Raw genomic sequence first — 144,179 nt, 5'->3', positions numbered from 1 at the left:
GAGGAGTTATATGCCAAAGACGGTTCAAGAACTGGTTACTGTGTACGAGCAGGAATTGGGTGGGCATGCCTAGGAGTGGGTCACGAGGATGCTGGGAGGTGGGAGCATAAAGGAACGTTACTATGGGTTAAGGGCCTCAGGAGACATGTCTAAGATACGGCTGTGGGAGTTGTTAGTATCTTAGAATAAGTGATAGATTGCATTAAATGAGATAGAGAGGCCAGACTGCCTGGTAGACTGTGGGGAAGAGATGCAAATTCTCAGAGAACTAAGCATGCTAGACTAGGTCATCTACATGGGACTGAAAATCCCAAAGTTGACTTTGTTCTTCCATTTACCAACATGAAAAGGAGTGCATTGGGAGGGGCTGAGGGAGGTACCAGTACTATTGAGAAGCTCTATAGAGGCCAGAACCAGGCTCCCTAGTAGCAATGATAATAATGGTGTCCCAGAAAAGCAGAGGCCAGATGGTAACACTTAACTATCAGAAGCCAGGGTCAATGTAATTCCTGCAATGGGCAGCAACATTGGAATGGCGCCCAGGGAGGTCAACCTGAAGTTATCTGTGAAGGTGGCTAATAGGTCATGTTGTCCCTAGAGCCAAGATAGATTATAGCCAGTAAGAACATTTACTTAACACGTGAAGTTGAAAGAGATCAAGAATGGATGAACAGAAGCCTAGGGTCAAACCTTCCAAAAGAAAACCAGGATTTCTTGCCCACACTGCAGACTTCCGTCAATTCTCAGATCCAGAACCCACTGACTGCACAAGGGGTTGGGGTCCCCATGTGAGAAGGTATGGAAGCAGCGATTCACCAGGTCCTTCTCCAAAAAGACCTGTAGGTCTTTTTTTTTTTTTTTTTTTAAGATTTTATTGATTTGTCAGAGAGACAGAGAGACAGAGAGACAGAACACAAGCAGGGGGAGTGGCAGGCAGAGGGAGAGGGAGAAGCAGGCTCCCTGTAGGGAGCCCGATGCAGGACTTGATCCCAGGACCCCAGGATCATGACCTGAGCCGAATTCAGACGCTTAACCGACTGAGCCACCCAGGCGCCCCAAAGACCTGTAGGTAATTATACACTGGGGAAAGGGAAATATCCAGTTCTTTCAAGTGTGTTGAATACAAGTTCAGAGGTGATCCTGATACTAGAGAACCCAAAGTGTCATCAGGACCCCTTTTAGAGTAGAGACATATGCAGGCCAGGTAATAAGTTGAGCCCTGACCCAGGTTTGTCTCATAGTTGATAAACTGAGTCCATGAATCCACCCAGTGGTCATTTCCCCAGCTCTCAAATGTATAAATGGAATGGACATTCTTAGCAATTTGCAGAATATTTATACTCGTTCTTTGACCTGTAGAGTAAAAGCAATTGTATTAGGAAAGGCTATGTGTCAGTCTCCCCAAACTATACCCTTTGGTGAATTTTGTATATCCAGACACTTTGCTTTGTAGGGGGAAAGGCAGATTGCTGCCACCCTCAAAGACATAAAGGATGTAGGCGTGGTAGTTCCCATTATATCCTCATTGAATTTACCAGTCTGGCCCTTGAAAAACTGAATCATGGGGTATAACTGTGTACTGCTGAAAACTGAGAATACCCCCTACTTCAGCTGTTTTTCACTAGAGCAGATTAACACATCCTCATGTGTATGGTAGTCAACTATTACCTGGCAAATATGTGGTTTTAAATACCCATCAGAAAGGAGGATCAGAAGCAGTTGACATGTATATGTGATGAACAACAATACCCATTCAGAGTTTTACCTTAAGACCACATTCGTCTTCCTCCTCTCTGTCCCAATGCAGTCCAAAGTGTTGTAGACCATCTGATGATTATGCAGAACATCACCTTTGTCCACTATATTGACAACATCATATTAACCAAACCTGATGAGAGGTGACAAATTCTTTGGATAAGTTGGCAAGATATGTGTGCTTCAAGAATTCAGGGACTTGCTACATTGGTGAAGTTTTTAGGGATCCAATGATTTGGATATAATATAAAATCCATGTTGGATTATCCTATCTAAGGCAAAGGTCAAGTTTTTGTGTTTTGTACCTTATACAACAAAGAAAGGGTCATAGTGCTTGATAGACCTCTTTGGGTTTAGGAGGTAGCATATTCCACACTGGAATAGTGGGCCATTTATTGGGTGACACAGAAGCATTTCATGGGGATTGACTGAACAACATATTTATGTTATAGAACACGTAACATAAATCAATAAATCTCTAACACTATATTTCCCATCTCAGGTTCTCCTTCTAAGGAACCCAACACGAGACAGCTTCTTCCAAAGAGACCAAGTTGTCCAGGGCCAGAAGATAGAAACCTAGCTCTTGGTTCTATAGACTTTTCTCCTGACTGAATGGTCTAGGCATGTTTTCTGCCTCTCTAGGCCTCCATGTTCTTGTACGCAAAGTGTGGGGTTTGTCTTAGTTCAGCATTTTTTCAGCTTCTGCCATCAGATAACAGACAAGATTTATATGCATGACACACTCCCATGGGTGTGTCCCTGGGTGCCAGTAAGAGAAGCTATGGTTATGGGCAATTCCCAGCAGGCTGGCTGTAACTCCATCCCTTCTCCCACTCAGAAAAGAATATTGGAATGCAATGCAGTAAAAGGGGGGTAAGATGGTAGGAATAACCTTGGCACCGTTCCAGTTCGGTTTTTGAAACATCATTCACAATCTATAATACTATCATTGTGTTTTAAAAATTTCACAATGTCTTGACAACATGGTTCAGAACTGGTGGCTTCGAACGCTCTTTAAGATTACTTTCCACCTCCGAATTTTTAAATTCTGAGAATGGATCCCCCACAAAAGGAGTTCCAAAGCCTTTCTAGAGTATCAGGTGTCACTGTGATACTTGAAGCAAGAGCACTCCTTTGTATACATAAGTTTGAATGTAAGTTGCATGTGTATTTGATACAACCTCACCTATCATGGCCCCTATATATGGAGTCATTCACCCCATATTTATTGATTGCCTACTCTTGTGCTATTTCTAAGATTTTAGAAGGGTAAGTTGGGAGGAGTTGTTTAAAATTCACTGCCCTTACTTTATACTAGCGTTTCGAACAGTATAGGTTAATGAGAAAGAAAGGGGTTCTGTGGCCAGAGAATTTTAGGTCAGTTAAAATTTCTTTACCACAGGGGTGCCTGGGTGGCTCAGTTGGTTGAGCGTCTGGTTTCAGCTCAGGTCATGATCCCAGGGTCCTGGGGTTGAGCCCCACGTCAGGCTCCCTGCTCAGCGGGGATCCTGCTTCTCCCTTTCCCTCTGCTGCCCCCCCACTTGTGTGCGCTCTCTCTCTCTCTCTCTGTGTCAAATAAATAAATAAAATAAAAAAAAAAAGATTTCTTTACCACAGTCCTTCTCCAGTCCTTTAGTCCACTCTGTTACTATGCCTTGTGAATCTCCAGGGGAGAAAATTAGTCTGCAGTGTTTGCCAAAGATTTTGAACATGGAACTCCATAGAACAAATGTTTCCAGGAACGCACTTAAGAAAAGTCTGCAATACGAGGTTTCAACGTTTCCCGAGTAATTTGAGATAATACTGCAGTGACACCATCCACGCTGGCTTACCCACCACCAACAGAGTTATGCTCCTGAGTGATTGACAGAGCTGTCCCCTAAATGTCCTTCACTCCCTTCCCCATCCCTTCTTTCCTCATCTTTAGTCCAGATTCCACAAAAGCCAACAGTGGCTCCGTTCTGGAAAGTGTATTGCTACCCATCTCAGGCACTGACAGACTTTTGTCGGGTAGTGTGGACCAGTGGTCAAGACATCTAGTTCTGGACCTTGCTCTGGCACCCAGTAGAAAGGTGACCAGGGGTGGGAGACTAAGAACCAATGAGATAGATAATTAAAATACAAGTGCTTTTGTTTGTGAAATGAGCTGACACATTTTTAATGTTGTTTAGAGATGTAGTTTTAAAAATAAAAGAAATTACCTGTCACACTTCTGGGCACATAGTCTATGAGCTTCTCAAGGATAAGAACCTGGAAAGTAATATTGTGAATGGTCCCATTTATTGAGTACTCTATGCCTGATCTGTGCTAAATATTTTACATTCTGATCTTTGTTCATATGCTACCTCCTCAGAGAGGCCTTTCCTGACTATCCGATCTCAGATAGCCCCCATCACGCTCCATACCCTAATCAGGCTCTATGCTTTATTGAATTATCACCACCCAACATGATATTATTTTTCTGCTTACTGTTTGTGTCCCCAACTAGAATTTAAGCTTCATGAGGACAGAGGTTTTAGGGATTTTTTTCTGTGCTGTATCCTTAGTATCTAGAACAGTGCTTGGAACAGGGCAGGCCCTCAATAAAGTATTTATACAAGGAATACATAAATGAATGATCTTGTGGAATTCTAACCACAACCCTATGAGCTAAGTCCTATTATTAGCTCCATTTGATAGCTGAGGAGACTGGGTCACAAAGAGATTAAGTCATTTGCTGAAGGACGTAGTAAGTAGTAGAGCCTGTATTCAGATCTAGGTTTGACTGACTCATCTTTAGCCACCAGGCTATCCTGCCTTTTAATGAACACAAGTGTTGCTTCTCAGAAGGTCACCTCTGGCCTCTGTGGGGACTCACTGAAATGCAGATTTTTGGGGTTCACTCTGATATATCGACATGAGTGGAGGGAGGGCTGGGGGAGAAGAAGAGGTAAGGAAAGGCAGAGAAGAGCATCACGTCTGTCTGAGATCTCCATTCCCACATGGACCAGTGTGACCCCTTGGGAGTCCTGTCTGAATTCTTTGAGAGAGAAGGGATGCCGGAGAGGCGGAAGGAGCTGTTTTCATGAGGGGCTCCAGAAGACCTGAGAATCTTTGAATGGAATGGAAAACAAATGCCGGAGGACAATCAGCTGGAGACTCCAGGAACCCCTTGGAAGGTGGGCAGCATTTGCTAGGGTCTGAGGTCCCTGTTTAAGCAAGTGTGGGCAAGGGTGCGCTACAGACATGTGAATCGCTATTGTTATAGTGATTCTATTAGTACCTTCAAATGTTATTTTTCTGCTTCCAAGGTTTCTGTTTTCCTCTGTCTGGTTGGGTCTGGGTGGTTCTGCTCCCTTAAGTCTTGCTGGCCTCCTGGGCTCTCACCCTGACGTTAACCAGAGGACAAGATGAAAGTGCAACGTTGATCCTTTCCTCCCTGGGACTACCTGTCATTCTTTGGTGGTTTTAAACAGAAAACAAAACGAAAAAAAGGCTGGAATAAAAACTACATGGGAGGATTCAGAATCAGCTCTGGAGTCCCACCCCTTGGCATCACATCCTTCTGGACATGGGTGAGCTCCAGAGAGAGAAAGGAGGCTTTTGTCCTCCCCTTGGTCCAGACCCAGCCACCTTGCTGTGCCTGCATCCTGCAGTATCACAGGATGTGAGTGAAGTTGCCCTTAATTTCCAGCAGCTGAGCTTGCTCGCAAGCGCCCCCCCCCCACCCCAGGATTGAGCTGTTAATTCACCACTCCTTTGTTTACACGTTAGTTAGATGAAGTACACCCACTCAGATTGTGAAACACCATTCATTGTTTTGGGCGAGTTACTCTTTAGGTGTAGTCAAGAAGTCTTATTCGGAGGGGTTCAAAAGTGTTTCATAGCCACGTCAACTCCATAGTTATGGCCCTAAGTAAAAACCTTGACCTGAGAAACAAGTTAAAACTCCCAATAGGTGAGTAAGTAATTAAGCAAGGGACTGCATTTTATTGTGTAAATTACACTCTATTTACTGTAAAGCTCAGCTTCCAATAACCCTTATAAAGTCCTCACAGGTAATGACTTACCCTTGAATAGTGAGTTCTAGGGCTGCAGAACAGAACATGTTTGTCCTTTAAAAGCTCTTGGGAAAGAGAAACTAGATTAAAATTGAAAAAAAAAAAAGGCCGTTTTCCCAGTCTCCAGTCATTGAAGGCTTGGCGTGGGTTCAGGGGTGGAATCTTGGTTTTCCCCCCAAACCTCCCCAGGACGGGGTTATGCAAATCTTAGGTGTAGCAAGAGTTGGGCATGAAGTCAATTGGCAGTTTTGGAATGCTTGTAGCATATAGGCAAGTTGGTAGGATATTCTCTCTCTTCTCCTGGACCATTTTGCTTCTCATTTCCCTGGATATGAGAGGCATGTAATCATTGCTGTCAGGCCCACAAGATTGCACAACTCCACATGTGAATATTGCAACTCCCCCAGGGTTGTGTAAAACACCAATCCTTCTTCCTTTCTAATGGGGCCGTTCGTATCACTGCCTGCCAAAAGTGATGTTCATATCCAGCTGGATATTCCCTTCTAGCATTCTTTTCCCACCACCTGGTTCAGGTTAAGTGATGTTTTTCAGCTCGGTCTATTTTTACCTTTTCTTGTTCATCATTCAAAGATAAGACCTTTCAGCCAGTCCAAGGGATGGTGATATGTGTCATCTGGCACAAGGGAAACCTGGGTGGGTGAAAAAGAAAAGAGTCTAAGGTATGTGCCAAAGAGGCTGGGACATTCGTTCTGGAAAAGGTGTGAGAACTGGCTTGTGACAGAAAATAGTAGTTTTGATCCTGGATCTTGTATCTGGTGTTGAGTGTTAATAGACTGAGCTGAAATGAGGGCATATGGCATCGTTGGCAGATGAGGAGAAGAGTAATGTCTCCCCTCCAGCCCCACCTCCCAATCGAAATAGGTTTTTTTGTTCTTTCTGCAAGAGACATTTACTTACAAAAACAGCTGGTTCCCTTAGGAAGGATGTATCCAACTAATCCTCCACATAAATACTTGGCTTCAACAGAGAAAATACGTTTGCCATATTCAGCATAAAGCTTGATTGCGCTTGCCTCTAGGACTTTGAGCGAGCTGGGCTGTTCTGCGCATTAGACACTATGGACATAGAGCCTAGGCTACCTGCAAGAACATTTCAAGAGCTAATTAAAATATCTGAGACCTGGGGAAAAAAAGAAAGAAATGTTATGCTTCCAAACTCTGGAAATTGTGAAATCCGAATCTTAAAATGTTTACTGACATCGCTACAAATTACTGCATATGTCAACTTCATCGACTATTAAATTTGATATTCATAAGGATCTCATTACAACGAAAAGCAATGTGCAGATTGGATTTTCTGACTTAAAATTTCTCCTGGGTACCCAATGATTGCTGAGAAATCATAATGAGTGTGAATCAAAGAAGTTACCCGTAAAAAAGAATTTTGAAAGCCAATTTAGAAAATGCCTTTCAAATGTTTTTGCCCCCAAACTGTGATGGATGTGGATACATAGTAATATGTTTGATGAGAGCTGCCTAGGACTTACGAGGCTCGAGTGGCCCCATATGGGGGTCACTTCCCCTTTCTGGGATCCTTTTGAATTGTTTCTACAATCCATATTCTTCCACAGACTTAAACCTTTACAAGAAACGTTCCCAAGGATCTTCTTGGTTCTACTCCACTTCTCCAACCGTTCCCACAGCAATCGCGCATGGAAGGACTTTGTCGAGTAAAGCATAGTATCCGGCCCTTTCCTTCAAGATGTTCACAGTCGAGAAAGGAAGATAGACAGGAAAGCAGATAAATTAGCACAGAGCTGCCTTCTGGAGGCTTACTATCTGTTGCTTAGAGAGGCAATGTGTTCAATACGTTTTTATTTAATAAGCATTTTCTGTGCATCAGAGACTGTTCTCAACACAGGTGCTATTTAACAGTTTGGCAAATATTAACCCATTTAATTCCCAAAGAAATCCTATGAGGTATTATTATCAGCCCCACTTTACAGATAAGAAATTTGCTCAAGGTCAGTCACGCAGCAAATAAGTAGTCGAGGCACAATTTGAACCCAGACAGCCTGGCTCAAGAGTGTGGACTGCTGGCGTTTTTAAGGTCAGAACCAGAGGGGTTCATAGAAAATGCTACATCACCTACTGTATGGTGACTAACATAACATAATAAAAAAAATTAAAAAAATAAAAAAAAATTAAAAAATAAAAAAAAATGCTACATCACTAACTATGCACAGGTAAGATAAACAGGCATCTCACAAAGGAGATGATATTTGAATTGCTTTGTATCAAACAGGAATTTGCCCAACAGTCGAATTCGGAGTACAGGATTAAGAAATATGTTCCAAAGTAGAAAGAAGAGCCTATGCCATCATCTGCATTTATAAAACAAACAAGCCGGTAAGATGATTTGTTTTGGGAGATGAAGATAGTTTACAGGGCTGGAATTTAATTTAATGTGCCGGGGAGGATTTATAGAGAGGGGACTTGAAAGGGAAGCAGGGAAAACATAAATGTGTGGGTCATTTTGGGGAATTTGGCTTTTGATTGGTTTTGACTTTGGTCCATTGAATGTTGGTGGCCTCCCTCCACTTCCACCCTTCCCAAACCACAAAAGAATAGCTTGAGTCACTGGATAATGCAGGACCAAAATTTTTAATGTGCATGGAAGGAAATGACACCGAGTCAAAAGTCAAACAACACACGAGGATGAAATATTTGCACTGCACAGCATGGTCCTTTTGCTCAATGTACTAAGTGTGTTCACAAATCAAAAAGGGAACTCCGTGCGGTGACGGATGTTACCTAGACTTATTGTGGTGGCCATTTCGCAATCTATACACATTTCAGATCATTATGTTGTATACCTGAAACTAATGCAATGGTACGTGTCAATTTATTTTTTTTTAAAGATTTTATTTATTTATTTGACAGAGAGAGACACAGCGGGAGAGGGAACACAAGCAGGGGGAGTGGAGAGGGAGAAGCAGGCTTTCCGCCGAGCAGGGAGCCCGACGCGGGGCTCGATCCCAGGACCCCGGGATCATGACCTGAGCCGAAGGCAGACGCTTAATGACTGAGCCACCCGGGCGCCCCAGTACATGTAAATTTAAAAAAATAAGGGAAGGGGCGCCCAGCTGGCTCAGTCAGTGGAGCATGTGACTCTTGATCTCGGGGATGTAGGTTCAAGCCCCACGTTGGGTGTGTACATTACTTAAACATAAAAATAAATAAAAATCTTAAAAATAAGAAAAAATTTAAAAATTAAAAATGAGAAAAAAGACCAACAAATCAAGAGACAAAGGACATGAACAGTTTAAAGCAAAGGCATCTAAACATTTGTGAAGGCACTCTGCCTTCTTAGAAGAGAAATGCAAAGGCAAGCAGGAGTAAGATATAATTGTCACTGTTGATTTGGCAAAGATCAAGAGGTTTGGTTACCCACTGGCCCGGCCAGGGTTTGGGAAACAGCCACTTTCATACATTGCTGGTAGGAGGATAAATTGGCATAACCTTTATGAGGGTAATTGGGCAGCGCCTCTCAAAACTACGCATGTACAGATTTTTTCACCTGACAATTTCACTCCTAGGCATTTATTCTGCGAGTATAGTCATGCATGGATATGGTGTTGTGCAAATAGGGACATGTATGTTATAACATTGTGATAGCGGAAGATTGGGAGAGAAGCTAAATCTTTTTCACTAAGAAACTGGAAGTCCATTATGGCGCAACCATACTATAGAGTTCTTTGCTGTCTTTAGAAAGAACAAGTCGGTCCTATACCTATTGATGTGGCAGAATCTCCCAGATATAGTGGAGCAGGCAAGGTACAGGATATTGGGTTAGGTTTTTGCCATTTGTCTGTGCATGTATGTTTCAGGAAATGAGTGTATATAGGCTTGAATATGCATTAACACTTCTGGAAGAATCGAAAGTAGCTGATAACCCTGGGTGCCTCTTGGGAAGGAAATGGGGCAGCTGGGGAGAGAGGGATTATGAAGATCTATTTTTTATTGTATAAGTTTGGTGTCTTCTGTTTTTTTGCCATGTGTTTCCTATTTTTTATTTTTATATTTTGCCTTGTATTATCTGATTCTTAATTGCTAAGTTTTAAAATGTTGGTTGCCCCCCCCCCCAACCACACACACCATTGCGTTGTTTTGCATTTGGTAGAAAGATCAACTGATAGATGTTCCATGGATTTAATTTCCCAAAAAACTCCAAACTAAATTATCTTCCCATAAGAGGGGGAAGAAGGAGGAGCTTGACCACCATGAGCTGGAGCTGCAGGCTGAAGATGGCCTGGGGAGCAACCGCATCGGTCTACCCCTTTGCACAACGTCAGGTCATCAGCCTTCCTGCAGGACAGGCAGGTGGGAGAGATCGGGTGTCTGGGTGAAGGTGTGCCGCAGAGCTCGTTGGAAGATTTCTGTTTAAACACCCTTCCAAATGTTGGCTTTCTGTGACTTCAACCCAGAGGAAAAGATTGTGAAACTTCTGTCTAGCCACAGTTTGGGTTACAACCCTGGGTTTATATTCACGAACACTTTCTAGCATGTAAATAATCATCACTGGCCCAAATCGAAGCAAAGCTTAGTTTTGCTGAAAGGGATGAATTTGTATATCTATTTTTAGTGAAATATCTGGTATCAATGTGCTCTGCTTTCCTAGGCTTATGTAACCACTGAAGGACAGATTTCTTCCCTTAATATGGACGAGTGCAGAAGACCCAAGTGTCCATTTAAAAGAGACTGTGTTTAGACCTCTCAAGGTATAATTAATAAAGAGAATAAAGGATCAAAAATTATTTCAACTGACAAATCCAGGCCCTTCTAATTAGTGACAACTGCCCAGTGGCCTGGCAATATTTTCTTTGTCAGGAGACAACTCCTAACCTAAATGTTTAAGTGACTTCTCGTTGAGCTGGTTTCGGAGGATTAAGCTCAGTGTAATTTCATCTTTCCCAGGTGTGAGGCACTTGTGTGTGCAGTAATACGATTCTGTCCTGTCAGGGAAAACAGTGTGTCTTTGTCAGCACTGTTTGACAGAGTCAAAGCCCTGAATCATGACCTCACTCGCGGCCGGCCTAAGTCCTATGTGGTTACCACTTGCCCTTCTGCCAGGAGATGCGAGGGATCTGCCTGCTGGCCCGTGGACATGCCAGTTAGCAGAGTGCAGATGATGCATGCCACCAGCCCATCTGGGCTTCAGCAAGCACTTCCTGTCTGATTCCTTTGGAATTTGCTTTGAAGGGCTGACAAATAGTGTCTCTGTTTTCATCAAGGGTGAAAAGCAAAATGCTGGGTCATTAATTTGTATTTGCTTCAGCTAGTATTTAGGTCAGTTATTTTTCTGATTCCTTGGATAATGTTCTCAATAATGGTTTCCTGCTCAGTGTTTGCATTTTGATGTATAATGTGGACTCTGATATAAAAAGTATTATCTACCACGTATTAATAAAAATCGCTAACTTTTCTTGAGTTCTAACAAGAGCCAGGGACTGTTTTATGAGCTTACATGGATTATTGCATCTGATGCACACCACTGTGATTATCATGTCCATTTTGCAGATTGGGAAGTGAAGTTCAGGGCAAGTTAAGTAAGCTGACCAAGGACACGGGGCTGATAAGAGGTAGACATGGGATTCAAGCCCAGGTGTAGGAGTCCAGCATCTTAGCACATAACCACAAAGTTATCTACCCCAATTTATTATATTCCAGACACATGAAAACTCTGAGACATGATGATTGTCATCCGCATTTTATAGGTGGGCAAATAGAGTCTCTGAGAGCTGAAATAAGCTATAAGCTACCCAGGTCACACAGGTATTAAAAGGCTATGGCGAGCTAACTTGGATCCAAATCTGAGTTCTTAACTCATGAATCATCTGACCAAGAAAGGTGAATCTATTCCTTTCTTGACCCACATGGAGGCACATGTGATAGACAGACAGATGTGGGCCGTATTGCCATTTGTCTGCATGTGTCCATAGAGGGAGGCATAGGAAATGAGAGACAGTTGTACTCTGAGCTGGGGATTATAAAAATTTGTTACTGTAAGTCTTGCTGTCTTATAATAGCAAGGAGTAGAAAAGAGTCTTGAAGGATGGAACCTTAAACATTATAGGTCAAACCCCTAATTTCACAGATAGTGAACTATTGCTTCAGAGCCAAAAAGCAACTTATGCAAAGTCTCAGAGGAAGTATTGTGGTCTTACTGGAGTTAGAACCAAAGTCTCCTGATCCAGTCTAGTGGTCTTTTACACCTTTTTGTTACTGCAGAGTTTCCCTGAACCTCGTATTGCAAAAATACCATTTTGCACCATTTCTCATCGTGTGGTTTAAGATCAGCCCTGTTCTCTAATGTCAGCACTTTAAAGTTCTTTATCTGAAGTCTTTATACAGTTAGTCCAAACCATATGAATTTGCTGCAATTATGTTTCAAAAAGATTGAATATGATCAGTGTCTTGTGATTCTATCTGATAGGTTTTCATTTAGAAAGTAGCAACTAGCATAGTCAGCCTTGAGTTTAGTAAATCAAGAAATCATGTTCTTTAACTGGATAACTAATTTATCCAAATGTACCCCCTAAACCTGTGTGGATACTTTATAGTCTTCTCTTTCCACCCAGAAAGAAACAGGGACAGCCTGAGAAGACTAGAGGAAGGATGCCATAACTAAGACTTTCCCAAGGCTACCAAGTGGGATTGGCTATTAATGGCCTCTGTGTTCTTGGCAATTAAACTTTAAGAAATGCCCTAACTCCACCATCAGTCCCACCAAAAGCAGGCCAAACTTCTTTCTCATACATTCTCATAGTACCCCATAGCTCTCTTTTGTAGCATTAAACTTTTCTATTTACTTGTAAGATGATTTGCCTAATTTCTTCCAGCTCTCTGAGGGCAGGAGCCTGACGGGTGTTGCTCACGCTGCATCTCCAGCACTTAGCACCAGATCCAGCACATAGCAAATGCTCAACAAATACATGTTGAACAAATGAATGAACAAAAATAAAAATGTAATGCTTTGTTTTATTCCTATCCTCACCATCCAGGAACCTAATGTCAAAATTTTTTATTTAAATTTAAATCCAGCAATGGAAATCTGTAGAAACATCCCATTTTATCACTGTGATAGGCTGGACTGTCCCATGTCAGCCAATGACCTATAGCAGGTAATTGGCTGTGCCCAAAGGCAGCCCTGGCAAGGACTTAAAATTTCTTTGTATGGCCATGACGCTAATATGTAGATTCACATAAAATTTGGATCTTAAGCTTTAGGGGGCTTTAAAATCTCCCAGCCAGACATCACTATAAACCCTTGTTCCTCATACTTTCTAACTACTGGGGTGAACATTCTGGCACAGATGCACACAGAGCAGGTCAAATGTAGGCCTGGTGGTAAATCTAGCCATGTGAACATGGGCTGGTAGAGCCACTTCAGTAAATGAGGACAGATATGGAAGGTCCAGTCTCCCCCAGTTCGTTAGGGTCAGAGTTAGGACCAACTGGAATACAGTAGAAGATGCTCTGGAATAGATTTGGGATGGGAGGGAGGTCTTAGGAATTTTCAGCCAAACTATAGTCTTCATCCTCCATCACTGACCAAGTCTTCTTTGAGAAGATGATCTGACCATAGAGTTAACCCATAGCCCATCAGTGATTTGGAAAGCCAAATTTGGAGATGGCCAAGATGCTGTTCTACCTGAATTCCAGAGTGGGAGCTGACATAAAACCTGGTGTCACTACAGGGAATGGGACTGTTAGTGATTGTTTTGTTTGCCTAAGCAAAGGCATAGAAAGAATGATTCTTCCCCAGTTGGAATAAGGACAGTGCAATATTCTGGGAAAGAACATTATCTGCAGACTGGGCATACTGGAAGGTAGAGTCTTCTCCACTGACATCTCAGTAGGGATTATGATCTGCTCTGCTTATGGAACATGAGAAAGTCAGGTCCTGGGAAATAGCTAAGACAAACTGCTTGTTTGAGAAACCAACTCATCAAACAGGACTTAAGTAATTGGTCTAAGCTTGGGCTGAAGTTGACAGCAGCACAGCCAGAACTCCTTGTGTCTGTTTTTGTACTACCAAATTTCTCGAGTGTTCTATGCATGCTTCTCAAGGTCTTCTCCTTAAGCCTCCAACACCAGGCTTTCACTTTGCAGTCTTCCCCAAGCTGGACCATCTCGCCTTTTGGATCTGTGTTTGTCAATGCTTTCCAAGGTTGCCCTGCTATTTCTTTTAATGGTTCTCTCCTACTATCCCTGCCTGCAAGGTCCAAGTAAGGACAAGAGAAAAATATTTTGTAGTCTTCTAATTTGGGGTGAGTCTCATGCTGGATTTATTCATGTGCTACACTGGCTGTGTGAGATAGAGTCCAATTCAGCCCCAAGTTCTGAGTTGTGAGAGGCTGGATATAGACTTTGCTTCAATTTCCAGCGGTGTGACTGACCACATCCTCTAAGCTAAAGGGTTGAGGCATCTGGGTACCAAATGGTGGCCCTAAATTATTATCACAAATGTCCCCTGTATTGCCCTTCTTCCTACATCTTATCAGAGGGGTGTGTAGTGGAGGACTGTTGGTCTGAGATACACAGACACTGGAAGGTTTTATGAAGAGTCTGTTGGATTTTATTTATTTTTTTTATTTTTATTTTTTTTTAAAGATTTATTTATTTGACAGAGAGAGATAGCGAGAGAAGGAACACAAGCAGGGGGAGTGGGAGAGGGAGAAGCAGGCTTCCCGCAGCGCAGGAAGCCCGATGTGGGGCTCAATCCCAGGACCCTGGGATCATGACCTGAGCCGAAGGCAGATGCTTAACGACTTAGCCACCCAGGCACCCCGAGTCTGTTGGATTTTAAAGTTTAGGACTTCAAGGAAATTTTTTAGAATGCACTGATTCTCCTTTTTGCCAATTCATAGGTGTCAAAAAAAAATCAAAATAAAAAACCAAACTTCTATTTATTAAGCAGTATGGACACTTTTCATACATGATCTCACTTATATCCCCTTAAAGGAGGCATTTTAATCCCCGCCAAAGTCACATCCACAGTAACTGGACTCAAAGTTTATTTTTCTGAAGTTAAGTCCATGTTCTTAACAATATCATGCTATATATTTTTTTTTCTTAATCTTACTCTTGACTTTTCTGCCTTCTCTTTTCCTTTTGAAACTCTCACATTTTAAACTGAATGCTATGCTCTTCTGGTTTCCACATACTTCCTCTTTCTCTCTTTCCTTCGTTGGTTTATTTTCTCTCTTCTAGACTCTAGAATGTGCCCCCAAAGCTCAATCTTTCTCCTTACCTTTGGAAAGATCATCTGTACTCATGGCTTCAATTAATCCTTCTATGATCTCACCAGATTCTAAGTACCAGGACAACAGAGACCAGATCTGTCCTATTACTGGAAATCTCAAGCATCTTGCAGAGTGCCTGACATGTAGTAGGTGTTCAATAAATATTGTGAAATGAATGAATGAATGAATGGGTGAGTCATTGATCTGCTGACATCTTCAGATACTCTTTTTCCAAAGTCTAGACCCATATTTCCAGCTACCTTTTGGATATTTACCATAGTGCCCTGCCATTGCTAATGAAATGGTAGTAAGAGTTTAGTAGAATAATTGACAACTTGCTAGGGTAGCCACACCAGTTGGACTCTCATGTTTTCGCATTGAAGGCAGCTATATAGACTTTCTGTAGGGGAGACTAGAAGGTTAGTTCCTTCCAATGATGTGAGCTCCTTTGGGAGGATGTCAGTGCAGCTACTGGAGTCCTTGCTAAGTAGGCATGGATGAAGAAGGATCACTGGATCTGAAGCAACCAGTAGCTCATTTGAAGGTGACAATATCACCACACTCATTGGGTAAATGCATCCTAGTATTGAATGCCCAGGGAAACTTAAGTCCAGGTCAAGTCTAGGCATGGAAGAATAATGAGCTCACAACCATGAAGAGTCATGATCCTATCAGAGCCTCCAGATCTGTCGCTTGGTTACCTCTTCCTCCTGTGAGTCTTCAAATATTCTCATAAAATTTGGCTGTGAATGCTAAAGTTGGTGGCTGGCCTTAGTTACTAAGGGTGTGGTCCACTGAGGATTTGTTCATTCTTAGATAATGAATCAAACAATTTGTGGGAGGTATAATCAGAGAGAGAGACTTAGAGGCTGGATGACATCTACTGGCTGAGTCATGCTGTCCACTTGTTTCATGCTTCTTCTATATTATGTACTTCTGGTGGGCATTACCACATGATCCAAAAATCTGCACACTTCATGCCTGCCATCATGCATTTACCCTCATGCTTCCATCCCTGACCAATCTGATCCCAATTTTCCCATCTTCCTTCTTCCAGGCACCTGATCAGCCAGTCAGGCCATTTGCCACTGCTGATGAGTCTGTATATATTCTAATCCTGGGCCACGTCTTTTGTCCCTGCAAAATAGGTGACAAATTCATCACTGGATACTCTGCCAACTGGAAGAATTTTTGCCTCACCACTGTCTTTCAAGGCCACCCCTGGGTGGGAATAGAGTGCAGCTGCTGGTCATTTTTGGCTTTTATCCATATGCTGAGTTGACTCATGCATAAAGCAAGCCCAGGCTTTTTCTTTCTCTGTCAGTTGGCTATAAGGAATCCACCATGTGACCATAGGTATGAGCTAAGGCGGAAGCGCTCATGTGACGATAATACATGGCACGAAAGGCTGAGCTATCTGCTATGGCAGTTTTCTTGTGACGTTTGACCTAGTCCATGCTTGACCTCAGGTGTTCACTGTTGTCTTATGAATTGTGGCTGGGCCTGTCTGCACTACAACTTGGTGGGTCTGAAAAACCCAGCACGATGATGGATGACGGGTGTTCTGGATGCATGGTCATGTGATATACTACTCAGGGTTCTCCAGAGAAACAGAACCAATAGGAGAGAAACATTGGTTATATATTGTATGTGTTATACACACACCCACTGACACACTATATATATATATATATATATACACACACACATATGGAGAGAGAGATTTATTTTAAGGAACCTGGTTCATATGACTGTGGGCTGGCAAGTCCAAAATCTGCAGAATGGGCCAGCAGCCTGGAGACACAAGGAAACATTAATATTGCAATCTTGAGACTGAAAGCAATCTGGAGGCAATATTTTTTACTCCTCAGAGCACCACAATTTTTTCCTTTAAAGCCTTCAACTGATTGGATGAGGCCCACTCATATTATGGAGGGTAATCTGCTTTACTCAAAGTCTACTGATTTAAATGTTAATCACTTCTAAAAGAAATACCTTCAGAGAAACATCTAGATTGATGTTTGATCAGATATCTGGGCCCCATAGCCTGGCCAAGTTGACACATAAAATTAACCATCACCATCAGTGTCCCATAGATAAATTGTACATCTCTACGAAGACCCAGGAGCACACAAAAGTTTTTCAAAAGGCAAATAATTTTCCACTGCAGAAGCCCAGGACTTGTACTGTGACTCTCACAATGAGACATGCCATAAACTATCCATGACATCTTTTCCACCACAGATTCTCAATACCATAGGGTCTTCTGGGTCATGTGGCCCAAGCACCAGGGCTGCCTGAACCACAACCTAGAGCTGCTGCAGAATTCTTTCCTGCTCTGGGTCCCACTCAAAGCTGGTGGCCTTCCAAGACACTCAGTATATAGACTGGAACAGTATTTCCATGTATGGAATATGTTGCCTCTAGAACCCAAAGGAATCTACAAGGCATTGTGCCTCCTTCTTTTTAGTGGGAAGTACAAGATGTAATAATTTGTCTTTCACTTTGGATGAGGTATCCTAGCATGCTCCTAACTATTGGACCTTTAAATTTTCCCCTCATGTGTCAAGCCCCAGAATCTAGTTTGTCTCCCATCCACTGGAACAGAAGCTAGCTATTTCTCGATCCCTCAGCTCATTTAGCATAATGTCATCAATGCAGTGGATCAGTAACATGTTCTGTAAGATATACAGAAAGTCAAAATCTCTTTGGGCTATATTGTGGGAGTGAGCTAACACAGCCCTGGAGGAAAGCTCTAACTGTTGCCCATTGCGCACGAAGGCAAACTCTTTCTGATGCTCTTTTCTGATACAGCCATCAAGGGCTCCATCGTATCCGAGGCCATGTTAATCCTCTCTAGCAGAGATGCTCTATCTGGTATGGCAACTGCAGTTGGGTTTGTGATAATCTATTATCATCCTCCAAGAGATCTGCCTAATTTTTACAAGGGCCCAAACTGGTGAGGTAAATGGAGATAAAATGGGGGACCTCCACCTCTGCCTCTTTCAGATCCTTAAAGGTAGCATTGATTTCTGTTATCCCTCCAAAGATATGAATTTGTTTTTTATTGAGCATCTTGGCTGGGGGCAGGACAGGAGTAGGTGGCAGTTTCAAAGACTTCTACTTGGCCTTCTGTACTATGATTGATAGATTTTACCTCACAGGCCAAGGATCCAATGTGGGGGTTGTACGACTACCAACTGTTATCTATTCCAATTATACATTTGGAAATGACCAGTAGGTGGGTCCATGGACCCTGTGGGCCCTCAGTGAGCCAGAACTTGGTCAACGGTCCATTTATAACTTTGCTCCCTCTGACCTCACTCTAACAGAGGGCCATGATGACACTTTGGGTCTCCAGCTGTCAATGTCACCTCAGACTCTGTGTCTAACAGTTATTGAGTGCTTGGATATATCCCCCTTTGCCAAGGAAAATAAATTAACTCTCCTATAACCAGCTTTATGTCTCAGCCTTACATCCTTAGAATTCATTCCCACAGCACTTCCCTGGCTCCTGCCTATGCCTGTAGCTGGGTGTTGTGGCTTCCTGAGGGTCCCTTTCCTCTTGTATGGGGCCTAGCACAACCTTGGCTGGATTATTCTACAACTTAATCCTAGTTATGTGTCTCATGGCCAGGAGGGGAGGTGGGAGCAGATCTTGGGGGATACTGTCTTGAGAAGGAGTGGCAAGCAGGAATGCTAGCTCTTAATAGGAAGCGAAGTTGACTTTTGCAGGCTCAGAATGTTCAGGGAATCTGGGAATTAAGATTTTCAGGGACATCAATGCTGATTTCATTGTTGATTTCCTATCCAACATGCCCAGGTCTGTCCTTTCCTGATAAGAACCTTGACCTTGTGATGGCAGACTGCCTGAATTGGGAGTTGAACATGTTTTGCATCTCAGATACTCTGATAATTAAAACCTGAGCCTACTCTTCAGCTTTCTGGGTTCTTCTACTGTAGGAGATGAGGGTCTCTTAGCTGCCAAGGGGGCTTCTACCAGTCACTGTTGGCTTCCAATTGTCTGTTAATCACTGTCAGCCTTCAGTTATCCTTTACCAGAGCCATGGTCACAGGAGCCATCCAATCCCACTGTCCATATAGTGACTACCACATCCATAATTTTCAAAAACCTGCAAAACTGTGTATGCTAGTGTTTTCTCTTCCTTGGTCTATTATCCCACTCTACCATCGGTGAAGGTTTTCACAGTTGGACCATCCCCTTGTGCCAGGGACTGTTGGCTCCACCTACTGCTAGACGGGGTCCCCAGTGTCAATGCCGGCTTGGTGATGAGCTTCAGCTCCCCATCTCTATTTTACACCTGCTTTCTCAGACCTCTCTTGCTGCTCTCACAGGCTGAGTAGCCCAGGAAGCAGACCTAGAGACTGAGTTTAGTGTACAGGGTGTTAATTTGGTAGTGTCCTTGGGATCAACACATACAGAGAGGGTGACCAATTTATTCTGGTTTTCCTGGGACATATTGATTGTAGCACTGAAAATCAAGCATCCTGGAAACCTCCTGTGTCCTCAGAAACCAGGACTATTAGCAAAACTACCTGTGGAAAGTGGGGTGCAGGAGCAGGGTTAAACAGAGCGATAAGTCAAGCTGTAATGCAGGCCTCATGGCCTCAGCTGACCTCATGGAGAAAGAATTCTGTAATTAAACTCGCCCGTCAGAAATGTCCAGTATCAGGCTGAAATGGCCTTCTTCCTCAGTCATTTGATGTGGACTGCCCTGGGAAGTTGATGGCTTTGGGTGAGCAGCTCTATAGCAGAGACAATCTCTGAATGGAGCTGACAGCTAAAGGCTGTCTGTGGACAGCACTCCTAGGAGCTGGGGCAACAAGTCCTTCCACGGAAAGCGATCCCCGTGTCCAACACGAATGTATGTAGACATATTCTCATATTTGCGTAACTGTCTGTGGAGGGATGCACAAGACCTTGGTTAACTGGTTGCCTCCAAAGAGAGGAAGTAGACAACCAGGAGAACAGAGTGAGAGGAAGAAATACACCAAGGATATACACTTTTGTACATTTTGAATATTTTTTATCATGTTAAATGTATATGTACCTTGCAAACATGAATTTAAGTTGAAAATCTACTCAATCAACAAATAAACATGGAATTAAATTAAGAAATAATTCAAGACCTAAGGATATATAATGTCCTTTTTAAAAAGATTTTATTCATTTATTTAACAGAGAGAGAGAGAGCACAAGCAGGGGTAGCTGCAGGCAGAGGGAGAAGCAGACTCCCTGCTGAGCAGAGAGCCTGATGTGGGACTCAATCTCAGGACCCTGGGATCATGACCTGAGCCCAAGGCAGATGCTTAACCGACTGAGCCACCCAGGTGCCTCATGTCTTTTTTTAAAAAAAATACACTCATTTGACAAATATTTATTGAGTGCCTGTTACGTACCAGGATCCTCAAGCTCCAAAATGGAATGCTAGATAAAACCCCCATACTTATGGATCTAAAAGTCTACCACACCTCTTGATAACCAAATGGGTAAAAATATTTAAATTCTACCAAGTGTATGTTCTTATTTTTCAATCTAAATCAACATAGCCAGCTGGGCAGCACGAGATGAATGGTAATATTAATAAACTGAGTTGTTATGGAACGCCACCTGATTTTTCACAAAATCTGAACAGTATATCCACCAACACTGGGCTTTAAACATTCATTTTGTTTTAGCCTTAACTTTACCCTTCAATGTTAATATTTATATTTCTTCCTTTTTCTCCCCTTTCATCTTATTATGTAAATTTTTATATGGTCCTCAATCCTTTTCAGAATGAGTGTAGGTGTGTATATTATATATATGGCATATGGGACCGACAAGCCTGAGGCAGACCACCAAACATGTTATCATGTTTGTGGGACCATGACACCAGAGCACAAATAAAAATAATAATACCACTAATAAAAATGCTAACACGGTTAGCTCTCTTCAGTGTTCACACTGAGCATCACCATTAGTTAACCATTTATTTCCTTAGAATTCCTTTAAGATGTAGTTTTTATGAGGCATTTGCTTCTAGAAGACTCTGTTTTCATCATATTTAAAATCTGATCCCATCTGAAGCCTCCCTCATGAATCCATTGTTTTACGTTGGGGGAAATTTCTTGGGTCTTCATGCACACCTGCCCCAGCCAATGCAACAAAGTGAAAACACTGACAGCTTGTGAGATCATTAAAGCAGCCCCACTCTAACCAGCACCCCCACCCCACCACCTTTTTTTCTTTGTATTCAAGAATGAACTTCTGTAGGTTTTTCAGCTTTTCCCCAAGGCTTTCATGTATTTCTAAAACATTCTCATTAGTTGTGAGAGCTTGCCCTGGTTGCTTTAAAACAATGTGCGGAGAAAAACTGTGCATGAACCAACCCAGCTTCCAAGCCACATTGGGACACGAACAGCCTTTCTCTGTTTGCCAATTCTCTATGAAGTCATGCGCACAGAAGCCTGCATCTCCTCAACATTCATGTGAATTGGCCTTTCATCTCACACGATTGCGTAGCTTCTGCTCTTAGTCGGACATGGTATCAGTTGAGATTCTGTTATGAAAGAACCCATCTGGAAACAACTAAAGTTTAAAAAAAAAAAGCATATTTGTTCATCCCTTCTGACTCAAAAGGCTGAAGGTAAATTCAGAGGCACTGCTGAATCCAGGTACTGAAACTCACTATTCAGTAGTGAGTAATGAGTAGTAATATTTCTATTGGACCTCTATTTTCGTATCTGCTTTTTATGCTTCTCTTTGTGTGTTGGTTTCATTCTCTTCAACTAGAGACAGATTTCCTCTGTGTGGCAGGAAAGATGGCCTTCACAGCAGCTCTCCTTGAGTCAAGAGACTCAAACTTGGAACACTCCCCGTGGGCAGGAGAATGGTGTGCCACAACCACCCAGGCCTGGGTCAGGGGCTGACGCCTACAGGTAGGACTTGGGGACTGACTGTTGTTCCAGAACTCCATGGGGTAGCAGGCAGGGTGGACGTGGGACCAATGAATGAGGAGAACAGGGCAGACTCCAACAGCTTACCACTCCCTGCAAACCACGACCTGAGTCCTGAGGAGGTACTGAGTATAAGAGAAGAGTAGCTGAAGTTAGTTAGAAGATCCTTAGGAAATGTTAGCCAAACAATGGAAGAAAGGGAAGTGATTCTGCTCAAGGTCAATGTAAAATATTAAAAGTGCTAGCTAGCACAAAGCCTGAGAATATAAGTGTCAGTATAAGTCAAGACAGATGAAAGGAATAGAATAAAAGATATATGTTCAACGAATAAAAAAGAAGAGAAACAAGAAAAGCGCCCCCCAAAAAGTGTGTGTAGGGGGGAATAAAGCAACAAATAAAATCTCCTTTATTGATAATGGATGGGCAGAAGAAACTAAAGAAAAGGAGAACACGCAGGAAAGCCTCATTCTCAGGGTGTGAAAGCATTACGAAAGATTCGAAGTCATAATACATACTTTTGTGTATTGTGGATTTGGTGTAAGGGTCAAGTTTTCATTTCATATTGGGACTGCAGGTGGTGGTTTGTTTCTTAAGTAAATAGGAAAAATGCCTGAAGAACATGTGAATGGCATTGAATGATTGAAGATTAACAGCTAGAAGTAGTTAAGGCCTGGGTTAAAAATCACACTTATTTGTAAGCGTGGTGAGTCAGAATCATTGTAAATGCAAAAAGGTAATTCTTAGGAAGTCACCCGGGGCAAAAGTAATATCCTTCACAGCAGCCGGCTTTCACAACAGAGTGAGGTTTTTAACAGTCATTCTTGGCTGGGGAGGGAAATTGGCAATGCACTGTTAAGAGTTCAATTTTGCTTTCTGGATAAAAAGAGGCAAAAGAGAAGATTACAGGAGGTTCTGAAATTTAGGAGAATGGAGGAAAGGAGTCTTTTTCAGAGCATTTCTATAAAAAGCACACAGTGATTGCTATGACATTGCTGAACGTAGATTGGAATGAGTTCATTCATTCCATTGTGTGATAAGATCACCAGTTGGAGATGCCATGTGATGAAATCAACTGCAGTAATTGCTGTGAAGGGAATTTAAAGGGCAGAATTCGATCTGACATCCTGTAAAACGAATGGCTTTGAAAGTGCCATTGGAAAGTGTCCCTTAGGTGCAGAACCCTTAGAAGTTTGAATTTAAAACAGAATCAACACATTTCTAAGTTACATGAGACAGAGGTTATCAGGATCCTCATATCTGTGAAAAAAATACTAGAACAAAGTAGGAAGAGTGGAAATGCGCAGACTTACTAGTTAGTGTAAGTCTATTATTAGGAATTGTAGAGGAAGAATATAATTGTTTCTTTAATAACATCCTAATATTCTAATATTGTGATGTTAATCACCTCTATGAATATTGTTAAAATATGCATGCAGTTTTACTAAAATGTCAGAAAGAATATACCTGAAATTGATATAAGGAACAAAAACAGATGTCAACCTAAAAATGTCCCTATGTGCATTTTAAGTCTTGAGCAATTAAAAAATGTATAAATCAAATGCATATAGCTGTATTTGCTGAGAGATATTTGCTCATCCAGGTTGGACAAATGTCACAGACTTTAGAGCCAAAGGCTTAGGACAAATACTCATCCCTGCCACTCACAGATATTGGGCAAGTTAACCTTTTGAAACCTATGTTTTCATTTGTAATATCGAGGTTTACATTAAAAAACAAGCCTTTTGGGGGCACCCGGGTGGCTCAGTCGGTTGAGTGGCTGACTTTTGGTTTCAGCTCAGGTCATGATCTCGGGGTCTTGGGATGGAGCCCAGCATTGGGCTTGCTTGAGGATTCTCTCTCTCTTTCTCTGCCCCTCCCCTCTGCTCTCTCTCTCTCCCAATCTCTAAAATAAATATACAAATCTTAAAAAAAAAAAAAAAGAAAAAAACAAGCCTTTTTGATTTTCTGCTATGTGTGGGCACAGGGCTATGGGAATCAGTAGGACAGGGTGCTAGTTCCCCAGAAGCTTCTATGTGGGGGCGGATGGTGATAACAGTGCAACCACAGGGCTGTTGAGAAGATGACTAGGAGAGTGGAAGTGTTTGCTAAACTACAAGATTTTATGTAATTATTGTTATTAAACATAGTTAATGAATAAAGTGACTCATAGTTTGCTAATGGGAAGACTCATAAAAATTAAAGATATTTCAATAAGGATATATTGGATAAGCTTTACTGACTCAAGATTTTAGAATCCTATTCTTTCTAATCTCCTTTTTTGTGATGTAATATATGACTGATTTGTTTACCCATAACTCCCCCTTCCAGTGCTGTCCCAAGAAGGGATTTAAGACTTTCCCAGTCCTATCCATTAACTACCATGACCAATTATGTCCATAATATAAAAGCTAAAATGGCATTCATTCTTCCTAGGCTTATTTCTCTTCTGGTGGAATTGGGACGAGTAGGTGAGGCAGATATTTCATTTTATTCCTAATTCCTATCTCCTTTAATAGTTATGGGGCAGGGAGCCAAGAGTCATTCATTCAACATCTATTGACATCTACTTACTATCCTAGGTTTTCAGCCATATCATTTGAAGGATCAAGATTGCCCACCCAGTGTTGGGCAGGAACATTCGGTGCCCTGGGGATGTCTATTTCCTTCCTTTGCTGTATCCTTCTTGTGGTGTCTTTTAGTTCATTTATATCAAACAGATAAGTTGACAGATGGCCATGAGTGCTTCAACTGGGAGAGCCTTACATTGGACACCAACAGAACTGTGTGCTTCCAGAGAGAACTTATTACACTAATATACTATATTTCCTTGGGATAGTATACTTTGTTTTCTACCCAGTTTTTATAAAATAATGGAAGCCAAAATGAGCATAAGATTACACACACACACACACACACACACACACACACACACACATATCTCTTTATATTTAGAGCCTGGGAAAGAAAAGTTTATTAATTGAATAGTTCATTCACACCTAAGGAAAGAGAAGGAATCTTAGCTAGCTAGTGAGTTTCAGTTACAGTGGTATTACATCATGTTCAAGTTAACTTAAAGGGGTTGTATATCAGGGCAATATCCTTTTTTCTTGTATTAAAAGTGATGGATGCAATGAAACTTGAAAGCAACAATGAACATTTATGAAACCAATGGAAAAAATTTTTGAGTGATTTTAAGAAACATTACTCAAATAGTAGATGAATGGTTGTTGATTACCTGGTCCATATCCTCAAGATGGGAAATAGGTATGATTGAGGGCCATATGTAAATACTTAATATTGAAAGAATGAAAAAAAAAACCTAGGCTAAATTCACAAATCACATATATAATATTATACTTTATGGGTGATTGAAAGAATTTTTAAGGTAATTTTGACTATTGGAAATTTTCACTTCATTCATTAACTTTCAAACCTAAGATGTAGCTCTACTGTACATCAAGAAAATGATTCCTTAGTTTTGTTTGCAAAGTTGTGGCCCTTCTTGAGATAAAAATGATAACAAGTAGGAAAGTAAAAGGTACTTAGTAAAATATTAAGTAAACTAATAGAAGGAATAGAATACCATATTTATATTTAAAGGGATAAAAATTAATCACACAGTTGAATAATAAATGGAAACTCAATGCATCATCAATAAAGCGTCCCCAAAGAAATTTTGGAAAGTATTAGGTCAGTAAAGCCAAAGATGTTTCTTTGTGAACATATTAAAAGTTCTTAGATTCCTAAGTCCCTAATGCCTATCTCAGAAGCCACATATGCTTTAAGAGGCAAACTCTCTTTATACCCAGAAGAGTAATTTATATTACATTGACAAGATAAAGTTAGTTAATGTGGAAAGTGCACAGGGCTTACTGAATGAGCTTGGTAAATTTTTTATTTGGGTAATTTAACCTCTGAATTTTATTTTCTTCATCTTTAAAATGAGGGGTAATAATACCTTCAAGAGTTACTATAAAAACTGGATATAATGTACTTAAAGGTCCTTACTATATATGCCAACAAACTGGGCAATCTGGAAGAAAATGGACAAATTCCTAGAAATATACAAACCACCAAAACTGGAACAGGAAGAAATAGAAAATTTGAACAGACCCATAACCAGCAAAGAAATTGAATCAGTAATCAAAAATACCCCAAGAAACAAAAGTCCAGGGCCAGATGGCTTCCCAGGGGAATTCTACCAGATATTTATATATTTTTTTAATTTATTTGAGAGAGAGAGGAGGGGGAGGGGCAGAGGGAGAGGGAGAGAAAGAATCTCGAGCAGACTCTGTGTGGAGCATGGAGTCCAACTTGGGGCTCAAAGCCTGACATAGGGCTCAATCCCATGACCCTGAGATCATGACCTGAGCCAAAATCAAGAGTCAGAGGCTTAACTGACTGAGCCACCCAGGCACCCCTCTCCCAGACGTTTAAAGAAGAGTTAATACCTTCTTTTTTTTTTTTTTTTAACATATAATGTATTATTTGTTTCAGAGGTACAGGTCTGTGATTCATCAGTCTTACACAATTCACAGCGCTCACCATAGCACATACACTCCCCAATGTCTATCACCCAGCCACCCCATCCCTCCCACCCCCCACCACTCCAGCAACCCTCAGTTTGTTTCCTGAGATTAAGAATTCCTCATATCAGTGAGGTCATATGATAAGTCTTTCTCTGATTGACTTATTTCGCTCAGCATAATACCATCCAGTTCCATCCACGTCATTGCAAATAGCAAGATTTCATTCCTTTTGATGGCTGCATAATATTCCATTGTATATATACACCACATCTTCTTTATCCATTCATCTGTCGATGGACATCTTGGCTCTTTCCACAGTTTGGCTATTGTGGACATTGCTGCTATAAACATCGGGGTGCACATACCCCTTTGGATCCCTACATTTGTATCTTTGGGGTAAATACCCAGTAGTGCAATTGCTGGATCATATGGTAGCTCTATTTTCAACTTTTTGAGGAACCTCCATACTGTTTTCCAGAGTGGTTGTACCAGCTTGCATTCCCACCAACAGTAGGCGTGTTCCCCTTTCTCCGCATCCTCGCCAACATCTGTCGTTTCCTGACTTGTTAATTTTAGCCATTCTGACTGGTGTGAGGTGATATCTCATTGAGGTTTTGATTTGGATAGCAGGAGGGGAAGAATGAAAGGGGGGAAATCAGAGGGGGAGACGAACCTTGACAGACTATGGACCCTGAAAAACAAACTGAGGGTTCTGGGGGGGGTAGGGGGATGGGTTAGCCTGGTGATGGGTATTAAGGAGGGCACATTCTGCATGGAGCACTGGGTGTTATACGCAAACAATGAATCGTGGAACACTACATCAAAAACTAATGATGTAATGTATGGTGATTAAAATAACATAATAATAATAAAAAAAAGTGTTAATACCTATTCTCCTCAAACTGTTTCAAAAAATAAAAATGGAAGGAAAACTTCCAAACTCATTCACAAGGCCGGTATTACCTTGATTCCAAAACCAAAGACCCCACTAAAAAAGGAGAATTATGGGCCAATATCGCTTATGAACATGGATGCAAAAATTCTCAACAAGATACTAGCAAATCAAATCCAACAGTACATTAAAAGAATTATTCACCATGGTCAAGTGGGATTTATTACTCAGCTGCAGGGGTGGTTCAATATTTGCAAATCAATCAATGTGATACACCACATTAATAAAAGAAAGGATAAGAACCATATGACCCTCTCAATAGATACAGAAAAAGCATTTGACAAAACACAGCATCCATTCTTGATAAAAACCCTCAACAAAGTAGGGATGGATGGAACATACTTCAACATCATAAAGACCATATACAAAAGACCCACAGCTATTATCATCCTCAGTGGGGAAAAACTGAGAGCTTTTCCTCTACAGTCAGGAACGTGACAAGGATGTCGACTCTCACCATTACTATTTAACATAGTGCTGGAAGTCTGAGCTTCAGCAATTAGACAACAGAAATAAACGGCATCTAAATCAGCAAGAAAGAAGTCAAACTTTCACTATTTGCAGATGACATGATACTTTATGTAGAAAACCCAAAAGACTCCACCAAAAAATTGCTAGAACTCATATATGAATTTAGCAAAGTTGCAGGATATAAAATCAATATACAGAAATCTGTTGCATTTCTATACATCATAATGAAGTAGCAGAAAGAGAAATCAAGGTATTGATCCCATTTACAATTGCACCAAAAACAATAAAATACTTAGGAATAAACCTATCCAAAGAGGTAAAGGGTCTGTACTCTGAAAACTATAGAACACTTATAAAAGAAATTGAAGAGGGCACAAAGAAATGGAAAGATATTCCATGCTCATGGATTGGAAGAACAAACATTGTTAAAATGTCTATACTACCCAAAGCAATCTACACATTTAATGCAATCCCTGTCAAAATACCACCAGCACTTTTCACAGAGCTAGAACGAACAATCCTAAAATTTGTATGGAAACACAAAAGACCCTGCATAGCCAAAGCAATCCTGAAAAAGGAAAGGAACGCTGGCGGCATCATGATTCCAGACTTCAAGCTCTATTACAAAGCTGTAATCATCAACACAATACAGTGCTGGCACCAAAACAGACACCTAGATCAATGGAATAGGATAGAGAACCCAGAAGTGGACCCATAACTATGGTCAACTAATCTTCTTTGACAAAGCAGGAAAGAATATCCAAAGGAAAAAAGACATTCTCTTCAACAAATGGTGTTGGGAAAACTGAACAGCAATGCACAAAAAAAAGAATCTGGACCACTTCCTTCCATATACAAAAACAAATTCAAAATGGATGAAAGACCTAAATGTGAGACAGGAATCCATCAAAATCCTGGAGGAGAACACAGGCAGAAGCCTGTTTGACCTCGGCTGCAGCAGCTTCTTCCTAGACATATCATCGAAGGAAAGGGAAACAAAAGCAAAAATGAACTATTTGGACTTCATCAAGATAAAAAGCTTCTGCACAGAGGAAGAAACAATCAACAAAACTAAAATGGGAACGGGAGAAGATATTTGCAAATGGCATATGCGGTAAAGGGATAGTATCCAAAATCTATAAAGAACTTATCAAACTCAACACTTGAAAAACAAAGAACCCAGTTAAGAAATGGGCAGAAGATATGAATAAACATTTTTCTAAAGAAGACATCCAGATGGCTAACAGGTACAGGAAAAGATGCTCAGCATTACTAATCATCAAGGAAATACAAATCAAAACTACGATGAGATACCATTTCATATCTATCAGAAGGGCTAAAATTAACAACACAGAAAACAACAGATGTTGGTGAGGATGTGGAGAAAGGGGAACCCTCTTACACTGTTGGTGGGAATGCAAACTGGTGCAGCCACTGTCGAAAACAGTGTGGAGGTTCCTCAAAAAGTTAAAAATAGAACTACCCTACGACCCAGCAATTGCACTACTAGGTATTTATCCAAAAGATACAAGAATAGTGATTCAAAGGGGCACATGCACCCCAATGTTTATAGCAGCATTATCAACAATAGCCAAACTATGGAAAGAGCCCAAATGTTTATCAATTGATGGATGGATAAAGAAGATGTGGTATATATGTATTAGCCATCAAAAAGAAAGAAATCTTGCCATTTGCGACAACATGGATGAGCTAGAGTGTATTATGCTAAGTGAAATAAGTCAGTCAGAGAAAGACAAATACCATATGATTTCACTCATATGTGGAATTTAAGAAACAAAACAGATGAACATAGGGGAAGGAGAAAAAAAGGGAGGGGGACAAACCGTAAGAAACTCATAAAGGTAGAGAACAAACAGTGTTGATAGAGGGATGTGGGTGGGGGTGGTCTAGATGGGGGGTGGGTATTAAGGAGGGCACTTGTGATGAGTACTGGGTGTTGCATGTAAGGGATGAACCACTGAATTCTTCTCTTGAAACCAATATTGCACTGTATGTTCACTAACTAGAATTTAAATAAAAATCTGAAAAGAAAAAAATGTATACTGGTGTCAGGAGAAGATGATTCTCTTTCAGGGTAGTGAGAAGTTCAAAATATGCCATAATAAATTCACTCATCTATACAAATTAAAATTTGTTGAATCATAAAATAAAATAAAATAAAATAAAGGTCCTTACCATAGTGCTTAGGCTCCTAAAAATACAAACTGCTATGATTACTAAAATTGCACTTGGCCTTTCTAATGACATGAATAAATTCATTTTATCCTCAAAACCTTTAGTTGTAAATGAGAAAGTTTTGAGAATAATCATACAGGAAATTAACATAGTATTTATGATAAGAATTGCTTTGCTTATTCTCTGTCTTCTAGAAGTCCAATAATGAAAAACATGTAGAATTTTAAACAAGGAGACGGTGTTAAATAGAAAACCACAGGCCCCAAAACCAAATGGTGTCACTTAGGCCAAATCATCAAACTGGGCTTAATACCTAACCTAATTTCAGTTTCAACCTCCCCAGAAATGTAGTCTTAACTAGTCAGTCAGTTCTGATCAGCATCAATGAGGCAATCTGTCACTTGGACCCTCCCCAACCTGGTAAGACCCACTGCCCTTCTCCCTAAAGAAAGGTGATCTTGCCTGAAACAATCCTTTCCTCTTTTTTTTTTTTTAATTCAATTAGCCAGCGTATAGTACATCATTTGTTTTTGGTGTAGTGTTCAATGATTCGTTAGTTACCTATAACACCAGTGCTCATCATTTGTAAATAGCTTCTTGCCTGTCCTTCTTCCTATATGAATCTTTTTCATACAACTCCTGAGCTCCCCTCTACTTGCTAAATGGGACGCTGCTCAATTCATGAATCGATTAATAAAGCCAGTTAGTTAGATCTTTAAATTTTTCTTGGTTGAATTTTTGTAATTTAACAGTATTAAATGGAGGAAATCTATATCTATTTCCACTTTAAGTCAAGTTTATTTAATTTTCAGAAAATATACTTTCCAACAACAAAATTACACAATTAGAACTGTGACAGGGCACCTGGCTGGCTCAGTCAGTTAAGTGTGTACCTTCGGCTCAGGTCATGATTCCAGGGTCCTGGGATTAAGTCCCTTGTCAGGCTCCCTGCTTGTGTTCCCTCTCTTGCTGTGTCTCTCTCTGTCAAATAAATAAATAAAATCTAAAAAAAAAAAAAAGAACTGTGACAGAGTAAGAGATGAACACTTCTTACAACTTATAACCACATAAGAGGATACTTATTTCAGTGATTATGAACCAAAATGTGATGATTCGATGATTATATAGATTATAGATCAATGAAATAAAGCCAAATTCTCTTTCTGTTTTAAAGAAACTTGGAGGGAGGATTCTAATTGCTTCTCGAAAAGTGCTACCAATTGTGAGCCCCATATCTGACCACCTTGACTAGAATCGCTGATGAGATATCGGTTTTTTTCATCCAAGGGGAAGTATTTGAGCAAATTGAAATACAAGATGAAACTCTCCTTTAGGTTATCACTTTACCTTTCTACTTGTTTGGGATATTCTCTGGGGAACTATATTATTTTGAGGTACTTCTCACAAAAGAGAGTTGGGTGAGACAAAACAGCTCTAAAATCAGTTGAGAAGCAGATGATATACTGTCAACTAAAATATGTTAATCCCTTATTCAATCTGAGAGTGAATGGAATGTCCTGCACTTAATGAAATAAAAGTGTTTGATCTAGATCGCTTACCAGTTTAATCCTTCATTTGTAACCAACGTTTCCCCTCCTTATTTAAAGAAGTAGGAATAATTGAGAGAACAACAGTCACAAGGGCATTTGAAGAATGCCTGTTGCCCCCCTGGACAAATATTCACTCAACACCCATGTGTCAGACGTTGAGAATAAGCCCTCCCACAGCTGTATTTGTATTCACTTTTGGACCTCAGCTCCTAGCGATCCACATTGTAGGGATCTTAAAAAAAAAAAAAAAAATGAACTGGGTGACACAGACTTCCAGCAGCCATTTCTCCGCCTCTAAATCAGGTTTTGCAAATCTTTTCTGCATTTCCAAGGGTGAGAAACACAATGGGAGAGGTGCTGCAGTGCGGCAGGACGTCAATGACTTCCTCGCATTACAACTAGCTCTAGGATAGCTAAGTGAGAGCTGTTCAGGAGAGAAATTTTACAGGTTGAGTTGAATGCCTTGGGTGCGTTTATAGTTTGAGGCACCGCGGTAAGACATTTACATACTTTTTCTTATATTCTACATAGTTATTATTCTTATCTGAGCTTCAATTTCCTCATCCAAAAAAAAAAAATGGGACAATACCTACCTCAAAACACTCTTATGAGAATTCAATGGGACTTATAGAAAGAAGGGTAATTAATATTTATTGAAGTATTGAATACCTACTAAAGGTCAAGCTCTGTGGTTTGTTCTTCTACGTACTTTATCTCATTCATTAGCTTCATTTTAAAAATGAAGAGAATGAAATTAAGCTGAAGTAACCAAAACTATAGAACCTAGAGCCCAGAACACAAATAGTTAAAATGTGTCAGGCATTTTTCTTGGCTGTAGTGAACAAGACAGGTCTCTCTTAAAGAGATCTTTAGCATAAGCCTCCAGAAAATGTTTGGGGGTGGGGAGGGGGAGGGGGATGGCTTATAGGGAAGAAAAATCAATAGCACTGTTTTGGGCCATGATGTGTTTTAGATGCCTGTTATACATCCAAGGGGTGAGGAGTAGGAGGTGGAGACAAGTCTGGAATGTAAAGGAGAGGTCTGGGCTGGAGATAGAACACTGAGTCATCAGCATGTGGATAATATTTAAAGCTGTGGCACTGAATGAGATTTCCCAGGAAAAAAGTAAAGACGGAGAGCATGGTTAAGGGCGGACAGCCCTGGGGCCCTCCAACATTGTGGTATGATAGGAGATACTCAAAAAAAGAACTGCAGACATGGCCAATGAGGTGAGTAGAAAATGGCATGAGTCTGGGGTCATGGAAGCCTAGAGAAAAACGTTTCAAGGAGGGAATAATCACTAGTAATGCTACTGTAAATTCATGCAAAATACAGAGAACTAATCACTAGTTTTGGCAAAAAGTTGCTCTTTTATTCAACAAATATTTATTTAGTACCAACTCTACTAGATATGCTCAAGGGACCAGTGCACGAAACAGACGAAAATCCCTGTCCTCACAGGTTCATATTCTGGTGAGGGGGGGAACGGTGAACAATTAAATCACTGTGTTAACTGTAAAAGTAAAAACAGGCGGGTATTTTACCTGTAAAAGATAGGTTATTTCGGGAGTAAAAAAGAATTGCAATCTGGGACAAACAAGCTGCAGCAAAACCATAGGCACGTGGGGAGGGGGAACAAAGGAGAGGCACGCTTCTTTAAGGAGAACAGGGGTAATTTGGAAAGGCCATTAGGAACTAAAAGTCCACTGGAATAACCTGGGAGTTCAAAATGTGGTGGCTTCTCATTGGCTGAGCTGTTGCTGGGGGGATAAGGAAAGCTTGTCCTCCTCCAGCTGGAGCAGTGGAGTAGTATCTACGTGCAAGGTGAAGTCCATCTCTTCCCTGTTGGGTCTGCAATTGACTACTGAGTGGTAGGTGTGATCGCTCCTCCCGTGGAAACCTCCTGACTTTATTTTAGTGAGGCTCCCCCTTACTAATTTTCACAATAGCATGCTAGTTGGTTATAAGCGCTTTACAACTAAAACTAAAGCAAGGAAGAAGAGAGTTCGGGATGAGGGGAATAGGGCAGGGTTGTGATTAAAAGACGATGGTCAGGGAAAACCACACAGGTGACATTTGAAGACCTGAATAAGCAGAGGGCATGAATGAGCTATACGGGTGTCTGGAGGAAGAGCATTTAAGGGTGGGAGAACACCTGCCAAAGAAATTGCCTGGAAAATCTAAAGACTCCCTAGGAGACCAGTGTGGCTGGAGCAGAGTAAGTGAGGAGGAGGGAAATTGAATGAGGCAATGGGGGTGTCCGGGGGAGGCTGTGTGGAGCCTTCACTGTGAGACAGGAAACCAGGGTTTTGAGCAGAGGGGTGACACTGGCTGACGTCCATGTTGACAGGATTGTGCAGGCTGCTGTGTTGAGAATAGACTACTGGGGACAGGAGTAGGGTGCTGAGCAAAGGGTGAAGTAGGGAAGTTGGTTAAGAGGCAACTGCAATAGTTTAGGTGAGAAATGGTGGCCCCTGGGCCAAGGTGGTTAACAGTGAACCTGGTGAGAAGTTCAGCGATTCTGGATACACTTGGAATCAAAAGCAGATAGGATTTGCTGATTAGCTGGATGTATAGCCTGTCAAAGAAACCACCAAACATGATAGCGAGATTATGAGCCGGAGCGACTGGAAGGATGGTGTTACCATTAACTGCGTTGGGGAGGACTTCAGGAAATTGGAAATTCTGTCGTGGATATTGTCCTTGCATGAGAAGGGGGTGGAGATCTCTTTACGTGAAGAGGCTAGCCTTAGTGGGGAGCATGGACAGCTCATCATCAGAGTCCCAGCAGAGAGGTGCAAGCCCATGCAAGCTCTTTTGTTTAATTATTTTTTTGAAATTTTTTTTAAAGATTTTATTTTTTGACAGAGAGAAACACACAGTGAGAAAGGGAACACAAGCAGGAGGAGTGGGAGAGGGAGAAGCAGACTCCCCGCTGAGCAGGGAGCCTGATCCGGGGCTCGATCCCAGGATCCTGGGATCATGACCTGAGCCGAAGGCAGATGCTTGATGACTGAGCCACCCAGGCGCCCCTAATTATTTTTTTAATTGAAGTATAGTTGACACCAAATGTTACGTTAGTTTCAGGTGTGCAACATAGTGATTTGATAACTCTGTACATTGTGCTACGCTCTCTCATGACGGCTTCTATTTTTTCAATGAAATAGCACTCAGGGTCATCAGCCAAGAGTGAATATGCAGGGAGGAGGTGTTTGAAGTTTGAAGAGACACTTGTCAAGGAGAGTGAGGGAATGAATGGATGAGGTAGTAAAGTAAAATTCCCCGGCAGCATTAAAAGCCCACTCAACCTTAATGACCTTAACGTGGTTACGTGTTTCCCTTCAGCCACCTTAAGGCACACAGGTACGGGTGTGGAGTCAGAAGACCTGGGATTAGCTGTGACCAAAGGTTTGCTGAGTACAATGGAATGAGAGAAAGAGAAAGACATTTAATGTTCAAGGAATTCACTCACCCCATACCTAGGGGTAGAGGAAGTGAGAACTACCACCACTTGAGAGGAGAGCCTCGGGGGAAACTGTGTCTTGGGAGAGACAGGTTTCATTCAGAGCAAAGAAGTAAAGGAAGCATTCAAGGAGGCTGGGGGTGGGGGGGTTGTTACTCTTGGTAAATCTGTTTCAGTGGAGTGGTGTGGCCTGATTGGAGGGAGTGGGTCAAGGAACAAGTGAGAGAAGAGTTGACAGAAAAGTGGACAACTCTTTGAAACATGTTTGCTCTGAAGGTGCTGGATGAGCTGAAGGTTGAAGGCAAAGTTTGTGTGTGTGTATGTGTGTGTGAGTTTTAAGATAGATGATATCTTACTATGTTTTTATACCAATAGAAAAGATCCAGTTAAGAGAGTAAAAAATTGCCAATACAAGAGAAAAATGGCATACATGTGGGGATCCTTGCAGAAGCAAAACCCTTGAGGTCAGAGGGCATTGGATTCCAGGCATAAGAATCGGCCTTAGAACCAACTGGGTACAAGGAAAGTGGCAAAGAAGGCTGTAGGTAGGAAGATTGGTGGAAACGTGAGCTAGAAAGGTTAGTTAGTTCTCTTTGGAATGAATCTATTTTATCTCTTCAAGTATGAGAGGTTGTCATCTGGTTGGGGGCGGGGAGAATGTTGGAGATCTGATGAAAGACAAGGGTGAGGAGAAACAGTCACGAGGTTGGGAAAATGAATTTACTAAGGAATTATAGGAAGTTTGTTTGGCAGGATCGAGTGCCCACCTGAGATCTGTGGTCCTAAACCTGAAGTGAGATCAGTCAACAGAGTTGTGTAATTTTTCCCCATCAGGCCTTGCCGCATGGGTGCAGGTGCCAAGTAAGTGGCTTCACAAGGACTGAGGGCTGTCCAGGTGCTTGTGACGGAGGGAGCACGGTACAAGGGGGTTGGGATGTTTGCCACGGAATGGTGCAAATAGGGGCTGTCATCTAGGCTTCATAAGGGAGGAAGCAAGGACAGGAATGGGGTCTAGATAATGACAAAGGGTGTGATCCAGGAGCTGGAGTGAAAGACCTGGGGTAAATGAACTCAAAGAGTAGAGGACGGGAAACTGAGAGGGGGTGTATGAGATTTAGACTGTGGAGAGAGTACATTATTGATCTTTCTCCCCCAACTGAAAAGAGCCTTCACCAAGTGAAACCTTTATGATCAAGGTGATGTTGCTTTTGGCTACCCTAAAGAAAGCACTTTCTGATTATATCACTGGTTTGGCGAGGAGAGTGGGAATTAATGGGAACTTCACAATCGATTCCAATATAAAATGAGTGCCTTAAGTTTTATCATAGGGAAGCCCTACAGCGTATAGGGGAAATCTATAATTGCTTTGACATCAACATTGAGAGATACATTTGGCCTTAACTTTTCACATAAATGTTACGATGCCAATACTAAAATAAGAAAATGCTCATTTCATAACAAATGGAAATTTTCTCATCAAGTCTACATTATCAGTAACTTTAAAGAATAAGAGGAATTCTCTGGGAGTACACGTAAGAAAGGAATTTAAAGGAGAATATTTTGCTGTTAAGGATTTAAAAGTAAACATTAAAAAAAACCATTCATTATGAAATATTTTATTCCACTGCACTGTCATTTAAAATTACAAGAATATAAGCAAATAATGTCCAATGTCCGAACAGACTCAGGGTGGTCATCTTCAGCACTTAGTGACAAATTAATAGTATCACGGAAATGTTCAATTCATTAAAAAGAATAGTCGAGTTTCATTTTGAGTCATAATCAAGATAAACTTTGTCTGTGTATATCATTAAACTTTCATTTGTCTTACACGATTCCATGTTCTCCAACTGGAAGCTGTGTAGGATCCAGCCCGACTTTCTTCATTGATACAGCAATATCAAACAAATAGTCATAACACTCACACCTATAAAAGAAAAAGCAAAGAATTGAAGGTCTCAGTGAAACAGAGTTCTCCAATCCTACCAATCACATTTCTCCTCTCTATCAAGCCAACCCTGTTCCTCGTGCATTTTTTTTTCTCAATTCCAGGCCAAATTTTTCTCCTTTTGCCCCCAGCATTATTAAAACATGGAAAGGAATCCTACTGAATCATGCAATCATATTACATGCTTCTCAGGAAATAAAAGGGAGTTTAAAATATACTACTTACATAAATTTAAGTTTTCTACCATGTGTCACTTTTTGAAATAAGTGTAGCAAATCATTATATAACTTGGGTTAGCTTTATTCTTCCTTCTAGCCTTAAACTTGGAGAATGAGATCTGTATTTCCTTCTTTGTCAAGTGCATAGCGCCTTGCCAAATCATAGCTTGTCCAATAAATATTTCTTAATAAATGAATACATAATACAAATCAAATATCTAGACCTAGTAAGCTACTTAAATTAAACCAACCTGACCAATAACACACACACACAAAATCCTACTTCCTTTCAAATCATAAAATATACTCCATTCCCTTTCACATTGACAGTGTGGTGATTTGTCCCAAATGTCCTGTGATTGATACTTACATGGTTTTAGCCTTCTCCCAGGTTTCTCCCCAGACGTACACGCCATGACGCCTGACTAGGACCGCGCAGGAGTCTGGGTATTCATTTATCGCACAAGCCATTCGTTCTTTGAGGTCTTTCTCCTCGGGTGTGTTCTCAATAATGGGTACCACTAACATATCATCATACCTATAGGACAAAACAAGCCATTTTTTTCCCCATTAAAACAAACGTATTCATATGTAAAGTTTATAATTTTTTTTTCAAGTGACCAGTTAGACATTCTCTTTATTTCTGAAAGCCACTCCAAATTATGGACAAGATGTTGCATGTTATTCTGTATCTTGCATAAACTGCTGTATCAAAAGATGTCTTGGGAATTTGGCAGGTATTATTCTAAGTATAAGTGGCAGAAATTTGTATAGGATACCAAAACCTAAGAAAGAAATTATCAAGATCATACAAGTATTTCCTTGAAGCAGAGACAATCAAAGTATTTTCAACAGGAGATGGGAAATGATAGATCGGATAACCAGAAGCATAGAAAGGATTAACAATTTAACTGCTTATTAAGTATGAATTTTCCAAAGATACAAAATCCTTTTCTTTTATCTCTGCAAGACCCCAAAGTGTCTCAGGCAAATAAATAAATACAGATGTGGTTTGTGGCACCGGGATAGCAAGAACCTTCTGGGAATAACTCTTAATGGTGTGATAATATTTTCAGAACATTCTCAAGTCTGTGGCGTTAGAATTCTTTTACTTCCATCTTGTTTTCGGGAAATACATGTGATAAAATCGGCATAAGTAAGCGTTTTCCTTCCTGCTCATGTCGAACTTGGACATGTTTTCCCTTTTACATGGATTTCTCTTGCCTTTTAATGTAACATCTGCTTTTTTACTACCTCTGTAATGGCCAAACGTAACAACAAAAAAGTTCTAGGTATAGTTTTATCAAAAGTTGCAACTTTAGGACAGGTATAGGTTAAGTAGCTCTCATGTATGGAGATGTTTATTATTATTATTATTTTTTTAAGATTTTGTTTATTTATTTGACAGAGAGAGACACAACGAGAGCAGGAACACAAGCAGGGGGAGTGGGAAAAGGAGAAGCAGACTTCCTGCCAAGCAGGGAGCCCAGTGCAGGGCTCTATCCCAGGACCTTGGAATCATGACCTGAGCTGAAGGCAAATGCTTAATGACTGAGCCACCCAGGTGCCCCTTATTATTTCATTTAAGTAAAAGAGAAGTAATTAAAAAATATTCTTAAATATGGAAGGAATGAATTGCTAATCCCAAATCTTTCCTAATATTGGCCAAGAGAATCACAAACATGTATCTCCCTCGAGCCTATACTGAATAGTCAGACATCTTTTGGGGGGTACAATAGTATCACAGCAAAATAAGACCTGAAATTCAATTCGATCACCCACTTTACAGACAAAACACTAATCCTTCTGAGTTAAGTGAGGAACAGAGCCAGGATGGTCCTTTGATCATTAAATAGTTCTTTTCACTCTACCACCGGCGTGTTGCTGCCAGGAGAGAGGACAATTACACTTACATATGGGAACCTCCCCTGAGGAGAATTAGGTATGTATTTGAAAGTTTTTGTTTTTCAAGATGGACTTAAAAAAATAAAACGATATATCTCTGCCTCCTGAGTGGTGATAATGACCCTGTTACTGATTTCCAGGCTCAAAGAGAATTGCAAAGGACATTGCAAAAAAGTTTGTATTCTTTAAGTTCTGAAACATTTAAAATAATATATGAAATGTGTATGTTATGGTGCATAAGAAATGACATCATTCATGACATTCCTTTCCCCCCAGAATTCCGAAGGCTGTGGAATTCTACTGTGCTGTTCCTCTAGGCAGCTGTTCACACCTCCTTCCGACCTACTTTTATCTCTTCACCAAAGGAATCAAGTGCTGAGGAAATTAATAGCACACATAATGCCTCTCCTTCAAGATCCAGAATGGAAAAGGCAGTGTGGGGCTATATTTTCTTTAGTATGTACACTTTCATAATTTAAACATTTAACTTTTGTAAATAGGTATTCCACAGTGCTAACGAATGCTGCAGGCATACAATAAATATTAACTAAAATTAAATCATAGTAAGTTCTTGACACACTAGTTTAAACTTGTACATTCTACGACGTGGAGTAACAATAAGATATTGCTGTCAGAACACTTTAGAAAAACTGGCACCCATTTCCTCTACGCTAGATAAGGTAGAATCAGGCCCTTTAGCAAATTAATAAGCTCAGAAATAAGAATGCCAATACGTTCAAATGAAATACTTAGCTTGTACCTGAGCACTGAGAACACGTTTCTTCCCGTGTAGATTGGCAAATAATTCTACATTTTGGTGGGCTGGTGGATTTATTTGATTTTATCTAGAAGGTTCTATACCATCTATGCCACTTTCCATACTGAAAAATTATAAAAATACAGAGATCTACTTAATTGAAATAAGTGTACAACTTTTATAAATACGAAAATGTTCTAGAAATACTAAATTAAATCAAGATGAAGTAGAAACTTCAGTAAGGGCTGAAGCTTCCCGGAGACCTAGTGAAGGTGAGGGGATCTTGCTCTCTGGGTGATTCCATACGGAACATAATCTTTCTGTCTCTATAGAAAGCTCAGCCAAGGGTTTTTCACCTTACTCTGACAAATGTTTCATTATTCGTGTTGCTAATAATTTACCAAGTTGGGGTAGGGGAGGAGGAGGGGAGGCATCTGATTTGTGTCACTGAGAAGAATTCTGTATAATAGTAATAATAGTAAGTGGGCTATTATTTAACGTAGATCCCACAACATCTCATTAAAGGCATAGAAAGATCAGTAGCTTCTTTATCAAAAGACAGAAAAATACTTTTCAAATTACTTAAGCAAAAATAGAAAAAAATACCTATAATACCCTCCTGAAGTACATTTCCTTATTCCTTTGATCATCTCTTGATGGGTAATTTTAAACTCTCGTCCTGGAAAGAGAAGGGTGGCCATGACAGCAGCTTTTGAGTGGGTATGAATCACTGCACCTGCTCCTGGAGGAAGAAAAAAAAGTCACATGCTCAGTGAAAACAAAATGTTACCTTTTAAAGAAATATATATAAATATATATGTGTGTGTGTGTATATATATATATATAAATAAATAAAACACATTTGTATATGATTTTGAACTTGTTTTTCTTGGCATGGAATCATAAGGTGGCAATAGACAGGAGGGTAGGAAGGGAGGGAGGGAGGAAGAGAGAAATGGTAATAGAGAAGCTGGAAAGTAAAAGGCATTTAAGCTTTATCCGCATCAGGACAATGCACAATACTTCACACGTGCTCAAGAAATAGCTTTAGATGGTCTGAAGTACAGCTGTAATAATCATGGAGACCATAGTCAAAATGGTACCATTTAATTAGGGGTTCCTCTGTGCCAGGCACTGGGCAAATCCCCTTTATATGTTACCTCTTGCTCTTAAGTCATCACGACAACCATAGACGGAAATTCTCTCTCCCCAACTTGATGGTCAAGGAAGTAGGGAGCTTGGAGATGTGGAATAACTTGTCTATGTTCACAGATAGTTGTGGCAGCACTTGGATTTGACTTCGGGGTCAGTGTGACCCGTAATCAGTGAGTTGGGTTTCATAGTGCAGGCCATGTCTTGGTAGCATAAGGGGTGGTAGGGATTTTAAGGTATAATTGTAATGGATTTACCTAAAAAGGATTTGTATGCTATAAAGTTCAGTAATGGCTATTTTTGCGATTGGAAGTTTATTTAGCTTTTTGCTGGGAAAGGGGCTTCATTCTGTTAGAATCTGTTGCTGAGGTTTTGCCCTCTCAGGAGCAGCTGACAAAGTCCAGGAACAGAACATAGCATGATCACAGACTCAATCCTGATTTCATTCAGTGGCTATATTAAAGCACGGTTCTAATGCCTTTATTGCTATGGTTGAGCCAGTTATAATTTTCTATTTTCATGCTGTCCTCTAAGTTCAACCTTTCCAGACTGATTTTCTACTGCAAATTCTGGGAATTAAAATAAGACTCCTACTTTTATTGTACAGTACATTTTTTAAAAAGATTTTTTATTTATTCACTTAAGAGAGAAAGAGAGAGAGCACACCAGCAAGGGGAGAGGGAGAAGCAGACTCCCTGATGAACAGGGAGCCCAACGTGGGGCTCGATCCCAGGACCCTGAGATCATGACCTGAGCCGAAGGCAGATGCTTAATTGAGCCACCCAGGCGCTCCTTGTACAGTACATTTTTAAAAAAGAGAGGACCAGTCCTACTAAAGTAAAGGCCACAATTTCCCCTCATTTATAATTTGACTTACTTCTACTACAAGTTCCCAGAGGTTTAACTCTAAACTAGAAGTGGGAATCTGATTGTAAATATAGTATTTAGTCAATTTGACAATCTAGTGGAGTCATACTAGGTTGAAATTCTGGCCCCAATACTCACTAGCTATTTATTTTAGGAAAATCTCCCAGATCCTCTGTCCTCTGGTATATAAAATGGAGTAACAATGGACCTCCACTAGGCTGATTTGAGGTCTGAATGTGTTAACATATTTAAAGTTTTTTTTTTTAAGATTTTATTTATTCATTTGAGAGAGAAAGAGAGAGGGCACAAGCTAGGGGGAAGGACAGAGGGAGAGGGAGAAACAGGCTCCCCACAGAACAGGGAGCCTGATGTGGGGCTCGATCCCAGTACCCTGGGATCATGACCTGAGCTGAAGGCAGACGCTTAACCGTCTGAACCACCCAGGTGCCCCAACATATTTAAAGTTTTTACACATAGTAGGTATTCAAGAAATGTTAACTACAACAATAATTACAATTATTTAAGGAATCTACTCTGTAGCAAATATTCTTTACATTCAACCCATTTTCTGCCTACCTCTCATTGTGTAAGCATTCATGAAAAGAGGAGTACACTGGCTTTTTTTAAGATTCTTACACGGCAGAGGTCCACTTATGTCCTGTTCATTGATGTCACAAACAAACATGTCTTCAGGCTGTTTACAGAGGGGGGAAAAAGAAAAAAAAAAGGCTTATACAATATCATTTAGAAGTGTCCCTTTTCTTGTGTGTGCTAATATATATGTATGCATATTTAACTCCTATTTTAAATATCCATATGTAGTTTCTCTTTGAAACTCTTTAAGCCATTTTGAGAAATAAAAAAATGTTTCTACTGATAAAAATATTCTCGAGAGTTAAAATTCTTCCTTTAGAATTTGAAGAAACAATTGATATGGAAAATTTCGTATGTATGTAATAATATTGCTGTTTTCATTCATGTAGCTTCTTAGATTTTCCCTGCAATTTCACAATTATATTTCAGAGAAGCTATACAAAGAAATCATCATTTTGAGATGGGTGCTACAGTTCTTTTTTTATATGTCATGATATGAGAAAAATATAGAGTTGAATTTCTAATCTCCTGAGAAACGTTTTAACTGATACTCAGAAATGTTCACCTCAATAAGGTATATTATTTTAAAGTTCAAGCAGTTAAGCAGATGCAGATTTTTCCTAGTAGTGCGTGCATACTTCCAACTTGTGACTTTCCCTTGCCAGGGCTTATTACAAACTACAATCTAAATGTTTCATTAATGAAGCATTATGCCTTAGCTAGAAGTTAAGTGTTAGATGTTTGTTTTAACTAGCTTTTGAGTCTCCTAAGCATTAATATGGAATGAGACTTCTCAAAAATTTGAAATAAAGTTTTATAACTTTAGATTGGAATAGCTTTGCTATTGTTAAATATGAGCCAGTTTGGTCCATTTGAGACTATCAATGTGACTACCCTACTAGCCTGATAAAGATGCTATAATGCTGCAAAATTATAATCACTTTGTAAAGATTGCACTATTCCCTTGTGCCCTCTAGAGGTTGAATGAGAATTCAAAACATATTAGTTGCATGGAGATTACTTAATCACCTTAAAAAAATGGTTAATAGTTACTTATCAAATGTTTATTGATTATTTAAATTATAACACTATAACCCCCCCCTTAAAACTTTTAAAATTAATTCCCTTTCACAAAACAGTAGTCAAGTAGAGAAGAGAAGGCACTTGGAGTTAAGAAGGATCCCTTTAACATACCTGAATCCGTTCCTTTTGCACTCCTGAAGGAGCAATATAGATTTCATTGCTGGTAACACAAAATAAAAAAATTGGCATTTATTTAACTCTACTCTTCTGCTTTTGACCAAGGACAAGTGTATTCTTGCAGTCCAATCATCAATATTCTTTATAAATCAAGTCACACAGAAAGCTGCTTGATTTAATTAATGGTATATGCTGTATAGAAAGAATACCAAATTACTGGTAATGTCTTTATAGTGCTGGTAACAAAGTAAAATTTTGATAGTTTTCATATATATTTCTTTATTTCTTTTTACAGTGCAAAATCAATGGTAATCAGAATTATCTGGTTAGGGGAAATACAACTGTGAAAACACAAGTCTTTAGCATCTTTAAGCATGAGTAAGCAGTTTATCTTATTATACATGGAATAGTTATTATAAAATCCAATCAGAAGAAAATATTCTCATGAGGAGTAGATCTCTGTCTTACAAGGGATCAAGTTTAATTTTATTGCTTGAAATGCTCTTCTTATAAAACATGAAGTTCGGGGACCCCTGCTGGACAGTTTATTAAATTACAACATTAACACAGCTACTTTTTGGGTGGAATATATGCTTCCTATTTGAAAAGCATATCTTTCTTGTGAAAATATTTGGTAATAAAGCTAAAACAACTGCGGAAAGTTAAAAATATAAAAGGCATGCCTACATCTGGAGATCTTTCTGTTATAGAATGTTGTGCTAAGGGAGATGCTATAATATACCATTTATCAGAAAGTACTCTCAAATTTGATTTGGAAATTAATTTCAAAATCTTCTCTAAAGGTCCTTATCAGTTTCAGTTGCTGCCAGAGGGTTTTAAGAGCTGCCACATACAAATGAAGGAAATCCCAGCACCTGCACGCTCCAGCTTTTGCCCCTGAGCCATGGATAGAGGGACACTGAATATTAACTGTTCCCTAGCGAAAATGAGGATGATGGCCTATATCGAATCAAGCTATCAATCCTGTTGGGATTATTAATAAACCTATAGATTTGTAACTGACAAAAATGAAAGTTTCTTTAAGGGTCCATTTGTAAACTAAGGTCTACAAAATAAATGCCTGAAAATGGGAGAGAAATCCAAAGCACAGCAAGCTATATCCAATCATTTGTTTTCACAACGACATAGCTCGCTTTATGTAAGGCTTTGTTGCATAAGAAAACATGGAGTGGCATTCCTCCGGAATCAGTGGAATTGGTAGGGATCATACTGTTAAAAAAGGGCCCTTTGCAAATACCAGAGATCCAAATCTTTTGTCCTTGGGTAACATGGAATCATTTCGAGAATCATGTGTGGTACGAAGTCAGTGGACTTGTAGGGTAAGTCTTGTGTGTGGAGAAATTTATGCAATCTGGGAACAGACCCAAATAAGTTCAAAACAGCCTGTTGGTAAATAAAATCCATCTACAAAGTGGAAAAATCCAGGGTATTCTGTTTATTCAAATGATTTGGTAATCTAAATCTGTTTTTATTGCTGCCTTTCTGAAAACAAAAATCAGTTTAGACTGATCACCTTGGGTAATTAAAAGATTAGCTAAATAGATTGTGGAAAAAATACATTTTCACCTACAAAGAAGGAACTATCTGGATAAAAATAGGAAGATGATAGAGCCTTTATTTTAGGAGGGAAATATGCCAAAGATTAGAAGTGAAGTCTTTACTTGGTGCTGTAAGCTGCAATCAAAAAGCATTTTGAATTTGAAGGCATTAAGTTTTGGAATTTATTTCTCCATACTCTCTGCTCTTTAACTACTTGGTAAGGAAGAGGACAAAACTCAAGAGTTCATAATATATCTGTGTTCAGTTGCTTCTATTTTTTTTTTACTGTCTAGTTATTTTAAAAAATGTAAATCTTACTATATGCCTCAGTTATTTTGTCTACAGTATGGGTTGATTAATTTTCATTCTAATAGCATGCCATAGGATTAGTGTATCTGACACACGACGATAACATACCATGAAAACAGGAAATGCTAAATGTGAATGATAATGACCCAACCTAAACACAGTGGCTGTTGGGTATCTTGGAATTGCTTATGATTACTGTCATTTTCTTGGTCTTCCATTTCCTCCTTCTGATTTAACACTCATATGGATCTTAAGGTATCTTTTATATACATCTTTTATGACTACACACAAGTAGCATAATCTAGAATGGTATCAGCCAAACCTTGGAATCAGTAAATTTTATATTCCCAAACACAATCTATTGGGTGTATCCTTCATTCCAAATTTATTTGCTTTAAGCTTCAGACAAAGAAAAGCAAAATTTCACTAACAACACGAGAATAACATAGTGGATAAAGTTAATGATGGGGGCTTATGAAGTCATTTAAATATTAGGAAAAAAACTGGACGTTTTCCTACAAATTACCCATCTTACTCTGTAAAGCACAAATAAAATTCCAATGCCATAAAATTGTGGTTGTTTCCACCTGTGACCTCCAGGAGGAGCTCCTTACCCATTAAGAATCTAACTGAGGGCAAAGCATTTTTTGCTTATGATGCAATGTCCCCATAAATTGATTGTAGTGCTGTAAAAACCATTTAATTTTAAAAGGTGCCAGTGAGTGTTTTAGAGTGACCACCCACAATTTCAGTGCATGGGTTAACAAAATTCTTCTAGAAAGAACACAGTCTTTTATGTCTTTATGATAAAGAATGTGGCTGTTTTTTAAAAGAGCCACTTAGAAAATGGTTATTGTAACTCAGCTGGGTAGAAAGCTCTATTTTGTACATACATAAACTTTCTGCATATGCGAATAAAAAGCAGTTAACTAAAGGCAATGTTTAGAGTATGATTTATCATAAATACAGCTGAGAAACCAAATTACTGGGAACACAACTAAGTGGATACATGAAAATGTTATCTTAGGGCCTTGTTCTGAACAGGTCAACTTGGAAGTTTTGGCAAAATCACCTGAAAACTGGCAAAGTACTGAAATGACACAGGAACACGGGGTGATGGTAAGAGAGGAGGCACAGAGGATGTACGATGTCCCATGAGGAACATGACCCTTCCAGACAGAGGGCATCCCTATACACGTAACTGCGACAGTTAAGGCCCCCTAGTGTTGCCACAGTTCAATTAATATTCCGTGAGTTACTTGGTAATTTGAAGCAGGTGAAATTTCACTGGCATCATCTTGTGGAATGCTGAAAAACCCCTTTTGTTCTAGATGTTCTGATTAAATTTTACGCTCCATTCCTTTCTAGGAAATGGAGCCTCCTAGGGGGTGTTACTGTATATATTCAGTATCATACAGGTGTTATAGTAACTCAATTTTGTTAAAGAAAGTGAATTAGGATAAAGAAATCAAGTTACTCAGTTTAACATTCAGCCTCCAGACAATACTATTCCTAAAACATTTCAGGAGAAAAAAAATTCATCCTCTTCCGGAAACACTGAAAAGAATGAGATTCCACAACCTGTATTTTCATTGTTAGGTTATGTACTACTTCATCTTCTTGGAGGAAAGACACTGAATAAATATCATGAACAATTAAATAATATTCATTCCTTCTGTTTCAGCCAGTCCCTCTTGTTTTGTCCTCTGAGCAACAAAGACCAGCAGGTGCTGTCCATTAGTGATGACACATGATGCATTTAGAAAGGCATATTGCCTGTCTTTTGACTTAATAAAATGTATTTTTTTAGTATTTTTGATGGTTCGTCATCTGTATTTAAGTGACTTTTAAAATATGTCTCTGAACCTTTAAAACAAATCCTGTCCACCTAGAGGGGACCTTTTCTAATTCCAGCCATATAAACATAGTTGGCAACATGTTATTTAACTTTGGTACTCCGAAGACTGAGGACCAAATTATTCTGATTAGAAATTGTGGTTCTTAAACCCTTAGGTATTTATTGTATCTACAATTTCTGCACAAGTATTCAGTTATGCAACTATTCATTTCTCCATTTAGAAACTAAATATTTTCAGTATCACATAAAACTGGGCACCAGGTGTTCTTTAGACATAACACATATTAGGCTCTTCATTGGGCTACTTATATGGACAATTCCCAGAAATGAAATCAGCCCCAAACTTACCCATGTTTCAAGCTAATTCCTCCTCCAGTCCCAGTGACCCAACCCAAATGGTAAAACTGTTTGCAAAGCTCTGGGATCAGGTATCTTGGATGTTCCTTGTCCTTAAAAAGAAGATAATGATTTTTTCCAATAGATATTATATTATCAAGTGACTTTTCTAGCTGACATCTCTGTTAAGAAGCCCATGTAAGGGGGTGCGTGGGTGGCTCAATTGGTGAAGCATGTGCCTTCAGCTCAGGTCATGATCCCAGGGTCCTGAGATTGAGTCCTACATGGGGTGAGGGGTTCACTGCTTATAGGGGAGTTTGCTTCTCTCTCTCTCCCTCTGCCCCTCTCCCATCCCCCCACTTGTGCTCTCTCTCTCTCTCTCTCAAATAGATAAAATCTTTTTAAAAAGCCAATGTAAGGAAGTTTAAGAAAATCTACCATAGAGAAGGTACCATGAGGGAAAAAACTATTACAAAACATACTTTGTTTTTAATGTTTAGAAGGTGGATCTACTATGTTATTTTGGCAACCTGAAATTATTCAGAATAGGGCCATTTAGTCCAACACTATGGGACAGGCTGCAAGAACAAGTTGGGGAAACGCCTAGTATATATGTGTCTATTGCAATGGCTGAAATAGTATCTAGTGCTGAGAGGAACATGATTCCGTCTGTCCAGCGAATTTCTTTACACAAAACATCTTATTCAATTAAGTCATGATATACATACGACAGCTATGTATTCATATTCTGTGTTGGCTTCAATTTTATTTTTATTCTAAAATCTTTTTTCCAGTGATTACATTGTTTTCTCTTATTACAAAAGCAGTATCTACTCACTATGGAATATAATTTCAAGAAAATAACATGGAAAGGACTCACTCAGAAGCAATCACAATGAATACTTTCTGGGCTCATTTTTATGAAGATATGTGTGTACAGGAACAAATGTATGCATGTTGGGATAAATTTTGAGCTTTATGTATTTTTATTGAAGTAGAATTGACATATAACATTATATTAGTGGATAAAGAGTAGATATTTGTATGTATTGTGAAATGATTAGCACAGTAAGTCAAGTTAAAATAAGAGCTTATTTTTATTAAGTTTAATGATTACTTCTTTAGGAAAAAAAAACCAATGTTTCCCCCATTTTTTAAAATGAAAATTAATGAAAACAAAAATAGTAATAAAGAAATATAATGAATTCTATTTTTGGCAGTATGAAATACTACTCTTAACTTGAAAACAACTAAAAATGCTGAATAAATTTTTTAAAAACATTTCAAATTAAATTGCTGAGCTGGCTGGAAATTGACAGTATCCATAAAAGAAACCAGGGTGAATCTACCTGGGAAGGAAGCTCTGAAGTCGTAATTTCCCTGAAAGTATTTGCAGAACTCTGGTGAGCTTAAGCTCCAATTTTATAGCTATGCAAGCCACTAGAAACACGAGATAAAACACAGGATGTGCTCAGAATGGGGTACCTGATAGAAAAATCCCTTCACAGGTTTGAGACCAGACAACGGGCTATACCCTCCAGGTAAGGGTGAACAAGACATAGACCCTCTGTGCACAAAAGCAGAGCAAGGAAGCTTGCCTAGATAAATCTTGGCACTGAGCAAAGGGGAAAAACATCTTTGAGTCCAAAGAGGATGATTATTGAACAGACCAAATGTTCAGGTATTTAACTGGCTTTCGGAAATTATGGTGTTTTCCAAAATTCACTGTTAATATTTTACATATACATTGTATTTTATTATAAATGATAATTTGATGGAGTAGACTTCAAAATATAAAATTAAGAACATGGGAATGTTAACATTTTTTAAAGTTCTGAATCAACATAGGCTTTGGAGTTAATGGACATAAAATCAAACCTACATTATACCATTTATTGCTTATATGACTTTGGGTTTCACTTTACTAATCCATAAAATGAAAACATTATGAGGGTTAAAATGAGATACAGTGCTATAGGCTTCCAGGTATGGGATGAATAAGTTTTTTTAAAAAAGAGAAAATAATGAAGATAAAGCATCCAGGACAATATGTGACACAGTCAATGTTAGTTTCCCTCCCATTTTTTTTCAGTGTTATATTAGTTCGGGTGTCCAATATACTGTATTTGACAGTTCTATATATCACTCAATGCTTATCACAATAAATATAGTTGCCATTGTTAACATATAATGTTATTACAATATTATTGACTATATTCCCTATGTTGTACTTTTCATCCCTGTGACTTACTTATTTTATAACTGGAGTTTTACCTTCCTTCCCGTTCTTAATGTGTTAAGAATTCTTGAATTAAAAATAATAAGAATGCTGTGTTGGCTTTCCTTATATCTGTCCTTACAAAATCTAGCCAGAATTATCCATGCCCTGTGTCATTTGCTATTTCCTTTTTTAGTGATACAAATGATATTTTAATTATACATTAAAGTACAGCTAATGAGAAGACTCCTACAGTCTTCCAATCCTTAAAACCATCAATTTGCATAGCAAGTTGCAAACGTTATAGAAAATGGTCTGTTATTATGGGTCTCTCCCCTTTCCCTTTTGTCTTTTCCAGTACTGAGTTATTATAGCAATTAGCCCGCTTCGTGCTACAGGAATAACAATGATAAGGCAGCTGTTGTTAATAAAGTTTCATTCAACTGTTCAAACCCACAAAATTACAATTTCAAGGAAAATAATCACTGAGCAGTGGGAACTAACAGATATACTGGGTAAAATGCAGTCATCTAAATTGTTCAGAATGGTAAGGAAGTAAATACCAGAACATACATTTCAATAAGAATAGACAAGAAGGAAAAAGGTTAGTTAACATTTACTTCTCCCCTGAATGTCAATAATATTACTTGTCTGTTACTGTTATGTCTGGCTTTTCAATCAGAGTAAGAAGGTTGAAGGACATATCTAAAGATGGATTATAATCAATTTCTTACAGTAGAGGTCCTATACTGTGAGGGAGAAACATTTAACAGTATTTTGTGTCTATTAAAAACATTAAAGTCTAAAAAGCAGTTGAATCAACACTTTATTTTTCCAATTTTTCAATCCAGTTGTTTTAAGGAAATCAACTCTACTGTCACTGAGACACCTGCTCACAGCCAACAATGACTCTAATCCCCTCCCCCACCTTTTCTTTCAATTTAAGCATAAGAGAGACATGTACTGCTTGGACAGAGGTTTTCCTGGGGGACTCTCACACAACTATAAAATAAACGTGTGAAAGACATTATTTAACCCATCTATTAATGACGGAACCAGAAAGATGATACAACTGTGTCCAAAGAGAATGCAAAACACACACCCCTATAAAGTAATCATGAATCCTAGATTTACAAATAAGGAAAAACTGGACAATATCCTCCAGGCAGCAACAAATTGAATGTCCAGAATACAGCTCGCATTTCTATGACCAATAATCATCTGCACTGTGTCAGCATTCTACAGTTTACAGGATTGCACAATAGCTCCAAGATGGCCCTAAGACACCTAGTGATCTTTTTTTGCTCATTTCAGTCCTTCAAAATTCTTGACACTGGCCTGAGGAAGGGACTAGATGAAGGCACAGCCACGTTGTCAGCACTTTCTCAGTCCCTGGGCTTTGTTTCTCTCTGTCTCATTCTCCTCTCTGTGCATACTGGTTTTCTTTGCAATTTCACCTCCACTCAGAGCCCTATTTCTCCCTTTCGCTTTCGCCATACTTAAAAACTCTTCTTCACATCAGCTGAGCAGTGCCTAGAAGAAATGAGAAGACCTGAAGCTTGGCTTCAGCTTTGACCCTCCACTAGCTGAGTGCCCTCAGGCAAGTCAGTGACCTTTTCTGGGTATCAGTTTCCTTACGTTAATAATCTGTATCCGTGATTTCCAGACTTCCCTAGATAGGCCAGCAGTTTGTTGTTGTTTAAATTTTAGGGACTGTCATAAGGTTGCCAAGTTAGAACATTTATTACATTTAACCATCTACTATCACCTTCTTCAAAAAAATGCATTTTTAACATAAAAAAGTAGGGTCATCTCAGAATAAAAGGTAGTCCTTTAAACTGAATGCATTAATTTTGTGAAATTCACTTTTTCATTATCCTGAGTTTTCTATTTTGCAACAGTTGAGTAAAAACTCTTTCAGGGACTCACATTTGGGGAGGAATAAGGTTATCTTTCCCTATTTAGTCTCCTTGCCCACAATTTCTCCTTCCTCTCCTTCTTCTCTAGCTTAGCCTCCATTCTCCTTTTGGTACTAAAAGAATATACTACTTTGATCACTGAACCCCATCCTCCAATCACAGAATGCACAAATGCCACATCCATAGTCTGTTACTTAAGTCCTTCTGCTTTCTTGCCCCACTTTACCTTTTCAAATATTTTCTTTCAGTTTATGTTTATATAAATCTCTCAGTTCTGTTCAACCTAGTTGTAGTCAACCTCCAGGATGGCTCTCAATGGTCCCTGCCTCCTGGTATTCACACCCTGGTGTGTAGTCCTTCTCACATTGTATGGGGGCATGCGTGACCAACAGACTGCAGTATAAGGGCAGAAGTGATAGTAGGTCACTTCTGACATTAGCTTATAAAGCACTGCAGCTCCTGTCTTGGGTGCTCTCTCTTGGCTCACTCGCTCCGGGGGAGTGAGCCAGCTGCTATGTGGTAAGGGTACTCGGCCTACGCAGAAGGCCATGTGGTGAAGAGGTGTATGGACAAAAATCAGCGAGGAATGGAGGCCTGCCAACAACCACGTGAGCAAGCTTGGAAGCGGACCCTCCAGCTGCAGTCAGGCCTTGAGAGGACAGTGGCTCCAGCAGACAGTCTGACTGCCACCTTATGAGCAACCCCGAACCAGAACCTTGAGCCAAATGCTCCTGGATTCCTAATCCTCAGAAACTCTGTAAGACAGTAAGTGCTTGTGTTTTAAGCCTAAGTTTTGGGGTATTTGTTATGGAGCACTAGCTAACTAAGACATATTTTCTTGCTAAGCAAGTGCATCTTTTTTTCTTTGCACTGTTAATGCTCATGCTGGATTTTCAATTATCCCAACTCTAGCTATCAGACTCCTGCTTGTAGGCCTTTATACCACACTCCCTACCCACTTCACCTGGGATTCCTTCTGTCATCATCCCAGCAGGAAATGATCACTCCCTCCTCTAATCCTGTGCCATGGCATTTGCTTTATATACTTCTCCTTTGGTATTATAGAGCCTTCTCATTCATTCATTCAGCAAACTTTTACTGCAAGCCCTGAAAAAAATGAATATTGAGTAAGATAAAAATCCTTACTCTTGAGAAGCTCACAATCTAGTAAAGAAGTTATGAAAGGACAAAGCAATACATAATACAAGACAGTCCAAAGAAGCTACTGCTTGGGGGGGCAGAGCCAGTGGTGGGAGAGAGCAGGAGTTGGGAAAAGCTTCAGAGAGGAGGGGATGGCTGAGCTAAGTCTTAATGAAGCACAGTGGGAGTATGCCAAGCATTTCCTGGCAATTTGGCTGTGAACTCTTGACCAAGTCCCTGCGCTAAAGAAATTTACATTCTGGAGGGTAGTTTTGAAAAAGCAAAGAGAAGAATAAATTATAATAGGTAGGAAGAAGGAAACAAACTAGGAACTTATAGAAACATAGCAGAGATTGACTTGATTGAGGTGGTTAAGGATAGCCTCTCTGGGCACTTGAGGATCTAAGGCCTACAAAGTGTGAAAAAAACAGTGTGTGATAAGTGTGTTTGCATACGCAAGGTTTTTTTTTTTTTTAAGATTTTATTTATTTGAGAGAGAGCGCGCACGCAAACAGAAGCAAGGTGGGGAGGGACAGAAGGAGAGGGAGAAGCAGACTCCCCACTGAGCGGGGCTCAATCCCAGGACTCAGAGATCATGACCTGAGCAGAAGGCAGATGCTTAACTGACTGAGCCCCCCAGGTGCCCCTCACATGCAAGGTTTTGTGTTGGGGAACAGCAAGCACTCCACCCTAAGAATACAGCAGATGTAAAGGCCCTGGAGTGAGACAGTGCTTGACATGTTTAAGGAATAAAAAAAAGGCCAGGTGGTCTGAGCAGAGTACTGACAAGGAAAGCACAGATGAGTTTGCAGGGGCCTGGAAGCCATGCTGATGAGAATGGTCTTGCTGAGAGGGAATGGATTCATGGTAGGAGAGACAGGGAGAGGGAGAGAAACAACTTCTGGATGTGAGAGGGGAGGGAGATCCTGGGCACAAGTGGAGGGATTGGGCTTCTTCCATCTTGAGAACTGAGCAGACGGGTTCAGGTTTAGGCAGATCGGTAGGTTTTGTGGTAGAAGGTAAGTTCATATCCAATGTCTTCTATTTTCTTAAGTATAAACAAAGTCATCAGCTGAGTAACAATGTGAGCACAGGGTATGGGAGGCTTGAAAAGATAATAAAAGGTATATGTCAGTCATCTCAGGGAGTGGGACAGTAAAGTACTGGGGAAACCCAGGATGGTTGTTGGGCAGTGTTAAGTGTCAATCTGAGGCTGACATGTTGAAGATGAAGCAAGGCCGGTCAGTGTAGTTGTGTAGTTTTCTCTAGGAATGCAGCTCAGTGCAATCACAAAAACCATAGTTAGTAGTGTTCATCTTAGGCTGGGGTTTTGCTAGGCCAACTGTATTTGTAAATTAGGTCAACCATGATCTTAAGTAAGAATTGTTTCAATAGACTGGGTGTAGAAGCCAGATCTCAGTGGGTGAAGAAGTGAATAAAACTGAAAGGCAGAGAATTCTAAGGACTCTTTCTATAGTGTTGCAGTGAAAGGCTGGATAGGGAACAGAAGGGGAAACTAGTTAACATAGAGTTTTCTTTACACGCTAAAAGGTAAAATTAGGGAAAGGGGAGAGATTAATGGCATAGGAAAACAAAAGCCTAATAAATAGGTCAATCTTTGCTGAGACAGAGCAAGCAGTTGGAATTAGACCAGGGAGGTATTTATCTTAGACAGGAGGAAGAAGAAAGATGCAGGAAAATGTGTAATAATACAATTAATAACAAAAATAGTTAACATTTATTGAATACTTGTTTTATAACACATACTAAAGGCTTTATATGCACAACTTAGCTTAATCCTTATAACAACTGTGTTACACTAAGAAAGATTACTGTGTCCAAGACCACTCGGATGGCAACTGGCAGAACCAAGATTTGCACAGGCAGTCAGATTCTAGACGTCTTGTTCTTAACCTTCACATTATAACGTAGGTGGTAACAGGAAGAAATTGAAGTTAAGAAGTTCACACTTAACAGCTTCATTTTCTTTGTGATTTTGGAGGCAAAGTCATCTTCAAAACAGGCTTGGAGGAGAGGATGGGGTGAGATGGTGAGGTTTGGGGATAGTCACTTAAGGTAATGTGAAGGGAAGCTCCTCAGGGGGCTGCCATGAGGTGCTTAGGAGCTAGCTGCAGTAGGACTCAATAGTATTTGTATATGTCAAGTGACACCCCTCCATCTCTTGGGGATTCTGAGTGGGAGGCATTTAAGTAAAGGCAATTATTTGTAATACAGGATGGAGGATCCTACGATAGAGGCTTGATAGAGGCTACACACAGAGACCTGTATGAGTAAAAAAGAAAAATCCTTCACCCAAAAAAGTGTGGGCTGAAGGGGTAGTGGTTGGGCGGGGAAGGATATGGCCGTGGGAATGGGTTCCTAGAGTGGAGGGGAGGGTGGAGATCTGGTGAGGTCAAGGAAAACAGAGGGAAGGATATTGGAAGACCTTGTGTTACTGTAATATCAAAGCACAAATATTTATTATTCAGGGTTAACACATATAGGACACTGTGATAGGTAAGGTATAATTAAAAAATAGAAGTAGTTCTTGGTTTATTTCCCAGCTAAGCATAGCTCCCTGAAGGGCAGGGAACATGCTCTTGATATAGCGATACACTTACCACAGTGCTTTGTTCAATAAACACTGACTGGATTAAGATCACATCTACATTAAGAAAAGTCCTATATCACAGGTTACAAACTGGTGGCCCAGGGGCTGAACCAAGCTTACAGAAGTGGTTTATTTAAGTGCATATGCAAATCTGTTGTGAGTGGAGGAGCTGTGGCAACCTGGCAAGCACATTTAGGTGGTAGTCACTAGTCAGCTCAATCTAGACCCCATGAAGGAATACAAGCCCAATGCCATCAGATGTTCTAAAGTTTTAAGTGTTCTCCATTTTGAAAGGTTGGCTCAAATTTTTTTACAAACAACGAGTGAACTAAACATGCCTGTTCACCGAATTGTCTGTCGGCAGTGTTTGGTTTGAGAATTTTTGTCTATTCTCAGATCCCTTGATAAAGGGATTGCTTTTAGATTTTATTTCACCACGATTTATTTACCTGGGGCATTAACACATGGGCTATTGAAACATCTTAGCAACATTCTACTAACAGGTTCCTTTCCTCACTTGCCACACACACCTGCCTAGCTACCTGTCCTGTATCCAATGTCTCCCCCCTTCCCATCCAACTGTCCCTGTCCAGCATTCCATCCTCACAGTCGTCTTTGGTAATCTGGGGAGTTACTTATTCAAACGAGATTGACAAGTATTTTGCAATAAAATCTCCCATGTGTTATTACTTTTTAATTGGGACCTTCAGTCCTAAGAAAGAATAACAGGGGGAATAAGAGGGCTAATTTTGGGGTGGGGGGGGCTTTCCCTGCCTCTGAAGCAGGGCTTCTCACATTGTATTGTAATTGTTTATTTGTCTAGTCTTCCTCCAGACGCCAGGCCATTTGTCTTAATCATTGCTGTATCCCTGAGCACACTGGTGTTCCATAAAACTGCTGGTGAGTATACCCAGTGAATGAAAAGCAGATGCAGCCCGAGGGTGGATTTTCCTTTGACTCCTGCTCAAGGAAGAAAGCTTCTATGATCATCCCATAATCACTCTAAACTGAGGCAGGCAGAGCGGGAAAGCGCTGGCTACTGCAGCGCGGCCCCGATCTGGCCACCGTTTCCAGAGCGCCTACTGCCTGCCAAACGTCGGGCTGGTCGCCAAGGGCGCAGAAAATAAGCTCGAGAGCAAACAGTCTTAGCTTCATTTCCACTCAGTGCTTCCCGTTGCCTAGTTTGGCCTTATTGCCCCCAAAAAGTTGTTTCAAAACACACTCAAGATGCCCGGCGCTCTCCTCCGTTATTTTCCCTTTAAAGTGTCTGGCGCCCGGCGCTCAGCGCCCGCCGTCGGAGCCCAACCCCGGGAGCAGGACCGCGGCGGGGCCGAGGCCTCGGGTCGGCCTGGGGAGCCGAGGCGGCGGAGAGCGGGGTCGCGTCCGCACGGGTCCCAGGCACCCCGGGCCGGGGCCCAGCTCCCGCCGCCGCGTGTCACCAGCGCCTCACCTCCCGGCCCCGCCCCTACCTGCGCGCCGCAGCACCGCGAGCCGCAGTCTCCCTCCGGAGCGTGACAGCCCGACATGGCCCGGATGAGGAGAACCACCGCCTCCTATCTTCGCGTGGCTTCGGGACCCGCGCTCAGTCTGGGCTAAGCCCCCTCTGTGGTGAGGCCACAACTGCAATCGGGCGGCGCTGAGGGCAGCCCGGGGGCGGGGCGGACGAGGCGGAAGGCGGGTCTCGGAGGGCCTCGCGGACGGGAGATCCGGAGGCGCAGCCGCCTGGCCGGGAGGTGGGGCGAACGAGGTTGGAGGCGGGACTAAGGAGGGCCTCTCGCCTCGGAGACTCACAGCACCGCTGGAGTCCGGAGGCGTGGCCAACATGACAGGGGGCGGGGCCCGGGAGGGTCTTGATGACTGGGCGATCAGGCTGTGCTGTGGGCAGCCCGTGACAAGGCCGGGAAGATGGCGGCCTCCTGGAGGCTAGGCTGTGACCCTCGGGTGCTGCGCTATCTCTTGGCCTTCGGGGAGTGCCAAAAACTGGGGCTGGTGAAGGGCGCTTCCGGGTGGTCTGTCGGCCGCGGAGTTAGTTGGAGATGGCTTCACAGCACGCAGCGGCTGCGGGGTGAGTGGTCGGGGTCGCTCGGTTGCTCTGTGTAGCTGAGTAATGGGCCTGGGTCAGGGGCTTTTTGATTCAGGCCCATTTGGGTGTGGAGGTGCCCGGGGCTCCCTCTTCCTACGGCCTTTTCTTGGGGAGGAGTCTGCCGACTTGGCCTAGTGTATGCCGCGAAGGGTTTTCTTGGGAGCTGGAAAAACTCGACTCCGTTCCTAGGCCCCTGGTTGGTATGGCTTCTCTGTGACCTTGCCTCGGAATTTGGGTTATTTGTGACGCGCAGAGACAGGTCCTAAACGCTTTTCCTTCAGGCCACTTCCCAGTTATATCTCAGGTCCCCCTAGAGCTGTCAAGCTGCCCAAGGTTGCTGAAATTCAAAAGCCACTGGTAGCAGTTCGTATTCATTCTCTGGGCCCATCTCTATGGGGCGATTTTCTTCCAGGCCTCTCGGGTTGCCCCGCGCGACGGCTCGCAAAAGACTTAATTTGTAAATGCCTACGGCATCACAGACATAGGTCCAGAAGAATATTTTAAGCAAAATATGCGCTTAAAAGAGTGGCAATTTAGGAGGGGAATCACACCAAGAAGTTATTATATAAAATTGGCATTAAGTAATGATATTAACACGTAATGATATTAACCCTCTTTTAGTATTTAACAGGATGCAATATAGTATGCCGGGCATTATTTTTCTTTACATGAGGGTGGGGGGATATGGCTAACATTTTGTGTGTGTGATGCATTACCTGCCAATCATCCTGGCACTCCACAGTATGAATTTTAATATAAAAAATTAGGTGCAGTAGCATTGCTTAAATATTCTGAGCCACCTGAGGCTCAGAAAAAAAAATGTTACAAAGAGTCACACGGTAAGATGAGTGCACTGATTTTAAGATTTGGTAATGAGAAGAACAATTTATTTCCGTTTCTTCAGCTTGGTATTTAATAAAATACCTGTTGGAGTAGTAGTTCTTTAACTGTGTATAGAATTCCCTGTTTTCCCTTTCCCCATTTTGTTAAATATTGAACTTTTCCTATAGCTCTCAGATATTCCATCTGGGGTGGAGCTCAGCCATCTTCATTTTACAAACAACCTTTGGTGAATTTTGATGTTTTGTGTTGGTGTTTGATGGGCTACACTTTGAGACTCACTACCTTAGAAAATGATGAAACAGTACAAGCTCAGTGTTGGAAATAATTTAGGAAGAGTGTTCTTTTTTTTTTTTCAAATTTTTATTTAAATTCTAGCTAGTTAACATATAGTGTAATATTGGTTTCAGGAGTAGAATTTAGTGATTCATCCCTTACATATAACACGCAGTGCTCATCATAACAAGTGTCCTTAATACCCATCACCCATTTGGCCCATCCCCCACCCATCTCCCTCCATCAACCCTGAGTTTGTTCTCTATAGGTAAGAGTCTATATGGTTTGTTTCCATCTCCTTTTTTTTTTCTCCCCATATGTTCATCTGTTTTGATTCTTAAATTCCACATATGAGTGAAATCATATGGTATTTATCTTTCTCTGATTTATTTCATTTAGCATAATACACACTAGCTCCATCCACATTGTTGCAAATGGCAAGATTTCTTTCTTGTAATATTCCATTGTGTATATATACCACATCTTCTTTATCCATCCATCAGTCAGTGGACATTTGGGCTCTTTTCATATTTTGGCTATTGTTGATACTGCTGCTATAAACATCAGTATGCATGTGCCCCTAGAATTTGTATTTTTGTATCCTTTGGGTAAGTACATAGTAGTGCAATTGCTGGGTCATAGGGTAGCTCTATTTTCAACTTTTTGAGAAACCTCCATACTGTTTTCCAGAGTGGCTGCACCAGCTTGCATTCCCACCAACAGTGTAGGAGGGTTCCCCTTTCTCCGCATCCTTGCTAACATCTATCATTTCCTGACTTACTAGTTTTAGCCATTCTGACTGGTGTGAGGTGGTATCTCATTGTGGTTTTGATTTGTATTTCCCTGATGCTAAGTGTTGTGGAGCACTTTTTCATGTGTTTGTTGGCCATTTGGATGTCTTCTTTGCAGAAATGTCTGTTCATGTCTTCTGCCCATTTCTTGATTGAATTATTTGTTCTTTGGGTGTTGAGTTTGGTAAGTTCTTTATAGATTTTGGATACTAGCCCTTTATCTGACATGTCATTTGCAAATATCTTCTCTCAGGGGTTTTCTTTAGACCCAGTTTAAGGACTCCTGCCTCTGGAAACTCACTTAGGCAATCCTCATCTGAAGCATCATGACATTTTACCTACTCCCCTGCACATCATGAGCAACATGTCTAACTCAGCCTGAACGTCGTCTGTAAGAGGGAGAACACTATATCCCAAGGAAGCCGTCTTAGTTTCCTAGTTCCTCCTCCTTTCATGTATAAGGATCCTGGTGATTACATTGGTCCCACCAGGATTCTTTCCCCATCTCAAGGCCAGCTCTTTAGCAACCTTATTCCCTCCTTCAACCTTAATTCCCCCTTGCCATGTAACATAACATATTCAGAGGTTCTGGATGTTGGGATGTGGGACATCTTGGGGGGTGGGAGGGAGGGAGGCAAGGGTATTATTCTGCCTACCCCAGTAGCTGACTGTGTTGTTAGGTAGCTTTAAATGATTTGGAAATCTTGGGGTTTTGTTTGGTTTTTTTTTCCCTAATGCTGAGTTCAAATTTGTCTCCTGACTTTTCACATACAGGTTTTTGTTTTGCCATGGTGAATGCACGTGGCAGTCCTTGAACTATTTGTTCTACAAAGCATGAATTACATGGTGTTGGCTCATTTTTCACTGAGCTTGGTAGAAATTAGCAACTATTTGGTAATCTCTAGACTATATGAATTAAGTACACTTACTGAATGATTTCCACATTCATACATCCATCCAGGATCTTAAAGTCTGTCCATGGGAGTCACACTTGGAGTTTTGGTTTCCTTAAATGGTGTTTGTTGGCAGCATTTTTATGAGTAATGACCTATGCCCCGTGCTTAGCACTGTCTATGAATTAGGAAGTGGACCCTCATCAGCCATCACGCCACATCTGCCAGCATCATGATCTTGCACTTCCCAGCCTCCAGGACTGTGAGAAATAAATGTTGTTTATAAGCCACCAGTCCCAGGTATTTTGTTTTAGCAGTCTGAAGGGACTAAGACACTGAGCAATGGCGTCCCTTACTCAGAGCACATGTTCACAAGAAAGGCATACAATTGAACAAAACTTGGTCTCTTCCAGCAAGAAAGAAGTTGGGGGAGTGGGTTTGAGTATAACAAGTAGCACCGATCGCTTACTAGGTACCATGCACCCTTCTCAGCACTTTACACGACTTAACTCATTTAGTCCTCATAGTGGATAATGCTGTGCTCTGGGGATAGAACAGTTTCAGCCCAGCTCTGCCTGACAACAAAAGCCTGTTTCCTTAACTACAGTCCACCTCAGTGTCTGCGGTTGCTTGGCCTTAGCCATCAGCAGAACAGTGCCAGCATGCTGAAGCTTTGTTCACCATACGTATATTGTGTGTGAACGCCTCTGCTTTTTTTTTTTTTTTTAATAAAGTGAGACATATTTTAGTAATAGCTACATTGTGAAATAGTATTTCAGCAGTGGTCCTGATAATCATAACAGTTTAACAGTTACAAGTTTAGACTGTGTATAAAGGGTGGCAGAACCATTTAAGAGAGTTAAAGTGTAACCATTTAAGGGAGTTAGAGTGTATGTTAATGTCCTCCCATCTGTAAGTTTCTAATTGATAATTGATACACAGTTGACCGTTGAACAACATGGGGATTAGAGGCATTGACCCCCCAACGAAGTTGAAAATCCATGTATAATGAACTTAAGTCCTAATAGCCCACTGTTGACCAGAAGCCTTACTGATAACATAAACATTGGATGAACACATATTTTGTGTGTTATATGTATCATATACTGTATTCTTATATACATAACTTTTTCTTAAATGTTTTGGTATTTCTAGGCTACATGGTTCATCCATGAGTTTTTTCAAATTGTTGCAAATCTCCAAAAAATTTCCCAATGTATTTCTTTTTTAAAAACCTGAGTATAACTGGGCCTGCAGAGTTCAAAACTCATTTTGTTCCAGGGTCACCTGCACTCTTAAGTGTGACTTGTCTTGAGCTTCATTTCATTTGCCTTTTACAGCAAAATGCGTAAATCCCCAAACTTATGCATGTGTTCATTTTTTTGCTAGACTCGTGAGTGGTGATTTCTTTTTGTCCTGTTCCAAGATTGCAAAATAAATGGATTCAAGTAGAATTTTAATTTTATAATTTAATCGCAAGAAGACCAGTATTGCAAGCTGAAACCTCTTGTGTAGTGTTTGGTTTCTCCCACTCAGAGGAAGTAGTTCTGCAGCCACAGACTGACTACCTAAAGTTCTCGCCAGCTTCCTTACAGATGTACCATTGCATACTACGTGTACGAAAGAATCAGCAAAATGGAGGCAATGGTGATTTTATTTTATTTTATTTTTGTACTTGGTAGGCAATACATTTACTATAGCTAATGATCTACTCAATACTTTGCTGCAATCAAGGACTTTCTTGTATTACATGAAAAATTTTAGGGGAGAATTAAGGTTGGCATATTTATAATTCAGGAGAGCTTCCTTGGGAATCTACTAGTGCTGGTTTTTAGGGGGGCACAAATCTATTTGAAAGCTGATAAAAGTTCCACCACTTTTCAAGATAAATGTGTACATGCAAAATTTTCTGTGTGGTTCCAGGAAACTCGTGGATCTCCCTGTAATTTATCTATAAACACTGCCTAGTCTCCAGCCTATTTCCATAAACATTTCTGTCATTTCCTATAGAAAAAGGTGCCACTTTGCAAGGATGTTTACCATATCTGAGAACAAGAAATGTTTTTTATAGGGGTTCCCATTATAAACAAATGGCTAGAGAATACATTTAAATAAAGCCTGCAATTTGGAAATCTTGATTCATACTATTTCTTCAAATGGAGTGACCTTCCCTGTGATTTGAAATTTTTCTCATTACTTAAGTGCTACCCTCCTAAGTCTTTCTGTAGGGTCCTGGCAGGGAATAGATGGCAGTCTAAAAATGGCAAATTTGAGGAGAGTTTACTAAGTGACTAATTTCTGTGAATTCAGGGTGTAGAGGTGGTTATTTAGAGCAAGATGCTGTCCCCACTCCTCGGCATGAAGAGGCATGGGAAGGAAGCCGTTGCCAGAGCTAGAAAGGATGGAGCCTGAGGGGAGGACCAGTGGTGGAGGTGTAGTCCTTCAGTTAAAGGATCCAACCAACCCCGGGTGATCCCACAGGGAGGGAGCTGGGGAAATAAATACCCTGACCTTGCTCTCCTTTCTCCCTTCATCTTCTGCTTATGCTGCCCATTGGCTGAACCCAGGCGGATACCTGAGCACAGGGAAGCCTGTTTGTTTTTTTTTTAAGATTTTGTTTATTTATTTGACAGAGAGAGCGAGAAAGCACAAACGGGGAACAGTAGAGGGAGAGGGAGAAGCAGGCTCCCCGCCAAGCAGGGAGCCCGATGTGGGGCTCGATCCCAGGACCCTGGGATCATGACCTGAGCCGAACCAGACGCTTAACCATCTGAGCCACCAGGCGCCCCAGGAAGCCTGTTGTTGAAGCACACACAGTGGTATGGGGAAAGCTGACGAGTAGATAGATCTAGAAGGGTAAATGGGAGATCTCTCCCCTACCTTCCTGACTCACGCTTGTCAGTCATTATACTTTATGTTTCAGGTGAGCACTGAAACAACCAAGTACTGTATTGTTTAAAAATATGGTGGTTCTCATACTACGAGGGGGGAAAAGAGCGAGTATAATTTTTATACTTGGAAGAAGCAAGTGTGGTTTCCCTGGATTGTGGCCTAAGGGCCGGGCACAAGGGTAAGCACAGGGTCTATATAACTGACCTGTTGTTTAATGGGATTTTTCTGTAGGCATTTGAACAGCTGAATGGAAATCGAGTCTATATAGTTTTTAAGGCTCTTCGGGCACTTTTTATAGGAAGAAAGATTTTCTTTTTGGAACTGTGGCATCTTATTTTGATTTTTGTTATTTCACTTGTACTCATGATTAGAGCCATCCCTGTCTCCTGACTTTCATATGGCACATCCAGTCTGTCAGAAATTCCTGTTGGCTCTAGCTTTTTTTTTTTTTTTTTTAAAGATTTTATTTATTTATTTGACAGAGAGAGAGACAGCGAGAGAGGGAACACAAGCAGGGGGAGTAGAGGGAGAAGCAGGCTCCCAGCTAAGCTCCCTGCTCGATATGGGGCTCAATCCCAATGACCTGACCCGAAGGCAGACGCTTAACGACTGAGTCACTCAGGCGCCCCAAGCTTTAGCTTTTAAATGTAATCTGACCACTCCTCACCAGCTAGCCTGGTCCAAGCTACCACTACCTCTACTCTAGATATTGCAGGAGTGTCCCAGGACATATCCCTACCATCACCCTTGGGCCAGTACAGACTGTTCCCCGTAGAGCTTTGAGTGCTGCTGCTTTTCTTTTTTCTTTTTTTTTGCTTTTCTTTTCTTCTCTTTTTTTAGAGTTTTTATTTATTTATTTGACAGCACAAGCAGGGGGAGCTGCAGAGAGAGTGGGAGAAGCAGGCTCCCCACTGAGCATGGAGGCCAATGTGGGGCTCAATCCCGGGACCCCAGGATCATGACCTGAGCTGAAGGCATATGTTTAACAGACTGAGCCACCCAGACCCCCCGCCCCTTTTTTTAACGTAGGCTTCACCCTGGGCCTACTCATGACCTGAGAACTCATGACCCTAAGTTCAAAACCTGAGCTGAGATCGAGAGTTGGATGCTTAACCGACTGAGCCATGCGCCCCCAGAGTGCTTCTTTTAAGTTATAAATCAGATCGTGTCAGTTCTCTGCTGAAAACTTCCAAGACTTCTCATTAAACTCAGGATGAGATCTGAAGTCCTGACTGTGATATACAAGCCGCCCTCTTCCAGAAATGCCTCTCATTTCTCTCTACCACTGCTCGAATGAAGGCCAAACATTTGGGAGATCTAATGAAAGATCCTAGGTGCCTTTTCAGTCTCTCAAGTCAAATGGTCTAAGTGGATAAAGGAGAATGGGTAACAAATTCATGGGTAGCTTCACTTGGTACTTAAAATCCTATTATTTTAATTTTTCTGTGAAGTTTATAATTGCGACCATCTCAAAGCATGTGCAGTTTTTTTTTCTTTCTGTAAATTATAGATTTGCGAACATAAGCCATTTATGTGGAACTGCAAACAAGTTCAGTTTTTAACTGTGGTTATTTCTCTTGCTCAAAATTTTTTTCATGGTTTTCCATTGCTGTTTAAATAACATCAAACCCATTAATGAGGTATTAAAGTTAAGTTACGATAGTACTGTAAGGTACTATAGACAACTAGAAGGTAATAGTCCCAACTTTTTTTAATTTACATGCTCACTTCTCATTTTAATTATATTCTACACTCCAGCCAAACTAAGCTGTAACTCCTGCCTCCTTCTTTGCAAATGGTGTTCCCCTCATCTGAAATATCTGCTCATTCCCTCACCTTGTTTTCTTTGCCTAGCACACATTTTTTAAATTAAAAAAAAATTGTGGTAAAAATACGTAAAATTCACCATATTAATTATTTTTATGCATTTGGTTCCATGGCATTACATACATCTACATTGTTGTACAACCATCACCGCCATCTATCTCTAGAACTTTTTCATCATCTCAAACTGAAACCCTGTGTCCCTTAATACATCCCTTTTCCCCTCTCTCCCCAGCCCCAGGTGACCACCATTCTACTTTCTGTCACTGAATTTGTCTATTCTGAGTACCTCCCAAAGGCAGAATCCTACAACATTGGTCTTTTTGTGTTTAGCTTATTTAACAGCATAATGGCTCGGGTTTCATCTGTTCTGTTGCAGGTATTTGAATTTCATTCCTTTTTAAGGCTGAATCATGTTTCATTGTATGTCTCTACCACATTTTGTTTATCCATTCATCTGTTGTTGGACACTTGGGTTGCTTCCACTTTTTGGCTGTGGTGAATAATGCCGCTATGAACATGGTGTGCAGGTATCCGTTCAAGCTCCTGCTTTCCATTCTTTAGGGTATATACCCAGACATAGGAGGCCTGGATAAAATGGTAATTGTGTGTTTAATTTTTTGAGGAATCATTGTTTTCCATAGCAGCCTCACCATTTTACTTTCCCACCAACAACACACAAGGATTCCAATTTCTCCACATCTTGCCAACAGTTGTTTTCTGGGTTTTTGATAATAGCCATTCTAATGCATATAAAGTGAAGTGGTACTAGCACAGATTTTTCTTTTCCTTTCTTGATCAGCTAGAATCTCAGCTCTCATTGCTTTGCAGTGTCCTATGACATTTTTATCTACTACGCTCTAGTACTTCTATATATATCTTGACTGCCCATTTAAACCATAATCCTTTTGAGGTCAAGATTCTGGTCTTGTATTGGTCTAGGGCGAGGATAACAGGAGCTCTAGAGGCATTTACTGAGGGCCTAACTGGCTCATTAGCTTTGATAGAGAATGTTATGACAGCACCACTGAAGATAAAACATTTGCTGATGATTTATTTTAATGAGAGTTTGGTTTTCAAATGTGCACTACAGTTAAAATAGAGATCAAGAATTAGTGTACTGTAGCTGTGAGAACAAGGCCAGATTAGGTAAAGGAGAGAGTAGAAAGGAAACCTTCACCTTGAGGCCGGGGATGTGAAAGGAACTGTGTGAGTCCATCTTCCATTACTTGAGGAAGGAGTTGTAAAGCAGGATATTGTGATACATCTAGCCATCTCTGGATGTCTGCAGAGTCCCCCCTCTTAACCATTTCTACACCACCTATCAGTAATAAATAGCCAACATTTTTGAGACTGACTAACTCTTTGCCAGGCTCCACTGTAAAGACTTTGCATGTGTTAACCTTCTTTAATCCTTATAAACTCTGTATTTTACAGAAGAGGCAACTGAGGCACAGAATGGTTGAGTGACTTGTAAGTGGTGGATCTATAATTGGAACCTAGGCAGTTTGGTTCCAGTGCCTGTTCTCTGAATCACCATGGTATGCTGCTGCTTGTTAAGGATTTTATAAAATTAACTAACCATTTCATTAAATAATAAAATATTTACCTTAACACAGTAATATATGCATATAGTTTGAATAGTCAAGTAGTACTAACAATAGTACTATTAGGATACTGCTAGGGTTATAACGATATAGTGGATCTCTCCCTACTTCCCCAGTCTTCTTTCTTATAAGCAATACGTTTTGTCTCTTAGCTTTGTTCCAGCATTTGCTCATCTCCCTATTTCTGTTTTACATGTTATCTGTGGATGAGTGATGGACAGTGCCATCCCCTAGCTTTTCCCTCTCTTGTCCCCACAGTGTAGTTATTTCGCAGGTCGTGGTTAAATCCATATTCAGTATTTACACTCAACAAACGTCATACACAATTTGGGATTGTCGTATATTGTCCCAAATTATGATTGTTAGCTTTCTTACTTTTTTGCCTTTCCTGACATTGTTGCCTTTTAAATTTTTTCTCCAGTTTCTTCTGTAACTATTGCTGATTCATCCCATACCATCTAATAGCTTCTCAGCATAACTTTCTGTATTGTCAGTCACATCAGATAATCTCAGTTCATGTATTTTTGCAGTTTCTGTATACCCCCAGATGTGGAAGTTGAACCTCCATTCTAAAGGTTTGGAGAACCTCCATTCTAAAGATCTTTTTACCTTCTCCAGAGAAACAATCTCCAGGGTCCCAGTCTTCTGTTGAATGAGGGTGGGTTGTTACCCAGCACTGGACTGCAGGAGGGGATCCCCGTATCTGACTGCATCTCAAATAGCATTCACCCAAACGCCCACCCCCATTCCCCAGTTCCAAAGATCCTCAGGACTGCCAGTTCCTGGGCCTTTGGGTAATTCTGTTGTATGAACAGGTGATTAGCCTGGCTTTCCCCGAGCTGGCTTAGGATTCAGCTTTCTAGAATCTCTTCAGTCAATTATTACTCATTTATTTACTTTTCTACTTCCAAATTTGTGTGCTATTATTCCTTCCTTTCTCTCTGTCCTTGTGGGTTTGTGTCTAAAAATAACAACAAAACTTTTTTTTTTTTCTTTCTTTTTTACTTAGTGTTAGATAAGTTTTGGGCAGGGAGTGAAATTGGATAAACTTACTGGAGAAAACTACTAACATGTAGATTATAAGAAACAAAAGAAATAAAAAGCACTTATATAATATCACCAACCAGAGAACCACTTTTGCCATTTTGGAGTATATCCTTTCAGTCTTTGTGTGTGTACAAGCTAAGCAGGTAGGAAATAGATTATGCCATATATAGTGTTTGTGGGCCATCTTTTACCATGGCAAGACCTGTAAATGCTGTTTTTACAAACTATTATGCATGCATTTTCTGTTGTCCTTTGACATTTTCAGTTTATTCTTACACTGGTAATACACCAAAATCACTGTTTGAATAAAGAAGATGTATAGGACAAACACTCATTTAAAAAAAAAATTTGCTTTAGCCGCCTTTATTCAAAGCTCAGTGTTAATATTATTTTGTGCCCTGGTGTTGATTTTTAAATTAGCTGTACTTCATTGTGCTTTTATTTCATCCAGCCTGCAGATGGCAGAGTTGTTTTATTTTTAACAGGTATTTTAAAGGTTAATTATATTTAATGAGTTCTTGCATTGGACAGAGAGGTGATTAAATGAACAGTATCTCTCCCTATTAGAGAAGAAGCAAATTAATGTGAAGAACAGGGAGGCACACTAAGAAGGTATTGGATAATTTACTTCTTCACTTGGTCTATCTTCACAATTTTTTTTTTTTTTTTTTTTTTAAAGATTTTATTTATTTATTTGCGAGAGAGAGAATGAGAGACAGAGAGCACGAGAGGGAGGAGGGTCAGAGGGAGAAGCAGACTCCCCGCTGAGCAGGGAGCCCGATGCGGGACTCGATCCAGGGACTCCAGGATCATGACCTGAGCCGAAGGCAGTCGCTTAACCGACTGAGCCACCCAGGCGCCCATATCTTCACAATTTTTTATGTATTTGGATAATAGTCGTATAAATGGACGAGAGCCTGATGCTCAAGCAGTATCATATATAAACTGCTGAATTTCCTTAATTTCTTTAGTCACAGTAATGGAACTTAGATCTCTTTCATATTAACCACAAAGCAATTTGTTTTGCTTTTATATTTTAAGAGTTTGCTTACATATATATATTTTTAATCTGGAGATCTTTTAGAATTGATGTATAGAACATCAATTTAAAGGTTTGATATAATCGATTTTACTGAAGTATGAGTGTTTTATTCTTAGGGTAAAAGAAGTTCTTTAGGGAACAAGTAGTAGAATTAGATTAGTATACCATATTGGAAGTTGAAGACAGAATTATTCTGCAGAAAGATTAGAAGAGCAGATTTGAAGAAATTGTAGGAGTTGCTTAGAGAAACTTGTGAAATTCAGTGATTGGTGGATTGCTTGTGTGCTTGATGGGACAAGCAAAGCAGCAATACACTAAGCAAAAAATTTTAATTTATTGTGTCATTCTGTTGAAGAAAAAAAAATTAGGACAGTTCTACTGATTTTTGGGACTCTACTTTTAAAAATCATTGTTTTAAATATAAACTGGGAATATACATTGCCGTAGTCATCTTAAAAATTTTATATATGTTTTTAACTACAGAAGGACAGACTTTATAAGCCATTAGCTATAAGTTGTTAGTTTGCTAGAAAAGAGTAAAAGGCTAATATTAAAATAACTACCAAAGAGTTAAATTCTAACTAAAATTTGGGTGTATTTTTGAGTATTAATTGAAATAACTGATATGACCGTGGAGAATAAAACACATTGCCTTTATTCTTTTTTTTTTTAAGATTTTATTTATTTATTTGAGAGAGAGAGACAGAGATTGCATGAGATGAGGGAGGGTCAGAGGGAGAAGCAGACTCCCTGCTGAGCAGGGAGCCCAGTGCGGGGCTGGATCCTGGGACTCCAGGATCATGACCTGAGCTGAAGACAGTCGCTTAACCAACTGAGCCACCCAGGAGCCCACATTTCCTTTATTCTTATTCATAGTTGTGCCAGGTTATTAGTAGGAAATATAATTGGTGCTCATTTCAAGGCCTCCTCAAGTTGACAGAAGGAAGGTAGTAGGACGGATGTACTGCTTACTGGAATGAAAAGGGAAGCTATATTTAATTTCTGTAATAAAATTAAAAATATTAGGTCTAAGCCAAAATTCCAAGAAGTCTAGAAAAAAGCCCACACTATCTGAATAGAATTGACAACAGCCATAGAGGGCAGATATTAATAATGTGCAGCCTGTCATTCAAAGCTGATATGATTGCATACTTACTTTCCCACTGGAAAAATACATTTGGAAAAGATATGTATAATGTTCCAGTCAAAAGAGACTATACTAGAGTGAAATATGTACCATTATTAGTAAATTAATGTTTATGTTTTGAAGTTATTTTCTGGCATGAGAATCCAAGGGTAGATTGGCTAGATTAATCAGAAAATGCATTGCACATTTTACTTTCTACAGTAAGCTAGTGTAATCAATCAAGAGATAGTACCAAATAAGAGAGATGTCCAAAATGTCTTTCTTTGGTTTTTGTCACTTTCATTTCAGAGTACGGATAGTGATCTATTACAGAATTTTTATATTTTATTGTCATTATTCAGAGAAGCAATTTCAATTCATCCTTGAAGGGTAGCTGTGTGAGGAATGATTATGTTCTTTTTATTTTTAAAATATGAAAATTTTTGAGTTCTTGATGTGGTAATTTGGAAAATAATACTTAATAAATACAAAAGTTTCGTAATATAGTCCTTAATGTCAGGAATAATGGAAATGTGAAGGTCTCATAGGTGAGAGATTATAATAAGAGATAGAATCATAAAATACTATATGAATTGTATCTTGGCAGCTGGAACCAAGGTATAAAAATACTGAAGCGAGATTTTGTTTTGGAAGACCTGATTTAGTGTTTGTCGTAAATTGGAATCTGGACGTAGAATCATTGAAGTCCATTTATTTTGTTGCTTTGAAGTGGAACTCTATTTGATATAAATTTCATATGTATGTGATTATGAAATATTCTATCTCATAACACCAGCCTTGAACTTTTTAATGGAAGCAATATATTCGGCCTTTTTTTGAAGCTGTGTTTTTCAAAAAGAGGCTGACCTCTTATCATGCTGCTATTAGAAGGTAAATTTTTTATTTGCTTTTTTTTTTTTTAATCCCATTTGTCACTATGAGCTTAAAAAAATTAAATGCGGAGGCTTGGACTTGCTAAACATTTTGAAGGCAAATGTTTTTATTTGTTTTCTACATCAAGCCATGAGAAAATGAAAGAGGCACATGCAACATAATGTAAGGGATAAGAAAGCTCATTTTATTGTTTTTAAATGGGGTTAGTTTATCAGGCTTTGAGCACTTTTCATGAATTCTTGCAATAAGCATAGGCTTGTTACAGTTTGGATTTGGAGATGTATCACTAATGTTAAGTTTGCTTGTGTGTGTTGTGTTTTCCCTAAATGTACGTCCCGGAATTCTAATTCAGAGTGGAGGGGGGTGGGAGGGATGGGGCGGCTGGGTGATAGACACTGGGGAGGGTACGTGCTATGGTGAGCACTGTGAATTGTGCAAGACTGAGGAATCACAGACCTGGACCTCTGAAACAAATAATACATTATATGTTAAAAAAAGAAGAAGAAGAAAAAGAAGAAGATAGCAGGAGGGGAAGAATGAAGGGGGGGAAATCAGAGGGGGAGACGAACCATGAGAGACGATGGACTCTGAGAAACAAACTGAGGGTTCTAGAGGGGAGGGAGTGGGGGGATGGGTTAGCCTGGTGATGGGTATTAAAGAGGGCACGTATTGCATGGAGCACTGGGTGTTATACGCAAACAGTGAATCATGGAACACTACATCAAAAACTAATGATGTAATGTATGGTGATTAACATAACATGATAATAAAAAAAAGGAAAAAAACAATAAATATAGATAAACTATGGAAAAAAGAAAAAGAATCTCGTACTGTGGTGTTGTATGGATGGCACTGCACTGAGGTCCTGCATAGTAGTTTGCATTCTTTTCTACCCATTCAGTATCTTAATGTGCCTGTTTTAGTCCACGAGGACTTACTTTACTAAAGAAAAAAAAGCGAAAATGTTTTTACGCCATATTACAGTTATGGTTTGAATTTCAACTAGATGGAGCTGGGAAATTAAATGAAACTGTTGAGGTCATTACACAACACATGAATAATCTGAGGAGAGGAAGTTTTTGAGAGACATAATGCCCAGGTGTTGATGGCCCGTGTTTACCGGTCTCTTCTGCGCTGTGTTTTAACAAAAAATCAGGTGTTAATAATAAATACATGGCTTATTAATGATACATTAATTATTAATAAATCGCATTTATCAGGAGTTAGGAAAGTCATTGTGGCTATTTTTCCTCCCTTATTTTCAAGATATCATGTACTTAATGATTACCTGCTTTCTTCTACGTTCAAAATATTCATTGTCAGTAGTAAAAGTGGTTTCTTGATACAGGAATTTTTTTAAGCCCAAGGTAGCGAAAGGACTTATTTGGAAATTTGACTGAAGATATGTTCACATGGATTTGAGATGTCTGATTTGCTGTGTTTGAATTTCTCGGTGAGTAGGCTATAAATTTCTGGGTGAGTAGGCTATGAATAACCAGTGATTAATTGATGATCCATGTTTGTAAGGATGAGAAGTAGGGCAGTGTAGTAGAGTATAACCTTTAGAGTTAGGCAGGAGGAATTCAGATCTCTTAGTCAGTGACTTGTAGTTGTCTCATTGATGAAATGGATGTGTTGACTTAGAGTTTGGTTTGAGCTCCACCATTGTTGGGGTATTAGGAGTGAAAATTCTACTTTTCTGTCCTTCTTAGAGTTTGGTACCCATTGAGAGAGAGGCGAAAAAGTGAGATGGGGATCCAAGTAACAGTTTCAGTGTGGTGGTTTTGTTGGATTAGAGGATGTGACTTAGATCTGTAGCCTTCTACGGTTGGGCTTCCCAGCATAACCCCATATTTAGACTTTGGGCTTTTGTTTGAGGAGAATTCATGTACATAAAGCAAACACACATACCTTAATTGTTTCCTCACGCCCAGTGGGCCCTGATGGCAGGAACAGAGGTAGGCCTGCTATCTATCTGCCTTTGAAAGGCAGATCCACTTAGGACTTGCACAAGAAAGAGCTGAAAGGAAAATGCAAGTTCCTTAAGGCAGGCAATTCGTTTTTTTTTTTTTTTTAAGATTTTATTTATTTACTTAGAGTAAAAGAGCACGCTAGAGAGAGAGAGAGGGAGGGGGCGCCCGCACGAGTGGGGGGGAGGGGCAAAGGCAGAGGAGGGGCAGAGGCAGAGGGAGAAGCAGACTCCCCGCTGAGCCGGGATTCCCAGGACCCTGGGATCATGACCTGAGCTGAAGGCAGACACTTAACGGACTGAGCCACCCAGGTGCCTCGAGGCAGGCAATTCTTTTTTTTTTTTTTTTTTTTTTTTGATATTTTATCTATTTATTTGTCAGAGAGAGCACAAGCAGGGGGAGCGGCAGGCAGAGGAAGAAACAGGCTTCCCACTGAGCAAGGAGCCTGATGAGGGACTCGATCCCTGGACCCTGGGATCATGATCTGAGCCGAAGGCAGATACTTAACCCAGGCGCCCCTGAGGTAGGCAATTCTTAAGAGAAAATGAGGAAGAGGCTGAGGCAGGTATGTGTGCTTGGTGGAAAGAAGACAGAAGCTTCTCTCCAAAGCTTTGGAGATGGAATTCCTTTACCATGAAGCTGTAGGAACTCTCTGCTTGAAGTCACAGTAAATTAGTTGTTTCTGAAAGAAAGTATTTAACATCCTTTAACATTAGTGTTCAGTTCCCTTGCTTTTAACCCTAAAACGTCAGTGGAAAAAAAGAAACCCTATCCTGTGCTCTTCCACATTTGAAATATATTAGATGTGCTTTATAGTGTTTTGCTTTTTTGGGTCAGAGAGTTGAATAATCTGAGGAGAGAATGGGTTCTGTGGAAGGTTTCAGGGAATGTAATTTCTTACTATGGCTACTGCTAGGAGCTGGTATATGCTATTAACTGCTTTATTAGTATAAACTTTATGTGAATTTAATGTACAGCTGTGTGCTCTTTGAGTGTGGTCCTGGGCACTGGGCGACTTTTGGGAAAGCACATCTGGACAAATATAGAGAGTGTGTCCTTTTTTGATATCCAAGGAGAAAGTAGCTGTGTTTCACTGAGGGGTCACCCTGGTTTGAGTCTACCTTTTTGGATACCTAGTTGAAATGTTGTATGGAACACAATCTGAGATTAATTTAACTATGCAGGTTCGTTTGCCTAGTCCTCTTTGACTAGGCGAATCTTTTTCTTTCACGACTACCAGCAAGAACCTTTGGTTCTTGAATAGTGTAATAGTAGAGGAAAATAAAAAATACAATCAGTTTCTTAAAGTCTAATCTTGATTACTTTGTTGTAGGTTATCAGAATCCTAGGTTTTTTTTTTTTCTTTTTTTCTTATTTGTCTTTTCCTTTGGTCATTTTACTTGTAAATATTTTTTTGCAGTGACAAACGTGAAGAAGGAGGTGAAACATAAATCAGGTTTTTGGTTTTTTTTTTTAATCTTGCAAGCATCTGGCTTGAAAATACACATGACTGGGGAACTATGAAAAAGGAATTGAAAGTATTCCAAAAAGAGTTTTATTTTTTTTAAAAAAATGACAATTCTGTGTTTCCATACTGTTTGCTGGACACTTAGTTTGACCACTTGGGAGTCTTTTAGATTTTGGAATATTTTCTTTCCCAAATTGAATTTGATTTTAACGTATTTGAACTTTCTATTGATGCCTCATGAGGTGCTTTTTTTTTTTTTTTGTGGCTGATCTTTCCTTTTTCATTTTCAGCTGATCCCATTAAGATACTGATGCCATCACTGTCTCCTACGATGGAAGAAGGAAACATTGTGAAATGGCTGAAAAAGGAAGGTGAGCAAGTACACTACGAATGCCTTGTGTTATTTCATCGTTTTGGGGTCTTTTCCAATCAGCTGCATTACACAGCTCATGAAATAAATCACATCCTCCGCTAGTTAATCTAAGTTTGTTTAAATAAACTTTCCCATGGTAATGTATAATGAATGTAGCAAAGGTTTTCTGGGTTCAGCCTGTATCTTTTCACAAGCAGAGAATGGTAAAATATTTTGAGACTTTTTTTTTTTTTTTTTAGTTTTAGTTTTTATGCTTAGCTTTTAGTGTCAACATCATAAATTTGTTGAGCCCCTTAAGTTAATTTGTGGTTTTATGATGATGCTGTCTGTGTGTGTGTGTTTCCTGAGGCTAAGCAAGTTGATTATAAATTTCATTGGCAAGAACAAATAAGAATAATAGAGAAAACTCTCAAAAGAAGAGCAGAAGAGAAGGATTCCAGCCCTACTAGATAGTGAAATGTATTATGCCTCTATAATACAGAGGGACAAAGGAACAATTAATGTGGAGGCATCTGGAGAAGGAGACTTTATATTGCTGGTGGCTGCTCTCTTTTCCTTTATCCCCCCACTCTGGTCATTGCCACCTGTTACGGTAGAGTTACCTTTCCCCGTGCAGGTATTGACTGGGGACAGCTTTTTTCGGCACTCGATGTAGCCGTCTTTCCCTGTGCTTTACTCATTCTGCAACATGTTAAACTTTTGTGGAGGAAAGAGGATGAATCACCGGTCCCTATTAGAGATTACAGAGAAATGGACCAGATGAGTTCCCTGTAGCCATTATTATGCTTCAGCTTGAAAAATGGTGAACCAGGTGTTAAAAACAGAAAGAGGGGACCTTATGGATGACATGGCTTGGAATGCCATATCTCATTCCAGAGACTAGCCCTGGCAAGGACTTGTATGTGACTCAGTGGGCACAGATGTCATCCAGGCAAATGCTGGTATTGAGTGGTCCAGTCTAGTGCTTGTAAAATAACACTGAAGAGTTTAGGCACTGGGCAAGAATTCAGTCTGACACTTATGCTGTGATTCCAGGGGATAGAGCCATTCATGGTATCACTTTTGCCAGTGATGACAGATATGGGGATTGGGAAGAAGGCTACAAGTATTTACTTCTGAACCGTAGCCAAATGAGCTTGAGAGTTTAGGAGAAGGCCTCAGTTCTTTGAGAGAGACTGAGGTGCTGGGAAAGGCAGCAAGATAGATTACAAAATGGACCTCAACAGCAGGAACTTGGGACTATGGATTGGACCAATATGGAGGTTAGGAGGTGTGGTGCAGTGAGGCTACCAGATGACCCTGACTAGTTACCACGTCTGGTTGGAAGCATTACTTAATTCTGTTCCTCTCTGGGGAGTATGTCTTGATCTGTCTCCTTTCCCTTTTATGACTAGCATAGTAATTGGAACACACCCAGCAGTACAGTAAGTAGTTGATCAGTAAATATATTGGTGGGGAAGAGTAAGCCAAAAGCAGGAAATGTGACAGGGATCTAAGAGAGCTTTGCAGATGAGGTACTATTTGACCTGGTCCTTGTAGAACACATGGGTTTTGTTTAAAAAAAAAAAAAAAAAAGTGTGAAAGGGCATCCTGGATAATGTAAACAATTCGGCAAAATCTTGGAAGTGAGATGTCATGACATATATTTTGGCAATTGTAGGTAGTTCAGGCTGCATGAAGGGCATAGTGTGTGTGAGGTCAGATAGGTTATAGGAAGGATCCTGAATACCAATCATCAGTTTGTCAGTCTATAAGGGTCTTTATCCTGAAACCAAGATGTATCCACACTCATGGTTATTTTGTAGGAAGTGGTTTCTGTGTGCTTTCTTGAGCCTTGTTAGTAGCATTACACTGAATGGAGCAAGCCCTGACGGCAATCTGGTATCAAGAGCAAACTATAAGTCATTTAAGTAGCCCCCTTTGCCCACTCACATTTGAAAAGTCAACCCTGAGGACTTTCGGTCACTGTGACCATCTAAGCAGTGGGGTAAGGCTTCTGCTCACTACTGGATAGAAAATTATAAAGCAAATTTCTTAATGGTAAGTAGTGCTTAAATACAAGAACTGGGACTCATCAGATGCTAGCAGCATCTACAGTGGTGAGTAGGAGTTGGAGCCATGTGCCACACGGGGGCCTGAGCTGGAAGAAGAATAAATGAGATTGGGAACAGGTGTTTTTGAGGGGAAGAGGAAGGGAGCAGGGGGAGGGGAAATCAAGAAGTTAGGTTTAGGCTTTGATGTGGTAAATTTGAGATGCCTATTAGACATTGAAGCCAAGGTGTTGAATAGACGATCGGTTGTAGGATTTGAAGTTCCTGAGTGAAGTCTGACTCGGAGATAGAAATTTGAGAGTCATCAGTATATGGATGGAATTTAATGCCATATGATAAGAGGCAAATTCATTTATTTGACTTGAGATCTCTATGGAATAAGAATGCCTACTCCCTTGAAAATTTGCTTTCATAGTCCTGTCCTCATGAGGCTTTGAGGTTCACATCTATAGTACTTGCATTTTCTGGGAACCCACAAGCAGAGGTAAAGTGGTTCTGGGCTGATAATCTTCCTGGGTTACCTGGCAGAAGCCATTATTCTGGAAAAACTCAGCCTCTAGTCCAAGCCATATAAGATTCCCAGATAAAGTCCTACTTATGAAGAGTTCACAATCTCAAATTTAATAACAAAACAGGTCTAGATCTATAAGAACTTCAGTTAATTGGAATTACTAGATACATAAAACTGTTTGAAATGACTAAACATGTAAGAGAAGGAATTGAAAATCTGAAAAGAGGCAGACACTCTCCAGAAAGTCTAGGCAGATTTGAAAAGGACAAACAGAACTTCTAAGAATGAAATCTATTATCTCTAAAATTAGAAAACGAAAAACTCAAGGTTGTGTTAAAGTGTAACTGAGCAAAGAATTAGTGAACAGAAGTTCAACCTGAGAAAATTAGTTTGCATGTAGCCGAAAGAGATAAAGCAGTAGAAAATATGAACAAGAAGTTGAGAGATGGGGAATAATATGAAAATCATCCAGTAATCCAACAGCAGGAATTCTAGGAGGAGAAAGAAGAGAGAATGAGAAAAAGGTAATATTCAAGGCAAAAGTGGCAGAGAATTTTCTAGAATTTGAGGAGGACATAGATCACATAAATGAAAGAGCCAGTGCTTCATTAGGAAGCACTCTGAGCAATTGGCTCTGCATGACTGCTGTCTCTTAAAATACTTACCAGTATCTAAGAAAGTTTCACTTTTATAAATAATGTAATCAATTGGAATCTATTTTTAGGTTTCTTTTTCCTGATGAATTACAGAGCTTTGGCTATTTCCACATTCAGTATGACAGAGTGTTGGTGTCATTACATAATGATTCAGACGCAGAACAGCCTTTTAGGGTTATTAGAAAAAGATTAAATTTTTTCACATTTTGAGGAAGTAGATAAGGATTCTTTGGACCACATTTATCTTTCAGACTTCTAGCTCACTGGCAACCTGATAACTTATTCACATCCATTAGAATAGGGAGAGTATGATGGAGAGCCAGGAGACATATGGTCTCATCATTCTTTTCTTTTTTCCTTTTCATGACAATGTGCTATTTTCACATAGGACAAGCCAGGATACGCTGTAAGCCCTTGGAGCATGTTTCCCTGAAGGTTGCTCTTAAAATTGTGTTCTGCCAACTGAAGAGAAATGTTCCTTTACTAATATACTATAAATAATAGAGAGTAATCTTAATCTTTGGTGCTCAGTAATTCACCATCTTCTTTCTTTAAGTTGATCATGTTCATGATTTCATTGTAATCTTTTGAGCATAACTTCTTTTCATTAACATTTATGTACAGTATGCATGTGACTATATGTCTAAGTATGTCTGGGGCTTGATACATTTATGATAACTTGGTTCAGTCATTCTATATTAAAAACATTTCAATTCTTGCATCAAACTTTATGTATACCATTTTGTCCAGCTGTCTCCTGCAGCTTTTTTAAAACTGTGTTTTAAAAAAAATTGATCTTGAGATTTTTTAATGCATGGTCATTGTTATTTGAAACAATGAGTTTAGACCTTCAGATGTTAAGAGGATTGAATTTTTGTCCATAAAAAAGAACAGTGTTATATCTAATTATAAATTTAGTTTATTTTTAAGGCTAACGATCTTATAACCTTTAATGGATAGCAGTTCGGTCTTACAAACTTTTAACGATTTCTTGAAAATCGGAGACTCTGTAATTCACAACTGTTATTACTAATGCTTTGGGGGGTGTTGGGGGGGGTGTGTTTTAAGCAAAGGTGATAAAGGTGCAGTGAAAGGAACTCTGGCCTGGAAATCACAGTTTGTCTTTTGGGGTTCCCACTCTGCCATGAAATATCTGGGGGTGAGTTGAACTAGTTAAAATCTAAGGTATATTCCTGGCTTTAGAATTCTATGGTAACTCAATTTCATTTTGTTTTGTTGGAGTCTCGGAAATATGCAATAATATATACATTTTTTCCCATCTTTGTTGATCTAATGATTGTTAACAAAGCAGTTTTATAATGAATAGTACAATACTTAATTTCAGTCTGGGATTAAGTAAGGAGTATGCATTGTAAAATTGGTGGAGAAGACACTTCAAAAGTGATAGGTAACATGTACAATGTCAGAATCTCTTGAAAGGTGAGCTGAACTGTAATTTCACATCTTTTTTACAAGTTTGTTATTTGGAGAGAAAAATGTGCTTCAGATATTTTCAGTTTAATGAACATGGATATAGCTTATTTTTTCATCAATTGAAATCAAATCCATTAAAATAACAAAAGGAAGCAAATATTCTTGTTTCCCCCCTTCTGTGAGAGAATATTTGAGGGTATGAAAAACACTGTTTTCTCTCTGAGATATTTTAGAGCATACCATGAAATACAGGAAGAGAAGTTGGTTGAGGTAGTCCCGCAAAGTACTTACTTAGTCTTAGTGTCTGGAACTTCATCAGTGATGTTTGCTGCTGCAGCTCTTGATGTTCTCCCCCAGAGACTGCCATTTTATGTGGACGTTCCTTCTGTCATGTGACTGGGAACTGCGACTATCTCAAATAGCTTTTGTACAAGTCTTTAGACTAGATCTCATTAATGTGGATTATACAGTTCTGAAGTAAAACTGTTCGGAAGGAGTTCATCACTGTTGGAAGTGTTATCACGAGGTGCTGTTGTGGAGTCACATGGGTCTCTGGATTCTGCTGAAGAAGAGCTCCCGATGTCTGTTGTTATTTCTGGGGATTTGTATCCATGTTTGTGGTGCTAAAATGGAAAACTTTGAAACACACATTTCATAAATAGCTTCACCATTTTTTTCAGTCTGTTACTGTTTTAGCAGCTTTATTGAGGTACAGTTTACATACCATAGATTTTGCTGATTTTAAGTGCACAATTCCATGATTTTTAGTTAAGTAGAAGAGTTGTGCGACATCACCAAAATCCAGTTTCAGAACACTTCTGTCACCTAGAAGATCCCGGGTGCCTGACTGCAGTCACTTCTTTCTCCCATCCCTAGTGTGATCTGCTTTCTGGCTCTAAAATTTTGCCTTTCCTGGGCATTTCGTATAATAGAATCCTATAATGTGTTGTCTTTTGTGACTGGCTTCTACCATTTAGCATGCTGTTGAGGTTCATCCATGTTGTAGCCGGTATCAGCAATGCCTTCCTTTCGTTGCTGAACAACACTGCATCTATGCTTTTTACATTTATTGTTCGTATTTCTTATCATGTTAGGATTTTAGAATTGGTGGGTGCAATTACTGATTGCCATTTTATTTAATAGAACTTTCTGTGGTGATGGAAATGTTCTGTGTCTGCCCTGCCCCATATAGTGGGTGACCCCGAGCCACATGTGTGTTGAGCACTTGAAAGGCAACATCATAAAATGTAAGGGGCCAGAAGGATGTAAGGGAGGTTAACTTGGCCCAGCCATTTCCTTCTCAAACTGCTACTCCTGCCTTTAGCTCTCAGGTCAGGACCTCAGATGGCCAAGGAGCACAGTTGCTGGGGGTCTTTGGTCATGCAAATAATATTTTTTATTTGTGTAATGAGGTGAAAAGGGTTGACCAACACTGACTAGGGGCCCCTCCTCTGTCTTCCCACACTGCTGTAAGCCCTTATTGGGTGGGAAGGCCGTGGCCTGCTTGTTTGTACTCTTCAGTTACGTTAAGAACTTCTTGAAGCAGGTCTGTCTGATTTTATTATTATTATTTTTTTTTTACCATACTGCCTTGTACAATGTCATTTACGTACTTAACTAGTATTTGTTGTGTAAACAATTGAATTATTTTTCTCAAATCATAGCTGTCGTTATGCTTCAACTTAGCACTAAGAAGAGGTTTTTTTCTTTAATGTTCTTGGTCTTACAGATAAAAGCTAGCTCTCCCCCACCACTACCACCATATACACCTTTTATATAAAGACTTTTATTCTTAACTTTTGGCAGGACAAAATTATTTTGTTAAAGTCACAGGATGTATTTACTTCATAAACATGACCGTTGTGTTTGATCAAGACTATACTTCATACCCAGAATTTAAAAAGAGAAAGGGAAGCCTCTGTAACTCCAGGCCTCAGCTCCGACAGCCGCCCATCTGGACAAAGGAACCAACGATGATGCTGGCTTCGGTGCTGGGGAGCGGCCCCCGGGCGGGCCTCTGCTCTGGCCCCTCCTGGGGCCCGCACTCTCGCTCCGGGCCCGCTCCACCTCGGCTGCTGACATGCACCACGAGGAGATGGGGCGGGGACACTGCAAAGCTGCCATCTCCTGCAACACGGGCAGCTGAGGGTCTGTCACCTCACGCCGTCCATGATGCTCTGTCCTGGCTTTTCATTTTCAGCCTGCTCCTTTGGACTACAGACTCTTCTCGTTGTGCTTGTAACCAGTGCTTAGTAGAATGCCGTATATATTAATGTGTACTAATTGTTGAATGATCTGTTTGAAATGAGAGTATGGGATAGGGAGTGAGAATGAGTCCTGGTTCTTAATGGTTCTCAATAACATACCTGATGTTTTTATCTAAAGATGTTGTGAAGTGTTTGAAGATGTATATGAAGAGTTAACCTAACATTTCCAGTTCCATGATCTTTTTTTTTAACACCTATGCATTCAAAACCTAAGTAATTTGGTCAAGATTACTTGTGTCAGAGCTTGGAATCAAACCTGCGTCTGAGTTCTAATACTCTGCTTCATAGCTTTTCTCAATTATAGCACTAACTTGTTAATTAAAGCTAAAACTGAGGATATTTAGAATCATCATGGCTTATTATTAGTCTCAAAATTTTCTTTTGGTGTTTACATTATGTTTGATTATTGATAGCTAGTACCTTAGTTTCATAAAATTAGGGGTAATGTGCCCTTATATAATAATGCGATGTTTTAAACTGTGCTATGGTTTCTGGGGAAATTTCACTGCGTAATGGATTGATCCTTCTCTATGTTTCTTTCCATTCTCTCTCTCGGCATCCTCATATAGCAAATATATATGTCTGTGTTATGTGAGTAGGTGTACATATAATTAAAACACCATAAAAAGGAAATAGGCTGCCCAAGATATTAACTGTTAGAAGCATGCTACAAATCAAATGTTAGAACCAAACGAAATATGATGATAGTTTGATGTAAACCTTATGATGACATGAGGATTTGTGAAATTACTATAGTTTTTTTTCCTCAAGCGTTTTCAGCGCAAACTCATTATGTGTGAAGCACTAGCTGGAGTCCAGGGTAATGAGGTAGAATGTAAAACACTTAAGATGTGTCCTATTCCTGTTGTGAAGAAGCTCACAGCCTGGTAAATTGGGAAAACCCAATTGAAAAAAAAAACAAATAACAGTAGCTACATAACATTTTAGAATGCAATTTGTGATTCATTTCAAATTAATTACAACTGTTGTAGGAATTCAGGAATAGGAACAAAGTCATCTAGATTGATCGATGGCTGTCTATGGTTTGTTTTTTTGTGGGGCTTTTTTTTTTTTTTTTTTTGATCTATGGTTCTTAAAGGGTGTTTGGAATTTGTGGTAGGTGGACACAAGTGATAAAACATCATTTTACTTTTTTCTTTTTTTAAAAATTTTTTATTGTTATGTTAATCACCATACATTACATCGTTAGTTTTTGATGTAGTGTTCCATGATTCATTGTTTGTGTATAACACCCAGTGCTCCATGCAATACGTGCCCTCTTTAATACCCATCACCAGGCTAACCCATCCTCCCACCCTCCTCCCCTCTAGAACCCTCAGTTTGTTTTTCAGAGTCCATCATCTCTCATGGTTCATCTCCCCCTCTGATTTCCCCCCCTTCATTCTTCCCCTCCTGCTATCTTCTTTTTTTTTTTTTTAACATATATTGTATTATTTGTTTCAGAAGTACAGATCTGTGAATTTTACTTTTTTCTTATGGGCAGAATTTCTAGGTGTCTAGAAGTATTGCTAGGTGGCCTAGTTCAATTGTTTTTTCCATGGTTACAGCAGAAACATAAGGGTGTGATTTTTTTTTTTTTCCTTTTGAAATACACTCTTTTTTTTGAAATACACTCTATTTTAATTATGAAAACATCTGCCATTATAAAGAAGTGTTGTAAGATGATATAATCTGCTTTCTCTGTGGGACGTACAAGATTCCTTTTGGGTCTGATTTCTGCTTACCTCACCAGCCTAATCTCTCATTGCTTCTCTCAGGTACTATTACCCAGCTCCTCCAAAGTTTCCTGTTCTCTTTTGCCTCCTGGGCTTTGGGTATGTTGTGCCTTCTGCTTGGATCACTGCTTCTTTACTTGATTGTCTTCTCGTCTTTTCAGGCTCAGATTATATATATGTATAAATAGTATGTATATAATATACATAATTATGTAAATATATATATTCTTTTTTTAGGAAGCCTTTCACCTTGCAAAAACTAAATTAGATATCCCTCCTGAATGTTCCTATGGCATCCTAACTTTACCCGATCCCACCATAATTTCCAGTTAATTGTCATTAGGTAGAAAGCAAGCTTCTTGAAGTTAGAATGTTAACTTCCCTGCCCACCCCCCCACCCCCCTGCTGTGTCCTCAGTACCTTAAAGCATTTTTAATAAATATTTGTTGAGTAGAAAAATCTCTTCAGGGTTAGGCCAACAATCACCTTTTAGGTGTTTCATAAATATCATCTAACAGATAATGTTGATTTCATTAAAATAGTTTATATTGACAGTTCCAGACTGTTTTAACCAAAGATAATATAACCATCTATGTGACCATCTTGGTATACAGGGAAGTAGTTTCTGTACAGTAAACTTCCAGAGCATATTTATCGTAGTGTTTTAGATTTTCCTTCATGTTCTTTTATTGAGTGTGCCTATGAAAACTGCAGTACCAGCTATTTTTGGTATATGTGTGAGGGAGTGTATTTGTATGTTACATGCTTTTCTATACTTGTATTTTTATTCTGGTTTTGTTTTAGGTCTGTCTCTTGTAAGCCACATTTATCCAGATTTTATTTTTTTGTAATCATTTTGATAATTTCTGCTTCTTTTAGTAGGTTGTTTTAATCTGTTTATTACAATTACTGATACATTTGGACTTATTTCTACAATTTCGGTGTGTTTTTTATTTTTTTCTTTTCATGTGTCTTCAGGTGGGTGATAGTTTTTAATGTTTCCTCTGCTTTGCAGAATGCTGTAGATAATATTTCTATTTTTGGGGGGGTGTACATCATTAATTATTTTGGATACATATTTAATTAAATTTTGCCAATAAAATCTAGAGTTATTTAGCATTTTTTTCTGCCTATTTATATCAAAGTTCTTTTAATGCTTTAACTATCAACTAAACATTTCCTTATCCAGCTTACTTTTTTTTAGAGTTTGAGTTTTACATTTTTTAAACCCTCAGAAATTAGCTTTTAAATGATTCATAGTTACCATTCTATCAGTTTCTGTAGTAACTTCTTTCATGTAGTCCATGGGTCCCCTCCTGTGTCCATTTTTTTCTTGATGAACTGCATTTTTTAATAGCTCATCAATAGGTGGTAAATTTTCTTAGCCTTTTATGTCTAAAGAATCTTTTTTTTTTTTTTTTATGAAAGGGAAGGTGGGTAAGGGCAGATGAAGAGAGAGAGAGAGAGAGAGAGAATATATTAAGCAGGCTCCATCCACACCCAGAGCAGAACCCGACACGGGGCTCGATTTCACAGCCCACAACCCTGAGATCGTTACCTGAGCCGAAATCAAGAGTCAGACACCTAACTGACTGAGCCACCCAGGTGCCTCCCCCTTTCCTTTATTCTAGAATGATGGTTTGGTTGCATATAAAATTCTAGACAGTTACTTTTCCTCAGCTTTTCTCAGATACTACTCCATTGTCTTCTGACCTTTATTACAGCTTCTGAGAAGTATGCTTTCTGTCATTCCATTGATGTAATCTGGTTTATTTTCCTCTGATAGGTTTTAAGATTGTTTTTATTGTATGGAATTTCACTACAGTGTATCTAATGTGAATTCATACAGTCTAATACTTTTTTTCTGCTTATTTTTTTTTTAGTGAAGTATAAATTGAAGAAAGTGTAAGCTCAATTAATTTTTACATACACATATAACCAGGTTACCACCACCTAGTCAAGATTCATAATTCATATTTCCAGCAAGCTACAAGGCTCCCGGTGCCCCCTCCTAGTCAATACATCATAGGTTACAATTATCTAAACTCATTCAGAGCTCTTTCATGTTGAGGATATGTATTTCTTTTCTATTGTAGACAGTTCTCAGCATTTATCTTTTCATGTATTGCTTTTCAACTATTCCCTCCAGTCTTCCCTTGGAAAATCTATTAGACAAACATTGCAGCCTCAATCTGTGTCTCTTACTGCTTTCTTCTATTTTTAATCTTTTTTTTCTGCCTGTAGTAAGTTCCAGGTAGTTCCTTAATGCTGCCTTTATAATTCACTTTACTATGTCTAGTCTGGAATACATCCCCATGATTGTTTCTTTTTATTTCAATGACTATTTTTCATTTCCAAGATTTCTAATTAGGTTTTCCTTCCTATGTGATGTCATTTTGTTTCATTTCTGTACATTGTTTTTTATCTCTTGTTCTTGTGATGGATCTTTTACCTTCATTTATGTTTCTGAACATCCTCAAAATACTTATTTAAAAATCTCTGGCAGGTTGCACTAAATGAATTTCATCTGAAATAAGTTTGTTTCCATTATTGGTTTTGTGGTTTTCTTTCTTAGCATTAAATTTCTTCAAATGTTTTGGAACTTTGTTTTATTTATTTATTTATTTATTTATTTATTTAAAAAAGGCTTTTTGTTTGTGTTTCAGTGTCTTCCCACCTGCCCTCCACTTTCCCTTTCCCCACCCCCAGTCTAGGGATTTTGCTATTGATATTGCAGATATCAATAGATGCGGTAATGGAGCCAGAGGGTGGCTTGGCTCAGATCCTGGTACTGAGGTAGTGTTTTTGTTCCCTACCTTCCTAGACCTACAGTTCTGGTTAAAGCCATAGTCCTAGTCAGCAGGTCTTGATTGCCCCCTTTGTTGGCCTTCTGTTATGACTAGAGTCACTGACCCAGCCCTAGCTTTAAGGGGAGATTCTGATTTGCATCCCTGTCTGCAGCAAATCACTTTTAGTTCTCTTTATTCCAAAGGAAACCACTGCATTCTCCCTGCTAACCTCCCCCCACTCCACCTGTTTCTAGATTCAGAAACAGCAAGTCAGATCTTGCTCAACATTTTTGAGTTTCCATATTGTTTCTGTTGCACAGAAATGTTTCTTATTTGACCTCAGTTGTGTCTTTGACATTGTCTCTTTTTGTTTAATATGCTTTATTTATTTATGCTCTGCAGTGCCAACAGGGTTTCTGAATTTATGCTACAGTGTTAACCAAGAAGTGCTATTAATTGTAAAACTTTTCTCCTCATGGAATAATAGTCAAAACATAATAAAAAGAAAGGAATAGATCTGGAATTGATTTGTTTGGAAGAGAATATGCAATCATTGCTATTGTTTCTAGAGTGTGATCTCATTATATCTGTTCAATAATCTTTTGTAATTGTTGTTTTTATTATAACAAATGTAGTTTATGTCCATTATAGAGCTTTTGGAAAATACAACAAACCATACATAATATACACACATGCAAACACACACTCACATACACAATGAAAATTACTTGTAATTCCACAGCCCAGAGCTAGGTACTGAATATCTTGGTATTCATTATTCATGTTTTATGCACTTAACACACACTCAAACCCATATACTAACATTCATATTTTAAAAAACAAAACAAACCCAGTCTTGTTTTGTAGGTGAAGCTGTGAGTGCTGGAGATGCCTTATGTGAAATAGAGACTGATAAAGCTGTGGTTACCTTAGATGCAAGTGATGATGGCATCTTGGCCAAAATAGTGGTAAGTGTTTATTTTGATTGTCTTCAACGGGATGAAGATCTCTTAAATGTGAAGTTCTTTGAATTAAAGTCACCTTTTATTTTTACCACTGTATTTATAATGTCATGTTATCTGTATCTACATAATATATTTTTATTATTTTTTATTGTATTTATTTATTTATTTTTAAAGATTTTATTTGAGAGAGAAAGAGAAAGCACGAGCAGAGGGAGGGACAGAGGGAGAGAGAGAGAATCTCAAGCAGATTCCATGCTGAGCATGGAACCCAACCTGGGGCTAGATCTTACGAACCTGAGATCATGACCTGAGCCAAAACCAAGAGTCAGACGCTTAACCCAATGAGGCACTCAGGCGCCCTGTGATTGGCAAATTCCTTAACCTCTATGTGCCTTTTCCTTCATAATAAAGTAGAGATAATAATAATATCTACACCATGGAGCAGTAGTAGAGATTGAGATAATACATATATACTCATTATAAGGCTTGTCACCCACCAAGCATCAAGAAATATTGCTACTCTAATTATTATTATAATTACTCACTCAGCTCTTGGTGACCATTAGCCCCTATGTCAATCTATATGTTTATCTAATAATTTGTATTGGTTGTTTGCAACTGAACAGTAAGTATCCATTCATGCCTCTGTAGTTTGATTTGTACAGAGACGCTGCATATCTTTTATAGTCCATTGTTGATACGTTTTTAATTCTGAGATGCCAGCTCACCTCTGTTTTGGGAATGGATAACAACACCTTTCTTTGTACATTTTATCCAAAGACCACAATTTGGAATGTTATAATCTAATTAGATGTAGATCTATACACAGTTTTTCACTCGTGTTTCTTACTAAAAAATCCTTTTCCCTTTTTTCATCATTCATATGTTGCTTTTTACATTCTAATTATCAAACTTCCTTTACTTGTCATCTACATTATTAATAGCCATGTTAAAACACCGTGTTGAAAATACTTCTTGGAGGAAATATGAATGGAAAGCTAAAATTTCTATACCTTCATAACAAGGAAAATGTAATTATTCATACCAAAAATAGTTTCTTCAACGAATTTATGCAGCATTTTGAAAAAGGAAAAGATTGTTTGAATTACCATATGTAATAAACCCAGCTACATTTTATTGTGTATGCTTTTGGCAAGCTGTGTTCTTGGCCCTAGCTCTGGATTGTTTGACTATGAAAGTCTCCCAGAATTGATAGCTTTTCCCACTTAGCTGCTTCGTAATGCATTTCAAATTGCTAACAGTGTTATAGGTCAGTAGTGCCTATTCATCTGGCCCCTAATGCTCTGAAAAGGTAGGGGGCTGAGGGGGAGATATGATTAATAAGGGCTTTAGCAGCACAAATGGTTACTTCCTTGCCAAAGAAAAGATTGTATGTGTATTTTAGGGCTTTATGGCTTTATTATTATTCCACATGCGTTTTGAATAATAGGAATGGGAGTCTATTCATGTCACAATGTAACAGTTTTATGGAGGAAAAAAATCAGGGTGATATTAGGTGACATCACTGGGGTGTTTTAGTCTTTCACCCCTCCCCACTCTCAGCTCTCTCACACCCATGCAGGTTATACCTTTGTCTTTCGTTGTGGAATAATTCTCATATGAGCACACATAATAAACTGATTTTAATAAGAATACTTATACGAGATCTTTACTTTCAGAATCAAGGAGGTGGAGATTGATCTTATTAAAAGGCAAGTGATGAAGGGGAAGGGCAGATGGAAAGGGAGAGAGAGAATCTTAAGCAGGCTCCATGCCCAGTGTGGAGCCCGATGTGGGGCTCTGTCTCACGACCCTGAGATCATGACCTGAGCCAAAATCAAGAGTCAGATGCGTAACTGATTGAGCCACCCAGGCGCCCCTATTTGGAGAATTTATTAAAGATTGTCTGGTTTGGCTTCTAACATTTTAGGGTTACTATATGATTTGTTACAAACCAGGATACTTTTGAGGGTGAAAAGGGTATAGGATATTAAGATTATTTAAACTTATATAAATTTTTGACATTTTAATTTATTGACTGGCAAAACATTCATTGATAGATTTTTATTATATTGGTAGACCATTATTTTTCAAAATAATTTTCAAGACTGGAATTCTTTCTGAAAACTAAAATCCATGGATATTAATGCAAAATTTTAAAAAATACTTCCTTTAGGGGCACCTGGCTGGCTGAGTTGGTGGAGCATGCGACTCTTGATCTCTGGGTCGTGAGTTCAAGCCCCATTTTGGGAGAGCTTACTTAAAAAAGAAAAAAATGCTTCCTTTTGTTGATACTCCTAAAATTAAAAAGTAACAAAGAATAATTATTTTTGGTACTAGTCATGTTCTTCAATCAATTTCTTAGCTGTATCTTACTCTAATACTGTGTCACTAGTGTTTCTCTAAAGAATGTATTCTTTTCTTTTTCAAGAATGTGTATTTTTTCAATATGATTTTATTGTAAGGTCCCTTTCCCTCCTTATTTTTCATTAAATTGCCCGAGTCACCTTCAAAGATGCATTTCACTGTTCCGAAGTTTATGGTTGAAATTTGACGTTGTGAGACCTTCAATTGATTCCTCTCTGTAGACTATAACATTTTTAATTGAGAAAATAACCCTCAAAGCTCAGAGCAAATTCACTAAATGGGAGATATTCTCAGTTCTAATATTTTCATGTTGAAATGGGTAAATGACGCATTAAAATGGTAAATGAGTCTGTGTTCCCCGTGAATTAAAAGCTAAATGAATTATAATCCAGTCTATATCTTCTCCCCTTTAAGCTTGTTTTTTAAAGTAGGAGCATGATCTTGAACTGCTGTATGATAATTTTGGTCCTGTGAATGCAGTTTACAGATTTGGTACTTGGCGTGTTGAATGCTGTCTGTAATGTCGGACTGGATTTGAATCTTGGCTGGATACCTACTGGTCTTATGATCTTGAGCAAGTCCTTCAACCTTTCTGTGCTTCAGTTTCCTTATCTATACTTGAATAATAATAGCACTTACCTCCTAAGGTTGTTAGGAGAATTAAATGAGTTGACATAGTGCTAGAACAGTGCCTGGCACTTGACTGCCAAACTGTTAGTCAAGGACTTAATGAGTGTTTTTTCTCCCCCTCTGCATTTTTAACTTGTCATTGATTTGTTTTCAGCTTCAGTGTTTCTTATGTATCTTCCTTTCAGACCAAAGTTAATTTGCATATAAGTTAAAGTGTTTATCTTAAAGAATATAGACAGTTTCAAACTGTTCAATGGTTGAAACCATGATGGAAAAGTTTTACTAAGTTTTCTTTCTTTTTTTTTTTTTTTTTAGATACCTTGTCTTAGAGGCTTTATTAACATATAACGTATTATATTTTACTAAGCTCTCAAACCCAATCAGTCATGTGACTCTGCTCCTCTCCATTAACCGCGGTGCGCGCTCCTTCTGTGTCAGCAGCTTTCACACTGTTTGACTTTTACAGAAGAAACTATTTAACTTACTGATTATTTTTTAACATCACAATCAAAACAGAGTTTTTACCAGCACCTTTAATGGAGTGAACCCCCTCAAGTTATTTCCCTGTTAGGAGTTTCTGCTGTACAGATTTTGTCTCTCGACGTCAGCATCTCACATCCTCGGGGATGCTGGTGAGCTTAGGCGGGCCGTCTTTAGCACATTTGCAGGTGATTCATGTCAGCCTATGGGGATGTCTCTTGTAAAGAAAGAGGCTCCATCCTAGGGGTCTGTGCCTTGGGATGGAGTTCAGCCCGTGTATGGGTGTCTGGAGAAATAGGTGCCACAGGTTTCCCATTTGTTGTCCCATGTTGCTGTCTCCTCCCCAGTTCCGCCGGCCTCGTGCTGGGCCTTTAGGCGCCACTTTCCAACCCTTACCAGCGGACATTCTGAAGTCCACTCTTGATCCATGTTGAGTGTTTTTTTTTTTTTAAACAAAATTTTTATTTAAAATAATATTAACTCATCTTTTTGACATAATAGTAAAAAAAAAATGAGTAGTACATAGAACTAAAACTTTTTAGGATGTGACAAACAGCTAAACAAATTGTTCTTGGGCTGTTTAGTTTTTTTTCACAGCTTGCAATTCATTACATGTCCTTATATTCTGTACTCATTTCTTATATATATATTTTGCTTCACTGAAGCATTATTTCTGTTCTTCTCCATCAGTAATTAGTAAACTTACAAAGCTTCCTAATTACCATGACTTATGCCTTATTTATTTTTAGAATAGTGCACATACTAATAAGCATCAAATTTAATGTTAATCAGAAATGTCAAGTCCATTTTAGGAGTTATGTTCTTACTTACAGTTATTATATTAGTGAACATCCTACAGCCTCTCATTCTATTATTCATTAAATTACATCTGTAATGAACTTTATTTAATGTAATTGAAAGAGAATAATAAAAATTTTAAAGGAATGACATTTTCTTCCAGTACTGAATTTAAAAACATTGTCATCTGAAGGTCCCCTAGGGACTTCTCTTACTAAGTAAATAAAAATCAGCCCTTTCTTTAAAAGCTAATGCGGCTGAAATGTTTGAAATACATATAAGTTTGTTTTTTTTAAACTTCAATCTTATTTATCCTTTTAATTGGCATTATCTGTGAAAGATTGATTAGCTGAGACACCACTGTGTCTCTGATGTACTTACAAAAATTCATGGGGTTTTATTTCTCAGGTTTTGTAAATAGATACATATGGAAAAGTTAAGTATAGGGAAAGACAGAAACCAACATTAACCAGAGTAGTTAACCAATTCTGTTTATATGATGGGATATACTTTTTTCCAGAGACTAAGTTTACTGAATACATTTTACATTAAATTAATGTTAGTAATAGGACTAATTTAGGGTACTTAATTCATTGTGAGCTCTTGGAATTTCTAAGCTATTGTAACAAGAAACTATCTGGGAAAGACAAATAGTTGAAGTAAACCAGTCTCCTGTTTTTGATTTGTACTGATTGACATCAAAAGGAAGATGGTAATGATTGCTCTTATATATTTGAAAGCTGTCAGAGGAGAAATTCTAGATTTTTTTTTCAGGATATAGCATTAATAACTGGGATGGGAAGAGTGGTGAAGGAAGGTATACGTGGGGGAAGGTAAGAAAGGACGGTGGTGGGTAGAAGGAGGAGGCAGGCTGACTTGGAAGCAGATTTTAGCTCAAATTAAGAGATCTTTCTAATCAGTACAGAATTATTTAAACTACTTCATATGGTCACGAGCCTTTCCATCTCTGCAATTATTTTCTTTTTAAAATACAGGTTGAAGAAGGATCTAAAAATATACAACTAGGTTCACTAATTGGTTTGCTAGTTGAAGAAGGAGAAGATTGGAAACATGTTGAAATCCCCAAAGATGTAGGTCCTCCATCACCAGCTTCAAAACCATCAGTGCCTTGTCCCCCACCTGAACCACAAATTTCTCCTCCTGTCAAAAAGGAACACACATTGGGAAAACTGCAGTGAGTATGCTTATTTGGATGCTGATGTTAAAAAGAAAAAAAAAGTTACAGCAGCTTTTAGGATATTTCAGTCATTATATTTAAAACATCTTTGCACCTTATGTAGGAAGTGGCTGATCTTCCCTTTTTCTCTTAGGTGACTGAGGCCTAGGAATGATTCTTTTACTGTCATTGTTCATTCAACAAACAAACAGTTATTGAATACGTGTCATGTTCCAGGTAGTATGAAAGCCCTGCTCACCCGGTGGAGAACAAAGCAAGTAGTCTTTGTCCACGTTGAACTTGAAGTAGGTTTTAGGATTACAGGATGGAATTCAATATACCAGACTTCATATCATGTTTCTGTCCATGGAATTCTAGTTACCGTAATGTGAATTCCAGTTTTAAATGTACAACTGACATAAAATGGAATTACCATCTTAACATGCATTCCTTTACAACTATATTGCATTTGAGTGTCCGACACAGACTAGAGCTCAATTTTGTCCCTATATAACACCGATACTTAGTAAACACCATTTCACTTCAGCCTTACATAGCTTTAATTGATGGATTCTGAAAATTTTAACAAGTTCATTTATTTAACATTCTCTATAATTATACAAAATTACTTTTTCTTTATAAGAAAAACTTCTTCATTGAGAAAGGTCCTCTTAAGAACCATTTTTGAACTTAAATAAAAATGCAGACCCTTACCGTTTTAAAAATTTTTTCCTTTAGTTTACCAGTGTCAGTTCTTGTCAGTGTTTTTGAAGTGCTGAGTTGTAAATTTCCATGTTGATGGGAATATAGAGAAACTAGAACGCTCGTGCACTGTTGGTGGGAATGTAAAGTGGTGCAGCCACTGTGGAAAACAGTATGGCAATTCCTCAGAAAAATAAGAATAGAATTACCATATGACCCAGCAATTCCTCCTCTGGGTATATACTCAAAAGAATTGAAAGCAGGAACTCAAGGAGATGCTTTACAGCCATGTATAGCAGTATTATGCACAGTAGCCAAAAGGTGAGAACAACCCATGTGTCCAAAATATGCTATATACCTACAACGGAATGTTACTCAGCTTTGAAGAGGAAGGAAATACTGACACACGTACCATGACATGGATGAAGCTTGAAGACATTATGCAAAGTAAAATAAGCCAATCACAAAAGAACAAACATTGTATGGTTCCACTTATATGAGTTACCTAGAGTAATCAAATTGGTAAAGACAGTGGAATGCTAGCTGCTTGGGGCAGGGGGTGGGGCAGGGAATGGGGAGTTATTGTTCAATGGGTACAGAGTTTCAGTTTGAGAGAATGAAAATTCTGGAGGTGGATGGTGGCAATGGTTGCACAACAGGTTAATTGTACTTAATGCCACTCAATTGTACGCCTAAAAATGTTTAAAATTGTAATTTTTTTGGTACGTTTTACCACACAGAAAAAAATGAAGGAACAGTATAGTTAGTTCCTTATTGATGTGTTGGATGAAGAGCCATGTGAAAAATTATTAATCAAAATAGAAGCTCTCTCCTTTTGAATATTTACTCTTATTAAAGGAATATTTTGAAATAGTAACTAATTAATTTTGTATGAAAATGTTTTGGTAGTAAAATAAACCAGATTAGTACAGATTAATTTATTTGTGACTATGGGAATCATTTTAACTTTATTATAAATTTTTATTTTGCTAATTATCAGTAAAACTTGATGTTTAGGTATATTTGATTCAAATTATGAGTGTTTATTAGTTTCCTTAATCTTCACGTTTTTGTTTTTTTTTTTAATCTTCACGTTTTTTTCTTAGGTTCCGTTTAAGTCCAGCTGCCCGTAATATTGTGGAAAAACATGCCCTGGATGCTAGCCAGGGCACAGCCACTGGTCCTCGGGGGATATTCACTAAAGAGTATGTTTGTGCTTTTTGTAACAACCGATTCCATTATTTATCATGATCAGCTTTTTCTGAAAGTATTTATTTATTTATTTATTTATTTTTTTTAAAGATTTTTATTTATTTATTTGAGAGAGAGAGAATGAGAGAGAGCACATGAGAGGGGGGAGGGTCAGAGGGAGAAGCAGACTCCCCGCCGAGCAGGGAGCCCGATGCGGGACTCGATCCAGGGACTCCAGGATCATGACCTGAGCCGAAGGCAGTCGCTTAACCAACTGAGCCACCCAGGCGCCCTTTCTGAAAGTATTTAAAGAAGAACTTATTCAGTGTTAAGATTTAAGAGGACATATACCGTTCTTTTGTATTTTCAATTGCTTTTGTGAGTGCAAAATTATATTCTGTGCAAGAGTTGTTTCAGAGTAATTATAGCATTAGTGAAGAATAGTTCTAATTTGGTAACTAAGCCAGATCCTTAGAAATGGTGATAAATGCAAAAAATTATATATAGAGTGCAGAGTGGTGAACCTTTATATTGTTTTACGTTTGTTTGAAATAAGCTTGTAATCACATTTAATTTTTTAAAACCTGGAAATATACTTTCAAAAATAATTTCATTCTTATCTGTTTGGATTTTAGTCACTTGTATGATCAAAGTGATTTCCATATGCAGTTGGCTCTTTTTGGATTTCCTTTTCTAGTCAACTGTCCATGAGTTGGCACCATTGTTTAGTACCACACTCTTAATTATAAATATTTTATAGTAAGTTTTAAAATTTGATCGAGTTATCCTTGTTCTTCTTTCTCAATAGACCAGTTTTCTTGGCTGATTCTTATTTTATTATTTTTCCAAATGAATTTTAAACAATTCATTTGCCCTGCTGGTACAGGGGAATGATGGTGTTTTTATTGGGATTGTATCACATTTTACAATTAACTTGGGGAAGAATTGATATCTTGATGATCCTGAGCCTTCCTATTCAAGAACACTGATGTTTTTCCATTTGTTTACATTTTGTTTCTTTTAAGAGTGTATGAGAACAGATGGCCCCTGCTCTATTGAAACTTAATCAGTGGGGAAGGCAAAGATTAATCCTTTAGACATTTGACTAATGTTAAATTGCTGTAGAGGTATGTGTTATTTTAGAAAGAGAGAGAGCAGGGAGAAGGAATGGGGCAGAGGGAGAAAGAGAAGGAGTCTTAAGCAGACTCCACACTGAGCATGGAGCCCAAAGCGACACTGGATCTCAAGACCCTGAGATCATGACCCGAGCTGAAACCAAGAGTTGGATGCTTAACCAAGTGCACACCCAGGCACCCCTGTATTACATTTCTATTGGCGGTAATGTTAAATTCTTCAAATTGAGCTAACATTTTAAGGCAATATGCTTATTCCCCATTTACTATTGATAAAAAGTGATCAGTAATACTGGCTAAAATTTTTTAAGTTGAGATGAGCAAAGGTTATAAAACTATTAAGTGGCAGTGCTGGACCAACGGAAATTTCTTTTTTTTTCATTGGGTTATTTTACTCTTCATTAAAGCATTGGTTTAGGGCACCTGGGTGGCTCAGTCAGTGAAGTGTCTGCCTTCGGCTCAGGTCATGATCCCAAGGTCCTAGGATTGAGCCCAGCATTGGGCTCCCTGCTCAGCAGGGAGCCTCCTTCTCTCCCTCTGCCCCTCCTCCCCACTTGTACTCATTCTCTCTTTCCAATAAATAAGTAAATAAATAAATAAATAAATCTTAAAAAGAAAGCACTGGTTTATTTTGGGGCATTTCTTTTATGGCGAGCAATCCAGGTTTAATTCTTAGGTAGCCTCATTTATCTGTATTACAGCCTTATTGATTTGTTCATCAGATGTGTATGTGGTTCTCTTAAACACATACTGTGAGTCCTGCCATACCTACATGAGTTGGAGATCAGCTGTCCTGACCTATGACTGAAAAGTAGTATTCTAGATTGTGAAATTTTAGTTAAAGGGCTTAAAAAGTTTCACTTAGCCATAAAATGTTAAAATTAAGTATCCTCATAGCCAGTTAAGCCTAGTTTCTCCCCCACATCTATCCTACTATTTGTACCTTGATTTTATTAATCTACCAGTCTATGTTTTAGTAAACTCTCCATAAAAATGGGATAAAGCAACTTTCTTTATAACCAAATAGACTTACCTGTATTTCTGAGGGATAGGGCGGAGAGTCTGTACTTAATTCATTAGTCATTGATCACGATTTGGTGACATCTTTGGTAAAGTAATCATAGCTGTACCTTAGAAGGATTAATTTTGCATATTTGTAGAAGATACATTGGAGCAGAAAAAAACTTGAGGTTAGGAGATAAATTAATAGGCTTATAAAGTAATTCAGATAAAAGATAAAAAAAATGCTTGAATGTAGGTGAAAGAAGTAGAGATTACTGATCTAGACAATGTTATAAGGACAGAATCCAGAAGCTTTCATAAAGGATTGAATGGGGAGCATAGACCAGGATAGCAACGAATCAAGGAATGAATTTGGGATTCTGGTCTGGACAATGAAATTTTGGCTCCATAAACACAAATAAGGGCTTTGGGAAAGTATTTGTCTTGGTGGAGTGAGTGATATGTTAGCTCTGAAGCCTGTCGTCAGTGCTGACAAGCCCACAGGCATCAGGATCAGTGAGGTGACGGTTACTTGCAGGAGACAGTTCGGGACTCGAGAGGGAGGTTTGGTAGGTAGTAGAGCAGTAGTTATAATTGAGATAATCAGGAGGTAAACTTTTAGAAGGCAGCTTTTCTTGTGTTGGAGGATATCTAGGAGCTGGATAAAAAGTTAAGGAACGTGTGATCTGAGAAAAGCCTTTTGAAGTCGGTTACTAGGTGATATTTTAGAAGGCAGTTCAGTGGTGTGACAGCAGAGGAATGAAATAGCCCTTTCTTCCTTTCTCCCTTCTCTTTCCATATGTGCTTACTATATATACGATGAACAAATAGCACTTTTTTTTAACCTGAATTGAAGTTATAATAGTAATGTAGTATTTATTAAGGAAAATGAAATAGTATTGTCTTGCTGCACACCCAAAGGAAGCACTATTAAAGTAGAGTTATATTTTTAATATTTTTGCCATCTTCCTCCTCCTAATTTCCAGTTGTCTTTCCTGTCCTGATTCTTTAACTCTACACCGTAAGAGAGTCAACCTTTGGTCTTCGAAATCTGACACATTACAAAAGATTTCATGAGAAAAATCGATCCTGAAGGCATGCATTATTTAGGATTTTTAATTTGTATACTACTAAAGATGCCTGTGTTTTAAGTTTAATATTAAGGTGGACCTCAGAAAAAACTTTGGCTTACTGTCGCCTACAAAAATGTCATCTTCTGATGAGATTGAAAAACTGCAGGCTGAGCTTCCCCCAAAATACCTTAGCACAAATTCTTGAAATTTGGAGGGACATCCTTCCTTCTTCCACTGTCAACTAAAAATGCAAGTAGAATAGAAAAATCAGTTCCAACCGCTGAGGAAGTGCCTCTGATCCAGTGTGTTTATGAAGTAAATCCTCAGTGTTAGGGTTGCTATTTTAAATGTTGCAGTAGAGCAAACATATTGCCCAAACATACTGCTCAGAATGTATGTTGCGCAAAAGCATATAGACTTGACTTTGCCTGTGTATGTAACTATTTTAGGAAAGCTAGTGCTGGGGCCGCAGTTAGAGACAGAATACATTTAAGTTCTTTGCCAGTAACCTAACATCTTTTGTGTATCTGTGTCTTAAATCATAGCTGTAGTTAATGTTTGTATTCATATCACAGCATCAAAACTGATAGGTGTGACAGGTGAGCGTCTAGCAGGTTTGCAGTATTTCTTTTTAAAACTAAGTTATAGGGGTGCCTGGGTGGCTCATTCCTTAAGCGTCTGCCTTCGGCTCGGGTCATGATCCCAGGGTCCTGCGATCAAGCCCCGCATCGGGCTCCCTGCTCAGTGGGAAACCTGCTTCTCCCTCTCCCACTCCCCCTGCTTGTGTTCCCTCTCACTGTGTGTCTCTGTCAAATAAATAAATAAAATCTTAAAAAAAAAAAAGAAAAGAAATTATTTAAATAAATAAATAAATAAAACTAAGTTATAGCCCACCCAAATGAATTACTCTTTAAGGGATCCTGGTAAAAAAGGTTCTACCCTGAGTGAACTACCAGGGTATCTTCTGCCTTTATGCAGAAGTGTGACGTATTTGTTTTTCTCCTAATTTTTAGAGCTTTTAATGCCCACCTCATTCTTCAAGTAGAATCTGATTCATTATTTCATGGACAGAAATCATTAAAAGCATTCTCTGCATTATAGAAACTAAATTGTTGGCTGTTATTAAACAGTAGTTAACATTTATACTTTATGAGGTATGTAAGTGTAAAATCAGCAGTGAAAGTTTACTGTGAAGCGGTGGCCAGAACTGATTTTCTGTTTACTTGGTAATGATTAATGACTTCTCCTTACTTTTATTCTTTACCAAGAGCAGTTTTACCCAAGAATCTTAGTTACTACAAGAACGAAACTAAATTGCCTATTTCTTGATAAAATAGTATTAGTTATGCTGATAATGAAATAAAAATGTGTCAGTTTAATGTGACCAATCTTTTCTTAAATAGACATATTCAGGCATTAATATTTTAGTCTTTATGTTCAGTTGTTATTTTTGTTTGTTTATTTTTAACTGATGCCTGAGAGTAAACTGGTGATCCCCATATAAAGAAATGGATGTGTTTTGGATATGTCACTCTGATGCTAAACTTTAATTTGATTTAAAACCCAGATTAGTAATAGGTTTTATTAGATGTATTTAATTACCTTATATAATAGAAAGGGACTAGTAATGTTAGGCTATGACTTGTAAGAGCTCTTAAAAGCTAAATATCTTTTGTTGAAGGCATTTTTTCTGAATCAACAGAAGGCCTTATTGTATATCAGTGCTCATTTTTTTAAGATTTTATTTATTTTATTTTAGAGAGCGCAAGCAAGCGGGGGGAGGGGCAGAGGGAGAGAATCCTCAAGCAGACTCCCCGCTGAGCACGGAGCCCGACATGGGGCTCAGTCCCCCCGACCCTGAGATCATGACCTGAGCTGAAATTAAAAGTTGGGTGCTCAACCAACTGAGCCACCCAGGCGCCCCCCAGTGCTCATATTTTTATTTATCTGGCTAGGGTTTTGGCTCATGGCATAAATCCCCGGAAAGGATATTGGCAGCCATTTACTTCACATTTAAATGTTACCATAATTAACTGGAAAATGGTGCTTTTGGTTATGAGTATAAGTAAATTAAAAATTAACTTCCAAAGAGAAGTAAGCTTGTTGTCAAAAGCCTCAACAATATATAAGGTCATTCCCTAGGCCACGTACCTCCTCTTCACCCTCGTTCTTTCCATTCCCATCACCGTGTTGTGTGGCACATGCTCTGAGAACCAGCACGGCCTCCAGTTACGCCCGTGCCGCTTTTTGTGTGACGGGTTGGAGGCCATGGTCAGGAGGTCCTACATTTAGCTTTAGATTAGGTAGATCACATTTTGTCATTCAATCCCAGACTTGCTGTTAATCTGAGATGTACTGGATTCTATCCTAGTCTGTTCATGTGAGAAAAAAGTATTTTGACTCTGCCTTGGTTTATATTTGCATATTATGTGCACAGGTATGAGAAAAGTAGTAGCAAATGCACAGGCTCTGGAGTTGGCCATACCTGGGTTTGATGCCGCCCTGGCTTCATCTTTTAACCCTCTCCTCCTTGGTCACTGCTCTTTCCACACTGGCCTGCCTTCTGTTTTTAGAAGCAGCTGTATTTTCCCTGCCTAGAAACATACTTTCCCCAGCTCTTCTTGTGGCTTGCTCCTTCACGTCATTCCACACAAATACCACGTCCTTGGGCCTTCCCCGACCATCCATCCTCTTTTCAAAGAGCCCCTCCTCTCATCTGTCACTCATGTCGTTATTCTGCTTTATTTTCTTCATAGCACATCACTACTGTCATTTGTTTGCCTGATTAATACAGACTTTTCTGTGGAATAAAGTGTCTTGTTTAACGCTGTATCCTCAACACCTGCAGTAGAGTAGGTGCTTGAGAAATACTGACTTACACTTGGAATTTAACCTCTCTAAGCCTACTTACTCATTGATGGATTGGGAGTAATAATACCTCCCTCACAGGGCTGGTGTAAGATTACATAATTAACATAAGCACAGTACAGGCTTAAGAGGCTCATTTTCTCACTTTTACTCCCACTTTCAGTGCTTATTAGGGATCCAAGATGGTAAAACATTTAAGAGTTCTTCCGTCAATCTGACCTCTCTTGTTAAGTGTCAGCTCTTTAATTTTGAAACAAGTAAGTTCATTGTTCTTAGTGTTAACTCCATGGACCCCTTTTTGGACTGGGTATAAAGCATGGACTCTCCTAACTAAAAACAGTATCAGTACTATGGGGGGGTTCCTCTAATAATGTGCCCCAGGTTGGAACATGCTTGCCTGGGTCAGTTTTCTATTACTGCATAACAAATTACTACAAACTTAGCAGCTTAAAACAGTACCTGTTTATTATCTAACAATTTTGTAGGTCAGAAGTCAGGGCCCAGCATGGCTGGGTTCTCAGCTTCCGGTCACGAGGTTGAAATGAAGGTTTTTGGCCAGGGCTAGGGTCTCATCTAAAGGTTGGATGGAGTCCTCTTCCAGGCTCATATGGTTGTTGGCAGAATTCAGTTCTATCTATCAGAACTCAGTCAATCTATCAGAATTCAGTCTTTGAGACTCTGGCGCCCCTGGTTGGCTTTTAGCCAAGGACTGGTCCCAGCTCCTGGAGGCCTCCCTCAGGTCCTTGCCATGTACTCATCTCCACAAATGCCTATTCCCTTCTCCAGTGCCAGCAGGAGAATCTCTCTCAATTCAAATCTCTTCTTCCAGGAATTCCTGGTTCCTTTTAAAGGGCTTAACTGATATGTCTGATCCCACCAGGGTAATTTTACTTTTGCTTTTTGATGAACTTAATGCCAACTGATTGAGGACCTTAATTAGGTCTGCAAAGTCCATCACCTTTGTCTTGTAACCTAATCATGGGAGCCCATCCATCATCCTCAGGCCCACCCATACTCACAAGGGATTATGTGGGCTGTGTACACCAGGTAATAATTCTATACATTCAAGAATATTGGAGCCATCCATCTCAGAATTCTCTACCATGTTGCCATAAGATATTAAGTAAAAGGGTTTGTTTAGGGGAGGATGATTGTCATTTCTAATATGCCCAGCAGATGCTAGGTTTTCCCCTCATAATTCTTTTGATAAACAATAATAAATAAACTGTGTTTGAGAAATTTAAGTAATGTAATTTGCCTTTTTTTTTTTTTTAAAGATTTTATTTATTTATTTGACAGAGAGAGAGATAGCGAGAGCAGGAACACAAGCAGGGGGAGTGGGAGAGGGAGAAGCAGGCTTCCCGCCGAGCAGGGAGCCCAATGTGGGACTCGATCCCAGGACCCTGGGATCATGACCTGAGCCGAAGGCAGACGCTTAACAGCTGAGCCACCCAGGCGCCCTGTAATTTGCCTTTAAATTTGTGTCACCATGATGTTGTTTTTAGATTATGTAAAACCTTTTTAAAGAAATTTTTAGATTAAAAACATTTTTTAAGCTCTTTCTGCCATCTTTCTGTGCCGCCATAATGGTGCGCATGAATGTCCTGGCAGATGCTCTCAAGAGCATTAACAATACTGAAAAGAGAAGCAAATGCCAGGTTCTTATTAGGCCGTGCTCCAAAGTCATCGTCCGGTTTCTCACTGTAATGATGAAGCATGGTTACATTGGCGAATTTGAAATCATTGATGATCACAGAGCGGGGAAAATTGCTGTGAACCTCACGGACAGGTTAAACAAGTGTGGAGTGATCGGCCCCAGATTTGATGTACAACTGAAAGATCTAAAAAATGGCAGAATAACCTGCTCCCATCCTGCCAGCTTGGTTTCATTGTACTGACAGCCTCAGCTGGCATCATGGACCATGAAGAAGCAAGACAAAAATACACAGGAGGGAAAATCCTGGGATTCTTTTTCTAGGGATGTAATACATATGTGCAAATAAAATGGCACAATGGAACAAAAAAGAAAACATTTTTTAAAATGTAAAATTTTGTTTTTGGAAAGGGTTCTTTTGAATTGTCAGATATTATAATTTTTGCAAAAGCCATTTTGTTTAAGAGATTGTATTACTTCAGGGGGCCCCTGGGTGGCTCAGTTGGTTAAGCGACTGCCTTCGGCTCAGGTCATGATCCTGGAGTCCTGGGATCGAGTCCCACATCGGGCTCCCTGCTCAGCAGGGAGTCTGCTTCTCTCTCTGACCCTGCTCCCTCTCGTGCTCTCTCTCATTCTCTCTCTCGCAAAAAAATAAAAAAATAAAAAATAAATAAAAGAGATTGTATTACTTCATACCCACTATAACTTAGCATAGATCGAAAGCTTGATATATGTAGTAATCTAATTAAATCCTTTTAAAAACCAAAGATACTTTTATTTATTTTTTTTTTTTTAAAGATTTTATTTATTTATTTGAGAGAGAGAGAACGAGAGACAGAGAGCATGAGAGGGAGGAGGGTCAGAGGGAGAAGCAGACTCCCCGCTGAGCAGGGAGCCCGATGCGGGACTCGATCCCAGGACTCCAGGACCATGACCTGAGCCGAAGGCAGTCGCTTAACCAACTGAGCCACCCAGGCGCCCCCAAAGATACTTTTAATGCAAGTTAAGTCTATTACTAGTTTAGTTATCTTTCATTCTGAATGATGCTGTGGGTTAGGTTTATTTCATTGGATGGTGCTAACAACATATTGAGCAATATAAAATGGTGTGATTTCCTGGCCATAAAAAGGGTAATTTGCACTAGAAAATCCAATGATTTAGTACATATCCTAATGAAAGTTGTAATGAACTTGACATTTTCTGAATGCCATGTGAAAATTGACAAGTATAAAAAATGAGACTATGGTTTAATTTATGAATTGTTCATCTATCAGATGATACCCCCCTCAAAAAAAGACTAATTTCTTTTTTAAAGATACCTACACCCAATACTTTGATAAATCTGAATTGTTTAGTTTTTGAAAATGTCCAAGTATTCTAGTGGGTGAATAATGTAAATCAGCAGACCAGATAAGATTTGCTTGCTTAACTCAAATGATTCATTTTGCATTATTTTAGCCTTGACATCTCTCTAGTTCAGTACCTTCCCCCCACACCTCATCTCCGCTTTCTGAACATTCTGTTCCTTGTTGCTAATCATGGTTCTCTATCTGTTATCTTCAGGGATGCTCTCAAACTGTTCCAGTTGAAAGAAACGGGCAAGATTACCGAATCCAGACCCACCCCAGCCCCTCCAGCCACTCCCACGGTGCCTCTGCCCGCACAGGCCATACCTACGCCACCTTATCCACGGCCGATGATCCCACCGCTATCAACTCCTGGACAACCTAATGTAGCGGTAATATCATTTGAGTAGATTTGGGGTTTTTTTTCAGATTTCAGTGAGAAAGAAAACAAGAACCATTACTGTCTCATTTACAAGTGATTCTACAAGTCCATTTTAGTAGTAGCTGAAAGTGATAAAGAGGAAATACTCCAAATGCTTTGTTTTACAGACTCCTAGCGCAAACCCGATTTGTTTGTATGGTGCTAACTTCCAAATTCAGTGCCATATGTGTATGCTCTGTAATTACGGTACTTTTCATGTAGCTTTTCTTGGGTGTGGTACTATTAATTGGTAGCTGCCACTAGCCCTCTTCTGTGGCTGTTTGATTTTGACTGAGGGAATGGATAGTCTCACTGTGAAGAACTACAGAGACTGCACTGCTAGACATTCTTTCTCAGATGCAGGCAGTGTAACAGCCCCTTTTTTGTTGTCAAAATATTCCATTTTTGCCTCTTTTTACCTCCTTCTCCTAGTATCTTTCATGTCATTTGCTTCCAATCAGAAGAAATGCAGGATAATCAGGTTCATGTAAAACTGAATGGGCACTTAGAAACTAAACACACAAACCTATCCTGCTCTTTCTCATGGAGAGATATATTTCAGTATATTTTAAAATAGTTGCAAACAGTATAAATTTCATGGGAAACAAAATTTTTTAGTGTAAATTCATGATTCATGACTGCACATACAAAACATTTATTTGTAATCAAATCTTACATTTTTAAGAAGTAGGTTATTCAAATTAAGAAGATAAACCTGACTTTGAAATTTTAATGGTATATAGTGAGCATTTATTCTATTTGAACAAGTACTCTGCCAAAATAAAATGTTTAGTTTCCTAAGAAATCACGTGTATTTTTAGCTGCTTAGTTATTTTTCTGAAGTGATTGTGATCTGGTCCCAGAATGGAGCGAAGGACAACGAAGGAATCACATATAGTTTAAGGTCCATCCTGCTTTTGTTAAAGGTTCAAGGAACAGAGTGGAAAAGCTACAGTAGAATTACAGGAAGATTTTATTATCTCACCTATACTTTATATTGTGAAGTTTTAGGAAATAGGGTACTCATGTGATTTCTTTTTTAAATTAACAAACCAAAATAGAAATAGTTTGGCAGATTATCCTATAAATATATTGAATTATCTTTTTCTACTGCATGCCATTTATAAGTAAGAATTGTCTGTTGTTGGTTTGTTGAATTATTGTATGCTTTGAGTTTTATTAAGAAGTGATATTTGTAATAGAAGCTGCTTACAGGTGGTATGTGTGTGTGTCTGTCTCTCTTGTCTCTGTTTCACACACATACACACACACGGGAGAATTATTCATGACTTGGGAGATTTCTTTTTGATCATCTTAAACATAGTAACATAAGACAACCCATTTAAAACTAAAACATGAATTTTACTATTTTCTACACTCATGTACTATAAAGTTAAAACTCTTTGGATTTCTTATATTCCTCCGTATACTAAGAATTTTTACTAGTACTTTTCCTATATTAATCTTTAATTATTACCAAAAGCTAAGTCACTGAGACTAGATTTTAGCTATGGAGTTTGTTTTTTCCACTTCCATATTTATGGTTTAATGGACAAATTGCAATTTCTTTACAGGGCACATTCACTGAGATCCCTGCTAGCAATATTCGAAGAGTTATTGCCAAGAGGTTAACTGAATCTAAGAGTACCGTACCACATGCATATGCCACTGCTGACTGTGACCTTGGAGCTGTTTTAGAAGCTAGACAAAGTCTGGTCAAAGGTTAGTAAAGTTAAATTTACTTAATACAATACACATGCTAACTGTCATGAAATCCTTTACTTGTAAAGGCACACTGTATAGCTTTTTATTTCAGTTTCATCATCTGGATGTATTTTAGTGCTAGAGAAAAGAATTGGCTCACTTTTCCTGTAAGAAACAAACTGGTTCCCTAGTACTGAGTAAATCATGCTTTTTGGTACGATACCTGAATAAAGCAGTCCTTATTAACATTCTAGAAAGTACAAAATCCCAAACTTAATGTTTTAGATGTTACGTGTATCTTAGATATTCTTCTGCTTTATACAAATTTTAATTTTGTATTTATTCTTCAAAGTGAACTTTCAGGTTATGAAATTTGCAGTGTACCTCCCAGCAATCAGTTAAAACTAAGGTTGCTGGGAGACATAACGAATTTTTAGCATGAACGGATGTTTTCTTTCTTTCTTTCCAGTCTGTGTGGTTTTTATTTCATTCTCGTGCTTTGTTGTGCTGGCTAAGACCTCTGGTACAGTAATGAATGTCGTGGTGAAAGCGGACTTTTGCCTTGTTCTTGATCTTAGGAAAAACATTCCATCTTTAACATCAGCTGTAGGTTTTTTGTAGATTCCTTATTTTAGGTTGAGGAAATTTATATTCCTAATTTGCTGAGAGTTTTAAGCATAAATGGATGTTGAATTTTATCATATGCTTTTGTGCATCCTTTGAGATAATCTTTCCTTTTTCACTCTGTTATTTTGGTCAGTTATATTGGTTGATTTCCAGATGTTGAATTAACCTTGTATTCCCCATATAAAACTCATTAATCATTAATTTTCTCATCTATTTATTGATCTCATTTTCTAAAATTTTGCTAAGAATTGGGGTGCCCAGGTGGCTCAGTCGGTTAAGTGTCTGCCTTCAGCTCAGGTCATGATCCCAGGGTCCTGGGGTCGAGCCCCGCATCGGGCTCCCTGCTCAGCGGGAAGCCTGCTTTTCCCTCTCCCACTCCCCCTGCTTGTGTTCCCTCTCTCTCTCTCTGTCAAATAAATAAAAATCTCAAAAAAATAAATAAAGTAAATTTGCTAAGAATCATTATACCTGTGCACATGAGAAAACCCTGTAGTTTACCTTTTTTTGAAGATACTTTTTTCTGTGTTTGTTACCAGATCTCACAGAATGAGTTGGAAATGTTTCCTTCTCCTTTATTTTCTGGAAGAGTTTGGGTAGAATTAGTTTATTTCCTTTCTAATTGTTTGGTAGAATTCACCATTGAAGCTACCTAGGCCTGTGATTTTCTTTGTGGGGAGATTTTTAACTATGAATTCAATTTTTAAAAGTAAGTATAAGTTCTCTGTTTCTTCTTGAATGAGCTTTAGTAGTTTTTGTCTTTCAAGGAATTTGTTTATGTTATCTAAGCAATGAAATTTACAGTAGTCCCCCCTCATCTGCAGGAATACATTCCAGGACCCCCAGTGGATGCCTGCAACCCCTGATGGTACAAAACCCTATATATACTATGCTTTCTCCTATGCATACATACTTATGATAAACTTTAATTTAAAAATTAGACACAGTGAGAGATTAACAATAATAATAAAATAGAACAATTATAATGATATGCTGTAATCAAAGTTAAGTGAATGTGGTCTCTCTGTCTCTAAATATTGTACTGTACTCACTGTTCTTGTGATGCTGAGATAACATGCCCACGTGATGAGATGACATGAGGTAAATGACATAGGCATTGTGACATAGCATTAGGCTACTGGTGGCCATCTGACAATAAGTCAGGAGGATCATCTGCTTCTGGGCTTTTGACCACAGGTGGCTGAAACTGTGGAAAGCAGAACTGTGAATAAGGGGGTCTATGGTATTGGCATAAAGCTGTTCATAATGTTACCTTATTATACTTCTAACATCTATATAATCTGAAGTGATATCCTCATTTTCGATATTAGTAATTTGTGGCTTCTTACTTTCTTGATCAAGCTGGCTGGGGATTTATCAGTTTTATTGATCTCTTCAAATAATCCATGGTTGATTTCATTAACTTTCTCCATTTTTATAATTTTCTTTTCATTGATTTCTGCTCTTAACCTTTATTCTTTTTTTCTGTTTGCTTTCAGTTTAATTTGCTCTTTTGTTTTCTAGTTTCTTAAGGCTAAAGCTGAGATCAATATAATATAACAAACCTTATTCCTAACATAAGCATATAAGGCTTTTAAGGTCCCTTTTGGCAGTGCTTTAGATGAATTCCACAAAATTTGATGTGTTTTATTTTTCTTTACATTCAATTCAAGATGTTTTCTATTTTTCCTTGTGATATCTTTTTTGATCCATGAATTATTTCGAATGTAAGTATAATTTCCAAGTATTTGGGGACTTTTCAGCCTTTCTTTTATGATTTCTTCCTTAGCTCCATTGTGCTTAGAGAACATTCTTTGTATGATTGAAATATTTTTAAATTTTTTGAGATTTTATAGTCATAATATGGTCTATCTTGATGAATGTTTCATGTGTATTTGAGAAGAATGTGTGTTCTACTTTTTTTTTTTTTTTTAAGATTATTTATTTATTTGAGAGAGAGAAAGCAGAGCAAGCAGGAGAGAACATGAGTCAGGGGGATGGGCAGAAGGAGAGGGAGAAGCAGGCTCCCTGCTGAGCAGGGTCCTGAGATCATGACCTGCACCAAAGGCAGATGTTTAACTGACTGAGCCACCCAGGCACCCCTCTACTTTTTTTTTAAGATTTTATTTATTTTGAGAGAGAGAGCCCACAAGCAGGGGGAGGGGCAGAGGCAAGAGGGAGAAAGAGAAAGAAAGAATCTCAAGCAAACTCTGCACTGAGTGCAAAGCCCAACATGGAGCTCGAAATCACAACCCTGAGATCATGACCTGAGCTGAAATTGAGTCGATGCTTAACCGACTGAGCCACCCAGATAGCCCCTGAAAAGAATGTGTATTCTACTTTTGAGGAGTGTTCTTTAAATGTCAGGTGAGGTTGGCTGGTAGTAGTGTTCATGTCTTTTATATCCTTACTGGTTTCCTGTGTGTTCTATCAATTCTTGGAAGAAGAGTGTTGAAACTCCCAATTATAATTATGGATTCGTCTATTTCCCCTTTGAGTTCTGTCAGTTTTTACATCATTTTGAAGATCTGTAATTAGGCACATAACACATTTAGGGTTTTGATGTGTTCCTGATGAATAGATGTATCATGGAATGTCCCTGTCCACTCCTGGTGTAATCTTTCTTACCCCAAAGCCTTCCTTATCTGATATTGATACAGTTAGTCCAACTTTCTTTGATTAATGTTTTTATATCTTTTTATATTTTTTTTTACTGCTAACTTACCTGTCTCTTTATATTTAAACTGACTTCTTGCAGACAGCATATAATTTTTCTTTGTTTTTTGTCTAATCCTATACTGTCTTTTATGTATTTAGACCATTCACATTTCATAATTTTGTCCTTTCTTTTTGCTTTGTACTATTTTCCTTTGTACCATTTTGTCCTTTGTTTTTATTTGTCCCATCTCTTCTTCCTTTTTTTTTTTCCTGTTTCCTTGCCTTTTTTTGGATTGGTTACTTTTTAAGTTTTGATTCCATTTTATTTCTATTTTACCTTTCTCTCTCTTTTGTGGTGGTTTCCTTAAGGTTTACAATATGATTCTTTAACTCATCACAGTCTACCTTCAAATTTTTATCACATCCCTTCATGTGTAATGTAAGAACTTTACAACAATATATTACATTTTCCCCCTTCTATCCTTTGTGCTGTTGTTGTCATGTTTTATTTCTACCTATGGTATAAGCCCCAGCATATTTTGCTTTAGCAAATCAACTGTGTTTTAAAGAATTTTAAAAATGAGGGGCACCTGGATGGCTCAGTAGGTTGAGCATGTGACTCATGATTTCAGCTCAGGTCATGATCTCAGTGTCATGAGATCGAGCCCCATATCCAGCTCTGTGCTGAACATGGAGCCTGCTTGGGATTCTCTCTCCCTCTGCCCTTACCCCCTGGCTTGTGCACTTGCTTGCACATGCTCTCTCTCTCATAAACAAACTGTGTTTATCCTGTTTGGGTTTCTCTCAGCTTCTTGGATTTGTGGTTTGTTGTCTTTCATTGATTTTGGAAAGCTCCTAGCCATTAGTTTTCACTATATTTTCTGCTCCATGTGTTTTATTTTTGGAACTCTGATTATAAATGTTCAACTGTTTGAATTGTCCAAAGCTCTTAGATCCCCTATTCTTTTTTTGTTCATCCTTTTTTTTTCTCTTTGTGTTTCTGTTTGGATAATTTTTGTTGATCTAGCTTCAATGTCACTGACTCTTTTCTCAGCTATGTTTAGTCTGTGAAGCTTAACGAAAAATTATTTATCTTTGATTGCATGTTTTTTTCCCCTAACTCTCCATTGGAATGTTTTTAGAGTTTCCATCTCTCTGCTGATATCCCCATCTGTTCATGCGCATTGTCCCGTACTTTGTCCATTATTTTCCCATACTCTGACAGTGGTTAATTATTTCATGTGTTTGTCCTTCTTCAGAGGGGAATCCTTACCCTTGACATTCAATTCACTTGTTTGCCTTGTAACCTCGACTCCCTAACAGACTCAAGAGAAGTTACGATTTTGTAACTTCTCCTGCTTTTTCCCCTACCCTATTAGGGTGGGAAAAATGTTCTCTTGTGGCTTTCTACATCTTAAGAGACAGCAGGACTGGTATTTCAGTTTAAATACAGACTTTGGAGAATTCATATGAAGACAACCTGACAGCTTTTAAAAGTTCAAGGAAATAAATGGAAAGCTTACTTCAGAGAAAATTAACAATATTCAAAAAGTTAATCCTGGAAGCTCCCCTTATAGGTTTTAGGTGTACTTGCTTAGTCATGATACAGAGATCATTAGGGGAGTAATTTTCCTGCTTTCTTCCTTTCATGAGGCAGAAGAGAGTACTATTTCAGTGGAGAGATGGATTAGTTTAGTATCTTTTCATCGTCCAAGTTTTGTATGTCCTTGCAACTAGGAAGTTTCTAGGGGGTCTCCAAAGAGCCCACATTATTTATCTTCAGTCCTCTTTCTTATATAGTTATATAACATTCTGTAAGCATGTTTACACTGTTTTGTAATGATATGCAAATGAAAATATTTAATATTCCCTCAGAAACTATTTCCTATTCTCAGTGTCACCAACAGTCTCCTTACTATATATTTGAAAATTTCCATAATAAAGAGTTAAAAATAAAAGATCTTGAAAAAAAAAATCTCCCTTTTACTTTTTTGATTTTCAATGCCTGTTAGAAATGTCATGTGAGAGGGGCGCCTGGGTGGCTCAGTCGTTAAGCGTCTGCCTTCGGCTCAGGTCATGATCCCAGGGTCCTGGGATCGAGTCCCGCATCGGGCTCCCTGCTCTGCAGGAGGCCTGCTTCTCCTTCTCCCACTCCCCCTGCTTGTGTTCCCTCTCTCGCTGTGTCTCTCTCTGTCAAATAAATAAAATCTTTAAAAAAAAAAAAAAAAAGAAATGTCATGTGAGAAATTGGACATATAAGTCTGAAACTCCTGATGCATCAGGATAAGAGGTAGCATTTGAAGGAATCATCACCATATGAATGGTATCAAAATCCTGGAGCAGAAAGTTCTTGCCTGGGAAGATGCCACCATTAAGAGGAAGGGATGGAAAATGAGTGAGTAGTAAAGAGTGGAAGAAAACACAGGAGAGTACAGTGACATAGAAGCCAGTAAGAAGAAATGTTTCATGATGAAGAAAGTGATCAGCTCCAGAGTACAAAATGTTGGATATGATGAGGGCAGAGAATTTAGGTGAGCACTGTGGACTCCGGCAGTAGATAAAGAATCATCAGCTGGTGGGTGGTGTGGGAAGTTTTCACTGTGGCTACCTATAGATGCTAGATAAAGTGCGAAGGAGGTTGAGGGAGCCATGAAAGGTAAGCATAATGGGTTCATCAAATATGTCCACATACTTGAATTTATGCAGACCATATCTTTTGTATGTGGTTATCATTAAAATTCTGTAAGCACTGGAAATCCACTTCTATTTCTACTCCTAAAGGGGTTTTAAACAAGCAAACAAAAATATTTATATCTCTGGAAATCTGGATTAAAAGAACTAGGAACTGGATGAGCAGGTGGTGGTTACTATGACAGTTTGGCAGTATTTGGATTTATGGTAATTCATCTAATGTCTTTCTGAAATCCCCAGCGTGCCTTTGGAATGAGCTATCGTTCATGTAAAATTCCATGATACTATAGTAACAGGATTTGTGTATCTTGCCACATACCATTGACTAGATATTGATCTTAAATTTTTTTTCTTGAAGCTTTTGCAATAGAGAATCAAGTGTAGTTTACATTTTTCAACACTTTCCTACCCACCGGGAAAAGCAAAAGTGTAAATCAAGTGCTTTCATTATGATCAGCTCGGTGGGAAGGGAGGGGACCTTAGCTTTATCTTGAAATCATTATGTATACTGGAAGGAAATTGATTCAAATGGAATCACCATAAAACTAGACAGAAAACCTCATTTTGTTCATTGCACTAGGGCCTGTGCCAACATTGCTTCATCTTTGGCTTTGCTATATCCTGTTTCGTTAAGTGAAAAAGCAGCTCGGTGGTCTTAAATTTTTTTGGTACACACTCCATTTGTAAAAAATTGCTCTCTCTAGATAAAGGTAGATATGTAGATAGATACAGATATCTTTAAAATGACTGTATGTTACCACTGTTCTAGTATAATCAATATATTATAAAGCATATGCAGAATAAAGACATTTGAAAAGGGTGAGAGAAAAAATGAACCACCATAGACCATTTGTGTTTTTAGAGACATAGGAGTTGGTTCCTTTCTTTCTAATTATGGTTATAATGTGCCCTTCAGGTTCTCGTGTATGATATCTGAGCAATTTAAAAGAATTGTAATCAAGGTGCAGAAGTAATCTTTTACATTTATGGTTAATATTATTTATGCAGAACCTCATATAAGTTTTTCTAATCAGGGGACTCTTACTAAGTGAACCAGCAAAAACCTATAATATTTTTATGATAATTTGTTAATGAACAAGTTTGAAATCATAATGGCCAATGTTAAAGTTTCATTATGAGCGCTAATTTTGATACGCTTGGTTTTCTTTCAGATGACATTAAAGTGTCAGTGAACGATTTTATCATCAAGGCTGCAGCTGTTACCCTTAAAGTACGTAGCAGACCCCAAATCATTTCGGCTTCTACAGTGGTCTCATGTCTTGGGATTTTCATATGATAAATAGAACTGTCATTTTTAAGTCACAAAAATTGTATAATTTTATTGCTAAAAATATTATACCATTTAATCTCACTCCCTCAGTTTTATAGATGAAACTGAGAATCAGTGGGCCTTACAACTAATTATAGCAGAATAAAGACCATTTATTCAGCAAATACTAACTGATCCCCTGTCATGCGCTGAATACCTTATAGGCATTTAGAGAAACAGTAGGAACAAAAGCCTACATGTTCTCTGCTCTCCTGGAGATTATAGTCTAGTTGAGAGAGACCAATATTTGTCAGATAGTCAAAGTGCTGAGGAGGAAGAGAAAGACCTTGCTACAGAATAGGAGGGGTGTCATGGTGCACACAGTTAGGCAAGGAAGGCCTCTCTGGCAAGGTGGTAACTGAGCCAAGGCCTGGAAGAGAGGGTGTGAGCCGCAGAGCTATCAGAAGAGTGCACCAGGCAGAGGGAACTGCAGACAGAGGCTGGGGGAAGGGGACACTGCCATTCAGACATGGCGTCGGGGATACTGTTTCTGGAGGAAAGAAGGTAGCGGATGAGATTAAACAGAAGAAAGAGAGAGGAGTTACGAGGGCCCCGAAGCCGGTGAAGCCTTGGCGGCCATGGAAGGACTGGGGATTTTATTGTGAAGGAGAAGGAAGCCTTTGGAGGGTTTTGAGAGAGGACTGACATCCTACTTAAATTTTAAAAAGAAAAAGACTGTTCTGGTGCTTTGTGGAAAACAGCCCACAGGGAAGCGGGGGGGGGGGGGGGGGTGGCAGCAGTGCGCTCTCCTGGAGGCTATGGACGAGGACAATGGTTTGGGGTAAGGTGGCAGCTAGCGGTGAAGCTGGGGTGAAGGTGAGATTTGGGATACATTTCAGAGGTAGAGCCAGCAAGATTTGCTTATAGATTAAATGTGGGGTGAAGGACCAGGACTTTGGCCCAAGCAGTGGGAGGAGTAGAGTTTTCCACTTACTGACATGGGGAAGTTGGGAGAGGAGCAGGTTTGAGGTAGGAGTCTAGAGTTGGATTTGGATCTGAAACCCAGCCTTCCTGCCTTCTTGCTCTGCACCATTTTCTGTCCTGTCTTTCTTTCCATGACTAGGCTATTTTTCTGGATCACTGCATGTTAGGTGCTATATTTAATGTATATTTATAAGGAATTTATTTTTATTTCTTGAACAATACAGTAATAGAGAATTTTGAAGTCATGCATTTTCTTAGCCATTCATATAATAAGTGTTTGTATGGCTTTTGTCTTTTGATCGAATAATATTTTGAATTATATTAGTGATTTTCTAATTATGAATCATTCCTGTCCTCCTTAAGTGAATTTCTAGTGGTCATTACATTTCATTTCATAATTTTGTATCAGGAGCCATAAGTAATTGTAATTTACATTTTGTGCTAGTTTTGTCAGGCTTTCTTTTTTTAAATCAGTGGCTTCTTAAGTGAATTTGGATTCTTCCCCCCCTTTCCTTTCTCTGTGCTTATTTCAATATTATAAAGGTTTTTATTTCTTGAAGCTTTAAGGAATTCACCAGTAAAAATATCTGAGTCTAGTTCTGTTTTGAGGAGGGAGCCTTGGCAGTCATGATCTCAGGTTGTGAGATTGAGCCCCATGTTGGGCTCTGTGCTGGGTGTGGAGCCCACTTAAGATTCTCTCTCCCCATCTCCCTCTGCCTGCTCCCCCACCACTCGTGCACGTGCTGTCTCTCTTAAAAAACAAAACAAAACAAAAACTATGCAGTGGGAGTGAACATAGCAGGACGATGAGAAGCTCGAGTACGGTGGGGAATGCATCTCCAGGGAGTGGTCAGAAGTACAGTTAGGTAGGCTGTTAATCAAAGCAAAGAATTTTTGAGAAGAGAAATTTGTTTGTGATTTCTGTTTTTCACCATCAGTTTCTCTATGATATTTGGCAACAGTGTCGTACATACTGTCTCCAGGCGTTTACTGATTTCTTCTGCTCTTTTCATCCTCCATGTAGTTTTATGTGTATTAAATACAAGCATGCTCAGACATTTATCATATGTTTATGAAGCCTAGGAAATCTTTCTTAAAGAGGGAAGTCACTTATTAAGGGTTGGATGGATCTCCCAGGGCTGCACTAGGAAATTGGGCTTTCTACATTGCCACCAGAATAGTATGATTGAATCGTTACCCCGTCCCCTCCCCTCCTCTCCTCAAGGCCATCTCGGTCAGCATATGAGACAGGAAGTATAACAAATGTTAAATGCTTTTTAGCAATCAGGTTTAACAAAGGGAGACCTTTTTTTAACCATGATTTATTGTAAAGAGATCAAAACATGTACATCAGCGTTTCCTCAAGCTTGCTTCAAGAAGCATGGTATGTTTATTCTTCCCGAACACAGAAAATGACGTTTAACACAGAGATCCAAACCATTGTTTCAAACCAAATCTTCATTTATTTGCTTCTGTCTACTATCTCACTTCCAAAAATGCATAATAATGCTATTTTTCTGTAACCACTTTGGCCTAAAGCTGCTTTTTAAAAAAATTGAAAAAAAAAAATAAAGCTGCTTCTTTAGAGTAACATGTTTTTTCTGGTTCTGTTTCCTAGCAAATGCCAGATGTTAATGTAAGCTGGGATGGAGAGGGCCCAAAGCAACTGCCCTTTATTGACATTTCAGTGGCTGTGGCAACAGATAAAGGTTTAATTACACCAATCATAAAAGATGCTGCTGCTAAGGGTATACAGGAAATTGCTGACTCTGTAAAGGTATGTCTTAAATACTGTGCTTTCAAAATGTTAGTATTTACTTTCTGGTAAAGTCGTGACATCATCTAGTCACACTATATGGAGATTTTAAGTTTTAATCCAGGTATGACCCACTTTAAGAACATGTAACATTCAAGAGTTCAGGAATAAACATACAGTTAAATGAGGATCAACTGTATTCAAGTTATAGGTGAATGCTTTATTTCCCAAAGTCTAGAATTCAACTCTAACGATGGTATTTTAGGTGGTTTTAACGTTAAAGCTGAAACCATAATTCCTGTGCAGGTGGTAGTGGAAAGACCTCACTGTTCACAGCGTTTTATTCTTCAAAGTTGTTATATTTTATTCATTTCCTCTCTAGAATTGAGACCACTAAAAGTACTTAATATTCCAGAAGCAAAAGTATGGAATTTTTCCTGAGTTTCTTTAAAAGCAGTTTTTATAGCTCTAATATGGAGGAGTCTGATTTTCCCCCAAATATTCCATTGAATCAGCAGGAACACAGGCAGTAGGTCAGCTCTGACAACTACTATAATTTCCAAAGGTACTTTTTGACAGAAGTCTCATGGCTCTTATAAGAGTGTTAGAATTAAAAAATTTTAGGTTCATTTAAGTAAGTGATTCTTTTTTTTTTCATTTACCAACGACCAGTTGTATGTATAGTGGATGAACCAGTTATAAGGAGGAATTAAAAGTAGAGCATCAGATTTCTTTGGAGAGCTGACAGTATATACAGAGGCGATCAAGTTGCCCAAAATACATGAACACAAGTTAATCTCCTTTTAAAAGCACACCCTTGGAATCTTCCAGTTAGATATAATTAAGGGTGACCTTAGTGGAATAGACATTTTTAGGTCTTCACTCCTCTTTGAAAAGATTTGCAGTGTGTTTTTATAGATAAAAATGTAACTTTTTCTTAATTGAGTGGTGGTATTAATTTGACTGGTTCAAAAGTCAAAGTAATTAGATTGGTTTACTAAGGTAGTTATGTGCCTTTTGTTCATCACATGTTTTCAACAACAATGAGAATTCGTGTATTTTAGTGTTTTTGTGAAATTCAAATGAAATTACATTTAACTATAGAGTTAGAATTTTCATATATATTCTTTATATTTTTTTCTTATTTTTAATATTTGTATATTAAATTTTTAAAATTAACCATTCCAGGAAGGTTTCTTTGATTTTGATCAATTTACTAATTCTACTATGATAATACGTAGTCTGTTCCTTGTATCCTGGAAGAACCTACGTTGAGGTGGTAAGGAGGCAGTGTGAGCAGCCTCTCAGCGATGGGAAGGGCAGTCTTAACCCTTTGGACTGTTCCACGGCCTCTGGTGGTCCTCGAGGCTTTCCTCTCATTCCCAGCAATCCTTAAGGTTTACTTCGCTCTGGCTACTCTGTGCTTCCCATTCTCCCTGCTTCTCTCTCCCACCCTGCTGTCTATGATGAACACTCCACTCTCTGTTCTTAGGATATACCAGCCATTAGGCTAAGCACTTTATTTAATCCTATTAGCCCCACATTATAGTTGAAACCTTAATTTCCCCATTTCAAAATTGAGGAAACAGAGTTATAGTACCTTTAGGAAATTTGCCAAGGTGATGCATCTAGAAAGCAGTAGAAGTGAGGATTTATTTAAATCTGGGCATTTCTCAGTTCAAATGCCACTTTCTTAGGCCTTCCATAGCTAAAGTAGCTTCCTGACATTACCCTGTTTTACTGTCTTTATGCAGTTGATCAGTCTTTGAGGTTACCTTGTTTATTTGTTGATCCTTCTCTCTTCCCTCCTGTCTGACATTGAGGGTCTTGTTCTTGCCATATAACTAATTCTACAAGAGTGCGTGGAAGATCATAGATGCTCAGTGAATTTATATTTTTAATTTTCAATAAAAAATCTTACCGAGATTAATTTTTTAAGGAGTTTGCGGCTCTCTGGAACTCCATCTGTGGACCCAGGTTAGAATACCTGCACTAAGTTTTTACTTCTTGACCCTCACAAGCCTCAGGGATGTCATTGTGTGGTACTAAAGGCATGCCTCAGCTGAGTTCAAGTTTGTATTCCCTAAATATAAAGTAATATAGTAATAAGCCTTAGATCCCATGTTATTCTTAATTCTTCATTAATTTTAACAGTCTTAAAAGACAGAGGTAAAGTTTTCCTCTATTTACGCAGATTTTTTAAATGAATTAATAAAGAATGTAACGTATTTTAGAAATACTTGCTGGTCATCTTATATTTCATCCTTTTAGCTGGAGGCTTCAGGTAGCTTGTGCTTTGATTTTAAGTTTATATTGCTGGGAAATCCCAGTGAGAATTAGCAATTTTCAAAACCAGTGCTCCTCAGAATTATTCTTATTCCAAGCTTTTAGAGTTCATTGGTAGAAATATCCTGCTGATGTGTTTAGGGTCTACAGAGGTTTTTTTTTTTTCCTTTTTTTTCTCTCTCCCTTTTTTTTTTTTTAATGTGGGCTTGCAATCCAGTTTTTTAAATGAATGTCTGTGTTATTTGTTTTTAGCCTCATAACTCAGCAAGATTGTTGAGATCATCTGCCTTTAAAGAAATGCCTTTCAAAGTTCATATGATACATGCCTGTTTATATCATGTGAACAGTCACATTGCTTAAGGCAGAAAAAACACATTTGTAGATTGTCCTCTCTATTTCTGATAGTCCAAGGACCACACAAGTCTAAGTTCATCTTTTCAGTTTTCATTTTGGATCCAAGTAGTTTTATAAATAACTACATCCAACTGGTATAAATACGTAGTTTTCTCAACTCTCAGAAAGTCACAGTGATATGTTGAGATCATTTTTAGACTTTTAAAGAATGTTTTTATTTTTCAAAAATTAAGTCCTCTCTGGTTTAAAAAAATTCTTTTTAGATTTTATTTATTTATTTGAGAGAGAGAGACAGAGATAGAGCACAAGTGGGGAGGAGAGGGAGAAGCAGGCTTCCCACAGAGCAGGGAACCTGATACGGGACTCGATCCCAGGACCCCGGGATCATGACCTGAGCCGAAGGCAGACGCTTAACCAGCTGAGCCACCCAGGCGCCCAAGTCTTCTCTGGTTTAAAATTTAACAGTTGTCGGGGCGCATGGGTGGCTCAGTTGATTAAATGACTGCCTTCGACTCAGGTCATGATCTCAGGGTCCCGGGATCGAGTCCCGCATCGGGCTCCCTGCTCAGCGGGGAGGCTGCTTCTCCATCAGACCCTCCCCCCTCTCATGCTCTCTCTCTCTCTCTCATTCTCTCTCCCTCAAATAAATAAATAAAAATCTTTAAAAAAAAATTTCAGGGCGCCTGGGTGGCTCAGATGGTTGAGTGTCTGCCTTCAGCTCAGGTCATGATCCCGGGGTCCTGGGATCGAGTCCCGCATCGGGCTCTCTGCTCCTTGGGAGCCTGCTTCTCCCTCTGCCTCTCTCTCTCTGTCTCTCATGAATAAATAAATAAAAAATCTTAAAAAAAAAAAAAAAAAAAAAAAAAAAAATTTCACAGTTGTCAACAGTGACTGTAATTGTACCTATGTAAGCTGTATAGTACCGAAAATTAAGCCTCAGATTTATTTCATCTCCCCAAATGACAATAGTTTCATTTTTCTCTTCCACTCATAAATTAGTTCATTATTAATTTTTCATATGTAATGACTCTACCTCCGTTCCTTTGTTTTTGAAGCATTCAAAAATAAAAACGTAAGTGTGGTTAATTGCAAGTGCAAGTAAAGGAAAATTTAACTACTTAGTGTCACTCTCAGAGTGTCATCTGTCTTTCCCTCTGTCAGTTTTTAGAAATCAGTTTTGCCAATAGTGATATGAAATTACTACATTCTTCTATTTCTCATGGCAGTGCAAATTGGACTAGCTCATTCAGGAAATGCCTCGGCTGTAAATCAAGAACCAAGAAAATGTTTATGTTCTAGGGCTTTATAATTCCACTTCTGAAAATTTATATGAAATAATTGAAAAACCAGTGAACCAAATTAAAACACTGGGGACATGACTGAATTGTGGCAGATGTAGTCTTTAGAATGTTAAGCAGACATTAAAAAACCATTTATAAAGACTAACAACCCAGAAGATGGGTTATAATATTGGGAGTGAAATACAAAATTCTACTTTTTTTTTTTTACAACTCTCTGAAGTTATATATATGTATATGTTATATGTAAAAAAGAAGCAAACACTGAAAGGTGAAAACTAATACATTGGTTGTGGGTTTGTTGCCATTGGACAACTATTTAAAAGCTACCGGGTTGACAAGAATGGCTTCTTCTAATATTCTGTGTCTTACAAGAAAAAACTCTTATAGACAAATTTTACTGTATCTATAGAAAACACTGAAACCTTCTGCATAGTAATGGTGTACAGGGTAATTCTAATACTTGAAGAATTTTTAAAGGGAAGTAATTTTTGTAGAGTTTCGATTTACATCTTCAGCTTCTTAGACTATTTGCGCTCTAACTTGTTCATTTTTTAATTGTATTAGAGACAATAAAGTCAAATCAAGGCACATGAGAGATGAGCATGTACTCTCTACAAATATTTTAAGTGACAAAATCAGGCTGTAATATGGTATTGGTTGTCATGCTGTATTTGTATTTTTCTTTCCCAGGCTCTATCAAAGAAAGCAAGAGATGGAAAACTGTTACCTGAAGAATACCAGGGAGGATCTTTTAGGTAATATTTAAACTCTTAATTATCGGTAGCGTCAAACAGGTATCAGACCTAGGAGTCTGTGTCAATCTGTTTCATTTATTTTTTGAAACAATTTTTTTAATCGAAGCAACGTATCAGGGCTAGTAGGAACCCATTAGGGTTAGCTAGTTAACCCATTCAGGTATTTCAGAATGACATCCAGGTTCTGAAACTTTAAAAAAATATATATTTATAAATACAATACATTTATAAACCTCAACTTTTTCTACTTGTGATCTCTTATTTTAAGGTACTTTGGAGGAAAACATTAATACTTAGACCCTTTAGTTATCATCAGCTCTGTTTTTAAGTGTCACTTATACACGGTGTAATATACTGAGTACAGCATGAATGTTTCAAAAAGCGGAGAAACCTGTGTAACCAACCAAAGCAAGATATAGACCATTACCAGCATCCCGGAAGCTTCCCTTTACCCCTTCCTAAGTATCCCCCTTGCCAAGGTAACCACTCTTCTGAAAATCATCACCGTAGATTTGTTTTGCTACCTTTTTCTTTATATAAATAATATATATTCCTTAGTGTCTGACTTCTTTTACTCAATATTAATGTCTGTGAGATTAACCACATTGCAATGTGAAGCAGTTTATTATTATTGCAGTATACACTCTTTTATAGTATATTGTATAAGTATGCCAGTATCCATTTTACTGTTGGGCATTTGTCATTGTTTACAGTTTGATGCTATGACAAATAATGGCACCATGAACATTCTTATTATTAGCATCTTACGGTGAATATATTTGTTGTATAGATCTGCAAGTGAAATCCCTGAATTAAAAGCGTTAATGGATACTGCCAAACAATTTTCCAAAATGGTTATACAAATTTATACTTCTAGTAACAGTGTATGAGAATTCTCATTGCTTCATATTCTCACCAACACTTAGTAATGTTAGGTTTTAAATTGTAACAGTTCTTGGAGTGTGTAGTGATACTCTTTGTGGTCAGGGAAATGCAAAGCCTTTTGAGTATCTGGTAACTTACCAGATAAAGTACCTGTTGATGTCTTGTGTCCATTTTTAAAAATGATATGTGGGGTTTTATTTCCAAATACACAGACCTTTATAGGATATATATTATTTCAGATATCTTTTCCCACTCTGTCCCTTGCCTTTGGAACTTTCTTCATGGTGTTTTTTAATGAACACAGTTCTGAATTTTAATGAAATTCTATTGTTTTTTGTTGTTTTTTTTTTTTTTTTTTTTTTACAGCTGGTACTATTTGTTCTATGTGGAATTATTGCCTATTCCAGAATCATGATGTTATTTTTCTGTGCTATTTTCTAGAAGCTTTATAACTTTTCACATGTAGATCACAATCCATCTAAAACTGGATTTTGTGTGTGGTATGAAGATAAAGGTCAAGATTCTTTTTTTCCCCCTATGGATATTATATTGACCCAGCATCACTTATTGAAAAGCTTACTCCATAGCACTGAGAAAGTGACTGTGTATGTGTTTGGTCTGTTCTGTGTTCTGTCTTCAGTTGGCCTGTTTGTCCATCCCTTGCTCGATACCACTAAGCAATAACTTTTGATATCTGGTAAGGAAAGTCTTCTAATTTTGTTCACTCTCAAGATGGTCTTTCCTGGCTCTTTATATTTTCAAATAAATTTTAGAATCAACTTATTACTTTCAATATACAGACACATACATAGAAACCTTGCTGGAGTTTTGTTGTTGTTGTTGTTTGTGTTTTTTGGGTTTTTTTTTTAAGATTTTATTTATTTATTTATTTATGGAGGGAGAGAGCACGAGTGAGGGGAGGGGCAGAGGGAGAGGGAGAAAAAATCTCAAGCAGACACCGCGCTGAGCGCAGATGTATGGCTCGAGATCCCACGACTCTGAGATCATGACCTGAGCCAAAATCAAGAAACCTTGCTGGAGTTTTGATTGGGATTGCATTAAATCTTTTGATCAGTTTGAGGATTCAGTCTTTACAGCATTGAGTCTTCCAGGCAGTGAACATGGTATAAACCATTGTTCAGTTCTTTGGTTTCTATCAGTTCTGTTTTATAATCTTCTATACAGAGGTCTTACATTTTTTTCATTAGATGTATTTCTTAATATTTGGTTTTTGCTACTACTTTAAATGGTATTGTTTTAAAATTTCATTTTTTAACTACAGCAACCTGTATATAGATATAAAATGGATTTTTATATTGACATTTTTATCTAGTGACTTAGCTAAATTATGAATCCTACTAGTTTATCTATAGAGTCTTAAATTTTCTGTGTACACTCAGTTCATCTGTGAATATTGACTGTTTTATTTCTTTTTTTTTCTTTTTCTTTCTTCTTATATTTAATTATTTCTTTTTCTTGTCATAATCCACTGCCAAGGACTTCAGTTCATGCTGAATGAATGTTTGTATTAGATACACTATTTATATGTGTGTTGTTTTTTTGATACTATTGTACATGGTATCTTTGTCTTTGGTCTTTGAATAACTTGGTATAGGGTTCTGTGTCACCGTTTTTTAGTAGAGTAAAAACATGCTTCCGGGAAAGGGTTCTTTGATTGAGGACATGCCACCTTCAGAGCTTTTTGTTTTCCCCTAGTATTTCCAACTTGGGCATGTTTGGCATCGACGAATTTACTGCAGTGATCAACCCTCCTCAGGCCTGCATACTGGCTGTTGGGAGATTCCGACCTGTGCTCAAGCTGGAGCAGGACGAAGAGGGGAATGCCAGGTTGCAGCAGCACCAGCTTATAACAGTCACGATGTCAAGTGACAGCCGAGTGGTGGACGATGAACTGGCTACCAGGTTTCTTGAAAATTTTAAAGCAAACCTGGAGAATCCTATCCGACTGGCCTAGTCCTCCAAGATAAGAAGTTGGTCTTGGGCTTAGTTTATTGTATAGCTGTTACCAGAACCTACACTATAGGAAAACAATTAGGTATATAAGCGTGAAGTGGGTGAGTTGTTTATTTATTCAAGGTGAACAAGTTTGGCCCGAGTTGTCTTCATTTTCAGTTTGGATTTAATGGTATAGAAATAAATAACAAACTGTAACTAATAAAAGAGAACATTTGGTTAGATCCATTTTTAACCTCTGGTGCTCGATGTAAATTAAATGTTTGGCTCATTTGAGCATTTTAGACTATTGAAAATGTATGATAAATTGTAAAATTGAAAAATTGTTAGAACTAATTATGTTGAAATTAGAAGTGATCTTCAAAGAGAGGCCCATCAATTTAAGCAGTGGGACCTCACTTTTTATAAGCACTGCTCTAGATATACTTGAACAGTTTAATATGTACAGTTTATTCTGGATAGTAGTAATAAATAAGGATCACATTGTATTAGGGGTTATGGCAACATTATTGAATTTTTTATGTATATAAAGCCATAGGTCTTAGAGTGGTTTCTGTCAATCTTATTTTTTACTTCTATGACACTGTGAACTTCTAAAGAGGAAGAATTAAGTCAAAAATAAGAGAGACCAAAAAATTTTTTTCAGTAATAAACTATAGTTAAAATATCTAGATTTTCTGAAATAAACTGCTCACCTTCATATTAAGTTGGAATATATTAAAATAAATTATGCTATTTCCTACCAAACATTTTAAATTAGTGTTACTTTAAACACAAAATGTTGGGGGGTTTTAGTGCATTTTAATCAAGTTTGTATTGTGCAATAAATGTGAGAAAATATAAAAATTTCTATTGTATTTTAAATGTTAGGACAAAGACGTTTAGCGAAACCTTGAAGTAGGTTAGTAATTTGCTTGGAACAGCTTATAAGGAATTCTACAGGAGGAAAGAAAGAATTTAAACTTCATATGACATTAGGAAAACAATGGATATGGAATGTAAAACTTTGAAAGAGAGTGGAAGGGAGAGCTTATGAAGTAGGCAAGAACTCTCCTTTTTATTCCATCAGTAGTATGAAATTTTCACTAATTAATTGTAAAAGTTCAAAGAATTTATTTCTCTCTTTTAACAACTTTGCTACAGTTGGTAAGTTAACTGTACTGAAATTGGGTAGTTAAATTTAATTAACCAGTCCCAGAAAGGCTTGTGTTGGTATCTCCTGCCGGAAATCACCAGAAAAAAAGACCCATGTGGTACAAGGTGTATGGTATGACAGCACACTACTTAGTCCTGAACCAAAGAGCTTCTAAAACAATTAGAGCCCCAATACATCAGTTGTTAAGAATATGCTTAACCCAATTACTCAGTTTCAACAAGCTGTTTTTCCAAAGTAGCCTTCAAAACTTTTGTTTAACAGTTACACTGAAAATTATAACCAAATGCTATTTTCAAAATAACTTTTATAAGTTACATTGCTTTCAGTTTTAACTGAAATTATTTGTTTTCCTAGTTTTTTAAAAAGATTTTATTTATTTATTTAGAGAGCATGAACAGAAAGGAGGGGCAGAGGGAGAGGGAGAATCTCAAGCAGACTCGGAGCTGAGCATAGAACCTGACGTGGGGCTCTCTTACAACCCTGACATCATGACCTGAGCCGAAATCGAGTGTTGGACACTTAACCAACTGAGCCACCCAGGCGCCCCGATTTTTTTCCTAATTTTTATATCTGAGGAACAGAACACAAGATAGCCATAAATAGGCCTTGGCTTGGAGTTCTGTTCTCCACGGACCGTTGTGCATCAACAGTAGTGTATCTGTTTCCCTGTCAGTGAAATGGGTGCTGAGATGCACTGCAGCCTGCTTTATAAAGTTATGAACTGCACAGGAGAAATGCCGTATACATTTAAGACATTTTGACTTTTCATGGGTTGACCTTTCAGCTTTTGGTACAAATGCTCTTTCATTCTGACTAAAAGCATTTTCTCGAATATTCATACTGATTATGTAAGGAAATTGCTGTAACACTGATTTGAGAAAGAGGTACAGTAAACTTGGTTTGGGTTACTATAGAGAACAAACTATGTGCTGCACGGGCAGTCTCCCTCCCCCATTTTATTTATTTATTTTTATTTATTTATAAATATATATATTATTCTGTATATATATAATAGATATTTATTTGTAGTAGTGACAGTTATCACACTGAGAGAATATAAAAATTAAATTTTATATTTATATTCTCATTTAAACAGGGAAAATGAATAAAATCTGGGGAGACTTCTAAGGAAAAGGTGACCCACATTTCAGTTAACACTTGGGCATGAAAATAAATATCCGTGAATATTAGAATTTATAAGTCAAATGGTCCTGCTCCGATTGCAATTTCTGGTTGACATTTACAGATGGAGTTTGTTCACTATATTGTGGCATCGATATACTGCTCGCCCAACTCCTTTGTTTGAAACATTCCAGTCCATATAAAAGATTTACATGGACTGGAGCAGGTACCTTACATGTGGTGTCAAATGGAACTGTTATTTTTAGAATGTTTTTTTCTTTTTTGCCTTTTGGACTTAATTTCACACTAAATTGTATAGGCCAGGCGTTTGAGCATTGTGTTAAAAGTAAAGCTAGGTTTCTAACCTTTTAACTGAAAGATAGGTGGTGCTGTGAGTTAAGGGATTGTAGTTAGAGTGTGGGAGAAAAATTAAAATGGCATTTAAATCTTCGTGTTCAAGGGAAATGTGTCCTCATTACGCACTGCCTCATGATGGACTTTGTCTCCGGTGACGTGAAGAAGTAAAAGAACTAAGTATGTTGCAGGTAAGAATTAACCATTAATTTAAATATGATCTTATTCATGGGACACTTCTGTTGAATTTTGAAGAAGGAAGTAACAGTGCAGAATTGCTGTGAGGTTAGTCTCTGGCCACAATGTGCAAGGCAGGTCAAAACAGGGCAAGGACAGCGGGCAGCAGGAACCATCTGGATACTTTTGCATTAATGAGAGCGTGAGTTGACTAGATTCTGCACTAGGTCAGGGGATTTTAAAGAAGGGAGACAATGAAGAATATTGTACACGTCAGTTTGCTGTGGCATATTATGAATATACGGGGCGGGCGTGTACGATGTGGCAAGAGTGGTGAAATTTCCTGGGCCAGATCACAGTCCCCCACGGCCCGTGCACCGCCAGTCTCCAAAGGTTAGTTAAGTACAGCAGATGGTATATCTCCATTTAAACTTTTCATAAATGGAAAAAGCAGCAGTCTTCCAGTAAAATAATTTTAAATAGTTTTGTGGACTTTTACATTGTATTTTCTAGTGCTTCCATTGGTTTCGGCAGATGGGGACAGGCACAGTGTTGGAGGAAAGGTGTGGTTTGTCTAGACTTGTAATATTGAATGAAATTATAAGGCATAAAGATGTGTTTTGAAAAATGATGATTAGCCTCTGTTAGTAGCAGTCTTTTATTTCTTTGATCATATGTAAAGCTTACTTACACATTTTATCACTCATCTGTATTTTTTGCAACAAGTTCAAGCAGCCTTTTCTGCCTAGGAAAGTGGATACTTTTAAAACTCTAACTTACCCTCTACTACATATGACATATACAACTAAAGGAAACCTGGACTTTCATTAGAAGTTGAGAAATTATTCACAAAATCGTGAATTAGTCATGATTTGCCTTTATTCACACATAAAATTTATTTTTTCTGAAATTTCTTGATTTATGAAATTATTACTAAAGAATTTTTATCACTAAAAATCAGTCTTTCATTTTTTTATTTTTTATTTTATTTTATTTTTTAAGATTTTATTTAGTTACTTGTCAGAGAGAGCGCGTGCACAAGCAGGGGGAGGGGCAGGCAGAGTGAGAAGCAGGCTCCCTGCTGAGCAAGGAGCCCGATGCGGGACTCGATCCCAGGACCCTGGGATCATGACCTGAGCCGAAGGCAGCTGCTTAACCGACTGAGCCACCCAGATGTCCCTAAAAATTGTTCTGAAGAGAAGGCTGTTGTGATCAGGTGAAATACTAGTCATAGCACTTTATAAATCATAGAGTATTCTGTAAATGTAAGTTGTTAAATGTTTAATCGCATAAATTGCATTTATTCTGTACTTCTTTTCAGTGGCTCATCCACAGTCTGTTTGGTAAAGAATGGCATTTGTCAGGAAAGTATAAGATAGCACTTAATAAGTTGCTGTCCTCAACAGAACTGCTGGTCTTCAGTACATACTTTGTTGCCCAAGTTTGCACACTTAAATCAAGAACATTTTAGCCTGCTTTCAGCTTTATAAATTACTGTGCTCTTGGTAAAAACTTCATTTCTGTGCCTCGGTATTCTTACTTAGAAAATGAGGAAACAGGAGGGAAAATTAACCATGGTGTTGCTGATCTTGTTTAATATCTTCTCAATTCTCTAAGGTACATATATCCGACTTCAACATCATCCTTGCAAGGCAGGGCAATGCAAGAAACTCAGAGATGATATCATTTGGCCAGAGGCACACGGCTCAGGTGCCACAATTGGGATTCGAACCCAGGTCCGTGCAGCACCCAAATTCAAGCTCGCCACAGTGTGGTATAGAGCTTTGTAGGTTGTAGTACTGTTGCTGAGTTAGTTCCTTATAACACATAGCGTTTTCCACTTGGAATAACTGAAGGTCCTGCCCCTCAGTCCTAACAGTGATGTGTTTGCTACATGACCACTCTTAAATCAGTTCATAGTTTTTCTGTAGTACTTCTCCTGGTGTCTTTCTGGTAATTGTATGCAGAAAGTGCTGAGGGATTTTTGTTTTTATATGGACAACTCCTGTTAACCTGAAATGCTGAACTTAAGTATTGTAACTTCTCCCTCTGAACGGAAGGCTTAGAAAAATATAAACTTAAACTAGGGGCTTAGTTCCTCTGAGGATAAAAACATGATATATAGAACATTTCACTTTTAATAAATACCTTAGAATCAGGTCCAAGTTCAGAAGCAAAAGTAGTTATCCCATTTTTCCTTTGGAGGCTCCAGACTTCTTCGTTGACAACCATCTCAGTCAGGGTCCAATCCCGTATATTGACCTTATCAGTCAGGGGCCACTGGTTGCAGTTCACTGTCTGGTAGTGTCCATTGGGTTGTCAAGGCCAGATCTGTCCACATTCGCCAGGGAAATAGGAAGTGGCCCTCCAGGGCACAGGTGAGCCTCAGCCGCTGGGCTGGTGTACTGAGGGGGTCAGGGTGCCACAGTGGGTGGGAGACCGAGAGCACATGGTATCTAAATATTGAGAGGGCCATTGGGACATGGTGTTGGGAGAGCCATTCTGGACATACGGCAGGGGCAAAGACACCTGCTTGTTCTTTATGTGTCTTCTGAGAAAGCCTAACATCATTCTTGCTGTAAAAGGAAAAATGCTTAAAAGAATTGCATTCATTGTTTTGGAACAGCCACTGAAGGGTAAATTTGAAGCTGAGAGACAGTGAATTAAAACTGGCACAATAAATCCAACCAGAAAGGCTGGGAAATATAATGTGATGTCATTTTTGAAATAACACCAAATAATAAGACAGCTTAGACAGGCATAGCAGTCTATGTGAGACCTGCTTTGTGGGTAGAAATCTATCTAAACGAGAGATTAATACTGAAAATACTGTCACTTCATTTCAAATAAGTTCCCTATTTCCTAGGTGAGACAGTTATTAAAGTGTGAAACAAAAGTAAAATGTGAAATTCAATATTCATTCAGTAGTGGGGAGCATCTCCCGTGCATCAGCACTGAGGATTTATAGCTAATGGCCCTTACCCTCCATCAGCTTAAACTGCAGATAGAGACAACTCAGTCAGTTCTGTATTCAAAGTATGTGCATCGGGCCTGGGTTGAGAGGTAGACTTACGGAGCAGGTAACATTTGAAGCAGGTTTTGACTGGTTTTAACCCACCTCCCTTTTGTCTCTGACTTCTCTAATTTCAGTAGCCAAGTATTTAGCACCTTTTATACACCTAATGTACAGGTATCAGCAGTCCATCTTTGTATGACCTTGACCCAGTGCCTGTACCTATCCTTCTAGTAACTTTTTAACTCCAACAGAGCTTAGAAACTTAGTTGGAAGGAAAGCTACTCCATGGGGGCCGTTCGTGAGCAGAGAAAGCTTTACACCCCTTTACCTGCAAGAAAATGTTCTTGCCAAGGTCATCATGCCTAAAGGAAGTTAAGTTAGTTTAGGAATAAGCGCTTGTGTCCTGTTTAATTGAAATATATTTTAATATTACTTCCATTCCCTTACCTCTTCTCTAACCTCTGCTTTTTTGGAAGATGAATGTGCAAGTGCCTTCTGATAATGGAATAAGTCATTGGCCAGGACAGATACTTCTTTAGGTATCTTCAGGCTCACTGTTTCACATCTCAAGGGACCATCTGTTAAATTTATTTTCAGAGAAACGATCATCTTTGGGTTCTCTGGCTAACTGAGCAAAACGATAGGTGCAAGTGAAAATCAAGCTTTATTTTTACCATTCGATATCTTTAATGCTAAGTATCAAATTAGTAGGTAGGCCAACTTCATTCGCCCACTAGCACCATGCCACCCCCTCCCTCCCTACCCCCGGTTAACTTAATTTCATTACTTAATACATTATGCAGTCTGTGGGCATCTCATTTTGACACCAAATCATCTATTAATTATTGGGGGGCACCTGGGTGGCTCAGTCATTAAGCGTCTGCCCTTCGGCTCAGGTCATGATCTCAGGGTCCTGGGATAGAGCCCCGCATCGGGCTCCCTGCTCCGCGGGAAGCCTGCTTCCCCTCTCCCACTCCCCCTGCTTGTGTTCCCTCTCTCGCTGTGTCTCTCTCTGTCAAATAAATAAATAAAATCTTAAAAAAAATTATTGGTAAATTAATAAGAATGTATTTTATCTCAACCTGTTAATTTAAATGCTAATCAGAACTAAGTTTCCAGGTATTCTCTTATACTTTTAATGCTTTGATATAACTTAAGAAGAATGAAAATATGTGTTAAGTTTTATAGATATATCTGTTCCTGAAAGCAGACTCGAACCCTCCTTTTAAAAATTTTAATTTTGGCCGTTTTTCAGAAGCCATTATTCCTTTATGCTGAGAATATATGAGCCTATGAATTGGGCAAAATGGAAACTCAGTATTCATAGGGGGATAGGGCACTTCCTGAAGGAATCCTCATGACTTTGGGAAATATTGGAAAGAATAGCTTCCTAAAATGTTTTAAAAATGGAAAAACTGATAAAAGAAATAAACATATATTAATAAAACCCAAAGTATTTTTTTACTTGGGAAACCCTCTATAGGACTTTTATTTTCCAACCGGGTATTTTAATATAATTTTTCTAGTTATTTACTTAGTTCTCGGTAAGTAGATGCAGACCTTTTTTCTCTTCTTCCAACTACACATATGCTGACTATGAAAATATAATGATTCGAATAGCTAACTTTATATATTCCGCGCATTCTTCCGAATGCTTTGTAAAGTATTATTAACTCATTAAATCCTCACAACTGCCTGAGATAGGAATCGGTCCTATCAGTACTTCACAGAAGACACATTAGGTAACATGTCGAGATCAGACAGCAAGAAGTGATGACAGGAGTCAAGGCGGACAGTCTGGCCCCAGAGCCTTGCAAAAGAGTCCTCTTTTTAAAAACGTCAATCTATTAGGAAATTCTGGAGCTTAGCACATGACAAAGACACGAATTGAGGAAATGCCTCTGTGTTGATAGTGAAAACAGCTTATTCTTAGTAGCATCTCCTACAGGAATATCATACAAATGAGTCTGGCTAAAGCCACAGTAATCTGATGTTTATTGTCCTCTAGATTTTTATATTAATGAGGGACATGTTCCTTTAATCTTCTGATTCATGAAGGGGTGGTAGCTGATATGGATTAGTAATTAGTCAAACAGGAAGACACCTCCACGTTCTTATTTACAGGGCAAGTTTTTGAGTGATGACCAGAGTTCTTTAATTTTTCTCTGAGATAACAAGTTAAGGGAAAAAAAATACCCTTTTTTAAAAAAACATAATAAATGTCTTTGTACTTGAAAGTACGTCTTCTTTCTATGCAGATACCAGGTAAGATACCAGATACCAGGTAAGATACCAGATACCAGGTAAGATACCAGATACCAGGTAAGTAGAAACATCTTGATTTTTCCCTGGACTGTTTTGCAAGTGTCTTGGATATGTTTTTGTTTGATTATCACAGCACCCCTCATCCGTATTACCACCTTCAAGGCTGTTAGTTCAAAATACGTAACACAAGACTCACATCTTGTAGGATTCCTGACTGATTGGATTTCTCACATCTTACCTCCTCCCAACCCCCGAATGTGTGGTCTGACATTCACCAAACACATTCCTTTCATTAATGGCCCGGGGAATCTTGTTGGAGCAGTTCTGTGCCTAGGTTTCAAGAACATACTGATGAAGTAAAAATGTTAACATTCGTCAAGACTCACCCATAACATTATGCTCTCTAGAGGATTTCTGAGACCAGTCTCCCTTTCTGGTGGATAGATATGTGAACATTCGGTAGCAGAGTCCTCTCCTATTTGAAGGTCAGAGAGGTCTCTTTGTGTATTTACATCTGCAATACCATATATTTAAGACATTCAGAAGTAATTGATAAATTGTTAAACACTGCATCTGAGACTAAAGATGTAGTATATGTTGGCTAATTGAATTTAAATATTTTTTTAAAAAAGCAACTTACCTGAAGACTCCTTATCTGTATCAATTGTGGTTTTTTTTTCATAAATGAAAAATTACACTCTTTAAATGGAGGATGGCTCTTTAGCCAAGGTTTCTAGCTCATGGTACTCAGATAATAACAACAGATATTTGATGGGCTTTTGCTTCTTTTGTTTTTTAAGAGAAAGATCATTAAGGAGAAGGTGAGGTAGGGTAAGACTAACAAATGGAAAAGTATGAATGGAGTTAAGTAGACACTTAGATAAGACCAGGATTAACATGGACTGTCAGTAATCTGATTTGATTAGAGAGAACAGGCCTTTTTTTTTTTTTAAGATGAGTCCTTTCCTTTTTATTTTTTAATTTTTATTTATTTTTTTTAAAGATTTTATTTATTTATTTGAGAGAGAGAGAGAGACAGAAATAGCGACAGAGAGCATGAGTAGGGAGGAGAGGGAGAAGCAGGCTCCCGGCTGAGAAGGGAGCCTGATGTGGGACTTGATTCCAGGACCCTGGGGTCATGACCAGAGCCGAAGGCAGATACTTAACCAACTGAGCCACCCAGGCGCCCCAAGCCTTTCTTTTTTTAAGAAAACTTTTTTTATTTCAAGTTTTTATTTAAACTCTAAAGAAAACTTGAAAATTTTGTGGCATTCTATTTTTCCAACACTAAAGGAAACTCCTTAGTGGTTAGTGTTGGCTATTGACATTGGCCTAAAGTTACCAAACAACAAAACTATCAAGTAACAGAATTTTTTTTTGAGAGAGAGACAGTATATGAAAGTGGGGGGAGGGGCAGAGAGGGGGAGAGAGAATCTCAAGCAGACTCCATGCCCAACACAGAGCCTGACCTGGAGCCAGACATGGGACTCAATCCCACGGCCCTAAGATCATGACCTGAGCTGAAATCAAGAGTCGGATACTCAACTGACTGAGCCACCCAGGTGCCCCCAAGTAACAGAATTTTTAAAATTTTCTGTACATCTTGGTTTGGTAACTGGGTTTTATTCCACGTTTAGAAAGACGTTTTTAAATCACAAGCAATGACAATCTAAATATGGAAGAAGCCATGGCGTGCACGTGTACTCAGGTTGGTGAAAAGTAGAAATCCTCACTGATCCTGTTGTTATTTACCCCAAACATGTACCACAGTTGACAGGAAGATTCAAATTCCTCTTGTTCCCTACTTGGATGCCTTCATAGTCCCCTCTCCTCTGCTCCGAAGGAACCATCTGACGTGGCTTCTAGGGGGAGGATATTTATTAGACTATAGTGCCCAAACTGCCATCTGTTGGGGTTCTGCTTTTTTTTTTTTCCAATGGCAAGTGTGGTCAGATCAGCCCAAAGCTGTCCCTCCTTGGAAGGCAGCCTTCTTAGGAAGTGTTGGATTAGGCAGGTTAAATTAGCTGCTTTGAATCTTCAGGAAAATCTCTTTTGACTTGTGTTCTTGTACAATTCTTGGTGTTTTTCTTGACAGGAGAGAGTGGTAAACTAAACGGCTGAGATAAGGGTGTGGACCTATAGGATAGAAGCCAAGGAAGCTGTTCAACCTGTTTTTGTTCTTGGCTTAGGCAGTGGTGTGCTGGGAAATGTTTAACAACTGGCTCTCTGGGGGAAAATGTATATTTACATATAATCAAATGTAAGTCTATTATAAATTTTACTGAGATACAAATAAATATACAATTAACAAATTGAATAGAATATATACTATTAAATACAATAATGTATGAATACATTAGTAATACAGTGCAATAAAATACACAATTCACAAATAATAATAGAACACACAGTCCTCTTTATTGTAAGTTTTTATATAGCTCATTGATTCTCACAGAATGCGTTCATTGATTTTATGGAACTCTTTTATAGCCAAACTATGGTTGCAGTTGATGAATAAGCATGATTCCCAGCATGAATGTTGGTTGATATTTTCCTTTACATGAAAGACTAAGATGAAGGTTAGAACAACAAAGACGTATGTTGGAATTTCACTTTTTTGTCAATGAAGAGAGTCACTTCTTTACTGAAATCGGACCATTTTCAGATACTGGAAGAACATTTCCTCAAATTTTGTGCTATTCACAATATACCAGCTATAGATGTGATATTTGTTTTTTTTTTTTTTTTTTCTTAAAGATTTTATTTATTTATTTGACAGAGAGAGAGAGATAGCAAGGGCAGGAACACAAGCAGAGGGAGTGGGAGAGGGAGAAGCAGGCTTCCTGCCAAGCAGGGAGCCCGATGTGGGGCTCGATCCCAGGACCCTGGGATCATGACCTGAGCTGAAGGCAGACGCTTAACGACTGAGCCACCCAGGTGCCCCTGATATTTGTTTTTTAAGATTTATTTATTTGAGAGAGAGAGAGAGAGAGAGAGCGCACTAGTGGGAGGTACAGAGGGAGGGGGAGAGAGAATCTGAAGCAGATGCCCCGCTGAGCACGGAGTGGGCCAGGGGCTCAATTTCACGACATGAGCCAAAACCAAGAGTCAATCACTTAACTGACTGTGCCACCCAGACACCCCCTACGTGTGACATATTTTTAAGTTTAATCTGCATTATTTACATTTTCCCATCACTTTCTTAAGGCTGGAGATAATCAACAATAAATGAAGCCCTGATTTCTAGCTTTTGCCTATTATATAAATGCTGTGATCTCAAACTACCAATGTGATGTCATAGAATGCAGAGTTGGGAAGTGCATGCGGCTGCGTACCATTATGTAGCATTTCCCACCATTAGTACAGATACAATAGATGGGAAAAACCTCAAGAACATAGATAATAGTAAATGAGTAGGAGGTGATGAGCTGTGGGTATTATTTTTGGTGTTGATAATTATTTAATAGTAAGCTTATATAATTTAACTTTTAATAAGGGGTTGCAAAATTCTTGAAACAGTCTGCTGCTTTTAACAGTCAGTTCTCCCAAGCTGGTACAAGGCAGCTTCAGCACACCCGTGGCTTCCCACCCTCCAACTCCGACCCGCGCTTCCTTAATGCCCGTGGTGGTGGGGACAGGGCAGACATACACCAATATGCCTTTTAAAATACAGAATCCAGGGCCCTACCCCTGGAGATCAGTCTGAGGCGAAACTTGAAACTACAAAACCCAGACCTCCCCAGGTGATTAAGATGCTTAAGGAGAATTAGGAACTATTCCTTTGACGAGAACGCTTATACTCCAAGCCAGCTCCCCAGGGTTCAAGGCAGGAGTCCCACGAACGAGATGTCTTTCTTACCTGGCCTTCTTTTCTGCTCATATATGGTGTCCCTTTGGAGCCCCATGGGGCAGAGGTTAGAGTGGGGGCTTCAGGTGGGGAAGCGTTCACGTGTTTGAGATCCTGTAACTCCCAGGGTATGGTGGCTAGCACCACTGCCTATCCTACGGAAGTCGAAACCAAGCCAGTTTTTCAGTTCCTAACTAGAAATTCGACTGTAGAGACCACTGAAAAAGCAGAACTGGATACGAAAGGTTGTGGGCTGGTTATTTGGAACCATGAGGTCTTTTGCTGGGGTTGGCTCCTGACTCATGGGGAAGTTTGCTGTTTCAGTATTCCACACTGCAAATATCTTTGTTTAGTAAAGCCTAACAGCCAAGCATGCTTGACCCTTGTGTTGGTGTGGAGCTTGCTCAATAAAGGAAAACGAATGGTGACCTCCATCAGTTTTTGAAGTTAGTCCATGAAAACCTGAAATTCATGAAGAAGAGATGGATATTTTTCCATAGGGCTTCTTGTTTTTTGAAAAGATCCACAGAAAGTTCCCTAGAAAATACCCTTCACATAGTTTTAACTGGTGCTCACAAAATCCTTGTTCATGTATATTTTGTAGAAATACACCTATATGCATTACACATAGGAACCTTACCTTTACCGTACAGTATCCAGAACCTGTCTTTTTATAGCTGTGAAATAGGAAATGTGGCCCAAATGAGAGGAACTAGGGGTGACATCCGAGCAGAAAGGGTATGTTTGAGGACAGTAACAACACGAAAGACTTTCTTCTTTGCTATGCTGAGAGTCGCTGAGCCAGCAATTTTGAAATCACTTTTGTCCCTGTAACACATCCTGGCCAATGAACTTACAAATGAAAATTGAGGAACCTCAGCTCGAGTGAAAGTGTTAAACTTTTCTTTTAAATTCCTGAGAAATCCATCATAAAACATCTATGTGAGAGGAATAAAATCATGGCTTGTGGTGGAGCAGGGAGCCAGCGTGCATGAAACCAGATTAAACTAAGTTCCGCGCACTCGTCACATTTCTGGTATGTATATTAATTAGCTGTACCCAGAATTTCTCAAGGAAAATGTAAAAAGTCAGTGTCCAGAGAAAAAACATGAAAAGAATTTCTCAGGGTTCGTTAGGCATCAGATTGTTCCCCTGAGCAGTTCCCAAGCCCGCTGATGAGCCTGAAGAGCATTAGCTCACGGGCTGTGCTAAAGAGAGGAACAACAATAGCAGGTGATTGGACAGGACTTGAGCCTTTTTTTAATTTTTTTTTTTAAATTAAGTAATGACATTTCCATTTGCAAGCTTACTTAAGCTCTGCGACTGCATCATTTCCCAGGGAGAATGTTTAACTTGAGGTGACAGGCAGACTGCTTTGGGTCTGGAGAACAGAGATTGGAAAAGGAAGCAAGCAAACCCATGTGACTTGTTTTATTAATTTGTTCCTGCTTCACCTTTGCACTGAGACAATTTACTCTCTCTTAATACCTTAGCTTCTCCTGCTTGGAAGTGGGTTCATATTCTATGCAGCAGCACTCTTCTGGAAGAGAACCAATGGATCTTCTGGTCCCTTTCCCCACGTTTCCCACCTCTTCCCCTGCCTCCCTGTATTTGAGATGTCACACGTGGGGCTTGCTGACTTTCTCTGCCTCTGCACACACATTCTCTTCCCGTCCCCAAGTGCCATTTACACTGCTCTCCACCATCTGGATTCCTTATTTCGTGCCCTTCTGCAAAGAGGCCATGTTCCAGTGAGGCTTCCCGGATGATCCTGGTACAGGGCCGAGTACAGAACAAGCACGGCTCGCTCGGAGTGGGAAGAAGGTCATGGCTGTAAATCTGGAGAGGCAGACTGGCACCATGAACTGGCACTGAGCCGAGACTAGTCTCCACATGCCCTGTATGCCATCCCAGCGGCCAAAGAGCAGTGTCAGATCAAGCACATGGGGACACAGAATCTTACTAACTTGTGTGAACTTAGCAGAACTCTCATTCTTTCATACATGATACCATTCTGTATTCACAGTTCTGCTGTCTCTCCCCTTTGGTGGTTCCTTCTCTTTTTTAAGATAAAGTTCAAATTTCTTAGCCCAAGGGACAAAGCCCTTTGTGATCTGGCCCTGACTCTCCAGCCACTCCCTTAATTCTGTCCCTCTGCTGTGTCCACATCAATCTACCCATTGTTTGGACTCTTCCAAAAGGACTGCTACTTGTCCTTTGCAGTTCAGGTCAAGCAGCATCTCTTGGCTTTTGGATGGATTTTCTGGGATCTGCACACCTCTAAATAAATGCCGTGCAGACCCTGGAGCACATACTGCTTTTCCAATCATGACCTGATCTTATTCACCATATTGTGAGCTTCCTGACAGCAGACCATCTCTGTATCCCCAGCAAAGTGCCTGCCACATGGTGATTCTTCAACCAGTGTTGGAATGAATAAATGATCTGTTTCATTACTTAGAAATTAAAACTAATGAATAAGAGGAGGGGGGAAAAGGTAAGAGATTGTCTCTGAGTTCTATTCCTAAGGAATTCAGAATTTTAGCACTGTTCAGTGACCCATGAAAGAGAGGCAAGGGAATACAGCCCCCTTGCCTGTACTTGACGAATGCCAGAAATCTGACAACTGACTCAGAGAGTTCTAGGAATATAAAGCCTTGAGAAAGGACAAGCCTACTACTCATGAAGAGCTTGAAATAAAAATTATCATTAAACAAACACTGAGGGAGAGCTGCCTTCAGTAAGAAATAATGCCCTAAGAATGCATCAGGATTCAGAACAAATAAATCTAGATAAAGAAGAGATTGTATCTAAGGGAACATGTTTTGTTAGCTGAAAATTTAGGAAGGATGATTCATAGTTCTGGGTTACAAAGTACAGTAGGTAAATCAGTGACATGGCGGCAAAGAATCCATAGCTTCTTAAAATAGTGTGCTTTTAGCTTGAGGGAAAGAAAGGTATTTCACTCAGTGTGATAGCATGTATGCCGCATAGCCATTTGGTAGAAAAGGTCAAAGAAAGTATCAATGTCTAGAACTCTTTCCCAGTTGGCCATAGACCTCTGAGTGACCTCGAGCAGCCAGAAGCTCTATCAAACAGCTCCCTTATGTTGGTTTCCCCCCAAAGGTGGTGTTACCCTGTGGATGTGCTAGATTGCACAAGGATGATTCCAACCTGACTTACACTAGTTCCCAGCTCAGCCCCACCCTGCTCTAAGAGGATTAAAGATGGAAAAGACCCGAAGGGCAGAGAACTAAACAACATTCAACACTCAATGCTCAGCAATGTTTAAATAAGCACTGAAAAGAGGCCCAGTTCTAGACCTTGGGCCCTACTGGCAATGAGTTTAGAATCAAGATAGCCTTATGAATTTGCATTACTACCTTTCTGGAGTGAACTGGCAAGAACTCTCCTGGTAGACAGAGTCTTGTTGAGTTCGGGATTTTTTATTTTTTTAAAGATTTTATTTATTTGACAGAGAGAGACACAGCGAGAGAGGGAACACAAGCAGGGGGAGTGGGAGAGGGAGAAGCAGGCTTCCTGCAGAGCAGGGAGCCCGATGGCGGGGCTCAATCCCAGGACCCTGGGATCATGACCCAAGGCAGCCGCTTAACGACTGAGCCACCCAGGCGCCCTGAGTTTGGGATTCTTAATGGACCTATTTTAAAAATGAATGAGCATGTTGTCTTTTCTGTGCAAAGATCTCCCGGGGCTAGGGTTGGCCTCGGTGAAAGGTGCTAAGGCACTTGCTTTTGAGGAGAACAGCTGGGACATTGGAATAGGGCAGTCAGATCCTCAGAGTGGCTGTGTTTTCAAGATACCTGGAGACACAGCTTATTTCCCTAAACTAGGCTCGGGAGTGGCTCTCTTTGCCTGGTCTCTCCTCATCCAGGATCATCTGAATATTTTCTACCCCAAACGGCATCAATACACTGACAGGTCAGTAGGTGGCAAAGAGATCCCAAGCTAGTCATGTTATCTTCATGATTCTAGGCTTTTGCTGGCAGAATCATCCTAATTTACACCACTGCCACGAAGTGCTTGTGTTTGTCTGTGGTAATATATGCCCTAAATAATGCAGGAGAATCCAGCAGGTGGTAGAGAGGGCGCTGGCCGCTAGCTCTGGTCTTGGCTCCTTGGAACTGCTACTGACTGGCAGATAAACTGATTCTCACCTAAACACACACACATCAAGGAAGCTCGGTCCTCAGATCTGCCTATTACCCTGTATCTGTCATGGTTTCTAGAACATAGCTTAGAGCCAGACTGCCTGAGTTTGTACCCCGTTGCACTGCTACTTCATGACACAGTTTAAGCTACTCAACCTCTTTATGCCTTTTTCCTCACCCAACAAATAGGAGTCATGATTATAATACTTACTCATAGGATTCTAAAGAGAATTGAATGACTTAATACATGGAAATTGTGTGTTAGGCACTATTATTTTTACGCCCTTTGGGAGTGCGTGAATTCTCCGATCTTCAACCTCGCAGTTACAAAGCATAGAACATAGAGCTGAAAGAAATATGACTGGTATTATCTAGCCAGCTTCTCATTTGTTAAGAGGAGAAAACTAAAATCCAGAGGAAAGACAGGTCTTTCCCCAAAGTCAAATGGCTATTAGGGAAAGACTGAGAACTAGCTGTCCGCAGGTCCTGGGCAATGAAAGGAACAGATTTCCATGGACTAAATTGGACATTTCCTAGATGAACCCGTCTTGCCTGCTTAGACCTTCTGAATGGCCATAATGTGGGGGACTTTATAGTTTAAGAATATAATGCCAAAATCCAAGTGTTGTGAGCTCAGAAGGAGACATAAAGATTTCAGGGGCAACATCAGAAATGGCAAGTGGCCAGAGCTCCCATACTTCGAGGGCCGTGGGACTTTGGAGGTAACTGATGGCTAAGTAGCGACCAAGGGAGGCTGCCTAGGAGGAGCTAGAAGTGGATTTGCCAGCAAGGGCTAAAAAAAAAAGACCTGTGTGTTTCATGTGCATATACAGTGTGTTTCATGTGCATATACAGTGTGGTTCATGTGCATATACAGTGTGGTTCATGTGCATATACAGTGTGGTTCATGTGCATATACAGTGTGGTTCATGTGCATATACAGTGTGGCGGCACAGTAGTGAAGTTGGCTTCACCAGCCAGCCAGTCACATGGGCGCCTTTATTTTATGGTCCCGTTTCACATATTGTCTACACAAAATCTCCCCAGCCCACCCCAAGACCATGACTGTCCTTGTCAACCCAAGTAGGCATTCTGGCCCCTCTTTACTGCCTCTTCCTCCTTGTGGCATCTGTGGCTCCTTGACGATGCTCAGAGTTCATTTCCGTGTAATCAAACCTGGATACAAAGATCGAGATGGGGCACAGGGGACAACAGCCATGGCAGGAAGAGAAGTATTTAAAATCACCCTAGAATAAAAGCAGTCCACAGGCCCGAATGGTAAGTGGGGCAAGGGCAATGCTGCTTTTGTGAGGAGCTGTCGATGTTACGGGTTGGATGGTCTCCTAGAGCCAGGGACACAGGGGCACCCCCAGGACCAGAGAGGAGAACGTCTTCAAATCTGCAGAGCACATCATTCCTTTATTTTGACTGCATCAAGATAGTCTCCTCATGGCCCTGAAGGTTGAGGATACCTCTTACTGTTTCTCTCGCAAGTTCTCAGGAACCGGCAATTGCCAAATTTTGTCAGTTAATTTACTTATTCTTTTTGCCCCACTGAGCTCCAGCCTATTGGGAAGCAAATGGTGTTTTTTTTTCCCTAGAATTGAGCCTGCTGACATTTTGAAATAGCCCAGGGCAGCCCTGGTGTTGATGACCAGGGTCCTCTCCCTCGGAGGTCAGGACAACCTCCAGTTGACCTGCCTCCCCCCTTCCTGCAACCCCAGCTTCCTTGTAGCTGAAGATGAGGCTGGGTAAGGAAATGAGTAGCCTGAGAAAGCATAGCAGGATGTGAGTAAATTAAAGAATTGGGTTTTTTCCCATGGGTTTTTAGGCAGAGGGGAACCTACCTACTATAAAAACTTAAATAAAAAAGTACCAACATGAATGAATGTAGGGGCAAGCCCAACACTGTGATACCATTTTTGCTCTAAGTGGATTACCCACTGAGGGAATTTCCTCCCTTAAAAAAAAAGGAGGGGGGAGGGGGTTAGAAACTACTGCTTTCACCATTCTACCTGTGCCTTATTTCCCACTCTTCTAACATAGGGCTGTGGACGCTAATCAAAGAGAATACTGTCATCGTGCTGGGTGGTTGAGGAAACTAATGATTTGATACTGGAGCCTTTATTTGAAAAGGAAAGCAAACTGCTGCAGTTGACCTGGGCCAGGCACTTGAATGCCAGGCAGAGGGGACCCCTAAGGATGAGGTTGCAGTGCAGGAGTAGACCACTCTGTGACTAATGAACGTGGTGGCCTTCGTTGCTCAGAGGGAGAGGGATCTAGCTTTGGAGTTGCCTGCCTCGAGCACTACAAAACCCAACCATTTGGGGCATTTCACCTGCTGACTCTGTCTTGAGGGATAGAGCTGGTGAAATATCTCAGTAGCCCACATTCTAGATCCCTGTTTGTTGAAAGAAGTCAGCCAGCATCCTGACCCTACTCAGGTTCCTGATTACTTTGAATTAGGTGGCCTGGAAAGCCCCCGAGATTTCACTGTCTGATTTCTGGGAGTCAAATGAAAGAGAAGCTTAGCAACAGAATCCCCAAGGAAAATACAAAAGTTAGTAGCTTCCAGGAGTAGCTTCTCGGTGTCTGGACTTAGCATCTACCTGCGGCCAATGCCATGACAAATCATGCCCTTGGTTTGGGGAAAGACATGGAGGGCAGTGTAACTTTTACTTTCCCTCTGAGGTTTATCTGCCTGAGAGAGATGTTGCTTCTTTTACTGTTGTTGCTTTGAAACACAATTGTCTTTTATTTTGCTCTTGCCATGGAAACTAATAAATAAAGAGAAGCATGATTTCTTAATGGCCTCCATCTTCAGATGCACTTCTCTGTCCAATTACCTGAGAGAGCAGACAGCTATTTGGAATAAAGAAAAGCGGGGAGGGAAGGTGAGTATTGGAAGCACTGGTCAATATAAGTCTGGAAAACAATGTAGTCTTATGTCACTTTCTGACATTTGGTGTGCTTTTGTTTGTAAAAGATAGTGTGTGCATTATACTTTTTTTTTTTTTAAGAAAATTGAGTTAAATCCAATTATTTCTTGTGTTTTGGCTATCCTTCATGTAGCTTTCTTTAGGGGAATTGTGCACAATTACTTTGACATGGTGTCACGCAGACTCATTCCAATGGAATCCAGTTAGACAGTCCTAAGACTTCTGCTCCAGCTGTGGACATGTGTTTTGATTTACATTGTGCTTGGATGGACCATGTGTATGCTTCGTTCCTGTGGAAGACGTAATTTGTAACAGAAGACTTGGAATAGAAGCATCTTGCTTGCAAAATTATTAAAAAAAAAAAAAAAAGATTTCCTTATTTATTCCAAAATCTTCAACTACCCTTTAGATAGGTACCATTTCAAGTAGTTAACCTGGTGTGATTCTCAACCCTGGGTCTATAACAGCCTCACCTGGGTGGAACATTAATCCCTTCCACTTCATCCAGGAGATGAAGATTTCATTCCCAGAGACTCCCAGTATGTCTTAGGTGGGGGTCTTGGGATGGATGGATGGATAGATAGATAGATAAATAGATAGATTTTAAAAAAAAAAAACACTGATGATCTTGAGGCTCAGCCATGGTTGAGAACCACTATGTTAAACAATGTGGTCTTATTTAAAGGCAATTTGCTTTAATGATAAATAACAGATACACCTAAGGACAGCAAGAGAAGATGCTCGCAGAAATAACAAACAATGCCCATGGTCACAAGGGGGCTTGCTTCATGATTATAACCAACTGCTCCCTTATTTCATGGACTAGTTTTGACTTTATATAAAGGTAAGTGCTATAAAATTCTGTAAAATTCCATTATGTTTTTGAGATCAGACACATGGGGCAAAGTCACCTCCAGCTGGTAAAAAAAAAAAAAAAAAGGACCACCATTTTACTGACTAAATTGAGGCTCATGTGGAAAGCTGGTGTCCACAAATAAGAAGTGGTTAATTATCTGGCTAGTGGCTGGCTGGTTCCTGGTAAATACAGCCTCAGTTAGAGATGGACCCAAGATTAATGGGGTTGCTCGGCACGTACAACAGATATACAAGCTGGTAATAGCCACTTACCCTCTGCTAGGTACCCTTCCCATGCTTTACTAACATCACCTCAAAATACCTCTACAAGGTAGGTGGTATTCCCATCTTATAAATGTGAAAATAGGTACAGACATCTGCCCACCACTGAGTTGGTTGCCGGGATTGGAAATCAGATCTGCATGGCCCCAAAGCCACGCTGCAACCACTACACCATCTGGTCTCATCCCTGCCCTGCAGAGGGGGCCATATTGGAACAGCAAAGACCACGGAGCTGACAGCCAGGCAAGCACTCCAGAGAAATATGACAGACTTTCACACAAGATGTGTTCATACGACACATTATAGCAAAAGGCCAAATATCCTTGTAAACAGGGCAGTGATGACTGAAGAACTTTATTAAAAATATTACAATAAACATGTACAGTGGAGTGTTAACATCTGTTAAAGCTAGGTGATTTTATTGACCTATTTTTCTGTATGTTTGAAATATTTCATTGCTAATCATTGTTGGGCGAAGGGAAATGGAAGCAAGCTGATAAGCTCTTCTGCATTATGAATTAATCAGATAGTTTTGCACAAATTGGACCAGATATTTGCTGATACGACCTCAACAAAGAGACAAGGTAGAGAAAGGAATG

The 144,179-nt window shown here is 39.1% G+C and overlaps 2 protein-coding genes and 1 pseudogene across 2 annotated transcripts; 2 read left to right on the top strand and 1 right to left on the bottom strand.

Annotated features, from left to right (window-relative positions):
- Nucleotides 1-36,787: 36,787 nt before the first annotated feature.
- Nucleotides 36,788-57,522, bottom strand: APIP (APAF1 interacting protein). The gene is made up of 7 exons (XM_036106951.2): nucleotides 57,249-57,522; nucleotides 47,904-48,004; nucleotides 43,823-43,871; nucleotides 42,611-42,728; nucleotides 40,622-40,757; nucleotides 37,724-37,891; nucleotides 36,788-37,114 (listed from the first exon to the last, which is right to left on the bottom strand). Exons 1-7 carry the CDS (start codon nucleotides 57,303-57,305, stop codon nucleotides 37,015-37,017), a joined length of 729 nt encoding a protein of 242 aa, XP_035962844.1. The 5' UTR covers nucleotides 57,306-57,522; the 3' UTR covers nucleotides 36,788-37,014.
- Nucleotides 57,523-57,632: 110 nt separating this feature from the next.
- PDHX (pyruvate dehydrogenase complex component X) lies at nucleotides 57,633-123,942 on the top strand. The gene is made up of 11 exons (XM_036106932.2): nucleotides 57,633-57,844; nucleotides 74,823-74,903; nucleotides 87,217-87,317; nucleotides 92,585-92,784; nucleotides 94,575-94,673; nucleotides 103,953-104,127; nucleotides 105,731-105,878; nucleotides 113,006-113,064; nucleotides 115,706-115,864; nucleotides 120,475-120,539; nucleotides 123,141-123,942. Exons 1-11 carry the CDS (start codon nucleotides 57,685-57,687, stop codon nucleotides 123,397-123,399), a joined length of 1,506 nt encoding a protein of 501 aa, XP_035962825.1. The 5' UTR covers nucleotides 57,633-57,684; the 3' UTR covers nucleotides 123,400-123,942.
- Nucleotides 102,267-102,743, top strand: LOC118544989 (small ribosomal subunit protein uS8 pseudogene; annotated as a pseudogene).
- Nucleotides 123,943-144,179: the final 20,237 nt, after the last annotated feature.

This window comes from Halichoerus grypus, chromosome 11 (assembly GCF_964656455.1).
Source record: "Halichoerus grypus chromosome 11, mHalGry1.hap1.1, whole genome shotgun sequence".
NCBI lineage: Eukaryota > Metazoa > Chordata > Mammalia > Carnivora > Phocidae > Halichoerus > Halichoerus grypus.
This window is presented reverse-complemented; position numbering and strand designations above follow the sequence as displayed.

Excerpts from the sequence above, each read along its gene's own strand:
- APIP (XM_036106951.2), bottom strand. The coding sequence starts at position 57,305 with ATGTCGGGCTGTCACGCTCCGGAGGGAGACTGCGGCTCGCGGTGCTGC. Across the intron at positions 42,729-43,822 it reads TGCAAAAGGAACGGATTCAG|CCTGAAGACATGTTTGTTTG; the intron begins GTATGTTAAAGG and ends CTCTGTAAACAG. Across the intron at positions 40,758-42,610 it reads GAATGCTTACACAATGAGAG|GAGCAGGTGCAGTGATTCAT; the intron begins GTAGGCAGAAAA and ends TTCTTCCTCCAG.
- PDHX (XM_036106932.2), top strand. The coding sequence starts at position 57,685 with ATGGCGGCCTCCTGGAGGCTAGGCTGTGACCCTCGGGTGCTGCGCTAT. Across the intron at positions 94,674-103,952 it reads CGGGGGATATTCACTAAAGA|GGATGCTCTCAAACTGTTCC; the intron begins GTATGTTTGTGC and ends TGTTATCTTCAG. Across the intron at positions 115,865-120,474 it reads AAATTGCTGACTCTGTAAAG|GCTCTATCAAAGAAAGCAAG; the intron begins GTATGTCTTAAA and ends TTTCTTTCCCAG.